The sequence below is a fragment of the Antechinus flavipes genome, chromosome 1 (genome assembly GCF_016432865.1).
Source record: "Antechinus flavipes isolate AdamAnt ecotype Samford, QLD, Australia chromosome 1, AdamAnt_v2, whole genome shotgun sequence".
Lineage (NCBI taxonomy): Eukaryota > Metazoa > Chordata > Mammalia > Dasyuromorphia > Dasyuridae > Antechinus > Antechinus flavipes.
In genome coordinates, this window is record NC_067398.1 from 513,193,782 (window position 1) to 513,310,531 (window position 116,750).

Consider the following 116,750-nt stretch of genomic DNA (forward strand, 5'->3'; position numbering starts at 1 on the left):
ATATGTTGATCAAAAAAAATTCTGCTGAAGGAGTTCACAAATAGACTGGAGAAGCATTTATATGTATAGATAGGTACAAAAACACCTATACATTGTGATTTGCCGGGGAAGGACCTAGCAGCTGGTGGGATAGGTTAAGGAAGGAATCAGGAAAAGCCTCAAGAGCTTAGGCAGGTAGTAGGTAGGTAAAAGCAAGAAGAAAGTCCTTTCCACACCAAAGGAAGAGCCACATGCAGTATTAAGTGTGAGAAACAAGCAGTAAGAAAAGTTAGACTGCATCATAGTGGCCATGAAAAATAATAACTAGCATTTATATAGTGCTTTAAAGTTTTCAAAGTGCTTTACAATTTCAATAGGTCTTTACAATGACTCTGAGAGAGAAATGCTAGTATTGTTACCATTTCACACATAAGGAAACTGAGGCAAACAGAAATTAAATGACATTCAGGGTCACAAAGCTAGTGAGTATCTGAGGTAATATTTGAACTCAAGTCTTCCTGATTTCAGGTTTAGTGCTCTATTCACAGTGCCACCTAGCCATCTTGAAGAGAAAACAATTCATAAGACCGAAAAAGATGTAGTTAGGTACAGGGCTTTAAATGCCAACCAAAATTGGATTTTAGAAGTAATGAGGAGCCACTGAATTTTATTAAGGGGGGTGATATAAGGATATAATCCACCTATCGGGTTGTTTTAAGCGCCTTGTACATTCTAATGTGAGTTCCTGTCGGATGGAAGTTTGAACTCTATTGTCTGGTTTGACTCCATGACTGTAGTTTAAACATCCTAATTATAAAGCCTATTTTATATGCCCAAAGTTAAATAGAGCAGGGACTCCTGATGCCAAGAGGTAACGGGCGGTAGGAACCCTATGGAACTCTCCCAAATTCCCCTGCAGACAATCTGAAAACTGCCTCAGAACTTATCGAGGAGCAGGGAAGCAGCCTATCAGCTCTGCAGGAGAGGTCTCTCACTGGAGTGGGACGGGGACAAGGGTTCCAGAGCAGCAGCTGACCTCCCAGGGCCATCCAGCAGCAAAGCCTGCCCTCCTACAAACCAGCAGCCTGAGAGCCTCTGTCAGTGGCCAGCCTGCTGGGCAGGCAGCCAGCAGGGGCCCACCTGGAGCTCCACCAGCACAGGCTCTGCTCCACTGCTGACCAGCAACGGAGCCCCACTCCAGCAGAGAGACCCTGATTCCACAGCAACTCAGCAGCCAGGCCAAGGCCTATGGGCAGGCCAGAAGCAACATTCCCCCTCCCTTCCACCCCACAGAGACTCCCTTTCCCCCCTTGTTAAGAGCCAACAAGGAGGCTTGGAGACTCAGTGAAAGACTGCAGGGAGACCCAGCATAAGAAGCCTGGGACAGTGCAGTAGCAGAGTCCAACTCTCACATGAACATACCAAATCACAAAATATGCAGGAAAAAAATGAGCAAAAAATTTAAAAAAGAACTTGACTATAAAAAGTTACTATGGTGCTGGGGGAGGAGGGGAGGCAGAAGATCAAGGCACAAACCTAGAAAAGGACAAGTATCCAGATGGCTCTATTTGAAGCCTCAAAGAAAAATGTAACTTGATCTCAGCCCCAAAAAGAACTCCCAGGAGAGTTCTTGTAGGACTTTAAAAAGCAAATTAGAGAAGTAGAAGAAAAATTGGGGAAAGAAATAAGAAGAATGCAAGAAAATCATGAAAAAAAGAGTCAAAAGCCTGGAAAAAGATACACAAAACTTAATCAAAGAAAATAACTCTTTAAAAAACAGGATTGGCCAAATGAAAAAGGGGGTATAAAAGCTCATTGAAGAAAATAATTCCTTAAAAATTAGAACTGAGCAAGTGGAAACTAATGACTCTATGAGACACCAAGATACAATAAAATAAAATCAAAAGATTTTTTTTTAAATAGAAGAAAATGTTAAGTTTCTCAAAGGTAAAAAAAACTAATCTAAAAATATATATCTATGAGAGATAATTTAATAATTACTGGATTATCTGAAAGTCATGGTTAAAAAAAAAAAGGCCTGGAAAATATCTTTCAAGAAATTATCAAGGAAAACTGCTCTGATATCCTTGAATCAGATTGCAAAATAGGAGTTCAGAGAATTCAGTGGTTATCATCTAAAAGAGATCTCCAAATGAAAACTCTTAGGAATATCAAGCCAAATTCCAGAGTTTCTAGGCCAAGGAGATAGTACAACTAGCCAAAAACAATTCAAATATCATGGAGTTACAATTAAGATTACATAGGATTTGGCAGCTTCCATTTTAAAGAACTGGAGGGCTTGGAATATAATCTACCAGAAAGCAAAGAAGTTAGGATTACAACCAAAAATCACTTACCAGAAAAACTGAGTATAATCCTTCAGAAGAAAAATAATTTAATTTATTTATTAGAACAATAGTTCTTGACTTTCAAGAATTCTTGATTAAAAGACCAGAGCTGAATAAAACATTTGGTCTTCAAATACAAGAATCAAGGAACACATAAAAAGATAAAAAGAAACAAGAAAGAGAACACATAAGAGATTCAATAATATTAAACTGTATTTCTATACATCATAGACATCTTCCCAATATAATCAGGAGTGAAGCAAGGATATCCATTATTACCTTGATTATTAATATTGTACTAGAAATTCTAGCTACAGCAATAAGAGAAGAAGAAAATACTGAAAATAAAAATAAACAATAAGAAAAAAACTATCACTCTTTGCAGATGATATGAGGGCATATTTAGAGAATCTGAGAAAATCAATTAAAAAGCTAGTGGAATAATTAGCAACATTAGCAAAATTGTAAAACTTTCATAGCTCAATTACATTTCTTTATATTACCAACAAAGCCCAGCAGCAAGAAACAGAAAGAGAAATTCCATTTAGAACAACTATAGACAATATAGAATACTTGGGAGTCTACTAGACATGACAAACACAGAAACTATATGAACACAATTGTAAAACACTTTTCACCCAAGTAAAGTAAACGATTGGAAAAATATCAAGTGCTCATGGATAGGCCAAGTTAATGTAATAAAAATATAATTCTACCTAAATTAATTTACTTAATTCAGTACCTTACCAATCAAACTTTAAAGAAATTACAAAGCTTGAAAAATAATAACAAAGTCCATCTGAAAGAACAAAAGAGCAAGAATTTCAAGGGAATTAATGAAAAAAAATGCAAATGAACGTGGTCTAGCTGTACCAGACCTAAAACTATATTATAAAGCAGCAGTCATCAAAACCATTTGGTACTGGCTAAGAAATAGAGCAAGTCGATCAGTGGAATAGGTTAGGTTCACAAAACACTATAAACTATAGTTTGTACTGACTATAAACTATAGTCAATGACTATAGTAATCTAGTGTGTGATAAAACCAAAGACTCCAGCTTATGGGATAATAATTCACCATTTGACAAATATTGTTGGGAAAATTGGAAAATAGTATGGCAGAAAATAGGCATTGACCAATACTTAACACCTTATATCAAGATAAGATCGAAATGGGCATGATTTTGACATATAGGTGATAGCATAAACAAATTAGGAGAACACGGGATAATCTATCTCTCAGATCTGTGGAGAAGGAAGAAATTTATGGCCAAAGAAGAATTACAAAACATTATGAAATGTAAAATGGATAATTTTGATTATATTAAAAAGGTTTTGTACAAACAAAACCAATGCAGCCAATACTAGAAGGAAAGCAGAAAACAGAAAAAATGTTTACATCCGAGGATTCTGAACAAGGCCTCATTTCTGAAATATATGGAGAACTGACTCAAATTTATTGAGAATACAAGCCATTCTCTAATTGATAAATGGTCAAAGAATATGAACAGACAATTTTCAAATAAAGAAATTAAAGCCATTTCTAGTCATATGAAAAAATGCTCTAAATTATTTGATTAAAGAAATGCAAATTAAGACAACTCTGAGGTACCACTACACAACTCTCAATTTGGCTAAAATTACAGGAAAAAAGATAATGATAAATATTGGAGGGGAGGGAATGTGGGAAAACTGGGACATTAATACATTGGTAGTAGAGTTGTGAACTGATCCAACCATTCTGGAGAGCAATAAAGAACTATGCCCAAAGAACTGTGCATGCCCTTTGATCCAGCAGTGTCTCTATTGGGCCTATATCCCAAAAACATCATAAAAAATGGATATGGACCTACATGTGCAAAAAATATGACATAGCAGCTCTTTTTTGTAGTGGCAAAAAACTGGAAACTGAGTGGATGCCCATTAGTTAGGCTAAGTTATAGTATATGAATATTGTAGAATATTATTGTTCTATAAGAAATGATCAGAAAATGATTTCAGAGATGCCTGGAGGAACTTACATGAACTGATATAAAATGAAGTGAGTAGAACCAACAGAACAATGTACACAGCAACAAGAAGATTATGTGATGATCAATTCTGATGGATTTGGCTCTTTTCTACAATAAGATGATTCAGGCCAATTCCAATATTCTTGTGATGGAGAGAGCCATCTGCCACCAAAAAGAGGACTATGGGGACTGAATATGGATCACAACATAGTGTTTTCACTTTTTTGTTGTTTGCTTTTTTTTTTCTCATTTTTTTTCTTTTTGATCTGATTTTTCGTGTGCAGCATGATAAATGTGGAAATATGTATAGAAGAACTGCACATGTTTAACACATATTGGCTTACTTGCTATCTAGAAAAAGGGGGAGAAAGAAAAAAGTTGGAACACAAAGTTTTACAAGAATGAATGTTGAAAATTATCTTTGCATATATTTTGAAAATAAAAAGTTATTATTAAAGAAATAAATTAACTATAGACAACATAAAATACTTAGGAGTCTACTTGACATAGAACACAGGAACTATATGAACACAATTACAAAACATTTTTCATACAAATAAAGTTAGATCTAAACAACTGGGAAATATTAGTTGCTCGTGAGCCCTTATAATCAAAATGGCAATTATACCTAAATTAATTTATGTATTCAGTGACTGTTAGGATGCTTATAAGGTGCTAATTCAGTTATCTAATTTAGCATGGTACTTAACAGTTCTCTAGTTCATTAATGTACTTAGTACTTATTAGAGTTCTACAAGATTTACATCTTTAAGAGAGCATATATAAGTTAGGAGCCTCAAACAGGATTCAGTCTGGGACATTCAGAAGTTATTCTATTTTCCACCTTTGTGCTGGCTGGAGTCTTTTGGAGGAAGCTAGAGACAGAAGCTGGCAGAGGCAAAGGACTAGTGGCAAGAGCTCTTGGAACCAAGGAGAGAGATAGGTCTCTAATAAAGCTAACCAGGCCCAAGGAAGGACACAATAAAGGATTTGGATTTTAATTCCTGGCTGCATTTGGGGTGATAACTGAAACTAAGGCTGCCTCCAGAAGCCCCCAAGAAACCTGCTCCCAGAGAACATCACATTTCAGAGAAGAACATTACAAGTGACATACCAAACTACCATAAAATTTTTACAGAACTAGAAAAAAATAATAAAATTCATCTGCAAAAACAAAAGGTCAAGCATATTAAGGAAATTAAAAAAAAATGAAGAGAGAACCATTTAGCTATACCAGATTTCAAAATGTATTACAAAGCAGTAATTATCAAAACAATCTTGTACTATTTAAGAAACAGAATGGTAGATCAGTGGAATAGATTACATACATAATATATTATAGTAAATGGTCACAGAAATATAGCAAATGATAATCCCAAAGATACAAGTTTTGGGGACAAAAACTTCTGGAAAAACTGGAAATTTGGCAGAAACTAGGGACAGACCTATATAGCAAGATACACTATAAAACAAGCTAAGGTTGAAATGCATGTGTGATTTATACATAAAAGATAATGCCATAAACAGATTAGGAGTACATAATTCATCTGTCAAATCTATGGGCATGCAAAGAATTTAAGACCAAACAAGTTATAGAAAGTATTGCAAAATATAAAAGAGAAAATTTTGATTATATAAAATTTAAATAACTTTTTATGCAGAGAAAACCACACAACCAAAATTTAAATGAAACTGGAAAACTGGCGGAAAATTTTTGTAACAGGCATCTCTGAAAAAGTGTTCATTTCTCAAGTTTATAGAAAACTGAGTCAAATTTATAAGAATATAAGTCATTTCCCAATTGATAAATGGTCAAAGGATATGAATGGGAAGTTTTCAGACAAAGGAATCAAAACTATCAATAGCCTTATAAAATGCTCTAAATCACTGTAGATTAGAGAAATAAAAATTAAAACAACTCTGAGATACCATTTCACAAATATAAGATTGGTAATATGACAAAAAAGAGAAATAATAAATGTTGGAGATGTGAGAAAACTGAGGCAATGATGCAGTGTTGGTGGAGTTCTGAATTGATATAATCATTTTGGAGAGCAATTTGTAACTTTGCCCAAAGAGCTGGTATAGAACTGTGTATGTCTTTGACCCAGCAATACTACTACTACATTTGCATCCCAAAAAGATTTTTTAAAGGGAAAAGGACCTATTTGTACAAAAATATTTATAACAGTTCTTTCTGTGGTGGCTAAGAAGTGAACATTGAAGAGATGCCCATCAATTGGGGAATGGCTGAACAAGGTATGATATATGAATATAATGGAATACTATTCCTCTATAAGAAATGATTATTAGGCAGATTTCAGAAAAAAACATGGATTAAAATGAACTACAATATTATATAATGAAGAATTGCGAATGACATAGCTATTCTCAGCAATAGTGATCCAAGAAAATCCCAAAGAACTCATGATGAAACAGGCTATCTACCACCAGAGAAAGAGCTGTTATTATCTGCATAAAGACTGCACATGTATAACTTATATCAGATTGCTTTTCATCTGGGAAGAGAAGGGAGGAAGCTAGGGATAGAATTTGGTAAACAAAACTTAAAAAAAAAACATGTTAAAATTGTTTTAACATGTATAGGGAGAGGGGAGAAATAAAATATTTTAAGAAGTTAAAGTAGCCAGAAATGTTTTTTTTTTCTTTCTTATACATTCTTTTTTTATATATACATTTAAAGTCAAGTAAAACATTCTATATTAGCTATGTTGTGAAAAAGTAAAAAACAATATGCTTCAATTGGTATTTCTCTCTCAGAAGGTGGATAGCATTTTTCATTGTGAGTCCTTGGAACTATCTTTGATCATTGTATTGATTGGAATAACTTAGTTTTTCACAGCTGATCACTGTTATGTTGTTGCTTTTTGAAACCATCTTGTTCATCATTTCCTACAGCACATTTCCTTCCATCACAACCATATATGACAAATTGTTCAGCCATTTCTCAACTGATGAATATCTCAATTTCCAATTCTTTGCCACACACAAAAAGCAGTGATAAATGTTTCTGTCCTTTTACTTTTTCTTTGATCTCTTTGTGATATAAAATAGTATTGCAGAGTCAATGGGATTGAACAGTTTAAAAACCTTTTGGCATAGTTACAAATTGTTCTCCAGAATGGCTGAACCAGTTCACAACTTCACCCAATAGTACATTTATGTTCCACTTCTTTCCACATCCCTTCCAACATTTGTCCTTTTTCTTTTATCATGGTAGGCAATGTGATGTGTGATGTAGTACCTGATAAATTTTTTATTTAAATTTGGTTTAATTTTATATTGATCATTTTTATTTTAATTTTCATTTCTCTAATCAATAGTGATTTAGAACATTTTTCATATGACTTAATATTTTGGAGAAGTATTTCTTCTGAATTTTGTTTTTCTTCTGAAAATTATTTATAAACTTTGACCATTTATCAGAGAATGGCTCTTATTTTTATAAATTTGGCTCAGTTCTCTAAATATTCAAGAAATTTCTCAAAGAAATTTGTTATAAATTGTTCCCCTCACTTTCCTGCTTTCCTTTCTATTTTGGCTATATTTATTGTGTAAAATCTTTCAAATGTGATGATCAAAATTACTCATTTTGCCTTCTGGAATTTTTATCTCTCTCTTCTTTGGTCATATTCTGTTCTCTTTCTCATAGATCTGATCAGTAAGTTTTTCCATACTCCTATAATTTGTTATATCACCCTTTATATCTAAACCATGTACCAATTTTGACCCTATCTTGGCATGCAACTTTATTCTGATGAGATGTTGGTCTACACCTATTTTTTTGCCATTCTGCTTTCCAATTTTCCCAGCTGTTTTTAATCAAATAGTTGCTCCAAAAGCTTGGATCTTTGAGTTTATCAAATACTAGATTATTATGATTATTTAGTAAACTATACTATAGTAAATAAGTACTTTATTTCTCTGATCAACCACTCTATTTCTTAGTACCACATTTTAACGAGCACCATTTTGTAGTATGGTTTCAAATTTGGAACTGCTAGGCTAATTTCTTTCACATTATTTTTTCATTGATTCCCTTGACATTCATGATCTTTTGTTCTTCTAGATGAACTTTGTTATTATCCTTTCTACTCTATAAAATATTTTAGGTAGGATTGTCATTTTTATTATTCAGCCTACCCATGAGCAATTAATATTTCTCCAATTTAGATGTCTTTCTTTGTATGGTTTGTAATTATGTGCATATAGTTCCCAAGTGTGTCTTGGCAGGAAGATTTATATTGGCTGTAGTTATTTTAAATGGGATTTTTCTATCTTTTTTTGTTAGCTTTTGGTAATATATAAATGGTGGTGTTTTGTATGAATTTATTTTATATCTTGTAACTTTGCTAAAGTTGTTTCAACTAGTTTTTTAGTTGATTCTCTAGTGTTCTCTGAGTATGCTCAGAATGATAGTTTTGCTTCCTTGTTGCTTATTTATTCCTTCAATCTTTTTCTTTCTTATTGCTATAGCTAATAGTTCTAGTATAATATTGAATAATAACGGTTATAATGAACACCTTTGTTTCACCTCATAATGGAAAGGCTTCTATTTTATTTCTACTACAGTTAATGCTTTCTAATGACTCTAGGTAGATTATTTTTTATCATTTTAAGAAAAGTTTCATTTATTCTTATGCTTTCTAGTATTTTTAATAGAAATGGCATCATATTTTGTCAAAAACTTTTTCTACATCTATGGATATAACAATAACTTTTGTCAGGAATGTCTTTACTTAAAACTTTTTGGAAGGAAAATTCAGAATATAAAACAAAGTGATGTAAAAAGAACTAAGATATGATGAACACAAGTATGTTTTGATACAAATAGAGGTACATTCTCTATTCAACAAGAATAACAAAATATTCTTCAAATGTTATAATCATATACTTGAGAGCAATTGAAAAAAATTATATTCATGAAATAAATGCTGGTTAGAAAGATAAGGTATTTCCCAAGCTTATATAAAACAGATAAAACCAGAATAGGATTTAGGGTATCTGAAGACTTCGTTCAGTAACCATATCAGCTTCCTTTGCCTTTGTAAATATCACGATCATTTTTCCCAATCATAGGAGAAAGCTACATTTTCTTTCCTTTGCTCTGAAAATTATTCAAAAAATGACTTGACTTAATGAGACACTGGATGTGGAAAGAGCACAGACAGGATAAAAAGAGCAGCCTTACATAATAAAAAACATTAGACTTAAGCAGTAGGGTATCAAATTTAAATGGATGAGAGGCCATCTAGTCCAATCTGTACCACAAAAATCATCTCTTCCTACTATCTTGAGAGGCTTCTGGAAAGATCTTCAATGAAGATGTACCTACTATCTGCTCTGGCAGATTCTTTTAAGTTTTTGGATTGCTCTAATAGGAACTTTTTTTCTGCTGTCAAGCTTAAATTTGCCACCTTGTAACTTTTACCTATAGTTTTTGGTTTTTTCCTCTGAAGCCAAGCTGAACAAATCTATTCCCTCTTCCATATGAGAGCCTTCAAAATACTTTAGATGGTCATTATGTCTACACTCCTATAGTAATTCTTTCCTCTTTTTTGAGTTTGAGTCCCCACTCCAAATCAATCTGGTATTTCATATGTGAACCATTAGGCTAGACTTTTTTTGAATTGTACTGGATCTTATTGAAGTGGTGTTTGTAGCATAGCTAGGTTCTGATTAGTGTGAATAATAAACCCATGAAATGATCATGTTATTTGAATTTAAATTACATGTGAAATATGGCAATTGGTTCCAACCCAATAGAAACATGTAGTCTTAATTAGAATGATTTACAAGATTATTCACATTAAGAGGGCCAAGCTGTATTCTGAGTCAATGAAATAAGCACTACATCATTTACAAAATGGAACATCTAGAAGACCTCAACTTTTATGGAGAATCCCTGTTGTACTTGCAATTCATGCAAGACATTATTTAATATGCATGTCTTCTGTTCTATTAATTTATTAAATGCCCTACTCTATTTTATTAAAATTATCAACCCCATTAAAATTTATGTTTAGCAAATTATGTTTTTTATTAAATGCCCTACTCTATTTTTATTAAGTTCATTAATTTTATTAAAAATCAGAGAGTCATTAAACAAAATTTGGTTCAATTTTTGATTGTTGGAAAAAAAATAAAGTGGCAATAAAAACAGGTCAACAATTAATTATGTGCTCTGATTTAGAAGATTGTGAAAGACTGTTACCTTCTCATATATTCTTCAGGAATACTTTCAACACATATGTAGGTCATTGTTATAAAAATTCTTTTAAAAATCATAGGCTATTAGTTGGTGATGTCTATTGATCAATTTTGCAGTGGCAATAACATTAATTTTTTTCTATATTTTCCAACATAATTTTTAGTCTTTCCAATACTCACTTTGTTAAAATCAAATTATTTTATGTATTATATGTGAATTTGTAGAATTTCTCTCCTTCATCTTTTGGAACCTGCATGAACATATAGGAACATAAGCTTACATTTATTTACATGGTGGTCTTTCTGTCATATTTATACATCATGAGCAAAGGAAAGTGAAAATATCAAGATTTTGTGCCTCTTTGTTAACTTAGGTACACAATGAAATAAACTCTTTAAAGTTATTTGTCTAAGGAGAATCTGTGAAACAGCATTCCATTTAACTACAACTTGTTCTAACCAGTTTTATGGAGAGAATAGTAATAATGCTTTCTCTAAGAGCATGCCATCTCATTGATAACTAGACCTCATATTTATAGTGCCATCAGTCAAAATATTTTAAATAGGCCAAACATTAGCCTCCTCTGCCTGTATACTTGCTGATGTCATTGGAGGAGAAGTAAAAGGGAACAAAATTAGAAACAAAATGTATTATTGTTCCATGACTTGCCATGGCCAAAGAATTCTGCAACAAGTGGCAAACCTATTACTCTTGTCAAGGATTTAAAAAAAGTTTGTCATTGTGGGAAAAAGTGAGACATCTCAAATGCCCATCCCCATTTCCCACTAATGTTTCAACATGGATTTTTCATGTAATTTAAACTCTGTGCCTCAGTTTCGTCATCTATAAAACTGACTGGAACCTCCAAGGCCCTTCTGGCTATAAATCCTATCTTTTTTTTTCCATACATGACATAGTATTACCCAAACCTTTTTTCTTTTAAACTGAGTAGATTGATAATGCTTTTAAAACATAAGAATTCTCTGAATCTCCTTTCAGGCATTCACTTGTATTGATTTTCATTATAAATATCACATTTCTAAATTTGTAAAATATGTCTCACACAGATGAACTTATAAGTCTGTTACTTAGAATAATTAGGCTTCTCTCATTAAATTGTTTTGATCTTATTTTATATTGAACAGACTAATTAAAATGCTTATTTTAAAAATAGTCAATTTTCTTTTTTTTTTTTTAACATCTTCAGAGTCCTAGGTGTTTTTATGCCATGCTACTGTCAAGACTGATTTCTAGAATTACTTGTATACCCATAGGGGAAAGGAATATGAGGAAAAAAAAATTATATAGTGTCTTTTATGTATAAGGTACTATGCTATATTTTCTTCTTTGAGCCTCACAAAACACTGCAAGGTAGGTATTATTACCCCCATTTTACAGTTGAAGAAATGAGACAAATAGGGATTAAACAACTTGCCCAATATACAGCTAGGGTCTGAGGCTGGATTTGAACTCATCATCTTGACTCCAGGCTCTGTGCCCCCTAGATTCCAGAACTCTGCAAAGTTCATAGCATTAAACTCACTCTTTAAACCCTGCTCTTTTCCTTTTAGGCTTTAATATATTAAGAGAAGTGCAATGGTCACAACTTGCCTAGATTTGGATATGGACTGCAGTCCTAAGTGTCAATACTAGAGCTCCGAGGAGCACTAGCAGGCCAAAGCTTGTAACCACAGGGAAGCTGGGACCTTCGTCACAGTTTCACGGAGAGAAAAGTGTGCTTCTGGTCACTCACAGACCACAACTTATGCAAGGAGAGTAGTAAACACACTTCTCCCTAGCTTCTATCACCTTGGAAGAACTGAAAGTATGTAGGTCTCCAGAAGTATATCTGAAATGGCTACACAAAAAATTTTGGAGTTTGGGAAAGTGACCTCTCTATTCTGGAAGCAGAATCCCTACTTTATCATAGTTGAAATAAGACCAAAAATAAACTGGAAAAATGGAAAAAAAAAAAAAAAACCCAGCAGAAAAAAAAAATCGATTGTGAGATCGATCGTGACCATAAAAAGTTACCATGGTGACAGGGAAGATCAAAACACAAAATAAGGAGAAGACAACAAAATCAAAACTGCTATATCTGAAGCCTTTAAGAAAAACATAAATTGGTCTCATGTTATGAAAGAGTTCAAAAAGGATTTTAAAATCAAATAAGAAAGGTAGAGGAAAAATTGGAAAGAGAAATTAGAGTGATGAAAGAAAATCATGAAAAAAGATTCAACCATTTAATAAAGGAGGGGCAGAAAATACACTGAAGGAAAAAATACCTTAAATACAAAATGGACCAAATGGTAAAAGAGCACAAAAATTCACTGAGGAAAAGAATTCCTTAAAATGTAGAATGAATCAAATGGAAAAGAGATACAAAAGCTTATTGAAGAAAATAACTTCTTAAAAATCAGAATTGGACAAATGGAAGATGATAACTTTGAGACATTAAGAAGCAATAAAAAAAAATCAAAAGAGTGAAAAAAAAAAGTGAAATACCTCATTTAAAAAACAAATGGCCTGGAAAATAGATCCAGAGAGAGAACTTAAAAACTATTGGGTATCTGAAAGCCATGATCTTAGAGCTTAGTTATCATCTTTTAAGAAATTATCAAGGAAACTGGAAAATAACACCAGAAACTCAGGATATACCTACATCTCACATCCAGTAACAAAATAAGGTCAAAATGGGTACATGATTTGGACATAAAGGGTGATACCATAAGCAAATTAGGAGAAAAAGGAAGCATTTATGACCAAAGAAGAGCTAGGCCATTATAAAATGTAAAATAGACAATTTTGATTACATTAAATTGAAAAGTTTTTTGCACAAACAAAACCAACACAAACAAGATTAAAAGAGAAACGTAAAGCTAGGGGAAAATTGTACAGGCAGTATTTTTGATAAAGGCCTAATTTTCTAAAATATATAAAGAACTAGGTCAAATTTATAAGAATATAAATTATTCCCCAATTGATAAATGGTCAAAGGATATGAACAGACAATTTTCAGATGATAAAATTAAAGCCATCTATAGTCATATGAAAAAATGTTTTAAATCCCTGGAGAAATGCAAATTAAAACAATTCTGAGGTACTATCCATACCTCTCAGATTGGCTGATAAGAAAAGATAAATGTTTGAAGGGATGTCTGAAAACTGGGATACTATTGCATTGTTGGTGGAATTGTGAAATGATCTAACCATTCTGGAGAACAATTTGGAACTATGCCCAAAGGGCTATAAAACTGCATACCCTTTGATCCAGCAGTGCCATTATGCAGTCTGCATCCTAAAGAAATCATAAAAGAAGGGAAAGGACCCATAAGTGCAAAGATGTTTGGAATAGCATTTTTTGTGGTAAAAAGGAAATGGAAAATGAGTGGATGCTCATCAATTAGGGAATGGCTGAATGAGTTGTGGTATATGAAGGTAAGGGAATTATTATTGTTCTATAAAAAATAATGAACAAGCTAATTTTAGAAAGTCCTGGAAAGATTTAACCAAATTGGTGCTGAATGAAACAAACAGAACCAGGAATACACTGTACACTGTAACAGCAAAGTTGTGTAATGATCAATTATGAAAGATTTGATTCTTCTCAATGGGTCAGTGATCCAAGGCTATCCCAATAAACTTTGTATAGAAAACACCACCTGAACTCAGAGAGAGAACTATGGAGAATGAATGTAAATCAACACATTTGATGTTCACTTTTTTTTCTTTTTCTTTTTTTTTCTCTTGTGCTTTTTTCCTTTTGTTCTTATTTTTCTCTTCCAACATCATAAAGAAATGTGTATTTTAAAAATGAATATACATGTATAACCAGAAAAAACAAAACAAAACAATCAAAAAAGAAATCATCAAAGAAAACTACCTTGATGTTCTAGACTAAAGGGTAAGATAGAAATGGAAAGAATCTACTGATCACATCCTAAAAGAGATACCAAAATGAAAATTGCCAAGAATATTGTAACAAAATTGCAGCGCTCCCAGGTCAAGAAGAAAACATCGCAAGCAGCCAAAAAAAATTTTTTTTTTCAAATTAGGCAGCCATAGTCAGGATAACACAAGATTTGGCAGGGTAACAAAAGATTCTATGTTAAAGAACTGGAGGGTTTAGAATATGATATTCCAGAAGGCAAAAGAGCTAGCATTATGACCAAGAATCATGTTCCCAGTAAAATGGGGATAATCCTTTAGCATAAGAAGGCAAATGGGAAAGAGAAATCATAAAGGATTCGATAAGGTTAAACTGTACATTCCTACATGGGAAAATAATACTTGTAACTCCTAAAAATTTGCTCATTATTAGGACAATTAAGAATATAGAAAGAGGGGCAGCTAGGTGGTGCAGTGAATAGAATACCAGCCCTGAAGTCAGGAGGACCCGAGTTCAAATCTGGTCTCAGACACTTTAACACTTCTAGCTGTGTGACCCTGGGCAAGTCACTTAACTCCAATTGCCTCGTTAAAAAAAAAAAAAAAAAAAAAAAAGAGTATAGATAGAAATATAGAAAGAGGGCCAGGGTGGTGTGAGTTGAATATGGAGTATTTTCTAAAATATTTAAATTAAAGGATGAGGAGCAGTGCACTGGAAGAAAGGGAAAGGGAGAAGTAGAATGGAGTAAATTATCCTCCATAAAATAGTTTTTCAGTGAAAAGGAAGATGGGGAAGTTGCTGGGGTTGGGGGGAAGAGTAGGAATGTTACTCTCACTGGTATTGACTCAAAGAGGGAATAACAAATAAACTCAGTTGGATATAGAAATCTATCTTATTATACAAGTAAGTAAGAGAGGAAGGGGATTAGAGAGGAGGGAAGGGGGCTGATAGAAGGGAGGTTAGATTGGGGAAGGTAAAAGTAATTAACAAGACACTTTTCAGCATAAACAAGGTGAAAGGAGAGCATAGGATCAAGAGGGGTAAACAGGATGGAGGAAATGCACAGTTAATCATAACTGATAATTTAACAGCAACTTTCTCTGATACAGACCTCATTTCTCAGAGAATCAAATTAAATTTATAAAAACAAGATTCATTTCTCAATTGATAAATGGTCAGAGTTCATGAAAAGGCAATTTTCAGCCAAAGTAATCAAAGTTATCTATAATCATGTGAAAAAATGCTCTACATTACTAGAATATAGAAATGCAAATTAAAAACAATTCTCAGTCACCACTCCACACCAATCAGATTGGCTTAATATGACAGAAAATAAAAATGACAAATGTTGGAAAGTATATGGGAAATTTGAGACACTAATACTTTGTGGGTGAAGTGTTATACTGATTCAATCATACTGTGGAACAATTGGAACTGTGCCCAAAGGCCAAGCAATAGCACTAGTAGGTCTGTATCCCCAAGAAAAAACCAAAGAGGACCCGTATGTACAAAAATTTTTATAGCACTTCTTTTAGTGGTGGCAAATAATTTTAAATTGAGAGATGTCAATCAATTGAGGAATAATTGAACAAGTCATATATAAGTGTGATGGAATACTATTGTGCTATAAGAAATGAGGAGTAGGATGCTCTCTGGAAAACCTGAACTTAAATGAACTGATACAAAGTGAAATGATCAGAATCAGAAGATTATATATAGTAATAGCAATACTGTATAATGATCCACTGTGAATGATTGCTATTCTCAGTAATACAAAGATTCAAGACAGTTCTTCAGAATGCATGATGAAAAATGCTATCCATCTCCAGAGAAGTTTGGGGTGGGATTTGTTTGAATGAAGTTCAAAACACATTAAAAAAAAAAAAAAAAAACAACTTTCTCTTTTTTGATCTTTTTTCACCTCATGACTAAAAGAAAAATAAATTTTGCATAGTTGCACATGTACAATCTATAACAAAATAGCTTGTCTTCTCAATGAGGGCGGCAGGGGAGGGAAAGAGGAGAGAAGTTAAACTCAAAAAACTTTTTTATTTTAAAAATTTTGTTTTAGAACTCAAAAATTAAAAAAAAATGTTAAAAAATTTTTACATGTAATTGGAAAAAAACAAGTAAAACTTTAAAAATTAATATTTAAAAGTATGAGATGAATGATTAAACAAGTTTTGAGGATACCCTTCTTCTGCAGCATCTCAAGAATAGTAGAAGAGTAGATCTTTAATGCCACTTGTTTGAAGTTATTTTCATTTCACTCAGAGAGCAATGATAATGATACTTCACCATCTCTGACCTCAAGGCCGCTTGAAAGCTCACAGACACCATCTTATGACTATGACCAACCCTCTGAGGTAAGCAGGTGTTTACAGATGTTAAGTCTTAGAGCTGGCCACCATCTGAAAAGTTCAATTTTCCTATTGTACAGTTGAGCTGAGGCCCAGAAAAAGTTAACGGGCCTGAGATGATAGAATGTTTGAATTCAAAGGGATCTAAGAAGGGGCCAGGCCAGGCTGAAAACCAAGCCTTTTAACTATTAGAAGCCTTTTCTTTGACCCTCCCCTCTTCCAATATTAGGAGCATAGCTTTTTTCCCCTGTAAATACCTATCTATAAAAAAGGCATGGCTTTTTGGCTTACAATCTCATTTTAAATTTTGACTAAACTCACATTTTATTCGCTTCCTAAAATTCTTTTTCTACGAATGTTTTCACTTTCATGGCCAAAGGAGAAGAGATTCAAACTCAGCTTATCAAACCAAGCCAGAAGTTGTCTTTTCCACACTCTATTTAACAAGGAAAACAAAAACAAAACAAAACAAAAAAAAACAACTTGCTTTCAAATATCAGATGTGACTCTGATTTCTTAATTTGACTTTTCTAGGGGATTTAGAAAGAAGTTGGTATATCTCTGTCTACAGTGAAACCAAATCATTCTCGCAGAGGATATACTGAACTCTGTAGCTTTAGAAGCTTGCTCCAAATGCTAGCTCTTAATTACTTCAGATGTACCAGTGATTGGCAGGCAGTAAGTGGAAAATTCTGATCTAGGCTAGCTCCAACTATGCCACAAACTTTGGCTCAGACAAGCTGACCCATATTTAACCTCACATAGGGGACACTATGAATCAGAAAAAGTTAACTCCATTTCAATTTGAAAATAATTTCCACATGTTTAATTTTCCTTTGAACATAACAAAATTTAAACACAGGTTAATATTATTTTTGAAATACTCATTATTTGCTCCAAATTTAGGTTTCTGGGACTATCTGAAGGAATGACAGAATCAGTCATATTACATAGTAAGTAGGTAAGAACTGAATCATCATAATTCTAGGACAGCCTATTTTTAGTTGAGGAAAGTATAAATACTGCTTCCTTTTTTAGAATTATTAGAAATAGTCTTTTTCTTTTAATATAATGAACTAAGGGAGGTGTAAGATGAGAAACTGAAGAAAAAAATATGCAAAAATCAAAAGAAAAAAGTCAGCATTAAGAACAGAGGGTGGGAAGAAAAGGGTAATGGTATTTAGTTTTCTATACAAGATATGCCTTCAGATTGGATGCTCTATCTGTAATCACCATTTTCTTTTTAAACATCTTAAACTACAGTTCTCCCTAGTAGCTCTGAGACTTTCTCAAAATCCGACTTAATTTTTGATTGAGAAGGGAAGAAATGGAGAATGTAATTTACTATACACCACACTTGAAGCTTATTTAACAGGAGAATAAAAATTTGCTTGTTGATAAAGCTCTATAGCAACATAACCTTGTAATTCAATCTTCACACTGTATTTAAGGGAGGAGAACGATCCCAAGTGGTATTTGAAGCTTCAGACAGAATTTCTGGCATCTTATTGTCAGATGGAAGAGAAATAAAAGTACAGTCACTATTCTTGGAAAAGTAAATGCTAGGGCAACACAAGTTAATTCAGTTATGTAAGAATTATTAAGTGAACTATTCAAATAAAATGAGAAATCTGGACTCTAAATAAAGTTAATTAGAACATGCTTAATTTAGCTGAACTGTTACATCTAACTTTAACATTAAACATGATAGATACATTTTCAAGATGGTTTATAAATAATTTGTTAAATCACCAAAAAATATCAATTATAATTAAGGTATTAACTAGTTTTATTTTTTTTTAATGGCTAACTTAAAAACTCCAAGTAAGTCAATATTAAGCTGAATGAAAGGTATGTTAGGAAATAAACATATGCTAAATGACAAATTTGCTCTAACATTAATCTACATAACATGTCTCTTATAGTAACCATTTTTATTTAAATAAAAAGGGGGAATGCTATTTGTTCAAATTAAGAGGACTAAAAATTAAGTTTTAAAATTACTTTTGAAACACAAGAAACAATTATGCAATTTTAGTTAGAGCTAAATATGCTTTCTGAATACTTCAAATATAGTTCTTTCACATTTGTTTCAAAAAGCAATTTTCTTTTGAAACTAGTGCTTAAAAATTTTTTAAAGCTTATTTAGGAGATTTACACTATCAATTTTTTATATTATATAAACTACAATAGCATTAGGCAAAATTTTTTTATTTTCCTAAGATTTCTGTTCTTATAGACCTTAGAAAATAAAATATGGAGAATGCCTTATGTTTAGTCTTTTTCTTTACAAGTGTTCTTACTCATAAAAAATTGTATTTCCTGAAGAATTTTGAGTGTTGGCTATACATTTTCTTCTCTATGATTGTTCAATCAATTCACCAGAATAAAGAACAAGCTTAATATTACACTCTGTCCTGAAGGTTTCTGAAATCAAGACTCATTCTTTCTACTTCAAAGATCATCTTCATTAAAATAGCCAGATAATTGCCAGAGGATAATTATGATTCTATAATTATTATTGTTGGTGACTGCAAATGATTCACTTAGAAGAATGTAGCTTGATTTTCTATGACTAACCCTGAAGGAACACAATCAAAAATTTGTTTTGACTAGTATTCTGAACAAACTTGACCTAGAAGTCACAGAGGAAAAAATCCATAGGGGAAAACAAGACCCAAATGACTTAACTCAGTGATTCTAAAGTTTACAAATCAGTACAAAGATCCTTCAGGTATCAGAAAGTCAGCCAGAAATTCATCATTTTCCTTTGCTTATGTAGGAAAAAGATGTCCAGAGAGTAGTCATTTTGGTCCAGGACAAGAGTTCTTAACCTGGTATCTCCTGCCCTGTTTTTTTCCCCCCTGCCTTCTGTTAAAAACAAAAAATCTTGATCACTCTATTTCAAGATCACTGGTTTCCTTTTGTATGGTTTGTATGTTTCTATGTATATTGTACATTTATTTAAAAACACGATTCTGAGAAGAGTTCAATCGCTTCTCCAGACTGTTAAAGGGGCCCAGGCCACAAAAATGCTTAAGAATTTTGGCAACAGCAGAAAAGGAGGAATCCTAGTGTGAACATCCTGCTTTGCGCACATTCCTTCAATTTTCTAAATATTTTGCACCTCTCTAGGCTATTTAATCTTGTATTATTACCATGTAATCAAGGCAGAATGGAAGGAGATAGAAAAAAAGAAAAACCAAGCCCCCAATTCTCTGATCTGTTGTGTGTGGATGGCCCCTTCCAATTGGTTCACTACCAAAAGGAGTGTTTTTATGTACAAAATTGAGTGTTGAATAAAGAAAATGATACACTTCACTCTGCCCAGCTCAGAGCATCTGGAGTACTGTGTTCATTTGTGGGTAACATTTTAGGAGATATTGTCAGAGTAGAGTATATTCAGACCAAAAATCATGTCATAAGAGAAAAGTTGAAGGAGTTAATTTAGCCTGGGGAAAAGACAGGAAATCACTTTCTTTGGCTAGATGATGGATTGCTATATGAAATTCAGAAGAGCTAAGATCAAACTTTTTCTGCTTTCTTCTGGAGGGCAAAGTCAGGACTACTGGGGAAAACACAGGCAGATTTTGGCCTCAACATACAAAACAATTTCTTAATAATTTATTAAGTTTTCCCAAATGAAATAGGCTGCCTTGAGAGATAGGGAGATTATTACAAATTTATAAGAAGAAGCTGGTCGGCTCCTTGCCCATGATGTAGATGGGTTTCATATTCAAATACACACAGTATGAATAAAGCTAACACTGGAGATCCTTTAAAATCTATAATTTATAGCCCATGAGAGGTATATGCCTTAATGGGCAAAAAGTGGTCAAAAAATTTAGACAGTTTAAGGTTATAACCTCCCTTGGAGACAGGAATCTGAATCTTTTTAGGAGAAAGCATAGAATAGTGGAAAGTGTATTGAGAGAATAAGAGGACCTGAACCCAAATCCCAGCTCCACTACTTTCTTATCATGGGTGAATCATAACTTGTTGAGTTTCAGTTCATCTCTAAAATGAGGACTAACTTCAGTGGTCTCTACAGAACCTTCCAACTTTAAATCTATAATCCTGTGACTCTTAATTTTAGAGGATGCAAAATGGACCATACTTCTAGGTTTCTGTGCAGTCAGTTTTAAATACAGGCATATAGCTATATTTAATACATAGTGTGTTTAAATATTTCCTAAAAACCAAAGATTCTGTAGAGATTACCTCATTCTAGAGCAAACCTCCTTAGAAAATTTTATAGTTTTACATTTTAAATAAGTGTGATCACTAAATTTAACTTGACAGTTTATAACAATTTACATTTGAAAATGATTTGTAGCAAAGAGACATTCTACTTGTTTATATCTTAAAATTTTTGCATCCTTCTTTATATGTCAGGCTCAAAAAATTAATTCCAGTCAAAGAAATTTTAAAAATTTAAAATAAATGTAAAAATTAAAGTTCAAGGAAAAATAGAGGTGAAGATAACTGAGCACCCAAAGCCTAAATGGTGAATGACTAAATTCTGTTTATGTGATTGTTTTTAAGAATTTTTAAAATATATTAATCCAGACAGATCTAATTCTGTAAAAATTAAGAAATAACTTCAACTTCCTTAAAACAAGGTACTCTCATGATAGACATCATTAGACAAAATCTTGTTACAAAATCCTCTACTTTATCTATTCTAATTCTGGGTACATTTAATGTATGTTTGAGCAAGCTAACAAATTCTGTGGACTCCTTGACTGCAATAGAAGGAAAAAAAGAAATGAGAATGCATATATGAATATACAACTTGTCCCTCAAACATTAATCCTACTTAACTTATCAAATTTTTCATTTTCTTGGAAAATTCCAAGAAAAAAGAAAATTAATTAACATAGATCAATGAACAGTAATCAGTAATTCGACTTTAACTTTAGATGCCTGGAAATAAATGGGGTAGAAATAAACTGATTTGCACATGCCCCAAAGATATTAAAGACAGAAAGACCAAAACACTATTGGTAGTACCTTTTGTAGTGGTACAGAACTATAAACAATGTAGATAGCAACTGGGAAATAGTTGACAAAAAAATCATGGTATATGAATGTAATGAAATACAATTGTATATTTAAAAAAGTCAGCTTTGAGGAATTAAAAAAGTGAGATTTGGATGAACAAATTCAGAGCTAAATAAGCAGACCAAGAGAATAACATAGAATGATGTTAATACAAATGAAAAGATTAAAAGGTAGTGAAATGCTAGAATGATGGAAATAGAAAGATGATTTGGAATAGATAACAAAACGTCCTTTCTCCTTTATGACAAAAAAGTGGGGTACAAGGCAGCTAGGTAGTGCAGTATACCAGTCCTGAAATCAGGAGGACCTAAGTTCAAATGTGATCTCAGGACTTCTTAGTTGTGTGACCCTGGGCAAGTCACTTAACTCCAACTGTCTCAGGAGAAAAAAAGTACGGTAGTGCTGGAATAACATAGTGTACACACACACACACACACACACACACACACACACACACTGTCAGCACATCTCATAAGGATGTTTTGCTTTTTTTTTTTTAAATAGGAGAGAATGAAATTATAAAGACAAAATTATCAAAACATAACAGGTAAGAGAAGGTAACAAAAATAAGTTAAAAATAAATGGGTGAGTAAAAATGAATGAATTGTAGATCTTTTAAAAAAGGTTATGTAGTTTTAAAGTTTTTTTCAAATTTGAGCAGAGAAATATTTTTCTTAGAAAACTGTTCATAATTCCACATTTTTATTTGTAAAAGGGTATTGCTAAATAAAAGGAAGTTTTAGAAATTGGATTTAGGGATTTCTTTTGGTGGTTGTTTTTTTGAGATTGGATCATTTATCTTGTATATGCTAGAAGTGAGTGGTCACTCATAAGCCTGAATACAAAACTGGCTTATTTTGTTCTATTTCTGCAACTGAGCTAATTCAACTCTATACTGTTCCTCCATTTGGGGACCGTTGGCTCTTATTTGTGCCAGACTTAGTGCAAATACTGCTGCTAAGAACATCTAAACTTAGGAAATATCTCTCAGTTTTAGGCCTTCATTGGCAGCAGGGATTATAGGCCTGTTTTCATTTCATAACAGACTAAATATGCCACTCAATCTCCCCTCCCCTCTCCCCCCAATGAATTTGCTGAGCAAATCCTTTCCCCACCAACAGCACAAAAAGTAAATGGTGGTTGCCTCTCTTTTTCTTCAATTTTCTTAGTTGAATGTGAGGGCTCTGATCTTAGGCATTAAAAATCCCTCTGTCCAATTTTTCATTGATACTATAGATGAGCTAATGGGAATTCCAAATTAGTTGAGGAACACAATGAGGTTTTATTGCATATGTTTTACTATATTGGACACAGCAAAATATTTCATTGTAGTATGTTAGCCATTTTGTCTGCTATTAATATTTCAAATTTAACATACTACAGATGTCCTATTTTATTTGTAATCTGGACTACATTCTTGCACTGTTAATAATAGCATCCCTATATAATTTCTGATGTCAAGCAACAATAGTACTTCCCACAAATCTAGAATTTTTATGAGACAATTTCAAAGTAACTAATGGCAGTATTTCATTTTATACTTGTGAAAACTGCAGATTAAAAGACTTAAAAATTTGGAAGTCTACAAATAAAAACAAAACAAAACAATCTAGTAGACTAAATAGAGGACAGGTCTCAGGAAAAGTGAATTCTGACATTTCCAGGATAATACATGATTTGACATTGAAAACATTTCTTAAATTTCCAAAGGTGAAGAATCAATAGTTTCCCCAATGAAAAAAGTAGGGATACACAATATAATTAGTTACACAATGTGAAAATTGAGAGACTTAGAAGAGAGGATCTGTGGTTCTATATGACATTAAAAACATGCAGGAAATAATCTTAAAACTAAGACAATGGCATAATGAGTACACATAAAAGAACTAATCAATCATTCTCCTATGTTAGAATTCTTTTGGAGAAAACTGCTCAATTTAAGCTTGTTTGTAATGCTAGGGGAAAACACCCTATACTTCAGTTTTAAAAAATATATATTTTTAGCTATTCTCTAATTGATAAATGGATAAAAGAATAGTCAAAATGAGCAGTTTTCAAAGAAAGAATCAAAGCTGTCAATAATCACATGAAAAATGCTCCAAATCAAAAGTTAGAAAAATGAAAATTAAAGCAGCTCTAAGATTCAATAACCATAAAAATAGGAAAGATGACAAAAAAGGATGACATATTGGAGGGACTCTGAGAAAACAAGCACATTAATATCCTGTTGCTGGATCTCTGAATTTATTTGGAAAGCAATTTGAGACTCTACTCTTATTCCTCCCCACTCCTCCAATCACTAATCAGTGCATATCTTTTGACCTGGAGATATAACACCAATAAAACCTTACTCGATGTTACTTTTTCTTACAAATTCTATGAATTGATCTGCTTTCTGTTCCTCACTAGCAACACTGCATCTTCTATTTTGTAAGATTATTTTGAATAAAAATTGCTTTATTCTTTTAATTTGTATCCCTAACACCTAGCCCAGTCCCTGGTACATAATTGCTCAATAAATGCTTGTTAAGCTTGGGTACAAAAATGTTTATCATAGCTCTTTTGGTAGGTAAGAACTGGAAACTAAGGCAGAAGTCCATCAACTTTAGAAGATAGCTTAACAAAAATCATGGTATATGAATGTAACGAAATATTACTGTGCTTCTAGAAAAAACAAAAGAAATGGTTCCAGAGAAACTAAAGAAGCTTTATAAGAACTAAAGATGAGTGAAGTAAGCAGAACCTGAACAATTTATACTAAAACAATATTGGAAAGATAATCAACTTAATTTCAGAGGATCAATGATGAAGCATTTCATTTATCGCCTATTAGAGAGGTAAATAAATATGACATAAAATAAAACATACTTGTTTTGGACAATGAATTTGTTTTTCTTGACCAAGCATTTGTTATGATGGTTTTTTTTTTTTTTAAATTTGGGGGGAGATGAGGGAGCTGGTTAATTAAAAATAAAATTTTAAAATGTGTTTTTTTGCCAGTTTAAAATATAGTATTAAACTTTTCTATAACAGCAGAAATGAAAAATTACTCAAAGCCTCTGCATTTCAGAAGAAGAAAGCAGGAAGCCTTACAAGTTTATGGAATATGAATTCATATAATATTCTAATACTGTGATTATGCTAACGAAAATAAATATTCCTTCAAGTTCAGTTTTGCCAATGACCCCAAGTGAAGTTGAAATATTCTAATATTGGTCAGTGGCATGAACCCCAGGGATAATATCTTTACTCAAATCCTACTGCCTTATTAAGTGAGGTATGTGTGTATATATACATACATACATATATATATATATGTATGTCATGAAGAGATATCGCATTCTTCTCTACATATTAATTTAAAAAATACATAGAACTGAAGCCACCTTCACCCTGACATTTTAAATATTTCATAATGGCTGAATTCTCCTCCAGGCATTGCCACTGAAGACATGAATGGCACAATCCTCCCAATAAAATTTCAAGTATAATGTTCAACCCAGTAATTTCTGCCTAAAAAGGGAAAGCTATGATTCTTAAATTTACAGAGTAAGAAAATGAACACTAATATTGTGTCTTAACAAAGCTGGTAGAAGCATGTGAATGCTAAAATATGACAAATTTTAGTTTGTAGTGTTTTTAAGGGTGCCCACTGATTCCAAAATCAGTTTCTCTATTCTTACAACTTATTCAAATAATAATCATAAACATGAGGCAAAAATTATGAAAATCTGATTTCAGTAGCAAAGTTTAACAGCAAGTGAAATTACTTTCATTTTTACTTTGAAAAGTTTGATGATGAAGAGGAAAATTTTGTATTTTAGATGACAGCTACCAACTTAAATCTCTAAAAAAGAATTATAGACATATGTACTTACTTTGAAAAATTTGACACACACAGATTTTAGGCAAAACTATTTTTAAAATGCCAATTTGTTTAGTCATTTATATATAATCAGTACATCTCACTTTTATCACAGATACAATCTCAATTTTAATTCAACTTCATATAAAATTAAAGTTTTAACTGGCAGATGGTTATTAGAATGGCCTTATCTTGCTTTTTTTTTTTTTTTTTAATAGTGAAACATTTCTGAGATTCTGAGAGACAATTTAAAAAAAGACCCTTATTGACTTGCAACAATGGTGCTAAGAGCTCTCCATGTTGAAAACTGATTATAGTTAAAAGTCTAACTAATGGATAACATGAAGATCATGATCCTAATAGAGCCATCCTTTCTATCAGACAAATTTCTTATACAAGTAGTAAACTGCTTAGTCTGTCATCACTGCAGTAGGGAATAAAATCAGCAAGAAAGATACTTGAAAAATCATCATGACATAAAACAATAACAATTATTTATGCTGCTGCTGCTATAAAATTCGTATACAGGGTTCATTTTTTTTTTTTTTTTTTTTGCACGCAACACTGATTTTTCTAGTGATATTTAACTTTAAAAAGATTTTATGGGTTCTTTAACCCTTGCAGTACTAGTATTTCAAGACTGCCAACCAAAGGTATAATTAGGAGAACATGTCTTTGTCCACAGTCTCCCGAGGAAAGTGCATGACTTCTGTGAGGCCTGGCACATAACATTTCCTATTCCACTTTTTTCTTAAAGGAAACTTTTCCTTTGGTTTCTTGTAGTTTTTCTGTGAGTCTATCTTTTGTTTCTCCCATTTTTTCTGTAATAAGCTCCTTTGTTTCCTCCATTCTGTCCTGTAAGTACTCTTTAACTGGAGGTGGCGTTGACATGTAGCCATGGCTACGAAGATACTTGACAGTAATGGATGTTCCTCCCAAAGTCACAGCGTATCTGGCAGGTGTTGCAATCTTAAAAGAAGGAGTAAACGTAGGGTAGATTAGTTAAGGCAATTGAATGCCAGCAAGAAAGAAGTGAGATTACAAATATAAAGTGTGTCAATGAAGAAATTACTATGATAAATGAACTATTTCCAGGCATTTTGCATATATTTCCTCATCGGATCTTTTTTACTTTGAGTTAGCATTAATAGGAATTAATAATTAATAGGAATTAATGCAGGCACTTTTGCAGATGTAGGAAATGAGGCTCACAAAAGTGAATGACTTGCTCAAGGTCACACTTAGTAAGGTCTGAGGAAGTCTTCTTGACTCCAATTTCCATTATAACATGTTTCTTCTTATATAAAGTTAAGCACTACCACCATGATTTAGAACTGATATGAATAAATTATGCATGCACATTCTATTAAAATATATTTATTGAATAATGCAAACATGTTCCTGGTACCTCTTAAGTTTCCTAAAATGAATTTTGTAGGGGGCAGCTAGATGGTACAGTGGATAGAGTACAGGCCTGGGAGTTAGGAGGAACTGAGTTCAATCTGGCCTCAGATACTTAACACAACCAGCTGTATGACCTTGAGCAAGTCCCTTAACCCCAAATGTCTCCCTCTCCCCCTTCCCCCCCCCCAAAAAAAAAAGAACTTTGTGTATTACATAGCAGCAATAATTTCATAGTTGTAGAAATCTGGCCGAGAACTTGAAGACACACCAGGGTTTAATTTCTTTCTGGCTAAGTGACCCAGAGCAAGTCCTCAGGCAACAGTCTGTTAAGGTTATAAACTGCAGACAGAGTTTTATCACAGGGAATTCTCTATAACAATGAAAGCACAGGCCTCATGTCCCATAACAAACTCTATGTGCTTTTAAAAAATGTTCTGTAGTTTGAAATGTGGTGGTAAATAAATCACACCAAAAAGATAAATTTTTTAGTGTACTTTTAAAAATCAAAAGAACTAGGATTCTTACTATAAAAACCTTGGAAGTTCCTCCTCTCTATCAATAAAAAAATGGAAAAATAATACCACTCTGTTGGCAACAAGAAAAATCTTTGTAGCTATTTTTTAAACTATTCCCAATACTTCAGAAACTTTAGATGCCTAAAAAAACCCAACCAAACAAACAAAAAAGTCAATTTGCTAACAACTAAAAATTCAAATAAAATTAAAGACTCTGAATCTCTCCAAAAGGGATTCCTTCCAAAGGGAAAATTCCTCCAAAACCCAAACCAAAAATACCAAGGGTTAGAATTAAAGAACTATAGGCAGAATATTGGGTAAATGTTAATTTTTACAGAATTTTACTTGCTTTCAAGGTAAAGTTCATTTCATCCACAACTACAGCTTTACGCATACTTTTTTCTTATCTTCCCAAGCCACAGGATAATAAAAACTTCATTTCTTTAGTAAAAAAGTAACTTATTTCTCATGAAGCAGCAAAATAAAAATTGTCATCTTAATTAGGTTCCTGTCTATTATCTTCTTTTATAGTAACAGCTACAGAGAAAAATTGTTAAGAATCATGAGTACCAGGCAAAAAAAGGGCATGTCAATTTTGTAGAGAGTGTGGTAGGAAAGGCACAGAATGCACTGTTGATGAAATTATAAATTGATCCAACAATTATAGAAGAAAATTTGGAATTATGTCCAAGTCACTAAAATATATATATATCAGCAATACCACTACCAGGCATATAGCCTGGTATATGGAAAATACCTATAGGTATAAAAATACTTATGATATGATTTATTGTAGCAAACGCTGGAAGTAAAGTGGATACCCATGAATTGGTGAGATGGTCAAATTATGTATTTGAATATGATGGATTATGATTGTCCCATAAAAATAATAAAAGAAATACATTCAGAGACAATTGAGATGATCTGTATAAATTAATGCAGGAAGATTTAAAGAGGAGTCAGGAAAATTACTTTTACAATGACTATAAGTAGTGTAAAGCAAAACAATTTTGAATGAATTATGAAATGTGATAACTACAATCATAGTACTTCCCAAGTCTTACCATGAAGCAAACTTTCCACTTTCTGAAAATTGATGGACTAGAGATGGAGAAAAAGGCATATTTCCAACTACAGCTAAAGCATGGTTCTGTCTTAACTAAGTTTATTTGAATAAAAGAGGGCTTTTATTCTGGGTAGTCATAGGGGATAGAAGCAATAGGTGATTATTGATATAATAAAAATGGAAAACAAAGAAACATTAAAAAAAAAAAAAACAGCAAAATTGCAAAAACACAGAAGATACCTGGAAGAAGTATACATGAAGATAAACAGACAAGGGGTATTGTACCAATACATTAAATTTAACATACATACACTTTTAAATCTACAATATTCATAGTTTCCATAAAAATAGTGAAACATATAGAAATTTGTCAAATTGTACCTGGTTATCTTATTTGTAGAAAGCTATGAATGACCCAGCTCTTTATTCTAAAACTAACATATGTATTAACATTTTATGAAACAAAAGGGAACTTTAAATTTTAAAAATATAAAACATAACATTATTTCAGCTCAACAAAGAAACTTATGAAGAATTATGTATATTGGTTAGATCTAGGATTCAATGTATTTGTTAAAATACCCACCTTAAACAATGCATATGCAGTTAGTGCATTTCCACCTTGGGAATTTTTCAAAATGTCCACTATACTGTGAGGTAACCCAATAAGTTCCAGAAAAGGAACAACATTGACTCCTCTAGTAAAGAAAAAAAAAGAGAACAATTTACACACATACAAATTCTAAGTTTCTTGAAATGTTTTATGAAAATAATATAATTCGTCTTTGTTTTATTTTTTTAAATTGACTATAACCTACCAAGTACTTTCAGCTGGTAAAAGTTAGCTGTTCCTGTGATAGCATGTTATTAAATATTTCAAAAGTAGAAATATTTAAAATCAATAAATGTGTTTGTGCTACAAGAAAATTAAACTGATTAAGCTAGTTATATGTTTAACATCTTATGTTTCCCTAATTACCATAGTTAGACATTTCTCCTGGGAAAATTAATAGCATGGTCTTTTAATGACTGTTAAGATAGTAAGTATCCTTTTCCCTCCCCTCAAGTAGGAAAAGCAAATGGGAAGAAACCAGCAATCTCTTTGGTTTTAAAGGCAAGTGGTATTTATTTTGATTCAAAATTAATTGTTTCTAGTTTTTATCTTTAATATATAATTCAGACTAACTTTTAAATATAAATAAAAACTGATTTGTATATAGATTGGATAAACATTTAAGCATCACAGGAAGCTGGTATTAATAAGTACTAGAGGTATTCTTATTGTTCCTATTTTATAAGCTGAGCAAATCAAGATTCAGGGAATTTGAATTTAGGCCATGAACCTGAATTAACATTATTTATGATATATTTTTATTGATTTGGTCCAGCATTTTCCAATTACACTTTAATCTGAATTTGTAGTTAAGTTCAATATCTTTGACACAGATGGATAAAGGTGGGATCTAAAGCCAGATTTTCTTTCTTCCTAGTACAGAAGTAACTATGTTGTACTGAGTCTCTTAAAACAAAGATACACTGAAAATGCAAAGGTCATTTTATATTCTACTATCAAAGAATACACTAGTATTCTACATAGTTTGCTAGGAACCTCATCTAAGATTATTAGCCTACATTTAGCCAAATAACCTACAGAATTAATTCTTAAAAAAAAAAAAAAAAAAAAAGAAGGTATTCCCAATTATTCTTACTCTAAACTTTTTTTTTTAAATTTCGTTCTGTTAGTTTAACATTGCTACAAAAAATATGGAAATTAAGAGACAAATTACCCATGATTTTAATAAAGCTAAAAAAAAAAAAATCCACTGAATTTCAGGCCTAAATCATTTGGTTGTATTTGGTATGTGATTAGTAACATAAATCTTTTTTTTTGCCCAATATGAATTTTTGATTAATGTCTCCTTGATATATTTCTATTTATATGACTAAATCTTTATCAAAAATCTGTGCAATTCAGGGCAGCTAGGTGGCGCAATGGATAGAACACTAGCCCTCAAGTCAGGAGGATCTGAGTTCAAATTGGAGCTCAGACACTTAATACTTCCTTAAGCTGTGTGATCCTAGGCAAGTCATTCACCCCCAATTACCTCAGCATACACACACACACACACACACACACACACACACACACACACTGCAATTATCATTAATTATAACATACCACCAGAAAAATTGTTGGAAATCATCTGCTTAACTATTCAAGTGATCCTGTGTGCCTTCAATTTTGAATAAACTCTCCAGGAATAATAAAATCTTACAATTGGAACTAGTCTTAAATTTCCTGGTCCAAATAAAAATTTTCTAATAACATGGGGGGAAAACCAGGTCCCTTCTCAAAGAGATTCCTATAAATGGAAGAATTCTGTTTTGTGACTTGGTACTAGAGAGCTAGGTACACTGTGGTCCTACATGACTCCCGATATAATTACAATACTTAACCTAGTGCCTGGCACATAGTAGGCACTTAATGCTTATTGAATGAGATACAACAAAAGTGTGAAATAACAAGGTTAATCTATACTGTAACATTACCTTCCAACACCAGAATCATCATAAAGAAGTTAAACTGTTTCTAGAGAACAGCTATAATTCTAAAGAACAGCTAGCTGGGTGGAGCAGCAGAAAGAACACTGGAATTGCAAAGATCAATATGCCCTCAGACACTTATAAAATGATAAGAAAAGGGAGGAGCAACTAGGTGGTATAGTGGATAGAGCAATGGACCTGGAGTTAGGAAGTTCTGAGCTCAAAATCAGATACAGTTAGTGATAGCTGTGTGACCTTGGGTAAGTTACTTGCTCTGCTCCTCTTCTGCAAAATGGGAACACAATGGGGAAGGAAATGGTAAACTACTACAGTACTTTTACCAAGAAAATCCCATAGTTAAAAAAAAGTCCATATGGTGACACAGAGTTGAGACACAAAATTGAACAAGTGTTAGTCCAATTTAACAATACTCATATAATTATATAGGGTTTCAGAGAGGCATCACAGTTTTGTAACATATAAAGCCTTGTACTTAAGGCTGAATCTACATTACATCAAAACATGTAGTAAAAGTGAAACTTGCGATCAATTTGTCCATACAAGACCAGATAACCTTATTGTCTAACATATCTGATTCAGTTTTTTACCTTCCACTTATATTATCCAGAGCTATGCAAAATCAGAGCAACTACTCTAGATAATACAATCATTATTACTGTGTTTTTACAACTGTAAAATGGAGATGTCAATATCTGGCCTCTATTTTCTATAAATGATTGAAATAAAAATTTATTTTACTTTTGAAAAAGCAAAAGAAAATCCTAAACATTTTAATCATGTGAAGAATTTTGAGCTTTTTAAAGATGGGTGGTACATAAATGACATATAGCCTGAAAGTAAGCAATGTCAATTGTTTTTCACTTCACAACTAATACAAACCTTTATTTTACCTTATGTTGACATTATCTGATGAGTTGGCCAATGTGAAAGGGAATGACACTCATAGACAAGCAGGATTTTGTCTTATGAATATCAACTTGAAGATGAGATTCCCCAAAATTCTTAAAAATGAGCAGTTTTAATCTATACTACTTCTATCAGGAAAAACCTACATGTGAGCAGGGAAATGGTCATTTTGGATAGTAGAAATGAAAAATCTGTGGGCTTTTAAGGGAAACTGACACAAGCAAAATAAAATATTTGGATGGTACTGATTTGTGCTAAATTTAGAACATGATGGATATGGTCAGTTGGTTGGAGTAACTAGAATACTAGTTCATTAATATGTTATGTTATCAAGGACCAGCAATATTCAAAGTCCAGGGAAAAATTTTTTCTGGTTCAATCTAGACCGTAAAGGACATTATAGGTGGTCTCCCTCTAGATGGAACTAAAAGTTTGTATTTAATAAAATAAACTGCAATTTTGCGATAATTATTATTGCTCACAGCTACCTTGCTCTTTTCTTTAAAATTTCTTTCCCTCTCATCTTTGCATACTACCATTTCCTGAGATTATTTTCTTCTATATTGGTTATTAGCTTGGGAATAAAGCAATTTTTAGGATTTTGAGTTATAGAATTAATGTTAAGTAAAAGTTTATATACATTATTAAAAAAAAAAAGGACTGCCTTAGGAAACAAACATAATCTATTAATATTCAATGACATGGCAATATATCAGAACTGGCCTAGTAAAATTTAATTGCCATTTTAGTTTGGCACAATTGCTGGATTCAGCAAATTTGTCATCTTTATGAATAGCAAAGAGACAATGTAAGATAGTAAGAAAGAAAAATTTGTCACCTTTTTTTTTTAACTGAGAAAGCAAGAGTTCATAATCAATTAACAGGAAAGAAAGAAGGAAAAGTTTTACACATTGTACAAAACATATCACAATATCTTAATTTTACTAAGTTCATTGTATTATATGCCTTTGGGTATCTGCACTTAATTACAGAGAAACTTACCAAAAAAACTAAAGGCAAGCTATCCAAAAATGAGATTAAAAAAAAAATACTTGGGAGTGGCTACATGAGGATCTTTGGTTCCTTAGAATATGAACTCATTTTCTAAAGCCAAGGAGACTAACTCCATGATAAAGACCCACTCTTAGCGTATTTCTCAGTAGTTCTGAAAGATATCCTATTAGTACAAAATTTCAATTAAACAATGGAGACTGGTAATGCTGAAATAATTTTTATTTAGAAATGGTGAGACATTTTGTCTTTTGATTAAGGAAGATAAAACTTCTGCCTGGTCCTATTAGATATATCAGAAAATATAGCTAATAAACAAGTATGACAAGGAGATTTATGCTAAATTTAGAATAATTTGCTCAAAAGTTCATAAAAAGGGGAACATGCCCTCTAATTATGAGCTTGCTTTATTGTTGATTGTCCTTTGTTCAAAGAGGACTTTGACCTGGGGAGATGATGCCATGACATGCAAGAAAATTGAGGGGGCAAAGCACAAAGTCACCTGTCTTACTTTCTTATTTGGAGCCACTTGGGTCCAGTGGTACAGATTAGGACAATGGAGATGGCCCTGGATAAGGTGGAAGACTGGCTTTTTAAAGTCAAGATCTTTAACAGGTCTTTGTTTGATTGAAGCTGTTTAACAACTCATTCAGTGATTAAGGCTAAGTAATAAATGAGGAAGAGAATGGCTTTTGACCTAATCAAAAAAATATATATGTATGCATATGAAAGTGAATCTGAAAGCAAAGCCCCATTGTTCCCTTTGTTTCATTATTTAAGCAGGCAACATCAAAAGTGAAAAAAGAAAAAATTCTAAAATTTTTTTAGAGTGCAAGTAAACAGTATAAAGAAAGATGGTATTCACTAAAAGATAGTAGGAATATTTAATTTTAAATTACACAATAAAAAGATGGAAAACAAAAAAATACAAGACTATAGCTACTTAGAATCACTTCTGATGGCAGAACTAGAAGGTGCCTTTGAGGCTACCTAAGTTCTACTTAATTTGCAGATAAGGAAATAAAAATTAACTACTTCTCCTCTTTAACCCTAAGCTGCTGGTATGCCCAATACATAGGAAACACTTAAAGTAGTCTGTTATCTTTCACAGAAAAAAAGGTATACATATCAGTAAAAAAGCATAACAATCATTTCTAAATAGAATGGTGGTTATGTCAGAAGATGAAATGAGCATATGCATGATGTACATTTTTACCTATACCTCTATTTCTAAATGCATTTTAGTAAATGAGGATTAGATAGCATTTAATAAGGATGGTTGATTTCACAAGGCTAGGAAGTCAGACTCACTAAAAACTTTCAAGAGCTAATTTTTGATTGAGACAAAATATCTTATTTAAATAATTACCTGTATAACATAATAAGTTTAAACAAATATACTAAGAATGAAAACCTTATTAAAATTATGTTATTTCAAACAAAGTACACACAGGCATATATGTAGTTTACATTCACATGGCATATTGGAAAGAACACTATTTTGGTAGTAAGTAGACCTGGGTTATCTAATCCTGGTTCTGCCATTAACTTGAACTCAAATTTTGTAAGGCTTAGTTTCCTCATTTATAAAATGAGAGGTTTGGATTAAATGAGATCTAAGGTACTATCTGCTTCTAAAATGCTATAGTTCTATGAAACAAAATACCAATGTTTACAATATGCCTATATTACTAAAAATTAGATTTTTTCAAATTATCAATTGATGTTTGTTTATTTAGCACTTTAAGGTGATGCACAATTTCATTCAATTCTCACAATAGTCATGTAAAATGGATGTCATATGTACCATTATGCCAGAATTTAAGAACTGGAAGAGACTATAGTATCTATCTAGTGTAATTCATACAATAAATCCTCTTCTATAGGATTCTATATTTTTATATATTCCACAAGTGTTTGTTTAGTCTTCATGTGAAGAATCACAATGCAAAGGAACTAACTACCCAACTACTTCCCAAAGTGGTAGTTCGTTTCCATTTTTGGAATGGAATTTCCATTTTGTACATTAGGCTCAGAAAAACCTTCTTGAATTAGAGCCTCCAAGAGTAGTACTTTTTCCAATGTACCATGCTACTTCAATAACTTCTGCAATATTCTGAATACTGTGTTTACCACAAGAAATATGAAGTTTCTATATACTACCAAATTGTGAACAAGATATTTAAAGCAATCCAGAGATCATGTTTTTAAACAAGCCTTAAGATAGTCACAAATAAGAAAAAAATAGGTCAACAGTCAAGATTCAATAAAGAAAGATCTTAAAAGAATAACTTACTTCGAGGCTGCATAATAAAATGTTCCAAACCAAATACCGGAAGTCACTAAGTGTACTGGAATCATAACTTTTCCATACTGTCTAAATGTTTTCTTAAATCGCTGATAAAGACTAATAGATTTGTCTTGTAAAGGATCAAGAGCTTCCTTTTTCTCAGCACTTTTTTCTTGGGCTGTGCCACTAGATGATATGACCTTTTCTGAAGAAGTTTCTTCTTTTGGTTGTTTGTGATGAGAAACATCTACCGGCTTCCTTTCCTCTGAGATATGCTGTACAGAAGATACATGCAGCCAATGGTTTCGAGGACCCTGCACCAAAACAATCTTGGGCCAAGCTTTATATAGGACTGGACAGCCTTTTATGCTTTGAGAGTGACCAATGGAACCAGCCCCATGTGAAACCAAACATGTCCTATTTGCCAGTTGAGACATAGTCCGTATTACATTCCACAGCATTTTGATGAATGGTGAATGTTGATTTCAATTCCTATAGAGACTAAACCAAAAACAGATATATGCAAAAATGAGAAAGCTGGATTGTACACCTTATATGGTATAATTTTAAAGTAAATGTAGTAATTAGGTACCAGAAGATAAAAGAACATTTTCTTTCAATTCTGCTGAAGTTAACATTAAAATTTTCAGGTGCTAAAATATAATCTGAATGGAAAATGTCATTTTACATAGTTATATACTCAATAATCTAAATATAATAAAATAAACTATCCTAAGATTCATGAGGAGAAAAAAAACTGAAGTTGAGGAACTAAATGGATTATTTTTCTATGATTCTGTTCATGTGTGTCTAATGAACAAATCTCTAAAATACTGCGAAACTGTATACACATGTGCGCGCGCACACACACACACAGCTTTTTAAAGATGAGTAATATATATTTATCACATGGCTTTCTTCTGTTTAAAGATGGCAACAAAAGGATTCTTGCAATTTAATGTATTTATCCTACATGTCTGGAAGAATAGGTCCAGAAAAAGAAGAGAAAAAATATAATAAAATAGTTATCAACATTGTTAGATGGTCAATATAAAGACCCTCCTCACATTTTTCACTTTTCTGGTAAACTAGATGTTTTTTAAAAATATAATTAACATTTTCTGAATTACTCAAGGTTATAATGAGTATCATAATATTATGCCATACACTTCTGATAAATTGATGTAATTGAAACAACTAAGTACCATTTATGAGTAAGACAGTTAGGTAGTAGAGATACAGATAATAACAGAACAATCCCTGACCTCAAGGCATTTATCTTCTGTAAGATGTTACTGTTCTACACAATAATGTTACAATCTTGGAACAATACTTTCCCTTGAAAATTGAGTACATTCTTATTTCATCAATGAAGAAACTAAAGCTCAGAGATATTATGTGACAACGACAAGTAATGGGAACTGAACCCAGGTTTTGTCCCCCTTATTCCAGGTCCACCATTCTTTCCATCAAGTTGTGCCTGATTTTCAGGCTCTTCTCTCTCAAGATCAGGCCATCTTTTCTGCTACTCTTGTGAGCAATTCTGATTATCTTGCCCCTTCACCTTCTCTGTAGTTTACTATTTCTAAGATGCTGTAGTTTACCAAGCCTGTGTTTGTATGATAAAGTGTAGAATGGGGTGTGTAGTGAATAAAAAGGATAACAAGTACAGAAACATTTTGGAGTTTAGAAACCTTTAACAACAACAAAACACCAAAACACCAAAACTTATCTCCAATTTGGAATGTATTCCAGGGGCAGAGGTCTGAAGCCCCTGAAAAAATATCTCCAGATATGAGATGTTACTTTATATGTATATATACATACACACATACATACCTACAATGCACACACATTAAAATGTGTACATATATATAAAACATTCTTTGTCCATTAGGCAAATGAAAAATGTGAACATAATATGTTGTTTATTTTTTCTCACTGCCAAATTTTTGGAGTAAACCATTAGCCAGAAGCAAGAAAAGGTGGAAAGAAAATATTGTACTCTCATCAAAGTCTGTCTTGAAGCAAAAGTATAGCTAATACACTTGTCCAATTTCCAGTATTTTAGAATTACAATCAAAACTCAAAGTAATAGAAATAATAAATCATGCCAATGGATAATACATAAAAACTACCTCATACTGCCCCCCCCCCAACCATAATGAATGGGTCTCCTTGTTCTTATAAAAGAAAAGCCATTTCTTTAAACATGATCTTGGTTTAGTACACTGCAACAAATTCAAGCCCAAAGAAATACTAAGACAATCAATCACTGAATATTTATCAGAGACCTACTCCATATCAGGTACCTTGCATATAACTACAAAAATTAAATAGTCCCTATCTTTAAGGAGCTATTGAGGAAGAAAACTAATAGCTGCTATTGTCATCTACCTCCTGCATTCTCATTTAAGTGTTGCTGAACATAAATCTAAAAAGACATTCAACTGTATGAATAAGATCTACTACAAATTTACATCATCTCATTATACTTTCTTCATGGTAAAGCAATCCTTTTTACTATTTTTTTGATTTTTTCTCCCACTCAAACCTGCTCCAAACCTCCCAAGTCCCTAAATCTCCCTTCCTACCTTCCCACCCTCAGAGTTGAAGAAACCATATCATTTACAGAAAAGTGGCCAATCACTGTAACTTTCCTGCTCTCCCTTTCTCTTTGCTTTACTTCCTGAAGAAGAGGTGCCTGTTGCCAAGGCAAGTCCCTTTTAATTTCATTTCCTTCCAAGCTCTTCCAGAGATTTTCCCCATATCTCAAATTTCTGATCTTCTGGATATTTCTCTTTGTCTAAAAACATATCTATATCTCTCTAATCTTCAAAATACCTGATGAGAAAATTGGAAAACAGTAAGGCAGAAAACTAGGCATAGACCAATATCTCATACCCTATATCAAGATAAGATTGAAATGAATTCATGATTTAGAGATAAAGGGTGATATTACAAGCAATTTAGGAGAGCAAGAAATAGTTTTCCTGTCAGTTCATTGGAGAAAGTATTTCTGATAAAGGCCTCATTTCTAAAATATATAGAGAACTGAGTCAATTTTATAAGAATACAAGTCATTTTCCAATTGATAAAATGATTAAAGGATATGAACATATAATTTTCAGATGAAGTAATCAGTCATCTATGGTCATATGAAAAAATGCTCTAAATCATTATTGATTAGAGAAATGCAAATTAACATAACTCTGAGGACTATCTCCCCCTTTCTTGTGTTTTTTTTTCCTTTTGTTCTGACCGCCCCCCCCAATATTACTAATATGGAAATGTTTAGAGTTATTGTATATGTATGCATATACAATATGTATTATTTCTTGTCTTAGGGATGGGGAAAAGTAAGGGAAAGAGGGAAAAATTTGGAACTCAAAATCTTACAAAGTTGAATGCTGAAAACTTTTCTACCTGATTGGTAAGTAGTTAGAGTTGATCTAATCTTACAAGAAGATGTTTTGGGCAGAAACAAGGTACTAAGTAGAACTACCCATAATCCCTCTCTCTGGAAGGAGCATAAATAGGCCAATGGGCCAGTCGGAGAGGGCTGGAGAGAGAAAGACGCTACAAGTCGAGATTTCACGAGAATGACATGAAGACTGGAGCTGGCTGGAGGTTAAAGAAAGTAGAGGCAGAGGCTGAAGGACCAGACCTTTGGATTTAAAGACATTTGGAGAGAGCTCTTGGAACCAAGCAGAGAGATAGGCCTCTAAGCTAACCGGGCTATATTGGAGAAAATAAAGATCTGAACTTTTATCACCTGGTTGCGTTTTTGAGAAGAAAAAGATCACAACATTTTGGCGCCCTGAACGTGGGACAAACAGACCCCTCAGTGGATTTCAGTGGAAAAGCTCCGATCCTGATTCAAGTGGAAAAGCCTCTGATCCTGATCCAGTGGAAAAGACTCTTCAACCCAGAAATTAGGGTGAGTGCAATAAAGAAATTTTGCTAAAAGAGTTAAAGTAGAATTTCATCTAAGATGGGACAGATATTTAGAAAACAGCCTTCTGTTTCTGTTCAAGGAAAATGTTTAGAGAGCATTGTCAAAATTATGGAAAGCCAAGGTTTAATTATAAGTTTACAGCAAATCACTGAACTTTTACAAACTGTAAAGGACATATGTCCTTGTTTCTCTCTTGATAAGGAATTAGATCTAAGTGAATGGAAATTGGTTGGAGAGGATCTTTGTCAATTCTATGATAAAAATGGGCCTAACTCAATAATTAATACATATAATGTAATACAATTGGCTATAAGAAGTTATTTAAGTGATAGAATGATGAAAAGGAAAGTACAGGAGGAAGAAATGCCAACTTTACTAGGTGAAAAGGAGGACGAATCAGATGAGAATGGAGTTAATTACAATTCTGAGTATGATACTTCACAGCAGGAGGAATTAGGCGATTCCACATCTCATGACCCTCCCCCCGCAATTAACCCTTCATGGGTGGAACAAGGGGGAGGGAGAGAGGCAGAAACACAGTCAGCTTCTCCTATAAAGCAGAATTTGACAAGATTAGAAAAAGCATTAATTAAAGCAAAAAATGAAGGAGAAGATATATCTGATTTTATAAATGCATATCCTGTGATTGAAAAGATTGACTCTTCAGGTCAAAAAGAGAGAAAATACACTCCTTTTAATTTGGAAAAAGTTAAAGATTTGAAAAAGGGTTGCACTCTTTATGGGGCTACATCATCTTATGTGAAGATGTTACTAGATAATTTGTCTTATGAAATCCTAACCCCGAATGACTGGAAATCCATAACAAAAACTTGTCTAGAACCGGACAAAATTTATTGTGGCTTTCAGAGTTTCATGAATTATGTAGGATTCAAGCCCAACTCAATAGGCAAACAGGAGCTATTGTACAAGTTGCTTTTGACCAACTAGCTGGAGAAGGTCAGTATGCAAAGAGTTCAGAACAGATTTATTATCCATAATAGTGTATGAGCAAATTTCTAAGGCTGCAATAAAAGCTTGGAATTCTCTCCCTGGACAGAAAGATGGAAATAATGCTTTCACAAAAATAGAGCAAGGTCCCAATGAACCTTTTGCAGATTTTGTGGGACGTTTACAAACAGCTGTAATACGAACCATTGGAGATAATGCAGCAACAGAAATAATGACTAAACATTTGGCTAAGGAAAATGCCAATGAGATTTGCAAGAGAATTATATGGGGGCTAGACAAAAAAGCTCCTTTAGAAGAGATCATAAGATGCTGTGCCACAGTGGAAATAAATGCTTATTATGCCCAAACTATGATGAACATGGAAAGACAAGGTCCTTCTTGGCAGAGGAATTCTAGAGAAACTCGTCGATGTTTTCATTGCGGAAAAATTGGACATTTGAGAGCTCATTGTAGATATGGAGATAGAGTGAGAAGACAGGGTGAGAGAAAACCCAAAACCCCATGTCCAAAATGTAACCGAGGCTTTCACTGGGCCTGTAAATGTATATTGACCCAGAGGAATGAGAGGCAGGGCCCAGCTCTAAAGTATCAATCAAAGGACAGGTGGGGCATGATAGCAGCTGAGGTTACACCCAGAGAGACTTTAGAAATTCAGAACTCTGATGTCATCAACCAACAGAAAAGCAATCAGGATTACAGTTGGGAAGAATACAGGCCTTTTAAGACAACAAGACAACATCCAATGCAAACAGCTCCAATGTAATTACCAGATGATGAGAAGAAATCCCAAAAGTGGTAAATAGAAGAGAATTAGATAGGTTAACTGCTTGGGGAAGAGGATCTGCTTATATTTCCACAGGTGGAAAAGGAATCAGATGGCTAACAATGAGACTGTCAAAAGAACTTTAAAATCTTCAGCTTTCAGTTCCTGAAAAACCAGCAAGAATCACTGGATTCCCTGAGATGAAAAATTGTTGATGAGACTTTTGCAGTACTTCAGAGCTTACAGGAATTATTAGATTCCTGGCGCATGAACTAATGGACAATGGATTCCTTATGGACTATTTCTAGGACTTATGGACATTTGTAAATTTTCAGGTCGATTTATGTTGTTACATTACTACTTGCCTGTGTTATATTACTATGTGCTTATGTATTTTAAGCAATTGCAAGAATCATTGGATTTCTTGAGATGAAAGATTGTTGATGAGACTTTTGCAGTAGTTAAATTTTCATGTTGATTCTTGTTATTTGTTACATTACTACTAGCCTGTGTTATATTACTATGTGCTCATGTAAATTATGTATAATGCCTCCAACAGAGATGGAAGATCTCTCTTATCTCCTTCTGGGGGGCCCAGCCACCAATTTGCCGCGGAGAGAGGGCTTCTGGCGTAGCTCCACTGAAGTCCGTCAAAAGTGTTCTCTGCAGCAGAGTCGTTTCTCTCGAGTCTAGCGCGATCAGCCAGCCAAGAGGAAAAAATGTATTCTGCCATAGATCCTTCATCGCTGGCTTTTTATCTGCCTCTTCTGAGAGAATGGGATTATGGGTTTTCTCCCATAGTGCTCTCTGGCCCAATGACTTTAAGGGAGGTGTGAACTCTCTTGAAGTTAGAAAGTGTACTTTGTGAAGCTAGCATACTTGTGGAGTCCAATGAGTAAAGGTGGGAACACAAGCCTTGTCTTGATTAGTTCTACTTAGTACCTTGTTTCAGGTTCTGGCCAAAACAACTTCTTGTAAGATTAGATCAACTCTAATTACTTAGCAGTTAGTAAGGATTCCAACACAATATGTATTATTTCTTGTCTTAGGGATGGGGAAAAGTAAGGGAAAGAGGGAAAAATTTGGAACTCAAAATCTTACAAAGTTGAATGCTGAAAACTTTTCTACCTGATTGGAAAAAAAATACTATTAAGCAAAACATAACCAAACAAAACCAAACCTTGAATTTGATCCTACATATCATGTAAGCTATAGTCCTGGATATATCTCTTCTTTTCTTCTCAGCTAAGGAAGCACAATAGATTGATTGGCTAACAAAGAATAATGAGAAAATGATCAGAAAGAAGAGAATAGTACCAAGAAAATGGCACTATCCATGAGGGAAGAATGGTAAACAGCATCAGATGCTGTAGGGATCAAAAAAGCAGAAGATTGAGAAATGGACATTAGACTTGGTAAATAAGAGAGTAATAGCAATTTTGGAAAAGAAACAAGTCAGAAACCAGATAAGTTAAGGAGAGGAAAGAAGTTGAGGTAAATGCAATGAACTTTTTCTAGTGTTTTATCTGAGAAAGTAAAGAGAGATACAGTTAAGTTTCAGAGGATTCTAGGTTCAAGTAACTTTTTTTTTTTTTTTTTTAAGGATGTTTGTAGGCAAATTAAGTGGATGAAGAGGGGATGCCCGTGGAGGCAAACTGCCAGAAATGAAAGGAGCTAAGAGTTAAAGAGAAAAAAGGAGAAGGGGGAGGTAAAAATAAAGGAGGGTTTTATTCCCTAGATCATTTCCTATTTGACCAAAGATGTTATTTTTATCCACTAAAGTTCCTGGCTCCTTCAACTGCTACTTCCAACAAGCTGCAATTTCATGAATTCTCCACAGAAAACCAGTAAAACCTCTATATTCAGCACTGTTTTCATGAGTTGCTATGGCTTTAAAATTTAACACCAGGTAGCCAATCTAGCAACAAGGTTCTTTAAACTTAGCTTACAAGCTAGTTTAACTACTAGTCACTAATTCCTTTCTCTCCTTTCCACTCACTTTTTTACACTTTGCTAATCCCTAATACTAGTTCACCCTTCCCAAACTCAACATGCCAAACATTGAACTCATCATCCTATACTTTTTTCTAATCTTTTTTTATTTGTACTAAGGAGACTGTTTACTCAGCCAGATTTATTTTCTCTGACTCTCCATCTCCTAACTCCTTGTCTTAATCCAATCTACTGCATAATTCTGTCAATTCTATTTTGCATGTCTCTTATATCTGTCAAATTGACCTCTTCCTTCCATGCACATGAGATCACTATCTTAAATCAGGGCTGCACTATTTATCTCCTGGTTTCTCTACTGGACTGCTAAATAATCTTCCTAAAAGCACATCACTTCCTTTGCTCAAAACCCTTTGGTGGCTCTCTACTGACAAAAGTCCTGTCATTTAAAATTCTCCACAACTTGATTACAATCTCCTTCACTGGCCTCATATTTCATGTACTCACCTATGTTAGAGCCAAACTGTATTCCTATTTTCCAAAGTGAATATATCATTTTCTATCTCCATGTATTCATAAATGTATGATGCCTGGAATTAATGATTTCCCTCACCTTCGACATTAAGAATCCTTATTTTTCTTCATTATTTATTTCAGAGGTCAGGTAGCCTCCCAACTGTGGATGTTCTCCGACTCTAATTTGCAGACTCTATTCTATTCCCTTTTGTGGTATTTCTTTCATCTTCCTTGATTTTTCTAATATGATTAATAATAAGCTCAGCTATCACAGCTTCCAGTTCCTTCAGATCCCGAGGATGCTTAATTCTAATTTTGTTTCTCCTTTCTCTGCAGAGGAGAACAGATTTTACAGTAGATGAAACATAACAAAAATGACTAGCAGTGAGTTGATATTCAAGATAAAATCATGACTAAGTGGACAATTATCTGCCCTGACGAATTTAAGTTACCTGGTTGTAATGTTCTCTGGTTTAGTTTTCTTAGGGTCTCTTTTCAGTTCAGCAATCACCACAAGTGTAGCCAGATGTTAAAGTCCAAATACTTTATTGTCTCTTTGCCTTATCCTGGGCAGCTTTCTGGAGAGACTTTCAGTCTGTCCTTGGTCTTAGTGGGGGAAGTGCAGGAGGCCAGGCCAGCCACCAGGAAGATTGAAGATCAAACTGAATTTCTCCCCTTGGTTCTGAGAGCTTAAGCTCCTGTCTCCAGTTCTTTGTCTTCTCTGCCTCTGCCTCTAGTCCCAGCTTATATGCTCTACACTGAGTATAAACCAATCATTATATCACTAGGAAACTATTATTTTTTGTAAGATTAAATCAATGATACTGAGCTTAGAGAACACCCTGCTAAACTAGATAACCATTGTCTCATCAATTCCATTTAGTACCTTGTTTCAAGTTCAGAGTTCTGTCCCATAACACGTAGTTCAGATGAATTTTGCATTCTGGGGTTCTAAGAGAATGGCAAATGACTGCTGAGCTACTGTTATTCTGGAAAGATAAGGGAAGATGGAAGAGGTACCACAAAACTGGGAAAAGGGCAAGTATCTTAATTTTAAAAAAATTAAGAAAACAGAATATGAAGTTTATATGCTGCATACCTGAACTTTAATACCTGAGGAAATTGAAGACTAGATAGCTGGTGAAAACCTAAAAAGAGAAACAGTGAACTAGTTTGGATTTGTTAAGAATAGATCATGCTAGATTAACTTCATTTCCTTTTCTGACAAAATTGCTGAACTAGAAGGTGAAAGAAATGCTGTGGATGTAATTTATCCAAAGTTTTGATAAAGTACCTATTCTTTTAGAGAAGATGGAGAAATATAAATTAGATGACAGTGTAATCAGGTGATTCAGAACTGATTAAACTCCAAAAGTACCTATTAATGGTTTGGCGTCAAAAATAGGTCTCCAAGAGAAGGACTTGAATAAAAACATAGAAACTACGTTCATCAAGTACATGGATTAATGTAGCTAATCAAGGATAAAAGAATAAAGCTCCAAAAGTATCTTGACAGGCTACAATCAATCTGGGTTGAAACTAGTAAGGATAAATTTGCTATGGATAAATGTCAAGGATTTGTATTTGGATATAAAAACATCTCCTTCAAAAGTTTAAGCTTGGGGATTGACAGTTTAATAAGTCAGCAGCATAGTGTGGCAGTCAAACAAAGTCTAATGTGATCTTGGTCATTATTGAAAGGATAGTTTTCAGGTTTAAGAAGATGAGAGTGGTACTGCATTTGGCAGTTAGTGGAATTCATTTAGAGTACTGTGTTTTGTTCAGGACCCTGACAGGCTAGAGAACCTCAGGAGGAAGAGAACCATAACAGTTAAGGATTTCAAATCCATAACATATGAAGTTCAACTGAAGGATTTGGGCATGTTTAGTCTGGAGAAAACTACAATAAGACAAGATTACCTTCAAGTATCTAAGGGGCTGGCATGTAGAGTTAAGGATTAGATCCACTCTGTTTGAACACAGAACCAGAAGCAATGGGTAAAAGTGGTAAAAGAATAAGGCCTGATATCAGGAAAATTTTTCTGATGATTAGTTTTCTAAAAGTGAAATAGGCTTGCTGTAGAGGTAGTAGGTTCTCTCTGCTTGAGAGTTTTTAAACCACTAATATGAGCTAGACTAGATGGTCCCTAAGCAAATGAAGACTATTTCCTTTTAAAGTTATTATTATTTTTTTTAGATTGGAAATCTAAAAGCATGCATGTATGCTGAAGAGAAATCAATAGAAAGGAAGAGATTAAGAAAAACATAGGGGATTATCAATGAAACTAGAAGAGGGAAGGAATGGAAAATAAACATGAGGTAGTTAAAGGGGATAGTCCACTGCATCCTGAGAAAGGAGGGAAAGATGGCAAAGAATTTCATAGGTGTGAAAGTAGATGACTGAGAAATTTCCCAAGAAATTATACGTTCATTGAGAAAAAAGATAAAGTTGAAGAAAAGATAAGCCAATTCCATTTTCCTTAGTTAGATTCTAAGCTACTGAAGGTATAGCTGGGATAATATAGAATTGTGATTTCAAAATATTTCAATATATTGAAATAAAAAATGTGTTCTTCAATTGTTCATCTCAAAACTTCTGCATCAGCTCAATACACTGAAAGTATGACTGATCTAGTCAGTACAATAATGGAATTAAAATACAAGATGATAGTACTAAGTCAAATATAAGTCAGTATACGATAAATTTTATGTAAACATCAAAGTCTCAATTTAGTAATTTTTTAAAAAATAAAAAGTACTTAATTTTTGTTTAAATTTTGTTTAAGAAACTTTGAGAAATTATCTGCTTTTTGAGGTCAAGACACTTTTAAGTATGGAAAGATTTTCACCAGTAAGCTGGCCACTTAGTGATGAATTCTTCAGTCATGGCAGTTTATGAAACAAAAAGATAAAAAGTAGTCCTCAATCTTGTATAATACATTTTTATAGTAAAGTTAATAATTGAAGAAAAGGGGACAAAGGGTACTAAAGAATCACATAGATTTTAGGCTTCTGTAAACATTTACTTGGCAGTTGATATTCTAAATGTGAAATTCTTGTCCAGTATCCAAGTGATGCTTATATTACAAGAGAAACTTAATCATATCTATCTTAATATTCTTGCTAATACAAAATAAAAAAATGAAAGGAAACTGTGAGCATAGTGGAAGCATGGCAGAGAGGCAAAGAGTTGTTACTATATGGTATATCCAAAGATAACATGAAGTATTTCCTCGAACAAATTATTTCATATAGCAGTGATCCAGATTTGGAAATGGCCATTAGAAACATGACTGTAGTATGGATATGTAGTATGTAGTGTTGGTTGCAGAAAATTCCATCAAGAATTCAGTAATATGGGCAACTAGCTGGCACAGTGAATAGAGCATGGGCCCTGAAGTCAGGAGATCTGAGTTCAAATCAAGCCTCAAAAAGAGGCTCTATTTATCACACTAACTATATGACCCTGGACAAGTCACTCAACCGCCTTCTCCACCAAATAAATTCAGTAAGACATGTTAAATTAAATCAACATTTACTGTATTACTTTATTACATGACTTCAATGTAAAGATGAGCAAAGTAGAGAATGGTGAAAAATATTGTTTTAAAATATGGTTCTGGAATAAATAAAAGACAAAGACTATTAGGAACATACAGAAACCTCATGCCTGTGAGTCATGAATACTTTTTTAAAGAAGGGATTTAATTATATTTTTAACAAATTGGAAATGATTGGTCAAATAATTCTAAATTTAACTACTGTGATCAGACCGATGACATGTTAGATGAAATATCAAACTCAAAATCAAATTAGACTACAAAACAAGCTGTTCAAATTAAGGCATTGCTAATCATAAACAAGCTGCTGCCCACATAAAAAGGGATATAGCTAAAGAACAGATATTGACAGACTACCAACATTTCCAAGTCTAATAAATAAAAACTGATTGCCACCAAGAAAAAGACCATATGACTCTAGAAACTTTGTCAGTTTGCAAAACCAGGACTACTGACAAAAAAAGGCAATACTATTTTATAATAATTTATTAAAATCTTGAAGACAGTAAAAAATTATTAGTAATATTTCCACATAAGCCCATCAATAAGCAGCAGAGAAGAAAACAAATTTAGAGAAAGGAGAGCAAGACATAACAATACAAAGTTAGACCATGATAGGACAGAACACTCAAGTATGAAAATTCAAAGAAAACAAATGAAAGAAAAATGGGAAAGACCTAAAATTATATAAAGTCTTAATGTATTTTTCTTTTCAATTCAAAAACATAAAAGTTTACATTTCTAAAGACTAGGAAAGCAAAAAACTGTCAACTACTGTGTATATCTTACATTTATATTAAAAGTATATATTAAGTTTAAAAGACTACTACCACATTTGTGCTGTTTGTGTTCCTTTTTGAACTTCTTGGCTTCATGTATTTCTTATTGAAGAACCATGTTTTCCAACATATTTGTCTACTATCCTCCCTTTACCCTATTTTGCAGTATAACCATCCAATATTACAATATACATTGATTTAATTTTGATTATCTGATTTCTTTAAGAGCTTTCTCATAAAACAAATAAGTTCATAAACAACAATAATCTTTAAGGTGATTTTGTTTCCTTTTAATGTATAGTAAAATAATCTTCAAATTCCTTTATTTATCTCTGTAAGCTTGCAAGACAGCATTCCATTTACTTGCAATTTCCTTTAGTTTTGACGCTTATTTATTGAAACATCTTAATATTAGTCATTTCCAGTAGTATGACTATTGGTAGATTATTAGTCAAGGATCTCATATTTCAAATGATAATAGCTAAAGAAAAATTGTCGGATGTTTAGTACTCTCTATCATTTTGTCACAATTACTTTAAAAACAGAAGGGGATATCCTGGCCTGAGAACCTTGGAAGGAGATCTGATCTGTCTCTGATACTTATTTGATATGTGGCTTTCAAAGGTATTCACTTAATACCTACAGCCCTCAGCATCTTCATTCCTTAATAATAGTTGCTTTCTCTACTTCATGGGTTTGTCATGGAGTTCAAATGAATTAAGTTTGCATTTTGCAAACTTTAAAGTTAGATGTTAGTTACTACTATTATTAGATAACAATTACATTTGCAAAAAGTTGTGTCTTGGTGCCATTAAAATGCCTTAGTCTGGAAGATTCCAAGTAGGACTTTGTGAAGAAATTTTTATTCCAATAATTGAAAAAAATTCTTGCTTTTTCAATTTTCAAATGGTTTTAAAATTTATTCCAAATTACTCCAAAGAAAAAAAAAGTTTTCTAATACTTATAGAAAAATCAATGCTGTTAAAAGTTGGATTGGGGGGTAGCTAGGTGGCACAGTGGATAGAACACCACTTCTGAAGTCAGGAGGACCTGAGTTCAAATCAGCCATAGACACTTAACACTTTCTAGCTGTGTGACCCTGGGCAAGTCACTAAACCCCAATTACCTTCAGCCAAAAAAAAAAAAAAAAAAAAAAAAAAGTTCTATTATCACTTTATGAGTTTTTCAAACGAAGTCTTTAAATTATAGCTACCAGTTAGTTAATCAGAAATGCTTTCTTCAAGATCCATCAACAATCATATTGTTGCTACAATAGCATATTCTTGCAAAACTGTCAAATAAATTCAAGTTTATATAAAAGAGGAATTATTGCTAAGGGTCAATTTTCTTCTTTAGCAGTTACAGACTGATACTAATATTTATTACTGAAACTATAAACAACAAAAAAAAGGGGCAAGAATTGCACAAGCTCTGTTTTGGCTTGTAACAACATTGATACGAAAAATTTAAATCACTAGTATATGAAGTTAATTATTAATGTTAAACTTGGGCTAACATTACATAATTTTCCTTACCAATATCATTTAAACACTGGATTTTTATCTATTTTTTTATAATTTTGATTTTAATTCTATAACTAATACTTATTTAAAAGAACATTTTGTGGTCTTAGATGATTTAGATATGGCACATAAATTATCCTATCAAAATAGATACATTAAAAAAAATTAGTAACTTTTTTTGTATGTTCACTGTCTTAGTTTTAATAAAATTTTAAGTTCTATTTCAAGAAATCAGTCATCTTAAAGACATTTACACAATCATTCTAATCATACCTTTATTAAATCAAATTTAATTTGATATTCAGGGAAAAAAAGTAAGCATACATATTTATGACATTTCTTAGTTACTATTTTCTTCCAAGCTAATGTACTAAATCTATTCCATTTAACTTTTATTATAGGCTACTAATCTACCTCCTTTTTGTGAATGTTTGTAAGATAGATATTATATGACATATATAATATATACATACATGCATGCATATACACACATGTGTGTGTGTGTGTGTGTGTGTGTGTGTGTGTAAGGATGGTTTATAAAAGCAGATTTGAGCCAACAAAATCTCAATAGATAAATTAAGATTTGGCCCTTATCAGATTTAATTTTTTCAGAAAAGGTTAATGTATGCCCTCTTGTGAATTCCTATGGAATTGCATCTTTATACATATTTCTAAATGGAGAAGAGATAATCATCATTCTTCAACTTTACTAACAAATTTCTTTCACACAAAATACTTAGATCTTTACCTCTTTCCAAAGAATCAGATGTGGCACAGTGGAAAGAGTGCTGGATTTGGAGTTAGACAGCCTGCATGCAAATCCTGGTCTGTCATATGCCCAAGATCAACAGGTAGTAAAGTAACTTCACTTCTCTGGGCCTCAGTTTTCTCATTTATAAAATGAGGGGGTTGGACTAGATGACTTCTAAGATCCCTTCTTGCTCTAAATATGTGATCATGGGTGAAAATAGCATCATCATCCATTAAAATGTACTAAGTTCCCATCCCATGAGTACTGCACTAGGTCAGTGGTTCTCACAGGCAATCAGCAGATTACTGGTGGTCTACTGCAAAACAAAACAAAAAGCAGAAAAATTAGCATTTCTGTAATGTAAGTAGATAGGAATGTAGCTATTATTTGCCTGAGCAAAAAGCCATATAAGATGTTTTATTTGTAGTAGCTTTAGGAGTGAGCAGGATTAAGTAGATCATGATACTTTAAGATGGAAGAGTTTCTTGCTTTGGGACAAGAAAAGGCAAATCAGTCTTAGTAAACACCACACCCTAACATTCAGACATATATAACTTATTTAGTAAATTTCAGATTACCTTAACCCTGTCCAAAGGAAAGAATAAAAAGCCCTCTCTTAAACTATCCTAAACTCCTTTAAACTAAAATACCCAATTCTCATACCTCGGATTTTTATGTATATGTAAATTTTATTCTGGTAGAATTTAAACCCTTTAAGGGCAGGTGAAGTTCAATTTATGAGCTACACACTACTACAGTATGAAGTACATAGTAAATAAAAGTTTATTGACTGACTGATGATGGAATCAGAAAAAGTATCTTGCAAAAGGTAGATCAAAAAGTATCTGAGGCCAGAACCAGGATTTACAGGAAATTATAGACAGGTTTCATCTCAACAGTGTTGTGCCACAGTTCCCTTTTAATGTCCTGACCCAGTTTCCCTATGTCCTATTCAGTTACTCTGCCTCAGGTTATAACCATTCCCTCTTAATGTTTGATGGGATAAAGGTCTTTATCCATTTTAGATATCATTAGAAAATCAGGAGCCTCTCTGGTACCTCCCTCTATTATGTCATCCTAAGTGCCTCCCCTCATTAGATCATCCCCATGCAGGTACCTCCCCCATTATGTCATCGTTTTTGTTACACTATAAAAGAATCTTGTATCTGACATTCACTGCTGAATGGTCTCATTCAACCCTGGGACCACTTGGTCCTAGTAAATCTCTCCCTTTAAAATAAAATATTAAATTGTTCTCTAATCTCTATCTTGCCTCAGTTTCTCCGGCATTACATTTTGGAGGTCCCATCAAGATGTTAGAAAATCTCTGCTTAGGCCTCAGGATAGCTGGGGATTTGAATTCTTGGCCTGGAGAGGCTGGCCCCCTGGATTTTTTTTCCCCAGAGCCTCTGGGAAAGAGAGCAATTTCCAGCCACAACAGCCTGATGGTAGACACCCCCATTTTGGCTAAAGGACATTAAGTCTGTATGAGTACCTTTTGGGATACTATGTGGTTCTGATTAAGTCTTAAGACCTGTTCTGTATGCTAGCATCTGGATTCCCAGAATTATGAAATGCTGACAGGCATAAATTCTGGGAATAGGGTCTTTTGGAAGCAGGGGAGTCTACCTGCATATCTAAGACACATCTGTATGCCAGTTGGCACAACTCTGGGCATTCCAGAGTATAAATCTGGGTGTCTTTTAAGACACTATCTGGCTAAAAACTCCATTTGGATTCAGAAGACTCTGGCTATTTTTCAGGGCTATTCTTTCCAGATAGTCCCTGGTCTGTGTCTGACTTCACAGTCTATGTATGTTCTGTGTGTGATTTGTCTGTTTTTGTTAATTTAAGAGCTCTGTTAAGTTTAAGAACAATGATCAAGAAATTTGGGAATTGGTTATTTCAATGTTGCAACTGTACTTAGTATAATTACTTCTGAACTCCAGCTGGAAAAAAAAAAAATTTGATTAGGAATTTTAGGATGATTCTAAATTTGGGAAATAATTTTACTATTGCCTTTGCATGCCAGATTTGTTCTGAGCATTCTTTTGGGCAGTTTTTAAATTATGGGAAATAATTTTACTGTTGCCTATGCAGTTATCTTTAAGTATAAGATCTTAAAAGAACAACAGCTTTTTAAGAAGTTCTGTTAACTTTCCTGAAAGGGGTCATGTGCCTCTAATTAGGTAAAGTATGTAGCAAAAAGGATCTGACTTTTCTAAAGGCTTCAACTCTGGGCAAGTTGGAGCATAATAGCCATGTGGGGCTAGAGGGAAAGAGAGAAAAACTATGCTGTTTCATTATTTGAAATATGATAGGAAAAGCAGTTTTATATTATTGGGAATTTAAAGCTGTAATTGATTGGATTTTAAGTTAAAATATAGGTAGCTTACCTTGGGAAGTTGTGTTTGTATCTCCCTACTTATATGGTATATTGCTTTCTAGAAGTATTGGGTAATTTGTAAACTATATCCTTTTTCACCCCGCTGCCTCTTTGGAGGTGGAGTGGGAAGGGTAGCCATGTGGAATCTTGTCTTCTCTCCTCCCTCTAAGCTGTATTCCAGCTTTTAAAAAATTTTATCAAGTTGTAGTCAGTCACCTGGTTCTTGGCTAAAAGAAGCAAACTGATTTGTATAAATATAAGGTTGTGGTAAATATCTGTTTGGTATTTACCCGAAACTTTGATTAATAGGATCTGTTATTGGAGGTAAAATTTCTTGTGTTTGTAGTTAATATGTTCCTGCATTTTTTTCCTCCTGTAACTGAGTTCTATAATCAGAGCAATGGTCAATAAGAAACTATTAATGCAATTCAATTATGTCCATACCTTGCTGTTTCCAATCTGGTTATCTATCTGTAATCTATACGCTAAATACTTGAGCAAATAAGTATTTAATCTGGTCTTCTATTGGTTACCAGATATTATGTCTGGATATTCAAGTTTTTTTTTTAAGGTTTATAACTAATTAGAGGCCACATCTTGTAGTAGTCCTTGTGGACTAGTCTTTCTATCTCAGACTGTCCTAACTTTTCTTTGTTAGATTTCTTTTTTTTTGTTTCTAGATTTGGTCTAGATTTGGTTTCTAGATTGACTTGCTTCTGGTACCTAGATCAAGCTTTGATTGTTAGCATGCCACACTATATACCCATCCCCCTCCCTGGACTGAGCATCTCTCCACCCATCTTCAGCAGGAAACAGTTTTTGAAAAACTTGCTCCTGATGTAATTTGGACTGATATGGGGGAGTGGAAAAGTGTTAAATTATTGTTAAAATTTTAACTGTATTATGTGTTTAAACCTTGGGATGGAAACTGTTAAACTTGTGTTAACTATTGCGGTTATGTTTGAGGGATTTTTAGTCTGTTATGTATATGTATAATGTATATGACTTTTGATTCACTTGGGATTTATATGTGGAATGGTTATTTGATAATTCCTTTCTGTAAGAAAAAAAAAGGAAGACATAGGAAATTGGGGTTATTTTCTTAGGCACTTTTGCCCTACTCCCTATCTTACTAGTTCAGCTTTAATTGTAAGTCCTTTAAACAGTCCTTTTCATTTTTTACTCCTTGCTTAAATTTACTGGACTATGATTTGCTGGTTTACTTTAACTTTGAAAGCCCTTATTCTGTTGGAATTGCCCTGGCAGACTCAGTTTTGGGGATTATTTTCTAGAAACACTCAGAAATCTGACACCTGTCTTGGGACTGGCAGTCTCTCTGATCTGTATTTCCACTCCTGTTACCTTAAGTCCTTAATTAATATTTCAGCATACCTAAAAGGACCTTGCAATTTGGTATCAGGCTTCTAAAAGTTTGGGGTTTGCCTGCTTTGGTCTAACTGCATAATCTGCTCAGAAATCTGATCCTTTCTGCAGCCCTGTCTGTTCCTCTGGGTGGGGACAGGTGGAGCTACTCCAAGCCTCTCCCTTTTTCCTTAGAGTGGATTGCCCCTCTGAATGGGCAGTAAGACTGTCTTGAGCCCTTGCTGCCCTAAGCAGAGGCTGAGTTAAATGCACAAATGACCACAGACCTAACTCACAGTGAACTGTCCATCTCAAACTAGATTCTCTGGCAAGGATGCTGCCCAACTGTAGAGGACCTGACATGATTGCAATACGGAGCCTTTATGTATTACTGATTGACTCTGGGATTATCAGGGAGAGACTTTTCCTTGCCAGAAGTCCTTGCATTGTTCTAGCTTAATTTTGATTTTTATTTGGTCTATTTACTTCACATAGAGTTGGTCAATTATGGTGCTAAGACCTTCTAGAGGAAAGTAATTCAATGATTGGAATAGTTAGAAGAGAGAGTGTGGAATGTTGTTCCCTCTTAATGTCCTGACCCAGTTTCCCTAATTGTCTTATTCATTTACTCAGCCTCAGATTATAACTATTCCCTCTTAATGTTCGATGGGATAAAGGTCTTTATCCATTTTAGACATCATTAGAAAATCAGAAGCTTCTCTGGTACCTCCCTCCATTATGTCATTCCCCATCCAGGTATGCTTTAAATCCACCTCTGCTGGACATATTGGTTTTATGGAATCTTGTATTTGACATTCACTGCTGGATAGTCTCATTCAGCCTTGGGACCAAACCATGGATCCATTTGGTCCCAATAAATCTCTCCTTTTTAAATAAAATATTAAATTGTTCTTTAATCTCTATCTTGCCTCAATTTTTTCAGCATTACAACAATTATTTTTATTCTGCCATACCACTTCCTAAACTTCCAAAATATTCTCCATTAGTCATTTAATAAAGTTCAAAATACTCTATATCCTGGCATTCAAAACTCCTCAATCAGAACCCAATCTTGGGTCTTCCAATACTTCTCGATAGCCAAAAGGACCTATTTGCCAAATCCTGACAGGTTTATTCCACATCTACAAATAATGGTTCTTCCTCTCTATTGAAGCAAAAAAAAATTTTTATTACCTACCCCAAGACAAAACACTCTCCCATGATACATTTATTATCTATACTACTTATATTATATTTATCATGAAGCCTTATTCTATTTGCTTTTTACAAAAACAGATGTCATTTACATAACTAGACTGTAGATTCCTGTCTCACAGTTTTCTAAATCATTGATGGTAAATGACTGAGGAATGTTCAGTAAATAATTGCTGATTATTTCTGTTGTGATTTCTAAAATATGAATTCTAGGGCCTCTTGGAGATAGAAAAGATGATCATATGGTCTCTGTGACCTGGAAACTTTAAACTAGGGGAAGAGGTAGAATTTGGTTTTGTTTCTCTTTGCGATTACTTGAAGGTTATAATAAATCAAATACATACAAATAATTAGTTATAGGGTAACAGACTTTTATTACACCTATACAGAACTCAAAGTCTGACTAATTTAGCTGCTTTGATGTCTGGATTTAAAACATTTAAAGAAGTGATAGCAGCCAAGTCTGAAGGTCACAAAATGAGGTTTAGTAGTAGGGAGTTTGCTACATATCCTCAATGCCCGGAGGCCCCCCCTTTCTTATCCCCAGTTTAGCTAACAGGTGACAGCTGTCATCATAGCTATGGAATTCTACACTCTATAATCTGAAACTCAAGATCAACTACTCTCTTAATTTAAATTTCAAGGTCAATCCTGGGAAAAGATCTCATAGCAAAATCTGCATTTATGAATATTGAATTTATTTTCAAATTACATTTTTAAAAAATGTAATGGAGTAAGTCAAGACTAAAAACATAGATTGTTTACGTTATCTATCTAACCCCCAAATCTGGTTAAGCTAAAGGTCCCATTGCATTCCTGTAAATGTTGTGTGTATATATATTTATAGACAGATAAATATATATTTGTGTACGTACATACAAACATACACATCATACTATTATGAAAACCCATAATATGGATGCTATCTTCCCATGTCAGTATTTTATAATAAGAATTTTACAGTAGTCGAAACCCCCCTGCCCTCCTCAAGAGAACAGAAAAATGATCAAAAGGCATTTTCTTTCTTTTTTTTCTTTGGCTGAGACAATTGGGGTTAAGTGACTTGTCCAGGGTCACAGAGTTAGGTATTAAATGTCTCAGGCCCAATTTGAACTTGGGTCCTCCTGACTTCAGGGTCAGTAATCACTATGTTATCTAGTTGCCAAAAGGCATTTTTTTAAAACTAGAATGTGGCAATTACTGAAATCTACAAAGGGACTGTAGTCAATGTTTGGCTGTATCCTGATATTAAGATTATCTCTAATTTTTCTTAAAATGTTAGCTATATCAACCTTATAGAAAATACTCGAGTGTTTCTAGTTATTGAGAAGCAACCTAATATTTTCTAGTTTGATATTATTCTTAATATTGGTCATCAATTAAAATTTAAAAATTGGAAAATAATTTATAACCAGTTCACAGCTACTAAAGCAATTAGGTATTCACAAAGATATTTAATTGTATGACTGACAGCACATATATCCAGGAAATAGTTAACCATTACCAAAGAGTATCTCAAATCCAAAAATTGTAAAATATACATTTATAATAGTAGTTCAAAAAGATACCTTAGAATATCTATTCAACAAATATTTCATAAATGTTTTTCAGATACAATCCAACAAACTTTATCAAGATCTTAATAGATAAAAGACATTGGATTAAATGCTAGGTAGACAAAGATAAAAGGTTTGAAAAACAGTCCCTTCCTTAAAACAGTTGCATTCTATTGGATGATGCTAGGTGATGATGTGGATAGAGACCAGGGCAGTGCAGAAGGATCTAAGTTAAAAATCTAAGGTTGTCTCAGTAGAATCAACTGTAAAAAGGAGATAATAACAGTATCAATCTCTCAGGGTTGTTAAGATTGAATGAGATGATAACTGAATAGCACTTAGTTCAGTGTGTGGCAAATAGTAATAATAAAAAAATGCCAACTATTATTATTATATGTTACATAAAATATAATTATAACTTTTATTAATGCTTATATAGAATTTTAAGCTATGCTTAAAGAAAAAATGTTTTCCACATGTTTTGATCTTATTTGATCCTTATAATCTCATAAGGTAGATGCTACTATCTCCATTTTACAAATAAACTAAGGTTGAAAGAAGTTGCATGACTTGTCTGGGGACATACAATTAATAAGTGTCACACAATACATATGACAACAGTATAAAATGAAGTTTAAGTCCGTTATATTGTAGTGTTTGAGCTGTGTAGGTAGGAAACAAAACAAGGTGAGACACAAAGCAGATGGGAGTTGCTACAATGAAAAGACTGATTTGATATCAACAGACCTGGATTAAAATTCTCATCACTGAAACCTTGGCCCAAGTACCATCCATCCAAATGCTGCTATGAGTGGGTAGAAGCTCAACAAAGATATTAAAATCCTTGCAATCCTCTTCTCTTTGCAACCATTCCAGTCAAAGTCTGTTCTATCCAGAAACCAATATAGAGCTTTAGTACCAGATCCATGTAGTGCTTACTTCTTCAAATGCTCCCACCCTGAATCCTTCCTATCCAGGATTTCTACAAAAATCTCTCCTTCCCTGAATGTAACCTGGGTTTTGCCATTGGTCCTGTGGCTAACTTTTTTATGTGTCTTTTCCGACCAAGTTCAATGTGAGCTCTTTTGAGAGCAGGGACAGTTTCAATTTTCTATTTGTATTGTATTCTCAGCATTTAGCAATGTGCAGCAAGTAGGACTTGCTTAATTTCCACTTTTCTATTCCATTTCACATGAGTTGAAAAGGGAGAGAGCACTAACAACCTGGAATCAAGAGGACCTACTCTGCCATTTCAAACTTTGCGAATTTGGACAAATTATTTAAGCTTTCTAATTTCAGCTTCTCCATCTGTGGAATGGGGTAAAGAAGCCTAATTAGATACCTTTGATGTTCCTTCTAGTTCTAGATGTAGGAATTTAGGGGTAAGCAATGTTTTTCCTATTGAAGAACTGATGAAAGAATGCTACCCTTGGCAGGATTTGAACATTCTATTAGAACATAAGCTACTTGACAGCAAAGACTATTACAGTTTTGTCTCTGTACCCTCAGTGTTTGTAAAGTACAATACCTGGTGCAGAGTGTACACTTGATAGATGCTTGATTGTTTGAAAAAGATTCAAAGGAATAACACATGGATTCCAGAAATGAGATGGGGCCCAGTTCCATTATTTTGCTTGTAATGTAAAGTGCAGGAGAGGGAAGAATATACAAAGAGTGGAAAAAGATGAAGTCAGATTGTAAAGGTCAAACAGATGATTAATTTTTCAGAGCTTCCTTTTTTTCTCCCTCAAGGAATGGTACTCTGGAGATAAGAGGTAAACCTGGAAATGAAGGTAATAGAGAAGCAAAAGCAATAATTTATATTTAATGCCAAACAGGAACTTAGGTAGTATAGCAAGCTCTGTATCTGGATTCAGGAAGACCTGAATTCCAATCTAGCCTTTGACACCTATGATATGTGGGGCAAATCACTTTGCCTTAGTTTCTTCACAAGAGTTGTGATGATCAGATGACGTATTTGTAAAATGTTTAGCACACTACCTAGCACACAGGATGTGGATGTGCCAGATGAATGCAGCTATTGTATTTTTTTTTAATTTGTACTATTTTATTATTGAATAAGCTTGTATTTTATACTTGATGCAATAAGGAAAACATTGGAGTTTCTATGGTATGGGAACACCATAGTGATTTAGAAAGATTATTTTGAAATTGAATGGAGTAGATAAGGGAAGAGACTACAAGACTCAAAATAGTGCAGTGGAAAGAGCAGTGACTCTGGGTTCAAATATTAACTCTGATACTATTTGTGTGATGCTGAGTAAATCACAACTTTCCAGGGCCTAATTAACTGTTCTATAGAATTTGGGGGTTGGACTATATGGATGGCTTTTAAGGTATCTTTAGTTCTAGTTCCAAGATTGATAAATCCCAAATTTGAAAATCGGGGTATTTGGAAGGATGATGGTGACTTCAACAGAAATAAGCAAGTTTGGAATAAAGGTAGGTTTGGGAGGAAAGATGATTTCTGTGTTGTACACACTGAATTTGAGATGTCAATTGTTCTTTTAGGATTCATTACAAAAGGGAGGTAATAGTTCTGGTATTCTGACTTGGCAAAACCACATCTGTGTTATCGTGTCCAGTTCTGGGTACATTTTAAGAAGGACAATGATCAATGAGAAATTGAAGAACATTCATGCCATATAATAAGTAATTAAATGAAAGGAAAAGAGATAATTAGTTTGTAGATAACTGCCTTGAGCTGGGACCTTATCCCTTCCATTAACCTTTCTTTTCTCCTTTAAAAACAAAAAAACCAAACATTTAAAACTTTGTAGTTCTTTACTTCCCTGAAGCTCATTTTGAGCATTATACTTATGAAACATCATTTGGGACAGTACCATGCTTTTGCATTCTTCTTTGTTACCCAGGCCTTTTTTTTTTTTTTTTCCTTTCTTTTTTTTGGTCTCTTTTTTTTGTTTTACTTTGTCTCTCTCTTTCTCTAAACATATAAATCTAAGTTGGTTAAAGAATTCCTTGTACCTTCATAACAATCTTTTGGGGAATTTCTCCATTTTACTTCTCAGTGGAAGTTTCTCTTTATATGTGCAGATTTTCTTGAAAATCCCATCTTTCTTAAGCTAATTTCCATGTAATACTTCACATTTATAGGATGCTTTAAAGTCTATAAAGTATTTTACATATATTATTTTATTTGATCCTCAGAGCATTCTGAGAGACAGGTAATAATATTGTGATTTTTTTTTTTTTTTAAGTAGATGAAGAAACTGAAGCTCCAAATGGTTAGGTGACTTACTCTTGGCCAGCCATCTATTATATCTTGAGTTAAGATTTAAAATCTTCCATACCTGGAGCCTAATACTCTGCCCACAGTTATCCCATTAAACTTTAATCGTGAAATTCTATCTATGCTTTCTCTCAAGCCTCTGGTGCATGTCAGACTGTTCTATTCTTTTACTTTGGAGAAATGTCATTTGTCCTGATGAGGTTCCCATCCTTTCAAGCCCATGGGTCTGTGTCCCTCCTGGTAAGTGAATCAAGTGTGGAATGTCAGTTTTCTTCCTTGGTTCTTCTATCTTATGAAAGAGAAATAATATTTTAAATAAATTATGTTAATTTGAACTATTTTGATTTGGGCAGGGAACAACTTTAACACATCCAAACAAATGAAGACTTTTATTACTAATTTTGTGAGATTCTGAGTTGCCTTCCACATTTCTCATTTATTTCTTTATTCTGTGCAGTTACTCAACAGTGTACACAAATAACAACCTAACTCCTATTTATGCCTTCACTGAATCTCACCCAAATCCTTCTGGGTTCCAGGTTTCTTCACATGAGTATTACCCACTTAGTATACAAAGCTGATATACTCTCTTGACCTCTTTTTAATCTATTCTGCTTCTTCTGAAAAATATCAACTATTCCGCAGGTCATTCAGCAATAATTAGAGGTCTTTTGGGACTACTGCTATAAACTCTAGGTCTCCTTGCTTTTTACCTAAGCATTGTGTATTTATGCAACTCATCTAAGTCAATATATTTTATTACTGGTTTCTTTTTTTACCTTTGTCTCTTGATTTCTAGGTGGGTCTGCCAATCATGTTCCACAATGCAAGAGTTTAGTCATTTTTCAGTTATTTCTGATTTTTCATGACTTCGCTAAGCATTTTCTTATAAAGATAATGGAATGATTTGCCATTTTCTTCTTTACATTTTGCAGATGAGGAAACTGAGACAAAGAATTTACTTTCTCAGGTCACATACCTAGTAAATGTATGAGGCTGCAGTTAAACTTAGAAAGATGAATCTTTTTGATTCCAGGCCCTACACTCTATCTATTGTGCCACCTAGCTGTCCCACACTGTAGTTTACTCTATTTTTTTTTTTTATTTAGTCTATTTTATATAAATTATATACATACATATATGTGTGTGTCTGTGTGTGTGTGTGTGTGTGTGTGGACACATATACACATACTCATATATATGTACGGCAGATATAGTTAGACAGTTTTCTCCTATAAGAATTTTAAGATTCCAGGAAAATACTTTTAATAGTTCTTATTAGGTATATTTCATTCCTAGACAGGAGCCCACAATCCCTATATTTTTAAGCCATGGTCCAGAAATCTCAATCTTATTCCCAGAAAACATCCTTTTATCCAACAATACCTTGTTAAATCTTCCTCTTTAATCTGCAACACTTGCCATAAGCAATGATTAAAAACAAAAACACTCCAGCTTATTGCCTTAGACTCCATACCATAATCTTATTTAATCTAAGGAAAATTTCCTTTAAAATGACTTTTCCCAAAAGATAATGGGCTTACTTTGGAAGTATCATGTGACCTTGATGGATACATATTTGTTGAGTATGTTGGAGAGAGGAATATGTGGATTGTTTTAGATAGTCTCTGTGGTCCCTTCCAATTCTTGTGTATCTGTAAAGTTACCTATTAGAATTGGAGAAGGCAAGTTCTAATGTAAACCTTATTTTAAAAAAGTTGTAGTTATCTCATACAATTTCCTAATTTTATAAATGTGGAAACAAACTCCAGGAGAATTAAGTGACGTGCCCAAAGTCAAGGAAATAGCAAATTCTGGATTAATGTACAGGTATTCAAATATCCAGTCTAATGCTCTTTCCACTACACCAAACTATTTCTTCTAATAATAACTGAAATAATCTTAATAGCACTTTAAAGATTACGAAGAAGCTACATTATATCATTTAAGCTTTATAATAAACTTGCAAAATTGGAACTACAGCTATTACAAATAAATCAAGTGAAGCAATTAGAGTTTTGTCTATGAAAGCATAAAGTCCGGGAAGTCCTAGAAAGCAGGGAGTCCAAAAGAGATCTAAATCTAGGTCCTGCTACCAGTCTAGCACTTTATCCACTATGCCAAGCAAACTTGCATTGCTTTGTGAGTCTTAACTGGTGACTGAGGACAGAGTTCTGAGTTATGCTCCAAAGAGAAATGGAATAGTGAAAAAAGGGTGCTATAATGGATTTGGAATTAAGAATTAGAATTTCATCCAAATCCTAGATTTGACATTTGTAAGGTAGTGATGTGACCCTGGGGGTAGTTTGAATCTGTTGCCTTATCTGTAAAATCTCTATTGTAATATTCAGGGTATCTGTCTCAGAATTATCATTAACAAAGCATTTTGTAAATCTTTCAAGTAGTATATAAACATGGGGTGAGATTTATTTTGGTAAGGGATTTTTCTCTTTTTTCGTTCATTTTTCGTTGGGTTACTGAGACCCAACTAGGTCATTGTGCCATCCACAGAAAAAACAATTATAGGCAGATGTCTAGAATATCCAACCCATTAACAGTTGCTGCCAACAATCTTGACCATTGGTCCTGGGTCATCTGCCCCCAGTACAATCTGGTACTATTGTTTCCCAGGAATCAGTATTTCGTATTTAAAAAACTCTTTATTTCTAACAAATATTCTACAATTCAAATTATTCACTATTTCAAATTAGCTTTCAAATTAATAAACATTAATGAGGTGTTTATGCTAAATGGTCTTTTACAAATGTTATCTCATTTGATCCTTACAGCAATTCTGGGAAGTAGGGGTTCTATTATTATCTACATTTTAAGATGAGAAGACCTAGCTAAACAAAGGTCAAGTGACTTGCTTAGGATCACACAACTTGTAAGTGTCTAAGACTGTTTGAACCCAGTTCTTCTTGAAACCATGTCCACAATTGTATCCAGTGACACCAGTTACCTGTAATGTCACTTTCATAAGGAATACTGAGCATAACACAAAAGCAGTGTATTGTTGAGTCTGGAGTGATAATTCTAGTATTGCTAATGGTCTATCTTTTTCCCCCCCTTTAAGAGAACAGTAAAAATATGATTTTCAGTTTTCCCAAAAGAAAGTCAATCTGTGATTATATCAAGATGATTTTACTTTCAACTCTAGAAATACCTCCTTAATAAAAAAAAAAAAAAAAAAAATGTTTCTGTGCCAAGGATGACACAGGACAAGAGATATGAATAATGACAATAGCATCTGATTCAAGCATTTTTATGGAGCAAACCTCTTTCTTCTTGCTACCCAGATTCAAATTAGCATGGCTCACATGCTTTAAAGTTTGTAGTAAATCAACATTATTTCACTTGATTCTTATAATGTCCCTTGTGATATAGATGCCATTACTATCCTTTTACAGATGAGAAACATAAAACTCAAAGAGAAGTTAATTAACATGCTCAGAGTCACACAAATACCAAGAACTTGAAGCAGATTTCAAACTTAGGTCTTCTTAACTGTAAGTTAACTCTAAATCTAGCTTCATATCCAGTATATAAAAATTCCTCTCAAAACCATAGTCCACGCTTGAATTTCTTCTTCTTCTTTTTTTTTTTTTTCGGGGGGGGGGGCGGGAAAGGGGATATTTTTAAATGTTAACTTTTATGTGTTTATAGACACACACACATATACATATGTAGTTCAAACTATTTTTTTTATCATCTGTGCTTTTTTCTATCCATTATTAGTTATCATATCCTGTCCTAATTTTGCTCATTGGATTCTGATTTCTAGTTCAGAGATCTTAAAAACTGAAAATGATCACAGTATCTATGACAAAGTTTTGCTCAATGAGAACTATATATATATTTCTTTTGATCCCTAAGAATTCCTTGGGAAAACTCCAGCACATACAAGCTTAAAGTCAATGATACTATCATTGGTTATGAACCAAAGGATTTAATAACAGAACTTCATACAGCTAGACATAAAAACTTCTGGATGATGAATTTCTAAAAGTTTCTTGGCATTGTAATGAGAATTGTTAACTTGAGGATTTGATTTACAAAATACTTTAAAAATATACATATTCATAAATTACAGATAAAACTAGCCTCTAGGAAATAATCTATCTTCACAAATGCCAAAGTTAATGTTTGAATTTAGTCACTATAACTCTACAAAAATATTTAAATGAAGCAAATGCATTCCCTTCAAATTCCAGAATCAAAGTTTATGAAGAATCAGTAATATACAGCATTTAAAATCAAAGAGTAATTAAACTGAAAATATAAGTATATTGTCTTATAGTCTCTCATTCACAGAATGCTGATCATCTTTTTTAGTTAATGTAATTCTGACAAACTTTCTCCTGACTTTTTACCTGAGAGTAAAATCCACTTTTTTTTTTTTTTTGGATGTTTGCTTTAAGATTATGAGATAGATCTTGGGAATAAAATAAAATAATTTAGTTTGAATAATTAGGCTGCTCATATTTTCATAACCTTTAGTTTAGGGAGACGGTTTTCAACAAGGTGTAGATGCAAGCAATCAACCAATGATTTGATTTAGGACTACTGCAGGTCTTATGAAACTGTTTGTAGACCAGAATGTCAAATTTGTAATAAAGTGGGTTTTCGTTCTCGTAGGACTCTTGAGGAATCAACAAAGTTGAGATTTCTCCTTAAACCTATAACAGGTAGACCGGACCAACTGGACACAAGAGGTCCATCACATACAACCCTTTCCATCTCTCAATAGAACCACGTGTGGCCGGCCAAGCTTAGAGATTACTCCTTCCCTACGGAGGCCGCAGAGTGGTTACAATTCAAAAAATGGTTGGTTGGCCTGTATTCTTGGGGGAAGGAGAGAGGAGGAGGCAGAACTGCCAGTCCTTAGTTTAAAAAAAAAATAAATAAATAACTAGAAAAAACGTCTAGGGGCGCCCTCTCAATGTGGTAAGCAGGGAAGATGGAGGGATAGGAGAACAGAAGGGCAGAGGGCATATGGAGGAAACAGGTTAAGCACTCTCCCCCCGGGAGGAGGGAGAAGACGAGGACGCAGGGGGAGGAGGAGAAAGAGGAGGACGGCAGGAGTGAAGATCCCTGGGACTGTTAGCTACCCCCGCAGGGCAGATTGTGCCCTTCCCCCACAGGTCCATGTAGGGCAGTTGGCCACGAGCTCTAGGTCCGGCTCCAACTTCTCCCCAGTTGAATAGAACCTCCTCTCCCCACGGCCTCGGGTCGGCGACTACCACCCCTCCCCCCAATACCTCCCTTCTCCCGCCCCTCGGGGCCAAGGTACCTCCGAGGACGTTGGGTCCGTGACCGCAAGCACTGACAGGGCAGGATTTCTCGAACTGCTGTCACAGGGGCAATCACTGATAGGAGACCAACTCCCCCCAGGGTCCCCGTTGAAGCCAGAGTGGACAGGCCTCCCCTCAACCTCCCCAACCACGGAGAAGTCGGGCGGTCCTTGGCTCTCTTTAGCCAGCCTCTCCCACTCAAAACGTGCTTGCGACTGTCTAGTGCTTAGTCTCCAGTCTCAAAGACAGTGGACTGCGCCCAGCATCCTGGGAAACGTAGTTCATTTAAGAAAAGAACCTTAGCGAACTCTTCCTTCCCAAGTGAAAATGGGGAGGAAACATGAAGCGCATGCGTTATATGGAATTGAGGCTGTTTCCCCGCCTACGGGAAGTTGCGTAACAGCCGAAGCGTGGCGCGCTTACTACTTCCGCAAACAGAATGGTGGAAAGCTTTACTCAGGTAAGTGTTATAGCTAAAGTCTGGTCCTTTTGTACCCTCAGTGTGCTTAATACTCTCACTTCTACCCCTCTTGGGGGTTCTTGCCGTTGCAGAGATAAGGCATGAATCACTTATGCTTTGCCATATTAATCAATGCATTTGTCCTATGCATTTGTTGCGCACCTTGCCGACTTAGTAGCCCCACGTTCATTGTGTTATGTGGCGGGGAAGGAAGTCTGTGGTCCTTGTAGGGGTCGGACGTGACGTTGGCTAGGCGCGCGCGGCGGTTGAGCCGGCTTCTGCAAAGGTGGGCAGAGGGACAGCGAACACCGGACCTCAGAACCGTCTGGGTAGGTTCAGCTGGGCCACGGGGAACTATTGGAATCTGTGGCTGGCTAGATGCGTATCCGAGCTCCGAGGGGCGGTAATCGCGTTCGGTCCCGCGACACGTTTGAGATGTCGCGCGAGAGATAACTGGGGGAGGGGGAGAGAGGATGAGAAGTTTCTAACCCTGGGTTTGAGGAGCTCATGTGGAGAGGATAGCTGTGAGAGCCGAGGAATAAAGTGAGGGAAGAGCAGAGCCTGCGGCTTTTAGGCCTTCTTCCTTTAAAGTGTGGAGAAAGGGTAGCTTGGGGAGCAGCTTCCCATTATATTTCCCGACTGATTGTCTTGATTTTGGGCTAGCGGAGGAGGCCGCGGCGCTGGGCTGGAAGAGTCCCCGGCCTGTTGGTCCTCGGAAGCGGAGCCCGCAGGCCATTTCTGGTTCTCAGCTCCTTGGGGGGAGCTCGGGAGCCCAGGGCTCCGCTGCGCTTTTGGCTCTGTGGTGGAAGCTTTAAAGGGATCATGCCTGAGACGTAGTGTCATGGTTCCTTTGGGGAGTTTGTTCCCCCTTCTGTTTGCTCGAATTTCTCCGGACGTTTTCTGTAGCTTTGTTTTTACCTCTCCCAACTCACCAAGACTTGTGTGGCATGTTCTCGATTGGTAATTCCACTACTCCGAGATGTGCTCTCTCTCTTCCCCATCCAGTAATGTTATTCATTCTGGAAACTTTTTTTTTTTTTGGGGGGGGGGGAGTAGTAGTCTGACAAATTCTTTCGAAATGAAAAGAGAACAGCTTTTGTAAATGAAATTCACAGCTAATAAAGCTATCATTTTTCAACTCTTATCAGAACCAGTTTTTGGTTGAAAGTTTTCAGCTAAATTAGATTGAGTTGGATTTGGTATTTGAGATCTGTTTTGTGCAAAAATCCTGTGAACAATTAAAAAAAAAAAAAGCTAAAATCTGGACGTAAGAAATTTATATGCTAGTGAGGGATGGGGGGAAATCATGGTAACATTATGTTGGGAGAAATGCAAACCACAAAAGGAGAGATTACTTACCACTCTGGGGTCATGGTTGCAAAAGATCAACTAAAGAGAAGTGCTTTGACAGTTTCCGGGAGAGTGATTATTCCCACAAGTGTTTGTTTTTGTTTTGAATGCAGACTTAGAATAACGATGAGTAGAAGTTTAGAGTTCTCTCCAACCGGAGGGAAATTCCATCTAGAACAGTGGACTCAAAGACACTAATGGGAGGAAGAGGATTCTTGGAATGTTCAGTCCTTCTGTTGGAGTGTATGGGCATAAGACTAAAGACTGATTTAGGAGGAAGTTCTGACTGGAAATCTTCCTCTTATCTAAGAAATCTGGTGTTTTGAGCAAATATTGGGAAGTCTTTGAATGTTTTGATCAAAAGGATGATGAGTAGAGATAAGCTTTGGGAGACTTAACAGGCTCTGATTTTGTTTTCTAGCCGAGGACACTTGGAGGGTAATGAATTGGATTTGAGAATCTCAGCCTCTCACTCTGTTCAGTCATCAAAGTCCTGAGACTAGACAAAAATAAAAACAAGGTGACCTTCCCTTCTCTAAATTAAGGTCATTACCAGGTCTCAGTTTGTCTGAGACTGAGCTCATTCTATGATTTAGCACTGGGGAATGAGTTGAGACTAAAGATGATTTAATTTGCCATCACAAAGATAACAGTTTGGGAGGGGAAGCCTTCAGAACCTATACAATGAGCCACTGAGGCTTGGGTTACAGTTATTGTTGGCTATTCTAGGAAAACCTGAGTGATAAAAGACTGAGTGTGTGTTGAGATTTTTATTTTTAAACAAATAACTGTGATGGATCCAATGTTAATGTGGTATTAGGAATAAGAATGGAGAAGTTGGTGTGAGGGTAACCCAGGATTGGGTTTGAGAAGGTATGAATAGGCCATGGGTTAAGAAAGCAAGGAACACAGGGCTTGAGAATAATGTATAATTCAATTTTCCAATGTATTTTAAGATTGAAGGGCAGATCGGTTTCCTCAATGATGAGGTGGAGATGGTGATGGCATCTTCCATGCAGTGTAGTTGTGGGGTTCAAATGAGATAATATTTCAAAAAAGTGCTAAGTACAGCACTTGTTTATGGTGAGTGCCATATAAATTCTCATTCCATTTCCTAGTCATGACTTTTGTCATTTCTTGTGACGCTTATATTCTATTACATTCTGGTACCACAATAAAATCAAATATTGCATGTATATGTAGTATTTTTCTAATAAGATTCCCAACACATTCTTTGTGAATTTAAGGAAGAAAACATACATTTTAGTGTATGATAAATCTGCTGAATTAGTAAATAAGTGTATTGTTGTTTAGTGATAATGGGAGTTGAAAAAAGAATTTCAACTTTTTTTCCCCCCCAAAGAGAATTTTCTTATTTCACTGAAATCTTAATGATTCTCTTTTGGAAGAGGTAGAGAGGCTAGGCAATGGTTATAGGACTGTTTCCCTTCCAGATGAAAATTTCCTTTAAAAAAAAAAAAAGAAGAAGAGATATAAATGTGAAAATGGAAAACATTTTCATGGTACATAATTTAAAGTAATTCATTTAAAGTTTGGAGCTCTCTATAGCTCTGAAGGTTAGTTAGCCTAGATTTAGAGCCTTTACTTTGTAAAATTAGTGCTTTTTTGGTAATGAAATCGAGGCCTTTTCTTCTTCCCTTACTCCATAAATTACTATTCATTAAGTATGTCTTCAAAGGGAATTATAGTTGGGGAATTAAAAAATATAGACTTTCTATTCTGATACCTTCCAGTTCTGTCTGGTATTGGAGGGATTATGACTAATTCTACCCAACTATCTCAGTACAATCCTTCGGAATTTAAAACTAATAGTTAGGGGAGAAAAAAAAAATAGGAATGCAGTTTTGAAAGGGAATAATACTCCCTAAGATCAAGAGAAAAGTTATCAAGCTGTCATCCGTATATCTGAACTTGTAGTGGAGCACCACAACTCATTGAAAATAAAGATGAAGGGATCCTACTTCCTAGGCAGATTTTCTTTAGTATAAAAGTAATGAACAAATGACTTCAGGAAGAAGAATCTGGTACTATATAGTAAAGCTGAATATGAATGAGTGTGGGGAAGTTGTTTCTCATGATAGGCTGTGAAAGGGGAAAAAAAATCAAACGTCTGTGTAAAAGTTCTCTCTAAAATGTAATGTTTTCTGTTGAGCAGCCTTCGGTTCAGTTATCACCAGAAGTGCAGCCAGGTGTTAAAATACAAATCCTTTATTATCTCTTTCAAAGTCTTGTCTCTTTAACTGGGGTGCCATTAACTTTCTTGTAGTCCAGATCCTTTATTATCTCCTACCTGGGGCTGGGCAGCTTTCTGGAGAGCCTTTAAGTCTGGCCTTGGTCTTAGTGGGGGAAATGCAGGAGTCCAGGCCAGCCACCAGAAAGATCGAAGATTGATTTGAATTTCTTCCCTTGGTTCCGGAGCTTAAGCTCCTGCTGCCAGTCCTTTGCCTTCTCTCCAAATCCAAAGGTTTGTGCTTCAGCCTGCAGCCACCACAAAGTTGTCAGACAATGGAATGAATCTGTCTCAGGCCTCCTAGACCTTCTAGTGTGTTTGCCCTTTCTGGCCCTGAGAGATTCTCACTTATATGCTCCACACTGAGTAGAAACCAATCATTATATCACTAGGACATCATTATATGTTATAGGATTAAATAAATGATAAGCTAGATTTAACCATTGTTTCCTCAATTCCACGTAGTACCTTGTTTCAAGTTCTGGCCCATAACATCTTTTAGGATTAAATCAATCATACTGAACCATGCTAAATTAGATAACTGTTGTCTCTATCATTTCCACTGACTTAGTATCTTGTAAGAATCCTTTATTTCAAGTTCAGAGTATTGGCCCATAACACTTCTGGAAGCATCCCTCTTTGTGGTTGCAAAGACTATCCCAAGATAAGAACTACTTAGATTAGGAGTGATCCAGACATGCATAAGAAACTGATAGGGAATTGTAAAACCTACTATAAAAACTAAATTAGTTGGTCACTGATAATTGAGATCAAACCTTTAGAAGGCATGCAGAAACTGCTGAAGTAACAAGCCAGATAATACTTGCTATTAAAGGAACTGGTGCAGTCATTAGACTGAAAATTCATAAAGATTTTTGGGAGATAATAGCTAATCACAAGATATCTGTTTACTTTCTAAGTCCATTATTTTATTTTCAAACTGAAATTTGTGGAAAAAAAGAGTAAAGGGCAGAAAATGAGAATAAAGCAAGGATGATGAATTAGAAAAATAGGGAGGGGACTAGAAGAAAAGGACAAATAGTAGTTGGAAGAGGTAGAGGGAAAGAAGAGGACAAGAGACAAAAAGTATCTTCAGAATAGAAGAAGGAAATCAACATTTATTAAATGTCTACAGTGTGCTAGGCACTGTGCTAAGTGCTTTACAAATTTCTCATTTGATCTTCACAGCAACCCTAAGAGATCAATTGGTGCTATATTTTCCCTATTTTACAGACTAGCATTAAAGGACTGGCTGAAGGTTACACAGGTAGTTTAAGAGTCTGAGGTGGGATTTGATTTCTTGATTTCAGGTGCAATGCTCAATCCACTGTGCCACTTAATTGCTTTTTCAGGATTTAAAGATGTGAAGTTAACATGGTTATGGAGATATTTAGGTGGCTAAGTTTATATGAAAATAAACATCGAGGTGATTGATGAATTTAATGGCCAGAGAATTTGAAGGATTTCAGTATAGTATTGGAAGTCTTCCAGTGATGAAATGAAGGGACTCCAGCAAAAGACCATGTCCTTGGTAGAAACACAGTATTTAAATGGGCCCTTAGTGAGGTTGAGGGTATTTCTGTGGAAATTATGTACAGCCAGATTTTCTGTACTCAATTATCTTACTATAGACATCAACTCCTGAATCTGTTTTGTATAAACAGGATGCCATAACCACCATTTGATTTACTGTTATATAATTAGCATAGTTAGTATATCTTGTATAGTTTGTATACCTTTCCTATAAAAGATTCCACCTTTCATTTTGTTAATTATGTGCTCTTTAGAGACTTTGCTGAGTTGTTAAAGCTTTATAATAAAGCTTTATCCCTTGACCTGGAGATGATTTGAACCTATGAATTCATTTTGGATGACTCCCCACCTTCATGAATTGTACCTCATGACTTGTACCTTATCACTCACCTTATAAGTGGAGTGAGTTTAGATTGACTGTTTTTTTTTTTTTTTTTTGAAAGAAGAGCAAAAATGACTTTGGAGACAGATGTCTGATAAAAGTTTGGACCAGTCACATTAACTAAGTGCTTACTATGCAATATATACTATGTTGAACACTGGGGATACAAGGAAAGGCAGAAAACCAATCTGAAAAACTTATTCTCAAGGAGTTTCCTCTACTGGAAGAAACTATACAGATTGTACAAACAAGTTGTGTGTATGTATATACAAACAAGCTATACATACACACATATATATACACACACAAACACACATACATGTGATAAGTTGGAAGTTATTAATATGGGGAAGTAGTTAAGATTAAAAAGAACTAAGAAAGGCTTCCTGTAGAGAATGGAGCTGTAGCTGCCACTTGAAAGAAGCCACGGAAAAATTAGTAGACTAGTGATGAGGGGAGAGCCTTCTAGGCTTGGGGAAAACCATTTGAAAATATTCAGTTTTGGGAGATGGATTGTCATGTTTGAGGAGTACCAAGGGCTCTCATGTTCTTGGATCATAAGAGAGGGAAATAGGTTTTAAAAAACCTGGAAAGATGGAAGCAACTAAGATATGGGGAGTCTTAAAAGCCTAGCCAAGGATTTTATATTTGATCCTGAAGGTAAGAGCTAGTCACTAGAGTTATGATGTTATTTATTGTCAGACAATCAAACTTTTTTTTATTATTATAGCTTTTTATTTACAAGATATATACATGGGTAATTGAGTAATCAATGGATAAAAACTCTAGTGATTAAAATTATTTGAGTCCACATTTATTTTACAAAATCAGTTTATAAACCACAAATACTGATCTGTGTCAATAAAACATTAAATCAAGTTGCAAAGAATTGGATATGACTGAAACAACTGAACAATAATAAATTTATTTTTTTAGCATTCTTTTAAAATTTTTGAGCTCCACATGTAGTGAGAAGGCAAGCATTGTGATAAAATTGTACATATGAATTCATACAAAACATTTCTGTTTTAGCTATATTGCAAAAAAAAAATTAAGTGAGAAAATTATATTTCAATTTATATCCACAGTTCAATCAGTTCTCTCATTGGAGATATCTGTAGCATTTTTTTTCATCATGAAGGACTTCATCAAGTCCTTTGGAATTGTCTTGGATCATTATATTGATCAAAGTTGCTAAATCTTTCACAATTGTTCATCAACATAAGATTGTTATTTTTTTACAAAATGATTACCTGGTTCTCATTTCATTTTGCATCAGTTCATACAGGTCTTGACATAGCCATGTTTTTCTGAAACTGTCCTCCTTGTCATTTCTTTATGCCACAACAATACTCCATCACAATCATATTCCATCTTGTTCAGCTGTTTCTCAATTAATCATCCCTTCAATATCCAGTTCTTTGCCACCAAAAAACAAACAAAAACAAACAAACAAAAAAAAACCTGTTATAAATATTTTTGTACATAAAGCTCCTTTCCCTTTTTCCTTTAATCTCTTTGAGGTAGAGTCCTATTGTAGTATTACTGGGTCAAAGAGTATGCACAATTTTATAGCTCTTTGTGCATGGTTCCAATTTATCCTTCAGAATAATAATTCATGGATATATGTGTGTGTGTGTGTGTGTGTGTGTGTGTGTGTGTGTGTGTGTGTATTTTTTTTTCCTCCTCATCCCCTGAAGTATTTATTGTTTTTGATGAGGGCAAGGTAGTTCCTCAGAATTTTAATTTGTCTTTTTCTATTCCGTAGTGATTTGAACATTTTTTTCTTAAAATAGCTTTGATTGCATCTTCTGAAAACTGCCTGTTCATATCCTTTGACCATTTATTAATTGGGGAATAGCTTTCTTAATAAGTTTGTTTCAGTTCCCGATGTTTGAGAAGTGAGGCATGTATCAGAGAAGCTTGTAACATGTAGCAGATGAACTTGGTTTTTGATATTGCTTCCTGTTGTATAGTACCTTTTTGAAAAATGTAATTTTCCTGATTCATCTCTAAGTCTCTTTTTGCTTTTGATTTGTCTGAGATTATGATTACTGCCCCCTACCTTTTGTATTTTAGATTAAACATGTTAGATTCTACTCTAGACCCTTATTTTACCTCTGTGCATTTCTCTTTCAGGTGTTTCTTGTAACACATTGATGGATTCTGGTTTCTAATCCATTCAGCTATCTGTTCTGTGATCAGGTCTTCATTTATGAAGTTAATGATTACCAGCAGTTTATTTCTCTCCATCCTATTTTTTTCTTTTTAATCTTGCCTCTCCTTAAAAGTCTTTTATTTTGTTTCTAACCACTGCTTCCCTTAATCTATCCTTCCTTTTAAGATCTCCCCCATTCTCTTTTAATTTCCTTCTGTTTCTCAATTGGGCAAGATCAATTTCTATACCCAATTAAATCTGTCTCCCTCTCTCTGTCTCTTTCTTTGAACTCGTTCTGATCTGAATGAGCATTGTTTGGCCCCCTTTCCCCCTATTTTCTCTCTACAACACTGCTTTTTTTGTGTGAGAAAATTTTCTTCTTCCTTCCTCTCCTTCCCTTATTCGTTTTTTTTTTTTCTTCACCTCTTTATTTCTTTTAATCTGGAAATAATTCTAGCATTATCAACTTAAACCCCATACTCTCTGTTTATGTAAAGTCTTCCTAGCTATCCTAATAATGATTCTTAGGATTTTCATGTATCATCTTCCATATAAAAATGTAAATGATTTAATCTTGAGTACATTAATAATTTTATTATACTTTCCTTGACTCTTCTGTTTCATTGTTAGATTTTCTATTCAGTACTATTCTTTTCATCAGGAATCTTTGGAATCCTCTGTTCCAGAATCCTCTGAAGAATTATATTCAGTTTTTCTAGGTTCTTGGTTATAATGTTTGCTCATTTGCCTTTTGGAATATTATATATCAACCCTCTGTTCCTTTATAGCATGAAAGCCACTAAATCTTGTGGGATTCTTAATGTGGCTCCATTGAATTGTTTCTTTCTACTTGATTGCTGTATTTTCTCCTTGACCTGGGAATTCTGGAATTTGGCTATAATACACCTGTGAATTTTCATTTTAGGATTTCTTTGAGGAAGTAATTGATGGATATTTAAATTTTTCATTTTTACTCTCTGGATCTAAGATATTGGGGCATTTAAAAATAATTATTTTAAATATGATTTTAGACTTTTTTTTATCTTAACTTTCAGGTAGTCCAATAATTCTTTGACTTCTCTCTTTGTTTTTTAGTTCACCTGTTTTTCTAGTGAAATATTTCCTAATTTGTTCTTCTCCCCTCCCCCCCATGTTTTTGATTTTGTTTTATTGTTTCTTGATGTCTCATGGAATTATTTGCTTACTTCTGATTGTTAAGGAATTGTTTTTTTTCAGTGAATTTTTGTACCTGTTTTTTCATTTGACCTATTCTTATTAAGGAATTCTTTTCTTAAAGAGATTTTTTTTTTTTTTTTTTTTTTTTTTGCTGTTTTATTCCCCCCCTTTACTATTAGGCCAATTCTGTTTTAAATTTTTTGTGTGTGCTTCTTTTGCCAAGCTGTGTTTTTTTTTTCTTTTTTTTTTCATAATTTTCTTGAGTTTACTTTTATTTCTTTTACCAATTTTTCTGCTACCATGTTTATCTCTTTAACTTTTCCAGGAATTCTTGCTGGGCCTGTGTTACGGGGCCAGAACTTTGAATTTGAAACAAGGATTCTTACAAGGTGCTAACTCAGTGGAATTGATTGAGACAATAGTTATCTAATTCAGCATGGTGATTAACAGTTCTCTAGTTCAGTACATACACTTAGTACTTAATATATTTCTACAAGATTGACACCTTTGATAAGAGGTGTCATTAAGCTTTTATAAGCTCAGACAAACTCAGCCAGAATCAGAACTAGGAAAGACCGAGGAGTGGTGGCAGACTCTCCTCTTTCTCTTCTCCATTGAAACCAGCAGAAAACTAGCCGAGTCCCAAGTGAAAGAGCTAGGACTTCGAAGGTGTGTCACTTGTGGTGATTACTGAACTGAAACGAAGGCTGCTCCCAGAGAACCCAAAAAAACTCAACAGAGAACCTTACATTTTAAAGAGAATATTACAGGTTTGAATCCAGTTAACATTTTTCTTTGAAGTTTTGATCATAGCTATTTTCATGTTGTCTTCTAAGTATGTCTTGGTCTTTGAATGGTTAAGTCTTTTTTTTTTTTTTTTAATTGTTTGCTCGTTCTCCTGGCCTATTTCTTACCTTTGAACTTTGTTAAAATTGGGTTCTACTTGGGGTGGGAAGGAGTTATCTCAATCTTCAGGTTCTGCAAGTTTTTAGTGCTTCCAATGTGGTATAATCTGGGGAAAGGTGTAGTCACTGTTCTCATGGTTTGTATTCTGGTTTTTATCTGGAAAGGGCCCCTGTTCTCTTGCAGCTCCAGTGCTGCTATTCTCTTTTGACTGACCACAGTCATTCCTCTTCACCTTGGAGCTGGGACTTATAACTATATAAATGCAAATGAGTATGTAAGGTCCTCTGTAATCTTTTTCTGGCCAGTTGTCCAATATTCTTACTCTTTCTGGGTTGAGAGCACCTGAAGCTGCCCCAGTTTACTATCACACTCCAGACAGACATCCATCCTGGTTTCGTAGACTACTCTTGTCAACTTTCTTAGTTTTCTTAGACTAGAAAAGTGTCTTACTCTTAGTTTTTTTTGACTCTGCTACTCCAAAATTTCATTTGAGGTATTATTTTCAAGTTGTTTGCAGGGGAGTGATAATTTTCTATTCATTATGCATATTAAATGTTTTCTATTGCAGTTTTCATATATGAACTGAAGCTTTAAATTCAAATCATTGGACACAATGGAAAATTCTGCAAAAATGGAGGATTGTAAAAAAATCTTTCAAGATGAAGAGGCATCTGTAGTTTCCAAAACAGAACTCTCTATCAACATTAATGAAATTGAATGCTCTGATGGAAAGGACGCTGACAATGTTCAGGAAAGTACACCAAAAAAGGGAAAACTAGAGTTTCAGAGTGATCCTGAAGTTAAGACTGCCAGTTGTGGAGAGGGCACTCCATCAAATACAAGAAAGTTGGATAATGAAATTATTCCTGAGAAAAGAGCTGCAGCAGGTGATGAAGAGAGTATTTCACGAACGAGAAAGTTAGAAACTGATGATCCAAAAGATGATACTTCTAGTTGTGGAGATGGCACTCCTGCAAAAAAGAGAAAATTGGAAGGTGAAGATGTTCCTGTAAAACGCAAAGTATGTGTATTATATATTTAAGATATTTAAGTTTTAAAATTTATTTAAAGGTATAGTACAACTTTAATTTCCTTGTTGTGGTTCTTAAAAGATTTGCTTAGCTTTTGTTTTTGTGTGTTTATTTGTGTAATCTCATGCTTATATAGTGTTTAGCTATTAGATAATTCAAAATATTACATTTGATTCATATTAGCTGTGGTAAAGCTAACTGAAGTAATCAGTTCTACTTTTGAGAAATTTTTAGTTAACTATATTTGAGTTTAAAGTTGTAAATAAAAATAATTATTGTTATTTTTATTTTTGCTGAGGCAATTGGGATTAAGTGACTTGTTCTGGGTTATGTAGCTTGGAAGTTTTAAGTTTCTGAGGCTATATTTGAACTCTGTGTTGCTCTATCCACTACACTACCTAGCTGTCCCTAAATTTTTTTACATGGTTGACTCTAAAAGACAAGGCAGCCATTCTCCAATTGATAAATGATCAAAAGAGATGAACAGTTTTCAGATGAAGAAATTGAAACTTTCTAGTCATGAAAAAGTGCTCTAAATCACTATTAATCAGAGAAATGCAAATTAAGACAACTCTGAGATACTACTACGAACTTCTCAGGTTGGCTACAATGAGAGGAAAAGATAATGATGAATGTTGAAGAGGATGTGGGAAAACTGGGACACTAATACATTGTTAGTAGAACTGTGAACAGATGCAACCATTCTGAAGAGCAATTTGGTACTATGCTCAAAAAGTTATCAAACTGTTTATACCCTTTGATCTAGCAATGTTTCTACTAGGCTTATATCCCAAAGAGATCTTAAAAGAGGGAAAGGAACCCATATGTGCAAAAGTTTGTGGCAGCCCTTTTTGTAGTGGCAAGAAACTGGAAACTGAATAGTATCTTATATGAATGTTATGGAATATTATTGTTCTGTAAGAAATGACCAACAGGAGTTTCAGAGAAGCCTGGAGAGACTTATGTGAACTGATGCTAAGTGAAATGAGCAGAACCAGGAGATCATTATGCACAGCAACAAGATTATACGATGATTAATTCTGATGGACATGGCTCTCTTCAACAATGAGATGATTCAAATCCGTTCCAATTGTTCAGTGATGAAGAGAGCCATCTACACCCAGAGAGAGGACTGTGGGAACTGAATGTGGTTCATAACATTCCCTCTCTTTTTGTTGTTGTTTGTTCGCATTTTATTTTGCTTCTTTTTTTTTTTTCTTGTACAGCATGATAATTGTATAAATATGTATGCATATATTGGATTTAACATATATTTCTACCATGTTTAACATGTATTGGACCACTTGCCAACTGGGGAGGGTGTGTGTGTGTGGGGGGATTGGAACACAGGGTTTTGCAAGGACTATTTGTTTGCATTTTATTTTGCTTCTTTTTTTTTTCTTGTACAGCATGATAATTGTATAAATATGTATGCATATATTGAATTTAACATATATTTCTACCATGTTTAACATGTATTGGACCACTTGCCAACTGGGGAGGGTATGTGTGTGGGGGGATTGGAACACAGGGTTTTGCAAGGACTAATTTTTTTTATTATTACAGCTTTTTATTTACAAAACATATGAATGGGTGATTTTTCAACATTGACCCTTGCAAAACCTTCTGTTTCAAATTTTCCCCTCCTTTCCCTCATCCCCTCCCCTCTTAATTCCTCTTCAAGAATTAGTGGAAAACTATTTATTAATTGCTTACCATGTTGCAAATACTGTGTTGAGAATTGGGAATATAAATATAAAATCTAGACAGTCATTTTTCTCAAGGAAGAAGAGAAGGGAACAAACATTTATTAGCTGTGCCAAATGCTTTACAAGTAATACCTCATTTAGTGTTCATGACAACCGTAGGATGTAGGTGCTATTATTATTACCTTTTCACAGATGAGGAAATTGACGCAGACAGGAATTAAGTGAGAAGCTCAGGATCTCATAGCTAATAAGTGGCTGAGTTGGGATTTGAATATAAATTTTCCAATCCATATATTCTAGCCACATCATTGCCTTGCTGTCTCCCAGGGTATAAATATAGCACACATATGTAGAAGTACACATAGTAGCTAAGAAAGAATATCATAATCTGGGAAAATCACAGATGTTGAGTGTATCAGTAGAGTGTTCTAGTAATATATCCTTTCTAGGTTTGTTAATAATGGTAATAGAGATTTGATTACAGTTCTTAGAAAAAGAGATGAAGATTATGGTTGTGGGTTGGAGTGGGGAGAAGACCATAAACAAGGTGACAGTTTGGCAGATAGCTTCTTCTAATAGTCTCTGCTGATGTGGTTTGGAGAGTAAAGCAATAGGAGCAGCAGTGTTATAAAAAGAAGGTCTTATGGATTCATACCAATAAATAGGGAATTTAAAATTTTAAACTTGGTGCACTTGTATAGATGAATTTTTATTTATCTCATTTTTATACTTATTTTTAATATTGTCTTTCTCCTGTGTTCAGCATTTAGAAGAAGGACATGGCTCAACAGTAGCTGCTCACTACAATGAGCTTCAGGAAGTTGGCTTGGAGAAACGAAGCCAGAGTCGTATTTTTTACCTTCGAAATTTTAATAATTGGATGAAGAGTGTCCTCATTGGTATGAATGTCAAATTTATATATCTTATTTTATTTTCCTCCAGCATAATTGGCCATTTATCACACACTTTGGTATATTTTAAAATTTTAAAAGGTTTTGTCTGAAGTAGTGATTTCCCTTAGCATTTAGAATTTTATTTCTGTGAAAGGATTAACAGATTTAATTATATTGAGATGTTGGGGGGGAGAGGAAATGAGTTAATAATAAATCCCTAATCTCGGAAAAGTAGGTACAGTACCCCATGTGTATATATTTATTGACTGATATTTTTTGTGATGTTAATAATTAGTATAGCTTGAGTTCATAGCTGAGAAATCATTTGTTTAAATCTCCATCTAGAAGTTGGGTTAAATTTCTGGAGCACTAACATAGACATTGTAATTGCTAAAGTATCTTCTTCTGTCAGTAGAAATGATGTGGGTTTGGGGTGTTTGTCCCTTAAATTCCTTAAGCACAATGTTGCACTTGGTGATACATCATGAGGTAAACAGGCCATTGTGGATTGTCCAAAAACTTTTTCAGAGTAGGGAACTTGGCGTCTGATATTGAAATAAAAACAGTTAATTCAAACTTTGTAAAATCTCATTTATTGGCACATGAAAAAAAATTATTTTGAATGCTGGTCAACTTAGATAAAATGATACATTGGAGATTGCTTGCACTTGATTTTTAGGAAAAATGCATAAAGTCCTGAATATAGAAGACTTGTAAAAAAATATTGCCAAGAAAAAGATCATTTGGAATTTGTAGTCATTTGTATTCCACTCCGTCTTCTCTCTTCCCTGCAGTTTTCTATTACAGATCAAAACTAGCTGGCCCCTAAAGTCCCTTCCAACTTTATGATTGTATGATCTTACTCTTAAATTCTTTGTATTGTTTGTATTCTTGCAGCTTCTCGGTTTGCTCAGCGTAGACTTTAGTTAGCCATTTTCATCTATCTTTGGTCATTTTTTTCATCATATGCTTACATTTTTTTTCCCTGTTTCAATTTCTGCAGCATTAAGAAAACTAGTGTGTACTTTCTAAAAAGTTATTCACTGGAATAGTCTTGGAATTCTAAATTCAGCTTTCAGAGGGTCTAGTGACAGCTTTCACTCCTCCTCCTCCCCAGCTATTCCTAAAATCTCAGTGACAGTTTTTGTCTCTACACCTGCCTTTATAGTCTCTGTCCTAATATCTATATTTTGAATAGTTTAGTTCCGTATTCTTTGTAAAATGTTTAATTTATAAATTAAGAAGTTTTTAATAGGTAATGTTTGTAAAAATAAGATCATTTAATCATTTGAAAAATCATTCAAAAATAAACACATTTATAGTGACTTTTAATCTGAATTATTACAAGCTTTATAGTGTACAAGAAAATCATTATGCAGAAAAAATAGCCTTTAAAAAAACCTTCCACTCATTTTCTCCTCTCATTGCTCACCCTTTGAATATTTCCTTTTGATAGAAAAAATTTAACTGTTTGAAAGTTCAACTTCCTCTTAGATTAAATTTACATTGTTATTATCATATATAAATACTTTTTTATTTTTGTTTGCATTGTTCTTTGTTTATGCAAATCTTTTTTCTTTGTATTCCTTGGGGCTTTTTGTTTTTTACCTTTTTTTGGCCTTGTGATTTTATTTACTAGTGAACTTCCCATGATAAGGAAAGGAGCTTTACTAATGCAAATTGGTAGCTGTTCTGTATCTTTTATTGTCCAGCTGAATTTATGGGTGACACTTGAGAAATTTAAGGTAATTCCCAGTCATGCAGTATGTTTCAGAGCTGAGTTTTGAACCCAAATCCCCTTAGCTCCCCTTAATTCTTAATTATGCCACACTGTCTCTTGTTTCTAACTACACAGTGATATTCCATTGCAATCAGTCTTTTCAGTTATTTTCCCCAATCAGTATACACCCACTTTGTGTCTACTTCTTTGCTATTACAAACAATGCTTCTGTGAACATTTTCTCCAATTTAGTTTTCATAATTCTGGAAATTAAATCCCCATCCATTTCTCACATTACAGTTTGTAGAAACACAAGCAATAACTCAGTGATCACTGAAGGTGAAGAACAAGTAATTACATTACGTATGTATTACTTTATGGTTTAGGATCATAGACTGAAAGTTGGAAGGGGGACCTCAGCTCTTCTAATTGTACCTCTTACAGTTTGCAGATTTAAGCCCAGAGCAGTTTAAGTGACTTGCCCAAAGATAGTAAGTAGAACTAAGATTTAAACCCGGTTCCTCCAGCTCAATACACAGTGCTCTTTTTACTGGACCACCATGCCCATAAATTATATGATATAGCATATTTGAGAGGTAAGCTATGCAGATGTTGCATATCCCCATTATACAGGGAAACGAACAGGCCCAATGTTATGATTTGCCCAGTGATCTGTAGGTATGAAATTGCAGTTTTGAATCTGAGACTCAGGCTATAACAAATTCTATTTTCCACATGTGAGCTCTTTTCATTACACCATGGTGCTTCTGTGTTGCATAAAACAGCATTTTATCCAGAAAGTGATGAGAAAGGAGAAGTTAATTTGGATGTAGTAGTTGAGATAGAATGTAGTAGTACTGACCATTGCAGTTGTTTAAGAATGTTTATCCACATTTAAGGTATTTATCCACAATGTGTTTATTTCTTTGGGCTCTAGGTGTGATTTGACAATTATGAGAGATTTTTTTAATTGCGAGTTTTTTCAAGATTTTGATATATAGTTTTAATTAGGCTATGCCACTTTTTGACAAATCCTCGTGTAATTCTCTTTGTTTCATTTTATTTTCAAGAGGTTCCTACTTTAATCGACTGTTAACACATGAGAGTATCTTTGGAAAAACTTCTGTTTTCTTTGCAAATTAAGATTTAAAAATTCAAATTTAACAGCAAAGTCATGAGTTGAAGTAGAAGTTCTTAGTTAAGCAAATAGCTTTGATAACAAAAGATTGAAATATCATTTATGAATTATTAGTTCTTCCCTTTGGGGAAAAATATATATATTTGAGGAGAACTTTAGGAGCATTTTTCAAAGTGGTTTCCTATAAGAGCATGCTAAGCACATGATTTTTAATTATTTCCATTTTGGGACAACTTTATTTTTGTTTTAAATTTATGTTAAGTGCAATATTTTAAATATTAAATGTATAATGATTTCTGTGTCTTGTCAGATGAAGGTTAGTATGAGCAGTAATCAATGTTTTGGCAAAAATTAAGTAAAATATTCAGTTTACTTTTTTTGTTTCAGGAGAATTTTTAGAAAAAGTGCGGCAGAAAAAAAAGAGTGACATCACTGTATTGGATCTGGGCTGTGGAAAAGGTGGAGATTTACTCAAGTGGAAAAAGGGCAGAATTAGCAAACTAGTTTGTACTGGTAAGAGGAAATAAATTGTTTTAGACACACCTATTTTGCTGAGTTAGGTAACTAGAAATGATGTAAGGACTTTATAAATTAAAATATTATGGCATGAATCCCAGAGACCAAGTTATATGAATCTCTAATGTACTTTTAATTAATACATTAAGGCATTAGTGATGCTTTTAAAGTAAGATATTGAAAAAATAATGAGGTTTTTTCCCTTTGTGGGATAGTTACATTTTTCTGTGGTCTGGTACTGAATTTATAGGCATAGCCTACAACATCTGCTGTTGGTCACAAGGGAAATGGTTTAAATAATGGAGAAGTTAGAGATTAGCCCTAAGGTTTTTATTTATTTGAACTTTGTTAGCCTCCTACTGATGCGATCTGTAATGTGGTGTTTGGCACCAAATTATGGCAGGCAGAAAAAGTTGGGGTTCAATCATATGAAAATTCACAGTGGCCAAGGTAGATTTATTTAGGGAAATAGATTTCAGACAAACTGAAGGGATGCAATAGACACCAGAAATGATAAATATGAAATAGAGTAGGAGAAGCATATGAAAGACAAGTTCCTCAGTAGAGCTCACAATTACCCAGTAGAAAGGGAAGTACCCCATGAGGTTGGGGTATGCCGTTAGCTGGCAGGCTAAATTCTGAAAGGGACTTAGCACCCTAAAAGAGTTAGGTATAAGGAGAAGTGGGGGTTGGAAAGCATGATGGAGTTAGGGGAGATAACACGTGGAATGGGGGGAGGAGAAAGGAAAAGACACCAGGAGGCAGAGTACCATGGTGGGCTAGCTCATAAGTAGATTTTATAGAGAAAATTTAATCTCAAGCACATGATTGGGATTTCTAGAAAGAGTGGGTCTCAGGAGTTGGACGTAACCTGGATTTCAGACTGGACCACCTCCCCAAAAGTTGGTGGAGCTTCACTGATCTCTCTTGGTGCCTACCTTTAAAAACCTACCCTTTCTCTTGTGAAAGGGAACACCAATTGAATGCAAGGTCATTTGAGGGAGAGAACTTTAGCAACTTGGGGACAGGAAAGATGGAAGATTCAGAGGGGTAGTGACAGAAGTATTGCATTCAAAACATGGAGGGCAGACAAGCAGGAGATAAAGTTCGGAACCACTTTGTAGAGGATTAAAAATAACAAGACTCAAGGATTTATATTTTTATGTAATTATTCACTGTTTTGACAAATCAGACTTAAAATCTTGTTTAAGAAGATCATTTTGGTGATTTGGAGGTTCTGTTAAGCAGAATATAATTCATAGTAGTGTCTCTTAAGAATGGGGCAATGAATAATATGCACAAAATATCCAATTGTAATTGAAGTCAACACTAATATTCTCTTCAGCAAATTCCTATTTTCTGTAACATTGAAACAGAGATTTACCTTTTCTGTGTTGATTCTTTTCAGTCCTTAAGTAATATGCTTCCTAAAAACTTTTTTCCCTCTTTTTTATTTTGAAGGAAATAGAATTGGTCTTGTACCTAAATTATATTACATGCCAAGAATTTGCTGTTACTGTATGAAATTTGTGCAGTCATTCTGCTTCTACATTTTGCTTTCACTCTGTGTTTTAGTCTAATAACTTTTAATTGGAAACTTTTCTTTATAGATATTGCTGATGTTTCCATCCAGCAGTGCCAGCAGCGTTATGCTGACATGAAGAATCATTGTCGTGACCATGAGTACATTTTCAGTGCAGAATTTGTAACTGCAGATAGCTCAAAGGTACGGTTTTCTTGTTTCGTGCATCGTTCTATCATTGTAATTGTTTTTGATAATGTATTTATTTAAAACATAAGTAGAAGTTAGAAAAAGAAAAAAAAACAGTCATGTGCACAGCAGAACATAAGGGAGTTTTCAAAATAGGAGATAATAAATTTTCATTTCAAGAAAGCCTATATAATAAATACTACACATTGTGTTCAAAGCTGTGCATGTTTTACTTTATTCTTTTATTCCCGTTTCCTCCCCCGACATCTCCTAAGAAAGCTATTGTTAAGCATGATTATATTTACATATACAAATATACCATACATGCATGTATATAAATAGCTATAATCATTCGTATATATTCATATTCACCTAGGTAATGCCATATGCTTGTTTGTCCCGTTTCTCTGAAAATGGATAACACCATCTTACATCATCCATCCTGAGTTCAAGCCTTTCTATATTTTTCTAAATTGACCAGCTTATTTCCTACACCACAGCAATATTCCAACCTTATACTGCCTAGTTATTTTAGATAACCTAAAACAATATTAATATGGTTGACATATAGTGTAGTTTTCCTAATTTTCTTTCTTGATTAAATCTTAGCCTTAACTTTGTTTGAGATCATTGATTATGTAATACTCATGCTTTTTTTTTTTTTTTTAATAAGTTACTCTTTTGGTTGTTATTATGTTTTTGTGTATTTCTTATTTCCTATTCTTGCATTACTTCTTCCTGCTAATTTGCCTTGCTATTACTTAACGTGGTCTCCCTACACATACACTCACTTTCTCTCTCTCTCTCTCTCTTTCTTTCTCTCTCTTCCTCCCTCCCTCCTCTTTCATTCTCTCTGTTTCTTTCTCTCTCTTCTCCCCTCTCCAGGATCTAACCCTTATCTTCTCTCCCTATCTCTTTATCCCATTTCCTTTGGGATATTCCATATCCTCTTCCTGTTAATCTACACACTCTTCTTTACTTCCCTTATTTTATTCCTTCTCCCTCTTATTTCTTACAAATTTAAAAGACTTTTATACCTTTCTCTCTCTCTCTCTCTCTCTCTCTCTCTCTCTCTCTCTCTATATATATATATATATATATATATATATATGTGTGTGTGTGTGTGTGTGTGTGTGTGTGTGTATAGTTTCCTCTTTACCTCATTTTTGATGTAATTGCATTCCAGAACTAACAGTCCCTTTCTCCCATCTATTTTCTCTGTGACTTTTTCCTCTCACATTTCATCATATGGCATAATTAGTTTTTCTTTTACAGTTTTGCTTTTAGAATCACATCATACTCAGCTCTGCCCCAGTGTTTCTTTTGAACTACCCAATTGCTTGTTTTAGACATATGATTTACATAGCAATAGTTAGCAATAGTTTTAGACATGTGGTTTACATATCTGCACATAAAACAGTTTGTCCTTATTGAGTCCTTTATCTTTTGTGTTTACCTTATTTTTTTGTGGTTATCATAATCAAATTTTCAATTAAATTCAGAACTTTTTGTAACAATAAGACTAAAAGTCTTGCAGTTCGTTTAATGTCCTTTTTTTTTTTTTGGGTTCAGGATTATGCTTAACTTTGTGAGGTATGATAATTTAGGCCGCAACCCTATGGTTCTTTTGCTCTTTGACATATAGTTTTCCAATGTTTGTGGTTTTTTAATGTAACTGTTGCTAGGTCTTGTGTGATTTTGTGGTGCCTTTGCCATATTTGAATTGTGTTTTTCTTCTTGCTCATAATATTTTTTCCTTGATTTGTGGTTTTTGGAATTTAGCTATACTGTTCCTATAGGTTTTGCACATAGATCTTTCAGGTGGTGATCTGTGGATTTTTTTTCTATTTCTACTTTCCTCTCTTGTTCCTACACTTCAGTAAAACTTTCTTTAATTTTTTCTTTATTATTATTTCAAGATTCACTCTTTAGAACTTTTAGGTAGTTCGGTTATTCTTCTATTTTCTCTTCTTGATGTTCTCCAGATCTGTTGTTTTTCTTATTTATTACATTTTCTTCTTTTTTTTTCCATTATTAATATTTTGTATTTTGTCTCTCATAACTCCATTGGCTTCCCCTTGCCCAATATTAGTTTTTAAGAGGTCATTTTCTTCCTTGAGATTCTGGATCTCCTTTTCTAATTCATTGGACTAAGTTTTCATAATCTAGTTTTTCTTTTTCTTTTTTTTAAGTTTTTCCTCAATTTCATTTTATTTTTAAAGTCTTTTTTTGTTCTGTAAATTCTTTTTGGTCAAGTAACCATTTAACATTACTTTTTGGGGATAGAAGAGGCTTTTTTTTTTTTTAACTTCATTATCCTCTGAAGAGGAATTCATCTTCTCTATTCCCATATTAACTTTCTCCTTTGCCTGCTTATTTTTTAAAACAAGTTTGTTACTGTAATCAACTCTAGTCAGAGTGGTGAAGGAGGATGGTAACTCTGTCTTCAGTTCTTCTTCAGTTCTCTTCTTTGGCAAGGACTCCAAAACCAAGAGCACTCCCTTGAAAGTGACCACAGTCAGGAGCTTCCCCGTCTCATTTCTTGTGTATTTACTAGGAGTGTGTTGGTTTCTTCTCATCGAGGGCTGCCTTCAGCAGCAAAACTGCTTGGCATTCATTATCAGCAGAGGTTCCCTCAGTCTTCCCATAGTCAGCCGTCTTGTTCCTCATACTGTCCTGACAGTGAAAATTCTTATGCTTAAGGCTGAGTCTGTTTCCCATTCCACCTTTCACTATAGGGCTGTCTGGTTGCTATTTCAGTTGGAACTAGCTTGAAGGTATTTTACACTTCACTAGATCCAAAATTCAGTCCTGTTACCTTTCTTTAACATCTTCTCAGACTGTCCCAGGAAGATCACAGTTCTGCTCCCACTCTCAATTGTTTTTACCACTCTGCTTTTGCCCTGAGATGCAGTTTTGTCTTATTTGTGGGGGAAAGCTGGAGAGCTTGGAATTTTGTAATTTACTCTGCTATCTTTCCAGAATCCTCTCTGATTTTTAGTATTTTTGTCAGTTATTTTAATCTCAAGTGAATTGAACTTTAGTTTTTCTGTATTTGGAGGGTTTTTGTTTTTTTTTTTTTTGCCTCAATCATTCATGTTGTACTTGAAATTCATTTTTGCAATAATCTTAAAGAGGGAAATCATTAGTAACAGAATGACAAAATAATTGTCATTCAGTGATTATTTTGTAAACTGCTGATATTTATCATCTCATATAGAACCTTAGTCCGAACAAGATAGTGTTAAGGTTGGGATCTGTGGAGAGGAATGCCTCCAGAACATCTTGAACCCCGGGTTGTCCATCATTTACTTCAGAATTTCCAGTCAGGTAGTCCATATAATCTCTGAATTGTTTTCATTAGTACAAGTTGTATTATCCTCCAAATGTGCCTCTGCAAATTCTACCCATTTCTCTTTATTTCTGCTCAAGTGTTGCTGGGGTCAAGAAGAACAAATCTTAGTTTTACACTTTTCAAATGATCATTCTGTAGATACTTGAGAGATTTCCTTTTATTATCTCTTGGAGTCTTCTCAAGAAGACTCACCTCAGCTCTAGTTCCTTAATCTGATGTTCATGTGGCATGCACTTAGTTAAGACTCATCCCTATCTTGATTACTTATTCAGCAAATGTTCAGGTACCTATTTTCAAAGCATTGTGCTCCCCCTCTAGTAGATGCTTTGTTAACTTAGAGAAATATTCAAACAGGTTCTTCTTGTCTCTGTAATAGAAATTAGAATTGATATGTTTTATCTAACTAAAGAAAACAGAAGTTTTATCTGATGAACAATTTATCTTTGATTACATTGATTTTCCTAGTTTCTTCTCCTATTGTTGAAATATTTTATTTAATTTGTATTTGTTAAATTCTTTGATAAGCTTTTGAAATTTTTTTTCTTTTAATTTCTCAAGTTCTGTTTTCAACTTGGAGAAAATTTTATATCTGGGCTTTTATAGCTTGAATTCTTAACTTGTTTGAATTTGTTTCAGGAACTCTTGACGAATAAGTTTCGTGATCCAGAGATGTCCTTTGACATTTGCAGTTGTCAATTTGTGTATCATTATTCATTTGAAACTTATGAACAGGCTGATATGATGCTCAGAAATGCTTGTGAGAAACTTTGCCCTGGAGGATATTTTATTGGCACTACACCAAATAGCTTTGAGCTCATGTAAGTTTTTTGTTGTTGTTGTTATGAAAGTTTTATGAAATGTCCATAATGTGTATTTTAAAAAATGTTATTTTTCAGCATGATTTTTTCTGTTGAAAGTATTGTCATCCTAAGATCTAACAAATAAAATATACTCATTTCCCTAGTTAAAGGCATTAGTTAAATAAGTTATCAGATGTTTATTGAAAATGTTCTTAGAATACTTACATATTGAGCCTTGACTTGATTTTAGAGAGCACAGAATATATAGAATATCAATATAGGAAACTAGCCAGAAATTTTGTGTTGATTGTGTAATATCTTTGATTTTATTGATATGTTCTAACATTTCCTTGCTTATTTTATACACACACACACACACACACACACACACACACACACACACACATCAGATTTGATATACTTGCTTAGTCTCATTTTCAAGCACATGATGAAACAGGAAGCTCTGAAATTTCTTTATGGGAAGGAAAACAACTAATGGTTTCTTGCTCCTTCATTCTCTCCTTACCTCCCTTTTTTTTTTTTTTTTTTTTAATTTCATCTTATTATTTTAGAGATGTAGATGGGAAATTAAAGTAGAATAATGTTGAAACTACAACTTGTCCTTTACTTTCAAGAAGCATTTATCTTGGCTTTAGTCATGTTACAGAGTGAAGAAAGTAGGAAAATAAATGGAGTATGTATAGCAGGAGATTAGTACTTCTCTCCCCTCTCTTTCCCCTTCTTCCAAACTTATCTATAAAATGTACCAGACCTAATCCTGATGTGTAAATCCAAGAAAAAGTCATTGTCATTTTTTCCAGTCCTTGTTGGCAAAGGGAGACAGACATTTCTACAGATACTAGAATGGGGATGTCTAGCCAGACTTACAGAGTACTTGCATTAATAAGCACTCTACCACTTAATAGAGAAAACTTGATTGTACAAGCAGGCAAGAGGAAGTCAGACTCTTACTGGGTCACTGTTTGGAATTAAGGTGCCAGCTGACAGCATTGTTACCTACTACACAGGTCTGAGTTACAAATCCAGGGTATAAGGAGGGGGAGGGTAGAGGTTTTGTGTAGGAAGTGGGCCCAAGGCCATATATGTAAAGAAAAATAAGTTCAGATACAAGCAGAAGTAGTAAGGTTTTGGATTCTTAGGAGTAGAGATGGGGCGTTGATCTTTCTTGGCTTCTAGCCCAATTTGAAGCTCACAGTGGAATAATAAGAATAGGAATCCCAGAACAAAAGGGAGTTACAGTTCTGACACTTTGAACTAGCTGATATTTCCAGCTGGTTAATAGTGACTGAGCCCAACAGCAATCTGCTCAGATTCCCAAGATGAAATCAGAAATGGGCAGAATTTAGATCAGGGGACAGCATTCAAATTTTGCTGGATCAAAACACCTTGAGAACCCATTTCTCTTTTTTTCTGCTCCAATCTTGCTGGGGTCAAGAAGAACAAATCTTAGTTTTATACTTTTCCAAACTGAAAAGCTTGCAGATCTCATTCTGATATCAAGAAAGCAGGAATGGAATTGGCCCATATGTTTTTCCAAAAGTGTGCAGAACACATTAAGTCTGATGCCAGGACTTAGACTGGAAGAAAAATCAAACAACAACACTATTATGATGATAGGGATGCACAAGTCACAAGAAGAAGAGAATGAAGAACATTTGCAAGTAAAACCTCAAAACAACAACAACAACAACAACAACAACAACAACAACAACAACTTGGACCTAAATTCAACTGGCACTTTTAGAAAAAATGAAGTAAATATTTTAAAACAGCAATAAGATTTTTTAAAATGAGAATTCCAAAGGAAGAAAGTGGAAAAGAAATGGAAACTATGGAAGAGAGACTGGAAATTAATACCTTGAACTGAGAAGTAGAAAACATTATCTAAACAAATTCCCTGAAAATAGAATGGACCAAATAGAAGCCAGTGACACTGTGGAATAAGAAATAATCAAATCAAAAGTGGTGGGGAATGAGGAAGAAGCAAAACTAACTTGATTTCACATATGTAATTGATATATCATTTGCTATCTCTGGAAGAGATGAGAGAAGGTGAGAATCTGGACCTCAAAATTTTAAAACGAAACAATGTTAAAAATAAATAACATTGATAAAAAATAAAAATTGCCTAGATTTCTTAGAATCAAAGGGTAAAGGGGAAATAAAAAGAACTCCACCAGTCAACCCTCCCCTCAAAGAAATTCCTAGGAATCTTTTGGCCAAAATATAGAGCTTCCAGTTTAAAAAAAAAAAAAAAATAGTCAAACAGAAGAAAAGAATTTGGATGCCGAAGAGCTACACGTAGGACAATACATGATTTAATAGCCACTACTATATAGACTTCCAGTAAAAAAACAACATACACATAAGATTAAGCTTAACCCTGCTTTGTGCTTAATTCTGCTGTAGATGGTTTTCAAGTCTTGTTTCAGCTTAGTGTCTTCTCTATATTTTCTGTTTTCAGACTCTCTGCTGCTTTTATTTTTTGCTCTCATTTATTGTATTAAAAAAAAAGAAAAGAGTAGCGTGGCAATTAAATTTGTATGCTAAGAATTCATTGTTGGCAACTAGGTGGCGCAGTGCATAGAGCACCAGCCCTGAAGTCAGGAGGACCTGAGTTCAAATCTTATCTCAGACACTTAACACTTCCTAGCTGTGTGACTCCAGGCAAGTCATTTAATCCCAATAGTCTCAGGAAAAAAAAAAAAAAAAAAAAAAAATTGAAAGGTGGAGATATACCAAATGGTATCAAATTTTCTTAAAGATACTTTGTAGTTTCCCACAAAGGGAACTAGGTTTGTTTAAATCTATATTTTTTAGTTCATGAAAAGTCATGATATTATGTATTGGATAAATTACTGGACTTCAGAATTGGTTTCAACTCTGCTGTCTCTGAGCAAGTCACTTAATTTTTCATAGGAATTGTAGATCTAGGATTAAAAATGACATTACATGCCATCTAGTTCGATTCTCTTTACAGTCAAAGAAACAGTGTTGGGGAGATTGTGACTTTTAGAATATAATTTTATCTTGAATTGTGATGTTTCATTCTTTGCATTTTGTATCTCTCAGATCTGGCACACAATAGGAACTTCATTAATTGATCCCCCCATATCAACACTGGTAATGTCAGAGGTAGATTTGATCCCAGATCTCTTGATTCTAAAGCCAGTTGTGTGGTTTTTTTTCCCCCTCAGCAAACTGTACTTTCTAAACTTGTTTTTCTTCATTTGTATTGAAAAGAATTACCAGCAAGTATTAATTAAGCACAGTGTGCTTAATTCTTTTGTCCACTGGGGATTACTCCTCCCCCCCCCCCAAAAAAAAAAAAAAAAAAAAAAAGGATTAAGCAGTTCCTGTCCTTTGGGAGCTTCTTTTCTGTAGGAGAAGATAATTTGTGTGTGTATAAATTTTTTTTTTAATTTCCGGGTAATTTTTGTGGGGAAGTTTAAGCTCAAGAGATCAGGAGAAGCTCCAGGTTAGGGGGATTTTTTTGATCTCAGCTTTGAAGGAAACAAAGAGAAATAGATGACTAAGGAGTACTTCTTAATCACATGTAATGTATGTTAAGGCATAAAAGTAGAAAATGGAGTATAGTTTATGAGGAGCTGTTGAATGTCTGTAGAATGTGTGATAGGTGATATGTAATAACAGCTAGGAAATGCATTTTGAAAGTATTTATAAAGGTCTTTCAAAGCTAAATAGGAACTTAATCCTGATCCTAAAGGAAGTAGGTAGCCACTGAAATTTCATGAGCAAGAAGGGAACATCCACATTCATGCTTTAAGAAAATTACTTCATCTGTATAGAGGATGAGGAGAGAGACTTAAAACAGGGAGACTAGTTGGTGTGCTGTTGTAATGTCCCATGTGAAAGGTGATGATTAGGTGTGTTACCCAATGAGTGAACAAACAGTAATGGATGAGAGAAATATTAGAGAAAGATAAATCTTGACAACTAATTGGATATATGGGGTGAGTGTGATGTGGAAGGTGACAAGTGGATATTGTGATTCTTCTTAACTGGATGTAAAATAATAATTTATTTTGGTAGTATCTTTCTCACACAGTTTTGAGGCTCTCATAATCTAGTGTCTTTTTGTAAACTTTAAAGTGGCATGTAAAGGTCAGTTATTATTAGATAACTATAATAATTCTGTCACGATGACAGGGAAATGAGACAGAGAAGTTAAATGATGTGCCAGAGGTCACACAAGTGGTAAGTAACAGACAGGATTCCAGCCCAGGTCTCATTGATTTCAAATCTGTTGTTTTTTCTAAAACACCATCCTGCCCAGAATGGATTTTCATAAACAAAGTCTACTTGAATACCTGAAACAGATTTTAAGTCTAAGCTTTTATTCTCTGCTATTGAATTTTCCATAATAGTTTCAAATTTTGGAAATGCTTTTGCCAAAGTCAGTAGTTTTTTTATTAGTTCTCATTTTTTTATGTCTTTTTTGGCATTTAATACTGTTAATCACCCAGTTTATTTCCAAATATTACTGGATGCCTTCAATTTATAGGATATGTTCTAGATTCTTACACTGGATAAAAGTAAACATATGACCTCAAAAAGTTTAAAATCTTATGAGCAATAAAAGTTGTAGGTTTGTGAACAATATATAACAATATAGTGAATACAATGCATATCTTAGTTATAATTGAATTGAATTGTATAAAAATGCCATAGTAGCTGAGAAGAAAGAGATTTCTATTCAATTTTAAAGAATAGACTGGTTAAAATTTATATCTTTTGAAAAAAGAGTATATTTATACTAGGCAAAGCCAAAAACAGTGCTATCAACAAGATGTGGTTCCAAGATAGAGGCTTAGATGGAATCATCTTGAGTTGTTTTTTGATTGAGAATACTGGTTAATCAATGACCTAGGATGCTGCTTTTTCTTAGGCTGAGTTGATAAATTACTGGGGTGGAACCTACTTCCATCATTTTCTGGGATACATAACTTTCTGTTGCTCCTTTAGAACATTTTCTTATAGGAGTATAGAACATTTTCTTATAGGAGTATTTAATTAACGATGATTATGTATACTGGAAATGCTACATTTAAGAAATAAATATGGATTATTTAGTTTTGTGACCTCATTTCTCAACCCAGTTTATCCTTTATTTTTAGCAATTTTTTCTGTGTTCCAAGTTTCAAATAACTAATGAAAGCAAACTTTCATGACTGGTTATACAAATTGCTTATGTACTGAATTTGAGGTGGTTTTAGTGACATTTTGCCTATAGATCAACATAGGAGAGGTTGAAGCCATTTAGACCAGGAATATTAACTCTATTCTAATATTTTAAGTGGTAATAAAGTTAGTATTCTATTGTATTGCCTCCAAAAAGAAGCACAAAACTAGTATTTACAAAGCTAATTGAATTGTTAGCTTATTGTCAAATTCAGTATTTTCAAATGAATGAATAGAATAAATTTGTTGAACTAATTTTTATCCCTTTTGATAACTCACAGAAAACGCCTTGAGGCATCAGAAACAGAATCATTTGGAAATGAAGTCTACACTGTAAGGTTTCAGAAGAAGGGAGAATATCCTTTATTTGGATGCAAATATGACTTCAACTTGGAAGGTGTTGTGGATGTTCCAGAATTTTTGGTTTATTTTCCTCTGCTGATTGAGTAAGAATTTCATAATTTATCTCCATTTTCTTACTGCTTAAAAGAGGGCAGGGGAGTATGATTAACAGTACTATTTGTATTCAACCAGTGTTGGGGGGTGGGATGGGGGAGTGAGACTTAAGAGAAATGTAGCCTTACAAATAGAAAAGCAACATTTACACAATACTGATATCATCAGTTTTATGATTTTTTTGCTCTTGCTTTTCTTTGGCTTCTTAAAATTAATTCAACAGCCATTTATCAATTGCCTACATTATGACAAAATACTGTGCTAGGTGCTTGGGGAGATACAAATAAAATTAAAACATGGTCTATGAAACTTATAATTTAGCCAGGAGAATGGCACACAGATATTACATTATCCTTCACACTATCTATATATCATTTCTGATTAGGGAAATCATTGAAGGATTTGATGGGATTAAGTGATTTTTGAAATGGGCTTGAAGGATTTAAAGGGCCAATAGGGGCAGGAGAGGTGTCATTCCACTAAAGGGAATGGTATTAATAAAAGCATAACTATTGGATGCATCATGCTAGTAGATAGTTTGGCAAGTAATTGAATTGTAGTGTGGCATACTGGAAAGGAATGTATTAAATAAGATTGAAAAAGTAGAGAATATAACCTGTTTACGTGGAGCTTGAATGTCAGAATAAGAAATTTAAATCTATCAGCTTGGGTAGTTGATGGTAGGGAAACTAGATAGAAGAACCTGGTGGCACCATGGATAGAGTAATTGGATATGAGGTGGGAAAATTTGACTTCAAATCCAGCCATAGACACTTAGAACCTATATGGCCTCACAAGTCACTTGATCTGTGCCTCAGTTTCCTTTTCTGTATAATAGAAATGCTAACTATCAGGATTATTCTGAGAATAGAATTAATATTTGTAAAGCACTATAGGAATGCTAGCTATCCTAATTAGGAAAGTTGCTATTAGTTTTGGGAGAAAATAACTAAGTTCCCGGAAAAGTTCCCCAAAATCAAAGGAAATATGCTGGCTTGAATTTGATTTGGCTGTACTTTGTACTGCTTGATTTTGTAAAGTTTCTAATGAAGGTATAATTTGACTAGGAAAGTTATAATTGACTAGGAAATTTGAATACAATAGAGAGCCTGGTTTTTAAAAATTTTTTGTGAGGAAGAGCAGCATTTCATCATGCAGACTTGTGCTGAAATCTTGATATCAAATTAAGCTACCAGTATTTAATAAGCCCCATTTTGCTTAGTGCACGAAATACAAAGAAAAGAAAAACAAAAAAACAAAAATAAAACTCCCAAGGAGTTCATGTTCTAATGGAGGAAGTAACTGTGAACAAACTGGATACTTTTATGCATATCTGTATATACTTGATAAGTTGGAGATGATGCTACAAGAAAGGCACTAAGACTAAGGAGGACTTAAAAGGGCAAAACTTGGGATTTAAGCTCAGTGGATGGGGACCTAAGACCTAGGAGATTGGAGATGGGGAGCTAAGAATATCCTAGCTATAATGGAGTGCCAGTAAAGATGTCTTGAATCAGTAGATGAAGTGTTTTATACTCTGAAGAATATCAAGGAAGCCAATGTCATTAGATAACTGAGTATGTGGAAAGATGGGAATGCCTTAAGTTATGAACAGTTTTAAATGGCAAAAGATTTTCTATTTTATCCTGGAGTTAATACAGAGCTACTGGAATTTATTGAATAGAGTGGTAACATAATCAGCTATATGTTTCAGGAAGATCAATTTGACAACTAAACAGAGGACAATTTGGAATAGGAAGAGACTTGAAGCCAAATAAGGCTATTGTAGTAATTCAAGTGTGAGGTGATGAAGACCTGCACTAGGGTGACATATCAGGTGAGATGGGGCATATATATTATAAAGGTAAAATCGATAGAACGTGGCAAGTGATTGGAAGAAGGAGGGAAGATATAGGGGGCAAAAAAGTGAAAAGTCAAGGAGTACTCCTAGGGTGTAAGTATAAGTGACTGGGAGTAATAGGAAGTAGGCAGAGCTAAAGCTTGGGGAGAACTATAATGAATTTTGTTTTCAACATAATTGAATTTAAGATATCTGAAGGGCTTCTAATTCCAGATTTCTATTAGGCAGTTTTAAATAAAAGATTGGGGGTCCAGAGACAAGTTAGGGTTGGACAAATACATTTGAGAATCATCTGTATAGAAATGATGCTTGAAACCTTAGAAGCTGATGAAATCAATAAGCAAATAAATAAAGAGAAAGAAAAGGCGGGGGAGGAGAGGGGAGGTGGCGGCAAGGCCTTAGAGAGAAGACTTGAGAAGTACTCATAGTTTGTGAGTTTAGCTTGAGTGACAATCCAGTAAAGGAGACTGAATGAGTGATCAGATAGATAGGAAAACTAAAAGTGAAACCTAGAGAGAAGTGATACAGATCTGCTGGAAAAGACAAAATGGCATGGAATCATGTTAATGTAAAAGAACCATTCCTTCATGTGAGACACATTTGAAAGAAAAAGTAGTAGCATATGAGGGGGAGATAGATAAAAAGAATTCCTTTGTGAATGGCTTTATACTAATTTTAGTAAAATAGAAAGTAAGGTTTTCAGAGGGGAGAAGAAAGTTGGGAGTTTTGTTGATTTTAAAGAAGAATAAGAAGATTTAGGAAAGGCACTATGATGAATGGCAAGGTGTCTTGATTAGGGAAGTATAAAAGGATTGACTTGCTTCATTGTGGGCTTAGTTTAATTATTATGTAATACAAACTTATAGTGGATCCAGCCAGAAAGAATGATTCTGTGATTTTTCTCTAGCTTTGTTCAGCAGAATGTAAGAACAAAGAAAGAATCATGGGAATGATGAGAGCTGAGATTTGGTAATACAAGATTGGCTGTAGGATGAGTCAAGGGACTTGAGAAAAAATAAGAGGCTAGAATTGAATTGGTTCATAAAGGGATAAGGATGGGGAAGGAAGAAAAGGGTTGCCAATGAAGAGAGATGACTGGGAAATAACTGAGCAGTAGAGAGATTGCAGGATATAATGAGGATGAAGAACAGGTTTAGGATGTGCAAGGCAAAAGTAGAAGTGGAATAAGAACCACTTATGATAGATAAATTTCAGAGTTCATTAACACCGTGAGTTCAAGATCAAAGTTATGACTACCTCTGTGTAGCTAAGAGATGGAATGGATGAGAAATAAGGAATGTGAGGATTTGAAGGAAATATCTGTATGTTTAAATCCCTTAGTTCCAAAGTAGGAGTTGGAAAGGAGAGAGACTGTATTTATTAAAGAAGGGAAAAGTATCTTAGAAGCAAACAACTACCAGACTCTTAATCAATATGGATTGAATGAACTTCAAAAGACAACAGGTTATTGAGTGATAGTGGTAGAGGGAGAGCCTAGAAAGGTGATATATGGGGAGTAAGGTACTAACTGTAAAGTGCTAGAATAGGAGGAAGAGGGCATTTATGTGGGCTGTCTTCCTCTCTCTGATGGAATTCAGGTAAACCATGGAGAGGGGGTGAATGGTGAAGGCAACTAACTTGGATTGGAGGTGTACCAGGTAAGTCTTAGATCTCTCAGTAGAGCCCAAGCTAAGCATTGGAGATCCCTGAGTGGTTCATGCAAAAATGAACTTTAGCATAAACCATCTGAATTTTAGAGCTCTGATTTTACAATATAGTTCTAAGTATTACGGCTTCCAGTTTTTTGAAATACTCTTTCAGTACGTTTTTGGTTTTTTTTTACATGAAGAATAATTAGATTCTTTAGTAGGACTAAACTACTCTTAATTTTCATTTGTTGATTTTTTTTCCCCGTAGCTTAGTGTAATAGTGACTTATAAAATTATGATTTACAGAATTTTCAGTAATATTTCTGCAAATAAAAGTTGTACACTGGTTATTTTTTACTTTGTGGCTATTTTACCTCATAAACATAAAATTATATACACAGTGTACATTGAATAAGTTTCATATTTTAAAATTTAATATTTTGATTGGGGGGGCACTTAAAAACTAGCTGTCTCCCCATGCTAATGGAAGAAAATGTAAGTGCCAGACTGGTTGACACAAAATGATAGTTTCTGCTGCCAAAGAGGCTGAAACTAGCAGGTTATTTGAACATGGGATTTCTGAGCTGCAATAGGTTAAGCCATTTGAATGTCCCACAGTAATTTTGGTATTAATATTAATGAGTCCTTGGAGCAAAGAACCACAAGACTGCCTGAAGAGCAGCAATAAAATGGTCCTAGATCGGAAACAGAACAGGACAAAATTCCCATGCCATGTAAATCAGTAGTGATATCGATCTGTGAGTGGCTGTTGTCATTTCCAACATGGATGAGATAGAGAGACTCGATTTAAAAAAGAAAAAATTTGAGAAAATGTGTAAGCCATTTAGGGTGGAAGCCATATCTGACATTTTAATTAAAACACTTTACAAAAATTAAATATCCCTTCATTTCTCATTTAAAAATTGTTTGACTTGTAGAAATTAGTGAAAAGGAAATCAGTTATTCAGTGAAACCTGATCTTTTGAGTCTAACTTTCATTTCTCTTGTATATTGACCACTAACTTATTACATTGTAGCTCATGTATTGATTTAGCTATTTTTTTGTGAAATATTCCAATTTTCAACCTCTTAAGGTAATTAATAAGTGCCATCATTTTATTACTTAGCTCTGAAAGTATTTTTATTTCTTTAAACTATTTCACTCAACTTCAAGTGATATTATTTCATCCTTTTTATTAGCCAAGCTAGTTTGTCTCTTGCCTTTCTATCCCTCTGATTTCCTTAACATTTTGGATAGTGTTCTTTTCTACTTCCTTTTCCCTTACTGAGCCTCAGTTACAAAACAAGTAGGTTAGACAAAGTATTGTATAACTTCTTAAGAAGTGTAAAGTTTCCCTTTTAAGTAAATAGCTTGTGTTCTTCAATTTGTGTACTTCAATGTAATATCCTTGAAGATAAGATTTTATTCTTTATGCTTTTTGTGTATCTCCCAGAGCTCCTAGTTGAGTGCTTTGTACATTTCAGGACTTAATTGAAAATAATTTGTGGGAATGGACACACTTATAATGTGTTACCATTTCTAGGGAGAGTGGTTGTTTTATTTAAAACCAGAAGATGTCACTGTGGCATAGAAGTATAAATTATTCAAAATCTGTATGTTTTTACTACGCTATCAGAATTTTTTTTTTTTAACAGAATGGCAAAGAAGTATAACATGAAACTAGTTTACAAAAAAACATTTTTGGAATTCTATGAAGAAAAGATCAAGAATATTGAAAACAAAGTGCTCCTAAAACGAATGCAAGCATTAGAAGTAAGTGTTTTAAAAAGAATTTGAAATTGGTGTTTCTTTCCCAGGGTACATTAACTAGATTTTCATTTTTGAAGTGTTTTCCAAACACATTTACTTTACAGTAATCTTTGGCTAGTTGCATTGGCAGCATTTCCCAACTCTCTTCCTTTTTTATGTATCATTTCAATTCTGCATTGTCATCTTTTGTCATATCTTTTGCCCCCCTATCCTGTCACTGTTCTTGCTCTGCTTGCTTGCTGTGCTTGTTCCTGGATGACCTTCATAATCTCCTGCCTAAATTTATCCTTGTTTGTGTTCCAATGAACAAAGCTGGGAGAAAAATCAGAAAATTGTGTCCCTTTCCCTTCTTTAGTATCTCTTTGGGGTATAAGCCCAGTAGAAACACTGCTGGATCAAAGGGTATGCACAGTTTGATAACTTTTTTGAGCATAATTCCAAATTGCTCTCCAGAATGGCTGGATGTGTTCACAATTCCACCAACAATGCATCAGTGTCCCTGTTTTCCCACATCCCCTCCAACATTCTGCATTATCTTCCCTGTCACTCTAGCCAATCTGACAGGTATGTAGTGATATCTCAGAGTTGTCTTAATTTGCATTTCTCTGATTAATAATGATTTGGAGCATATTTTCATATGGCTAGAAATAGTTTCGATTTCTTCATCTGAGAATTGCCTGTTCATAGCCTTTGACCATTTATCAATTGGAGAATGGTTTGATTTCTTATAAATTAGAGTCAATTCTTTATATATTTTGGAAATGAGGCCTTTATAAGAACCTTTGACTATAAAAATGTTTTCTCAGTTTATTGTTTTCCTTCTAATCTTGTCTCCATTAGTTTTGTTTGTACAAAGATTTTCAATTAGATATAATCAAAATTTTCTATTTTGTAGTCTATAATGATCTCTGGTACTTCTATGGTCATAAATTCCTTCCCCTTCCACAGGTCTGAGAGGTAAACTATCCTATGCTCTTCCAATTTATTTATAATCTCATTCTTTATGCCTAGGTCATGAACCCATTTTGAACTCATCTTGGAGTACGATGTTAAGTATGGGTCAATGCCTAGTTTCTGCCATACTAATTTCCAATTTTCCCAGCCATTTTTGTTAAATAATGCATTCTTATCCCCAAAACTGGGGTCTTTGGGTTTGTCAAACACTAGATTATTAAAGTTATTGGCTGTTTTGTCCTTTGAACCTAACCTATTCCATTGATCAACTAGTCTGTTTCTTAGCCAATACCAGATGATTTTGGTAACTGCTGCTTTATAATATAATTTTAGATCTGGTACAGCTAGGCCACCTTCATTTGATTTTTTTTTTTTAATGATATCTATTCTTGACCTTCTTTTGGGATATGTGTCCATTGGATTATATTGCAATAAGAATTTTTAAAAAATGACCATAGAAGACCTTGCCCGAATTGGAGGACAGGGCAAAATAAAACCTCAAAAAATTCCTTGAAAAGCCATCGAAATAAGAACTCAAAAACCCAGGCAATTATTTCCTATCAGCTGTACTCTTTGTAATTGACTCCACCTCTGCCTCTACACAAACCTTTTCCCTTCCCCTATCCTTTTCTGGTTTCTTTTGTATATTCTCTTTTCCATATTAAATTATAAGTTTCTTGGGAACTTTTTCTTATTTGTATTTCCAGCAATTAATATAGTGTCTGGTACATAGTGAGCACTTAAGAAATGTTTATTTTTAAAAATTTAAAATACTTTGAGCAGCTCCATTAACAGTAGAGACAGTCATCATTGTGCCTGTTGGTTCACAGCCTCTTTAACATTGACTAATTATATTTTTTCCTCATTCTTGTGAGTTTGATGACTGTGAAGTCATACCTTCTTTTGGTGATTTAAAACAGTTTTTCATGTGGTTCTTTAAAAACTGTTCACATCCTTTGTTTATCGTTTTGGTAATGTTTTACATTTTTGTAACTTTCTTTGTGAGGATTTATCTCAAAACAATCTTATGAAGTAGATAGTACAAGTAGTATCAGTTGCTTGTTTTTTTAAACAATTGAGGAAACATACTTAAAATTTAAGTGTCTTACAGATTCAGATTGAATATCATTTGGTAGTTCATAGAATTGGGTTTTCTGAGCCCAAGTCTAAGAGTGTTAGTTTCTGTCATAATTAAAGTAAGTTACTATTTTATTCCTAAGAGAATGTCTAGTATTTGTTGACTTAATTATAGGCTTTGGTATCAGGAAACTCAAGAATTTAATTTACTTTCTTAGCCATATCCAGCAAATGAGAATTCCAAGCTTGCCTCGGGGAACTTGGGTGATTATGAACATGCTGCAAAATATATGAAAAATAGTCAAGTTAGATTACCTTTGGTAAGTATTTCCTTAAAGAAAACATTTGTTAGGTATTAGATAAAGCAAATAATATATTGAAATTTAAGATAATTAAGACCTGTCCATTGCATTTCTCTTGCAGTCTTTGGACCACTTCAGTGTTGTTTTTTTCCTTTATTTTTTTAAGTTATTCCCTATGATATGTGCTATAGAAGCAGTGTTTGTAGTTCACCTCTATTTCTCAATTCAGAAACAGTGAACATTTATCCTCAAAATCAACTCTAGATGTAGAAGCAGAGTAAGAATGAGATAAATTGTAAGGGATCAGGGAGGAAATTTGATGTTTTAAGTGATAACCAAAAGTGCTTTATGTCTTTCATTGTTACATGAAAACATAGGAAAAAAAAATATTCTTTGTTGTTCTTTTGGCTTCCCCCTTCTCTCCTTTTTTCTTTCAGAAAAAAAGAGAAGGTTGTTAGACTAAGAATTTGTATCCAATATTGCATTTGTGAATATAGTTTCAAATAAATTAATGTTTTTTAAAATTAGGTTATACGAATATATATTGGTTAAGATAAAGAAAAGTTTGGCTATGATTGAAGATGTACTTTAATTTTTTTTTAATTAAGTGTATATGCTACAAAAATTTTAAGCTATTAAAGCTTAAAATAGAACTCGGACTTTTGGGACATCGTACATAGGCTATATATATATATCTATATATATCTACATATCTATCTATCTATCTATCTATCTATCTATATATATATATATATACACACACACACACACACACACTTGTAGTTACCCTTCAAAATTTGTAGTATCAGTTTGCACTGATGGCTGAACCTAGACCTGCAATTTTTCATCTTTATAACTTTCTCTCCTCTTTTTTAATTTAATTTAGGGGACCTTAAGTAAATCCGAATGGGAAGCTACAAGTAAGTAGTATCAATATGAACACATAACATCTTTTACTATTTAGTTCTGATAAGTTTAAGGAGTTCATATTCTGATGATATATTGTAGAGATAAATTTTGCTCTATTATGGATATATTTGTTAAGATACTTTAACTTGCCTGAATGTTAGCTTCCATACATCTGGAGGCTGACTTCTATTTATCCATTCTCAATTGTCTACCCCATTCCCACCCTCACTCTCCACTTTTCCTCAACACACAAGCATCCCAGGTGAGGGCAGATATGTAAGGGTGGAGGTTGACTGTGATTTAGTTATATATTCCTTTCCTTTACTGACATCAGTGAGGGTTTTTTTTTTTTTTTTTGATAAAATCAGGAATCTATATCTTGCATATGTACCAGCTCTGTAGCCTAAGACTGATATTTAGTCCCTTCCTTCAATGTGAAACTATCAGTTCTTTAGCCTTAACTTGAACTTAAACCAGGATTCTTTTAATAAATGCTTCCTTAATATAAAGTATTGTGTGTGAAGCACTTGTGTTCTAAGGATTAAAAAAAAAAAAAGGTGAAAAAGGCTTTTTTTGTGGATTTAGAATATGAAAAGCATGGGAGTTCATTTAAAAGATTATGTACTTCTTTAGCTAAGATAAGATTAGTTAAATATGCTTCAGAGGCACATTTAACCCTATGTTTGACTTAAAGTTAGGGCCAAAATATATTTGATATCTTTGATAAGAAATTAATTAATTGTAGTCATCAAATCAATTTTAGCTAGTTCCTATGTTTTGTCATTGACAGAAAGTGATAGAGTCTCACAAATTTGATTTCTCATTTATTGTTTTAATTTTTATTTTAATTACAGTTTTTAGAGAATCACTGCCAGTTGGATTTATTGTAAAGTTATTCTACTAGTACTTCTTGGGAGATGATCAATGTATATATCCTCTAGTAATTTCACATTAGACTATGCATTAGCCACTTTTTTCTTCTAAACCGTCTTGTGTCGTTTTTTTGAGCCATTAAGTTATTGAACTGATGCTACTGTAGGTTATAATGTGTGCACAAATTTTGGAATTGGTGATCATTCATCCACTTAACATGAACTGAAGTAGCTATCAGAAAAAAGCAAATAGTTGTGGATATTAGGATTTCTTCATTTCCTTTTTCTCTATTTTAGAGCAGAGGAATTTTTACCAAACCTTATACTTTGTATTAGAATTTTACTTTTTGTTTTCCTTGTGAAGCAAAATACTAACCCTTAACTTTTTTTTTTTCCTTTTGTTTTTAGGTATTTACTTGGTTTTTGCATTTGAAAAGTTGCCGTGAATATAAAACTGTCAAGAAAACTAGTTTATCCTACTTTGTGCAGACATTGTGCAGACATGGAGGATTCACAATCAGCATTAGCAACTTAGCTTTAATCTTTTTCTTGCCCTTTTTTGTTTTTACTTTTATCTTCCTTTTAAAAAAAAAAATTGTGAACATGTAGGACCTTGCCAAAAACTAGGACAAACACATGTGTCTGTCCTCCAGCTCCTGACTGGTAGATAAGAAAGAGTGTGTATGTAAAAATGAACTTGGACATTCATTTCTTTAAAACAATTTGTTTGCTTTCAGAAATGGTCAGGGGGAAAATAACCTATTTTGACTTCTTCACTGATCAGGTAGCTTTCAAAAATTATGTTTATTACAACTTGTCATTAAGGCAGCTGAGCCATTACTATGAAGCTTCAATTTGTTCAGTAATATATGTTTACAGAATCAAATTTTGAGACTGTAGGATGTGGGGCAAGAAATTCAAATTGTAAGTGTGCTTGTGCATGCACGCACATGTGCATGCTTGCATATATGTAGTTATTTTGTTTTCAACATTAAATGGTTTTGTATTCTGTACAATTTTGAATGTTGGTGTACTGAATGTGTTGATAAAATAGAAACTTTCACATGTCTATTTTAGAACATCTTAAAATTCTAAACTACTTGTTTAGACATTTGCTACAGTATTTAAGTACTCCTATTATTGGTAATACTACTAGTAATATAGTATAATGTATTTAGTATTAGTAATTTGCTTAGCATAACATCCTTCCCAAAATAGAATTTTTTTAAAATACATAGCAAAGAATTATTTTAGAATTTGTTTTTTATACTAATGTTTGCAACTTTTTTGTTTTTATTTTAAAAGAGAAATATGTGTTGCCATCTAAAATGTTTTGATTATTAGAACTACAGAAGTCTAAGCTATTCCTTACAATGGGTTATAGATCCCCCTTATTGATATCCCTCTGGTGAAACACTTTTTTTAAAATGCTTCCTAATGCATCATTATTTTTAAAGATTATATCTGGCTACTAGGTATTTAATCAGTAAATCTAAAGTGGCAATATTCATTTTTCTCACAAGTGAAAAAAAATCTCCTTTGACACACTAAATTGCAATTTCTTTTTACCTGATCTATCTTCATAAATGGGATTATTCTAGCAATGTATGTCATAAAGTCAATAGTTAGACATTAGATTGATGCCTAGTGAAGTATAGTAGAAATTAGTAGTGGCTTTTTGGTCCAGGAGTCAGTTCTAAGGATCATTAGGTCTGTCCATGTCAGATTTAGTTAGCACAAAAACAAGGGACAAGAGGAAGAAAGGGGGTTTGTCAGAGAATACAGGGTATAAAGTACTATTGAAGACTTCAGGCACTTGCTGACACTTCATGATAGGTTATTTGCCTTTTTTTTTTTTTTTTATTTTCCTATAGGCTCTTTAACGAAGGTACTTTCAGCAAATGATCTTTATTTTTATTTGATGAATAAAACATTACCGTAACCAAGAAAAATCTCTGATTGCTAAATAAATGTTTATTGTTATATATGAGGAGTCAGAATCTCCATTAGTGGTTGTCAATAGAAGGAATGCAGTCTATGCTACAATCTTCAAATATCAGAATTGCTTTCAATTGTGAGGGCAGATATCAATAATAGTAAAATTACATGTTACTTCAGTGTTTACAAGGTCATTTCCTTCCAGTAGTCCTGTAGAACATGCAGCGTAAGTCTTATTCCCATTTTATAGTTTCATAGTTTATCGTTGAGGAAACTGAGGCTAAGAGATCAAATTTCTCATGGTAAGACAGGGTTTGTAAGTGTCAGAATTCTGACTGATTGTCTTTCTATTATACTGATTTCTCTTTATTACAATTCTGATTTGGGGGTTATATTTTTTTTGTTTTTCATAGTTCTCTCTCATACCCTACCTCAAATCAGTGTATTATAGTTGGTAATGATACCAATAAAGATTTTCTTTTTTTTCCTGATACTTGTCAATGTACTATAGCTATAAATAAATATGGGCCGTGAAGATTGAATAATAAAATGTCACTTTGCTGCGAGCACATGAATAGTCAAACTTAGTTCTTTAGTTGGCATGTACTACTATATACATATCTTTAAATAGGTTTTGTTTATTCTTACAAGGCTTTTGTGGGTTATTGGTAAGCCAATTAGTTTGATCTATCTGGCAGAAAAGGCTGATTTGCTTTTGCCATCTTTTTAGAATGTCACATTTTAATGAAATCTTTCAAAGATTGCTAAAGTGTCATAAGATATTCTGGTAAAGATTAGGGACATGAAAGCTAAAGTACATTTGAACCCAATTACTCTTAAGAAGTTACTCAGTAAAGAAAAACAAACAGGGATTGGTAGTGAAGGGAGGGTGTTTTGAACTTGGAAGACAACAGGAAAGGTGAGTGGAGCTGTAAGGCAGTTGTCTTTCCATTCTAGGAGTAGTAATTTGGGTTTGGTTTTTAGTTCTGAGGCAAATTTGGGTAATAGTTACATGTCTGGTAGCTTTGGCATAAAGATGGCCAGAGGGGGATTGCATAAAAAGTGTAAGAGATTTGAGGGAAAATCGTGCCATAACAGAAAATAATAAAGCAAGAGATAAAAATAAAATGAGAACTCTTAATGATAAAATTGGACAGTATTTTTGAACAGAAATGGAAAATATGGCCCAAGAAGTAGTAGATAGCCTTAATAGAAAGGAGTAAATGAAACTGATTAATTGAGAACAAAAAAATTGGAACAATGTCAATTGATAATTAGAATAACATGAGGTATCTATCAGACACAATGTGGAAAAGAGAAAATTTAAGAATCGTCTGACTCTGAAAACCATTAGCTGCACATTGTTAAAAACAAGCCATTGAGGGACATTTCCATCACATTGAAACTTGCAATACCAATTCTCAGAATTTTTTTAAAAAGGCACCTTCGCTCCACCTACACCTCCCAGTTGAGAAATAAAACACTTCAGTCAAACAAAAAAAATTTAGTTACTGACCATATCTAAAATTATTTCAACATGAGTTCTCAGGAACTGTCTGGTGGATCAGTATGCTGATCAGTTTTTAAGGCTTTCAAAGTTGTCTTTATAATATTGCATCAATTATGGTTCTCACTTGGCTCTTCAGTATTTCAAGTCTCTCCAAGTTTCTCTGAAGCATCCACTTCAAAATTTTTAGAGTACCATATTCTACCATATCATGTGCCTTAGTTTCCAACTCTTAGCCACTACAAAAAGCAATATTTTTATACATTTTTAAGAGTTTATTTTACTTAGAACTAATCTCCCTTAACCCTATTACCTTTCCTCTTTTCTTTTTCTCTGTTGTGTGAAAAGTGTTCTGTACCCAATTCTGTTTATGTATTTTCTCATTTTAGATGAGAGTGAAGTTCGTGTGATCTGCTCTTTCCATTGCTCCTGGTATCAATTGTTCTGAGCTCTCTCTTCCTTTATTATGGGGGTAACTGCTAATTTATGTATTATACTAACCATGGCCATTTATACTTAAAATCTCTTTGGCTACTTTCTGGTAATTGAGTTCTTTAACCTGGAAGGTGTGTGTGTGTGTGTGTGTGTTTTAATGTTCCTGGGAATATTGATTTTGAAGCTCCTTTTAGGAGATGAAGTGTATCCTCTCTACTTTGTACCCTTTAAGAGATCTAATTAGTTTTAAAGTTTCCTGAAATAGTTCTAGACTTTTTTTGTTGTTGTAGCTTTCAGGTAATCCAGTGTCTTAAATTGTCTCCATTCCTTTTCAAGGTCAGTTTATTTTGGTGGGAGTGAAGTGGGGTTGTGTGGGATGTATAGGGTGTTAAGGAATACTAGCAGTACTGGTATGAGGGGTCTTTAAAGATCTTTTCGGGGCTGCTCATCCACCTGTTAACTATTCTCACTGGTGGGTGCAAGAAATAGCATGTGCAGAGACTGCACCCTGGCAAACCTCTCATTAGGATTAAAGCAGGTTGAGGATAATTAGTGGGCCTCAAACTGTTGGTGAGTTAAAGGAACATCTACCCACAAAGCATGTGAAGAGTCCCTCGCAGAATGGACAATAAGAAGTGAGGTTTTTTAACCAATAGCCATGAAGATTACTGAAGCAGGTGCTGTGGAACACTTAGAACCTGAACCAGCATCAGACACAAAGGTCACTCACTGCATCCTAGGCTATCACTAGTTGTCTCACCAGAGTTCACACACATCAAGACATCACCTCATGATAACGTTGGTTCACTTTGAAAACAAAGGACTAGCTAGGTGGCGCAGTGGATAGAGCGCCAGCTCTGAAGTCAGGAGGACCCGAGTTCAAATTTGACCTCAGACACTTAACACTTCCTGGCTATGCGACCCTGGGCAAGTCACTTAATCCCAATTACCTCAGCCAAGAAAAAAACCCAAAGAAAACAAAGGACAAACCATAATAGTTGACATTAAATTCAGCCTTTTTTGGATTTTATTTAAGTATTCTTGTTCCATGGATAATTGCAGGGAGCTGTACCAAGTTCTGATTGGGAAACCTAAGAGAAAAATTAGTTTTTCAAATTTTGGGGTTGGCATGGGGAGACAAAAACATGTAGATGCTAAGGATGGGATCTGGCCCGGAGGATGTTATGTGGAGCATTCCAGTCCATCCCTGTAAGAGATTATTGGGAATAGAAAAGCACAACACAGATTAGTGAAGGGAACTTCATGAGATGCTCTCTTAAAAAGATCATAGCTTATTACTCTCTTAAAAAGATAGTAGCTTATTACTCAAGAGTACTCTGGGGAACATCAGATTCCTGAATACCTTACTGTGGAATAGATAATGAAATGCAAGAAAGGGTAGGGAAGTAGGGATACTTCTGAGCTAATCTTGGTAACAGGGAGTCTCTGGAAAGTGATCCATCTGATTAGGCATGAAAGGTCTTAAATGGAAAATTGGCATGAGAACCTGTGATGAAGGCGTATTTTAAAATCGGCCAGAGTCAGGAATTCAGGTTAAGGGAAAATCTTCAATCTTTATTCTTTGTGGAGGTCAAAGCTGTGACAGGAACCAGCCAGCAGCCTCTTTCCCCCTCTCTCTCCGCCCCTCTGCCTCCACCCACCAAAATCATTTCCTATACAACACATCAGGACTTGCACAAAAAGTGGGCGAGGGCCATTCTTTCTCCAAGCATATATATTAATAGAGTATGGTCCAATTACTATTTAGCCTCAAGTGGTTGGGACCTCAGTGCATCAACTTGAGCTTCAGCCCATTACAAGAACCCAAGGTAGGGCAGGTGAAGAATGGACCACAGGACAACCTTGAGGATCTCAGAAGAGGATGACAAGAGTTTGTGCTTACTGGTGCACTGAAACTCTTAGCCCTCAATGTTGCTAACACCATCTCCCACTGAAGTAGAAGACACTCCAGATGTCTGACTTCTATCCTGACCATATCCTGCAGAATGGGTAAATAGGAGTAGGGGTGGGGTATAGTCCTAGGTTAGATTAAGAGATTAGAGCCCCACGGGCCTGTCACTAAAAAAGGGCTAAGCAGAGAAATGGCATTTTCTGGGTCTCAGGAGCTCAAGTGACTAGGATCAGAATGTCCACAGGCAAGGTGCTCCCAAAAGAATTCTCCTTGGCAGCTTTGGCCTCATCTTAAATGGTATCCAGATGACTTCCAGTATTGGAGTGGAACCAATTCCAGCTTACCAAATGGGTTGTGGTGGTGATCCCTACTGAAGAATTGATTGTACAGGTATACAATAAATTGCTCAGGTGAGTTGCCTTGCAGGGACAGACATGTTGGCTGGATGCAGTCTAGCTCTTACCAGCTGAGGGACAGGTGATTAATAAAGCCCTTCAATTGCCTTTTTCTGTCAAGATGATCCAACTCAAGCAATATCGAATTTTTGGCAAAGGCTCACTCCCTTAATACAAGAATTATTGTTTCGAGTTCAGTCATACTTAGGGTGATCTCTTAGTTTAACGATCTAGTATAACTAATGAGGCTTTGATAGAGGTATTTGGCAAATATTGTTAGACTTGAGGGCCAAGCCAACTTTTGGATGCAATTGCTCTTACTGTTTTAGACTTAATGACTAATTGGAAATGGTGACCACACTGTATAAATGGAATGTTTTGGTAAACCTGGCCAGTGCTTTTTTTAATTCTCCTTAGAGAGGATCCAGTGAAGAGGAAAGAGGCTGAGTTTGGGGTGTGGAGTCAGTGGGTAATGCACTTCTAGTTATAATAGTGACTCCATTCCCTCTGCTCCCTCATAATGGGACAGCTGACATCCAAGATAGTGGGAGGCTCGCCCTTCAGGGGAATATCAAGAGATTCAGAATAGATTGGCTGTGCCAGGTAGTCTCTTTAGCCATAAAGAGTTGTCATTGCCTGTTGTCATTGGATTCTTTTATTCTGCTAATAATGTCCACTGCTTGAGGATGTGTATGGGACAGGGAACACCCATCGTTCTTTATCCTAATTTGAGCCCCATTGGTGAATATGGGCTACAGTAAATGGAATTCCATTGTCACTAGAAATATAGTCACACTAATCAGAGCAAAAGGCAAATGCTCTTTTCAAGGGCTCTGATGGTAGCTTTTTCATGAGTGGGCAAGAGGTATCTGTAGAAGTATTGAATGCTGTAAGATGTATCACAGATCAGCCACAGTGTAATGGAAGATAGCCCACATAATCAATTTGCCAAGATCTGGACAACTATACTTTCCAAAAGAACTTCCTTAAGTGATCCTTTTCTCTATGGCAATGGCATCGGCAGGAAGTGCAACTAACTCCTTTCCTTGGCTTCTTTGATGAGACAGATATTTCTCTGGTGAACTAAGTCCTGCTTATTCATTTCCATAGTGGATTTGGGTATATATCTGTTGTGCTACTAAGATTTGTCAGATGGAGGTTTGATTAACCATGTTATTCCATTTGGATTTCTCTGGAAAGGGTCTCTCTTGGTAGAAGCATTTATGTATAATATATATGCCATGATTTTTTATTCTGGATTTCATTTGTTATTATTCAACTACTGAGGAACTCCCTTATACTGAGTTGGACTTGGTTTTCCAATTAATTTACTGCTATTTACTGGATCACAAAATCAGGCTGTTGGCCACAATTCATCACAACCATTTTGTAGATGAATATCTTTTGAGGGCAAGGAACATTGCTCATATTTCTGCCCAGTACTTTGAATAGTATGAACTTTATCTTGAGAACTTGATTACTTTCACTCCCATTGGACTTATAATTTTTAATAAAATAAGTTATGTCAGCAAACCAGGCCTGCATCCTCTGGCATAGACAAGGGTCCCAACCAGTAGAGGTATAGACAGTGGGTTAGCTTTGGACACATCTTCAGAGGCCAAGGTCATCCTCACAATTCTTGCCCCAATACTAACTTCACCTGTAACATTTTCTTCTGAGTAGCTTGTGGCATATTCCTGTCAGATGGTGGATCACTGGCTTGATGATCTATCAGACAGTCATACCTGAATTTAAAACTCCAAATAATATCAGCTATAATCCTAAGAGATTTTATCTCCTATAGCAAATCTCATTAATCAAAGCTGCAGATGAATCTAGCTCTCAAGGATTACATATCTTAACTAGGTATCCTAACTAAGGTATATGACCTTATATTGATAACAGTAAGAGATTCATCCTAGAAAGTTCACAGCTTATCTCTCATATCTAAGTAGATGGTTTTAAGTTCAACATTATACAAGTCATTTTGCTTTTAAAATGCTCAGTACAAAATTCTAAATTGCTTATTGTCAAAGGGACAAAGGCAAAAACTATTATCTTCAGAGTCCCTTTAAATAAAGGGTACAACTTTAAGATGACTCCATACAATCAATTAAAACTCACACAGAATATAGAATAGCCTAATTTCATATAAAAGAACCTTATCAGAAATAATACTAATAATTTCTTCAATCTAAAAAAATATTAATTCAACTTCCTCCAATTGAGAAGGCCCTATAAACTTTTTGGAAATATAAAAAACAGGTATAGTACCAATCAGGGGCTTCAGATCTATATAAAAATAAAAATTTTATAAATAATTATGCATACCCTATCAAATGAGCCTATAAAACTAATGCAGGGATATCACTGCTCTAGGTACTTCAAGAAAGCTATAGATCACATCTGTTATATTCATTAAACAAAGAGATCATGATGCACTTAAATAAATGTTAAGTAATTTGCTAAAGACAGATGGCAACCTTGGTAGAAATAATTACTTTCAGAGAACTTGCAGTTCTAACAAACCTTTTAAAAGTTTCTTGCATTGCTAAGCAATGGAATCTTTGATACAGCATCAAAAATTGCCTTAAATTGGCCATAGACTTGAAAAATAAAAGCAAATATTCAGTTATTAACAACATGTAAATGTTGTTATTCCTTTAAACTACAAAAGTAATGTTTTGGTAAACCTGGCCAGTGCTTTTTTTAATTCTCCTTAGAGAGGATCCAGTGAAGAGGAAAGAGGCTGAGTTTGGGGTGTGGAGTCAGTGGGTAATGCACTTCTAGTTATAATAGTGACTCCATTCCCTCTGCTCCCTCATAATGGGACAGCTAACATCCAAGATAGTGGGAGGCTCGCCCTTCAGGGGAATATCAAGAGATTCAGAATAGATTGGCTGTGCCAGGTAGTCTCTTTAGCCATAAAGAGTTGTCATTGCCTGTTGTCATTGGATTCTTTTATTCTGCTAATGTCCACTGCTTGAGGATGTGTATGGGACAGGGAACACCCATCGTTCTTTATCCTAATTTGAGCCCCATTGGTGAATATGGGCTACAGTAAATGGAATTCCATTGTCACTAGAAATATAGTCACACTAATCAGAGCAAAAGGCAAATGCTCTTTTCAAGGGCTCTGATGGTAGCTTTTTCATGAGTGGGCAAGAGGTATCTGTAGAAGTATTGAATGCTGTAAGATGTATCACAGATCAGCCACAGTGTAATGGAAGATAGCCCACATAATCAATTTGCCAAGATCTGGACAACTATACTTTCCAAAAGAACTTCCTTAAGTGATCCTTTTCTCTATGGCAATGGCATCGGCAGGAAGTGCAACTAACTCCTTTCCTTGGCTTCTTTGATGAGACAGATATTTCTCTGGTGAACTAAGTCCTGCTTATTCATTTCCATAGTGGATTTGGGTATATATCTGTTGTGCTACTAAGATTTGTCAGATGGAGGTTTGATTAACCATGTTATTCCATTTGGATTTCTCTGGAAAGGGTCTCTCTTGGTAGAAGCATTTATGTATAATATATATGCCATGATTTTTTATTCTGGATTTCATTTGTTATTATTCAACTACTGAGGAACTCCCTTATACTGAGTTGGACTTGGTTTTCCAATTAATTTACTGCTATTTACTGGATCACAAAATCAGGCTGTTGGCCACAATTCATCACAACCATTTTGTAGATGAATATCTTTTGAGGGCAAGGAACATTGCTCATATTTCTGCCCAGTACTTTGAATAGTATGAACTTTATCTTGAGAACTTGATTACTTTCACTCTCATTGGACTTATAATTTTTAATAAAATAAGTTATGTCAGCAAACCAGGCCTGCATCCTCTGGCATAGACAAGGGTCCCAACCAGTAGCGGTATAGACAGTGGGTTAGCTTTGGACACATCTTCAGAGGCCAAGGTCATCCTCACAATTCTTGCCCCAATACTAACTTCACCTGTAACATTTTCTTCTGAGTAGCTTGTGGCATATTCCTGTCAGATGGTGGATCACTGGCTTGATGATCTATCAGACAGTCATACCTGAATTTAAAACTCCAAATAATATCAGCTATAATCCTAAGAGATTTTATCTCCTATAGCAAATCTCATTAATCAAAGCTGCAGATGAATCTAGCTCTCAAGGATTACATATCTTAACTAGGTATCCTAACTAAGGTATATGACCTTATATTGATAACAGTAAGAGATTCATCCTAGAAAGTTCACAGCTTATCTCTCATATCTAAATAGATGGTTTTAAGTTCAACATTATACAAGTCATTTTGCTTTTAAAATGCTCAGTACAAAATTCTAAATTGCTTATTGTCAAAGGGACAAAGGCAAAAACTATTATCTTCAGAGTCCCTTTAAATAAAGGGTACAACTTTAAGATGACTCCATACAATCAATTAAAACTCACACAGAATATAGAATAGCCTAATTTCATATAAAAGAACCTTATCAGAAATAATACTAATAATTTCTTCAATCTAAAAAAATGTTAATTCAACTTCCTCCAATTGAGAAGGCCCTATAAACTTTTTGGAAATATAAAAAACAGGTATTGTACCAATCAGGGGCTTCAGATCTATATAAAAATAAAAATTTTATAAATAATTATGCATACCCTATCAAATGAGCCTATAAAACTAATGCAGGGATATCTCTGCTCTAGGTACTTCAAGAAAGCTATAGATCACATCTGTTATATTCATTAAACAAAGAGATCATGATGCACTTAAATAAATGTTAAGTAATTTGCTAAAGACAGATGGCAACCTTGGTAGAAATAATTACTTTCAGAGAACTTGCAGTTCTAACAAACCTTTTAAACAAAACTTTTTAAAAGTTTCTTGCATTGCTAAGCAATGGAATCTTTGATACCGCATCAAAAATTGCCTTAAATTGGCCATAGACTTGAAAAATAAAAGCAAATATTCAGTTATTAACAACATGTAAATGTTGTTATTCCTTTAAACTACAAAAGTAATTAATATTAAGGTAATTTCATTCAACTAGCTGGAGGGAAGGGGTGAGCTCCAGTGAATGAAGTATGTTATCACTTCTAAGAAGCAGCCACACCCAGTGGGGAGGGAGGTTGAGTTAAATCTTTACTTTTGCAATCAGAAAGATCTTTTTCTTTCTTCTTTATTTGTGAAAGGAAGAGATGAGCCTCTGGTAGCCAGAGATTTCATAAGCTGCTTCCTCTGGAGTTAGAGGATCTTTCCCATTCACAAACAAGTTTAGCTTCTGACACATCTAATTCTCAGAAAACCTGTATTTTGGTCAAATTGTCCTTCCTCCAATGTCTCCTAATGGCCTATGATTCCATTTGTCTAGCTTTTATAACTTCCTGCTTATGTCTGACTATGCATTTGTTATAATATGTACCCTCAAACCTGAGTATTTTCTCAAACTTTCTTTCAGTCTATGAACTCAGAAGGGGATTCCTCCTTGCTTTGCATTCTGTCTAATGCCCTCTTCAGGTTCTGAGGTTTGGGAACTGCAGTCAATTCTTATAATTTTTAAATCCCTTAGGTCCTGAATGTGACACTGTTATGGTCCTATCAGGGTCCTGATCAGCTGGCTACCCTGGCTATAGGAGGATGCTTCCTCTCCCATTCTACCATAGCGGTCTTTCCCACTAGAATTCTCTCTTTTGGAGAAAACAGTAACTGATATAATTGTTCTGATAGACCCATTGGGTCTTCCATAAAATTCAGTAGTGCTAAGGGGTGCATTAACAAACCCTAACCCCATGTTGAGCTAAGAGCACCTCTCTTAGTGGGCATATGTGTGCCCCAGGTGTAGATGGGTCAGGGATCAGAAAATTCACTAGGCTTTTCACTAAATTCACTAAACTTTTAAAGTTCTATTGTCCTCCTCAGAAGTCTAGGGAGAGGGATGGAGGGAGTTAATAAGTCCTCTGGAGGATTGCTAGGGCCAGAGGTGGTTGGGGGTGGAGCAATAGGGGTGGACATGGTCTGTGGAGGAGGAGGAAGAGAAGCAGGGGGAGGGAGAAAGAGGTTACTGTGTGTGGTGGGATAGACTCCTGTTTTGCCTTCCTCTTACCCCACTCCATGTGGTGTCTCTCCCAACTCCACCAAGCTTCCCAACCCCCACTTCTTATAGCTAACTTTTTAAGGTGCCAAATCCCCTCAGGATCCGGCCTGCCAGCCAAGAACATGCCCCAACCTCATGGGGTATCTCCTTTCCCCTGTCAAAGGGCAAGTTCCACTAAGAGCTTGCTCCTTTCCATAATACATCTACTTTTTATCAAAGATAATGGCCAGTGTGAATTTCCCACATGACCAAATCCCAACTTTGGTACCTAACAACATCTGGTATCTACCTAAACCATATAATAACTAACAATTTTTAGGTTTCAATATTATAACAATAACCCCAAATAATTTAATTTGCAATTTCACAATTTTTATATGATAGCCAAATAAACATAATATAACCTATCACAAAAATGGATAGGAATCTCTTATAATTTATATTGTTTCCTATTTTAATGTACACACCAATTAAAAAGATATTTTTTAAAAAATCAATACTTTACCTCATGATATTCTAACTAGATGTTTCATTCAGACTATCAGTTTCTTTTGCAAATCAATGTTGTCCACTTTCTTTAATATCACCTTTTTTTTTATTTAAACTTTAAGATTCAAATTTGGAACAAATTTCATAAAACTTATACATTCATCCAGCAGAGCTGACAAAATTTTAAAGCATAGCTCATAATTTTTACAAATCACCCAATATACATCTTAGAAAGCAACATACTTCATCTAATTAGAGGATACAAACATGTGGCCCCCAAGGTAAGCTACCAGAACTTTGTTTTAATAATCTATATTCTAACGTAAAATAAAATCAAATACAGCTTTAAATTTCCAGTAGTAATGTTTCAATATTTGCACACAAATTACTAAGATCTTGTGCTTTAAGTAAATCAATTCACAATTCTAGCACATAGCCTTTAATAGTGATCATCTCATATAATTGTAAGAGATTCAGCATAA

The 116,750-nt window shown here is 34.2% G+C and overlaps 2 protein-coding genes across 3 annotated transcripts; one reads left to right on the forward strand and one right to left on the reverse strand.

Annotated features, from left to right (window-relative positions):
• Positions 1 to 25,786: 25,786 nt before the first annotated feature.
• On the reverse strand, positions 25,787 to 65,685 carry FAM210A (family with sequence similarity 210 member A). Of its 2 annotated transcripts, none has more exons than XM_051970514.1 (4): positions 65,359 to 65,685; positions 35,513 to 36,007; positions 29,321 to 29,432; positions 25,787 to 26,718 (listed from the first exon to the last, which is right to left on the reverse strand). In XM_051970514.1, the coding sequence occupies exons 2-4, from the start codon at positions 35,965 to 35,967 to the stop codon at positions 26,485 to 26,487; spliced, it is 801 nt and encodes a 266-aa protein (XP_051826474.1). In that variant the 5' UTR covers positions 35,968 to 36,007; positions 65,359 to 65,685; the 3' UTR covers positions 25,787 to 26,484. The 2 variants fall into 2 exon arrangements, with proteins under 2 accessions (XP_051826474.1, XP_051826475.1); XM_051970515.1 differs by lacking the exon at positions 65,359 to 65,685 and adding an exon at positions 50,273 to 50,591.
• A 77-nt stretch (positions 65,686 to 65,762) lies between these two features.
• RNMT (RNA guanine-7 methyltransferase) lies at positions 65,763 to 106,029 on the forward strand. Its single transcript, XM_051970513.1, has 11 exons — positions 65,763 to 65,819; positions 76,144 to 76,596; positions 79,079 to 79,214; positions 82,454 to 82,579; positions 84,193 to 84,308; positions 88,285 to 88,466; positions 93,953 to 94,117; positions 99,294 to 99,411; positions 101,658 to 101,759; positions 102,628 to 102,661; positions 103,931 to 106,029. Exons 2-11 carry the CDS (start codon positions 76,189 to 76,191, stop codon positions 103,966 to 103,968), a joined length of 1,425 nt encoding a protein of 474 aa, XP_051826473.1. The 5' UTR covers positions 65,763 to 65,819; positions 76,144 to 76,188; the 3' UTR covers positions 103,969 to 106,029.
• The last annotated feature ends 10,721 nt before the right edge of the window (positions 106,030 to 116,750 follow it).

Coding starts and splice junctions, on each gene's coding strand:
- FAM210A (XM_051970514.1), bottom strand. CDS start 35,967: ATGCTGTGGAATGTAATACGGACTATGTCTCAACTGGCAAATAGGACA. Junction 29,433..35,512: donor TTTTATTATGCAGCCTCGAA/GTAAGTTATTCT, acceptor TTTCTTTACTAG/AGGAGTCAATGTTGTTCCTT. Junction 26,719..29,320: donor CTGCATATGCATTGTTTAAG/GTGGGTATTTTA, acceptor CCTTCTTTTAAG/ATTGCAACACCTGCCAGATA.
- RNMT (XM_051970513.1), top strand. CDS start 76,189: ATGGAAAATTCTGCAAAAATGGAGGATTGTAAAAAAATCTTTCAAGAT. Junction 76,597..79,078: donor ATGTTCCTGTAAAACGCAAA/GTATGTGTATTA, acceptor TCCTGTGTTCAG/CATTTAGAAGAAGGACATGG. Junction 82,580..84,192: donor TAGCAAACTAGTTTGTACTG/GTAAGAGGAAAT, acceptor TTTTCTTTATAG/ATATTGCTGATGTTTCCATC.